Here is a 144,179-nt window from a genome sequence, read left to right on the forward strand (position 1 = left end):
ATTCCAAAATTTAACCATTCTCAAGATCAATAACAATATCGAGAAACAATCAATAATAATTTCTTCCAACTATATCTCGTGAACTAGCTCGTTTGAGGTTAAGGAAGGGTTCATAATTTGGTGGTAAAATCACGAGGATATATCCCAACATTAATTTACAGATTCAGCGAAAACAGCTAAATAGTATTGTGATAAAATTAACTATTTTGTTTATACAACTTTCTAATTTTCCTCTGTTTTCTAATTCACCTTTGCCCTCCAGTAGTACAGCTATATATCTGTAGACTTTCAATGCTAGAAACCTGTTTTCGATACTCGTGGCGGGCAGACTAAAGATAGCCCATTATATAGCTTTGTGTTTAAACTACAAACAAACAAATAATTAATCTTTTCTAATATTGAAGATAAAATTAAATGAATTTCAAAACAATTCAATGAAGTAAAATGTTAGAAATTTATAAAAAAGTTTTGAATAAACTACAATTGTTTCAGAACTTATTTCTTGGTTACTAGTTGATTATCTAGGATTTTCTGAGAATTTTTATTCATAGTATTAATTAAGATTTTATAAAATTATCAGTTGAAACACTGATACTCCCTCTATAGAAGTCTAAAGCCTAAAAGCTGTTTTCTTGCTGAAAGATAGGACTACGTATTGAATTTAGGGTCAAACGAGAATAGGCCTGCTTTATTAATTTCAGCTGCTGAGGTTTTTAGGTGAGTGAGGAAAGTGTAAGAAGTTTGCCTGATTGATAACTGTACTGGTGAGATATGATGGGGTATTTTGTATTTGTGTCTTGCGCAAAAACATTGGACATATTTTATTGTATTTTTTGTGAAGGCGGATGTTAATTTTTGTCAGTTATTGTCTATATAAGTACGTTAAAATAAATTCATCTGCAAATTTCGGTTAATATTGAAAAACCGCCATCTTGACACAAGACTAATGACAGGTTAGGCAAGACTCGCGAAGTAGAAAAACGTAATGCAAGCTTGTAACGTAAAATTAGGCTAAACATTTTAGATCGATGAATCACTAAGTAATAAAATTAAGTTATAGTTTGAAAAATCATCACAATTGTAGTATCATATTAAAATATATATTTTTTAATTCAAAAGATACATAACAAATAAATTCAGACTGAGTAATATCAGTGAAAATATTCTGTAACTTGCATCATAATTTTTGTATTAGAAATACAGCTCATAAGATTAAAGAGGTAAGACTTGGTATTATAAATAAAGTATTTTATAAGCAATATTTCAATAATAAATTATCCTAAGTGAACTACAACATGATTAGCTGTATTGTTACTGTTAGGCCTTTTCTGTTTGGAAATTGTAATTGTTAACTACCATAGTACGAAGTAATTTAAACACTAATAGTAATAAGTTTCTGAGTTATGCTGTAGCTGGATAAAGTACCAGCCCTTGACAGTGTTTTTTTCTGTGGTTTTATATGAGGTTAAAGACTATATTGGTGAGTTTTAGGTGTTTTTTTTAATATTTAGATAGTAAATAAGTTCTTAGAAGGCATATCAAAAGTGAAAAATTGATAATGTTACACTTATTTCTAAAAGGGTGGTGAGAGTTCCCCTCAAAATTATCAGACATTTGTAATAACTCATTTCTGTATGAGGAAAAATTTAGAAAATCTAATAAAATAATGTTTAGTGAAGTAGTTAATAAGTGATAATCAGCATGGATTTGTGAAAGGGAAATTTTGTCTTACTAATCTTTTATCTTTTTTTAAGGATATTACCCAGATGTAGGAAAGGGGATTTTGGAATTTGTTTATTTGTTAATGATATTGATAGTGTCATAACTAATTATTGAGTTTGATTTTTTTTTTTTTTTATGTATACGGAATATGTTGATGTATTCCAAAATTACTTGGTTTATTGGTAAAATGGTAATATATTCAACAACGACTTTTACATAAAGTAAGTGAAAGGAAATGCACTTGGGTTTACATAATTTGGAGCATGTGTGTGATGTAGATGGAAACCTACTGAATAGCATTGCAAAATAAAAGGAATTTGGGATTGTGATAAACCATCAAATCTATGCTTATTTGGTAATAGTAAAGTAAATGGAATATTAGAAGGTACGCTATTTACATAAATCAGTGATTCTCACTTGGAGTATCATGTACACTATTTGTTTTATGTAAGAAAATATTAACTTTAGAAATAGTATTCAGAAGAAGACTACTAGAATAATTTCAGAGATGAAGTTTACTTATAGTGATACGTTAATATTGGTAAAATTATATTCTCAAAAAAGCAAAAGAGCAATGGGAAGTATTATTAATGACTGAAAGATTGCCTTAGAGAATCAGTAGATCAAAGACTTCTGATTTTTGTTCTGCATCCTGATGATAAAAGGACAGAAGTTTAAGGTTTGGAAGAGTGGCTATGGTTCAGCAAAGATAGCTTTATTTTTTAATAGATAGGTAAGTTTGTGAAATTAATTGCATTGTCAATAGTGGAGACTGGAATTTAAAGGTATATTCAGAGGATAATTGATGAATTTATATGAAATAATGTGTGGGTCTAAACCTGTATTTTAATTTTTCTTGTAGGTGTGTGTATTAAAGGACATTCTTAAAAATGATCTCTCATCTATATCTTATGTTAAATGTCAAAATTCTATTGCAGATTTTCACTGAATCTAATTGTGATTAAATGCCAACTTTCAGAATGCTCTTGTGAATCATTTTTAATAAATTATTCAAATTCTTGGATAACAGCAGAATGAAACAGATAGCTTGGTAACTTTTATCTTCTGTCAACATAAAAACTAGACTGGTTACATTTTGTTATTTGAAACAAGTTTTGGTTAGTTAAATTGTGAATTGTGTGTGTGCTTATGTAGTATAATGTGAAATTTTAATCATTTTAACATTGTATATAAAGATTATTACTATTTAGAAATAAATTATTAAACTTAAGTCATAAATACCTATACTAATGCCATAGAAGTCCTATAATTTATAAAGCTTGATGACTAAGATGTATTTGGATATAAAAAAAATATATGAAACTTTAAGCAGATGAAAGATACAACCTACCTTCATGAAATGTTGGTCTGAAAGAATATGGTAGCCTTTTTAGAGCTTAAAATGGCTGAGAAAACTATAAAGGAGACATTCTGTCAGTTGGCTATTCACTTGTTATATACTTTAGTAAGAGTATATGAGGGACCATTTCAAAAAATTGAAAGAGTTGAATCGAACTACCATGTTTGATTCAGTATATAAACCACATCTCAGCAAAATAAGATACGAGATTCTTGTTTTATATTATAGCTTGATATTATTAGTAACTTGAGTTCGTAATTTGTACAAAATTATAGGGTTAGTATTTTGATATCACAAACAATTTTAAACAGTGCTGCATTCAACATACCACATGACTCACTAAAATCTATATTTAGGTGTGTTCTTTTAATATTCACTTTTAAATTAAGAAATTAACTTGTATATAACATTAAAGTTTGAATTATAATCCATAATTTGATTTCAAACTTATTGACATAAATTCATAAAATACTAGTTCAATAAAATTTGAATGCAAGTTAACAGATGCGATGACATGGCCTGTGATCTGTTGCAAAAGGGTTACATTTATGAATATTTTTCCAGTTTTGTTGTCTTTACATTTCACTTTGTACTTTAATTACATAGACTAACAACAATATTAAGCTATATTTTTGTTGTAAAGCAACGTGATATAAAAACCATTTTTGGAACATTGTTTTACCAAAATGCACTGGCTTTTCTCTATATATTAGGAATTGTTAATCTAAATTTTAATCAATTATTTTGTGAATATGCTACAAATTGATATCATGAATAATCTTAATTTTGATTGGCTTACAAAGGAACTTACAGACATGTAACTGCCTAGACTGTTTTTGTTTTGTTTTTTACTTTTTATTGGTTGAGCTTGATTTCACCAAATGTATTTGGGTATGAAATGTGAAGTTATGGTATACTATGGGGTGGGGGTGGTAGTATTTGCCTTGTTATTTATGTATGTTAGTTTGGAATAAAGCTTATCATGATCAGCAGCTTTACATGCTTAAAGTGGTTGCATGCAAAGTTTAAGTTGTGCTTAGAAATACCAGTTACAAACTCAGTACTTTTCTCTGAGGTTGGACATGTGTTGGGTGATATGTGCATAGAAAAAGATGTAAGGGTTATTGTTCTTGTACATTTGTTTTGATGTAGTTTTACTCATTGTCATTAGGTTCTGACCTTTTTGTAGAAATAAAGTTGAGAATTTCAGTTAAAATTTTAGTAATTTTATTTTTGTCTTCATCTAGAACCAACAAGTGGTCCAAATTAGATTTGAAGGAAAATTTAAAATAGCAAATTGCCAGCTGTCTGTAATTAAAATTTATATGTAAATGTTTGTACTCAATTCATTTTGTAGCCCTTGTAGAAAGTAACTGTAAGTGTAGCCTGACAATTTCTCCTTTAAGACTTCAAAATTTTAGAAAACTTACCAATATCATAAAACAGTCTGCAGATAACAGACTATCTGGACTGATGGTTAGGATATTAATTTTCTTATATGAGGATTATAGGTTAAAATCTGTTACATTAAACATGCTCACCCTTTCAGCTGTAGCGGTGCTTATAATATGATGGTCAGTTTCACTATTCATTGATAATTATGGCTTGAGAGTTGGTGGTTGATTATTTACCTCCACTCTAGTCTGTTACTGTTAAATTAGAGATAGTTACACAGATAGCCACTCTTTAGCTTTGTGTGGAATTCAAACCAAATCTTTTAAACTGCAAATTATTTGTGTATTAATAGTTAAAAATGCATCTTTCATAGATGTAGCTGTCAAACTGTTTTCATAATCTCAACTTAATAATTAAACTTTAATCCTAGTCATTAATATTATACTGAATATCCAAATTAAACATTTTCAGAACTATATACTTAAGTTTCACAAAAAGAAACCAAGTTAAAGCATTAAACAGTGCAAAGGGATGATTTCTCTTTAGTGGCTATAAAATTATTTACTAACATAATAAAACTTGTGTATATTTCTACCTGATCTGGCAATTGAAAAAAAAAAAACCAAGAAATTAACTGTATTACATTAAGATGTATGGTACATGAATATCACCTGATTTCAGTATTTAAATGTTTTTATTGAAAATATTATCCTGAGCAAAAGTTTTTGCATAAATTATTGCCCAAAAATATTGTTAAATTGCAGACCATATTGTTTTTAATGTTGTATAGGCAAATAACTTCAGTTTTCTATAAGAGGCTCCCAGAAAACATTAGTTAAGTTTATCAAATTTGGAAAGTGCCAATTTAACCTAATTGCAAATTGTTACTCTTATCAACAGGCTAATGTTTAATAATGTTATTTCACTAATTATTTAAGAATCTATCCTGTTATTAAATTATTTTTGAAAATCATATTTTAACAATACGAGTCAATATGAATGTTACTCAGATACTGGTTGAGAAGTCACAATATAGGATCACACACAAAATTTGCAATATTTTTTTTAAAAAGACCCAAAATTTGAATGCTTTTGAATAGCTAGATGAAATATTTGAAAGTGCTTGAGGTTTTGGTTTTTTAGAAACTCTGATACTTTTATACAAATAAGAAGTCTGTATGATGATCTCATGTCAGTAAGTATGGAGGTATTTAATAATGATTGTGATGAAATAAAATGGTGGCCATAAAAATAGCCCATTTAAAACAAACTTTAACATTTCTGAATTTTAACAATGACTATTATTTCACATTATTGTATGGAGGTATTTAATAATGATTGTGATGAAATAAAATGGTGGCCATAAAAATAGCCATTTCTGAATTTTAACAATGACTATTATTTCACATTATTGGAAGGGTAAAACTAAAGCTTATTCTAATTATGAAGCTTCTTAAGTTGTTATATATATGTATTTATAGCATTAAAAGATTCAGTGAATTTTCATCTAAGTGACTTTTCCAGACAAGCATGCAAAAAAGTTATGAACCTTGTTACTTATTCTTTCACAAAACTCTTCTGTCTGGAATCCAAGTGATTTTTTTCTTGTACTAAAAAGGACACTACTGTACTTATAAAAAATGTGCTACTTTGAGCATATTAACAGACTTGATACGAGTTCTGATGACTAATAATAAATCAGACATACATGCACAAAAATAAACTACTAAAAAGGAGACGAAGCATAATGAACAATTTTGTAAAGATAAGTTGATACCATTATATGTCTAACCTAGCAAGGGATAATAATATAGAAAGTTTTATTGTTACAAAACATGCTGAAATAAAGTCAAAAACTAAGTTAAGGTTTAAAGAAAGTATCCCTACTTTGGCTTTAATGTAATGATTTACCAATGTATACATTTAAAACAAGGTGGCAAAATAAGATTCCATCCTAGAACCTATATTGTTATAATTTCATATTCGAATTTTCAAGAAATTTTTCTAATTTCATTTTTTTTCTTAAAAATGAACTCCAATTCTAAAAACTGAGCAGTGAACATCCTACTTGGAATCTAATCATATTGAAGAATTCAGAAAAATTAGATTAAAAAAAAGATTCATTATGCTTGATGTATTTGTGTAGACTAGTAGGTACATACTTGTGTTTAAACAACTGAAGCTCATTTCATTGGCATCTGTTAAACCTATGTGGTCATGATTGATGTTTTTGCTAATATACTGGTTAAGTAATGCTTTTCAATTTTTTTATTTATTTATTTATCTTTTTTTTTTTATCTAGCTTCTCCACATTATTCACAAAGCAGCAGCCAGGAACTAATTTTTTGGAACAGTCTACAAATTATTTCATGATCTTGGTTTTATGGAAGTTTTAAAAAACTGAATACAAAAGAACACATTTTTGAAGTTTTTATAAATTCTGGATTTTCTGTTCTTGGGTAAGTTGAAATACTTAGTGTTTTTTCTTTTAATTTTTTAACAGTATCAAATATTTAGTTTAAATACAGGACAGGTAAAGCAAGGCAGGAAGAAAGTTTAATTTTTTTATATTTTACAAGGAAGAAAGTGTTCCACTATAATTATATAGCATTTTGGATTAATTATTGTTAAAGTTTGAAAGACATCTAACTAAATCAAAGTTAACTGTTAATGTATTCAGAGAATGCTTAGTTTAGTCAGATTGTAATCCAATAATGTCTAAACTCATCTTTATTTCTAGTAATGTGATTGATATGAAAATTAGCTGAAAACAAATTCAAATATTTTAATTAGAATTTATTTAGTTATTTATCATATTGAAAAAATATAGTGTCCATAAACAGATGTTTGTTTTTAAAAACAACATTGAAAGTTGTTACTTTTACAGCCAAACACTACTTGCATTTTCACTTATTTTTGACACCTATGATATGAAAAAAGCATTTAAAGAGACATCTTTCAAACAATGAAAAATTGATTGTATGAGAAGTCTGTTAGAGTTGCAAGTGTCCTGACTAGTATTAACTTTGAAAACAAGTCTCTTAAAGCCTAAACACATTGTCTGGTAAAAAACTGAACATAAAAGTTTACCACGGCAACATTTAATTCATTCATATTGTTGAATTAGCTTTAAAATAATCAGTTATTGACTAATGCCTTAACTGGATTGTTATGGTCTCAAGTTATGTTACTTTTAGAGAACTACAAGAAAATCTTTTATGGTAATTAATAGCCATATAACAACATTGATTCCAGTTTTTCTTTCTGATACTGTACTACAGTTTAAGGAAGTCTTGCTTTATTTGTTTCTGAAAGAGAAAGGTAGGAGGGAACGTCCAGCTATTTTAAAACTGATCTCTGTGCCGACATAAACAAAATTAAATAATTATTAACTTCTTAGAAAAACAAACCAAAGTAGGATATGGGAGCATTGCCCCTTAGATTTACACCTGCTTATGTAATGTTAAAGAGTACAGTTATGCTGTTGTAAATTAGAAATGTGAAACAGTGTAAAATAAACTTTATGCTTAATGTACAATAGCCAGGGAGTTGGTGGGTATGTCTTGCCAACTTCATTCTAGTTAATGGTTCAGTATTAGTGACAGTAGCAGATAGCCATAGTGGGCTTGAATAACAAAGATGAGGCAAGCAAATTTAGGGGTTATGGGAATCTAGACAGTGCTTCCACTTGTTACATAGCTTCGTGCATTAGAACAAAGAGAGTAGCAATGTTTTGGTTACTTGGGTAGTTACCAAGTAATTGGAAACTCTAATGTCAGTAACTTGATTATTTTCATAACACGGTTTAATCATAAGTTTGATTAATTTGTTGATTATTTCATGACCTTCAGTTTAATAAATTTTGAATAATTGTTGGAGTAATCATACCTGCTGATTTCAGTTGATTCGTTTTGTGACAGCTAATTTAGTAGTAATTTCAATTGATTAATTAATTTACATGATACTAATTAATGCTAGTGGTACAACAAGATTTCAGGTTATATATGTAGTCATATTGAATACAAGTGTAAAGATGTAACATCATAATGTAGATCATTGGTTAGGCCATGTTTGGAGTACTGTGTTCAGTCCTTGGCTCCTTAGCTTAGAAAGGACATTGAATGGTTAGAGAGTTCAAAGAAGGGCTACTAGAATGATATTTGGAATGAAAAGGTTAATATTTCTGAACATTTCTTTTGAAAAAAGTTAGGCAGGATCTGATTGGCATGTTTAAGATTGTTAAAGGAATTTATAGTTTGTTTTTTTTTAATTTAATGATGAGAATGGTAAGACTAGGAAAGGTGTAAATTTTGGCAGGGTAGGAATCAATTTCGAGTAAGACATTTTTGGAACAGATTGATTTCAAATGTTGTGATTAAGTTAATTTAAAGAAAATCTTTAAGTATCTGAATGGTAAGGATCAAATTTTAGTTTATTGTTTAGGTTAATTTAGTGGATAGGCTGGACTAAAATGGTCCAGAAAGTCCCTTGTCCTTTAATATTAGGTTATAGTATTGTAGTCAGTATTTGTAGGTTATCAGTTACATTAAATTGGGCAGCTATACTTGTAATAAGTACTACCTCTAATAAAATAACTTGTAAAGTTAAACACTTAAACATTGGATTTTGACCTATGCCAAGCTGGACAAGGACTTTCATACATTTCCATTTTATTAGTGAAGCAATTTCATTTAGTCTGGGGGATTAAAGATACAAATCATGAACTTTTATTTTTTAATCTCTGTAACCTATCAGCTTCACATATGTTTCATTCCATTCCAAATACAAACTCTTCACTGCATGTTTTAAAATGCTTTCCATGTAGTTTAGAGGTTATGGGCAGGTAACTGGAAGTGCCACTGAATTTGGAGTTCTCACTTTTTAATTGTTGAATAGTGTGAAACAAGGAGTTTTGATATATACCAAGGAAAATTAAAGTGTAATTTTAGATATTCATTAACACTTGCTTTGGACATGTAAATCAGCTAAGTTTGTGACCCCAAATTTTCCTTAATAGTTTCTGTACTATAACGTCTAATGTTTTGTGTATATTCACAAAACTTCACAAGCATTCAATAAGCATCAAGTCTTTTAAAGACAAAAAAAAATTTTAATGAAGTATTTTATTAAAAATTGCTTCATGAATGTATGCTGTCAAGGTGTTGACTGTCTAATGTATTTTCAAGATGGCTTTGCACTGTTCCAAGTGCAAAGTGATTTTCATTTAAGATTAAGAATGCTTTTCTTTATCTAAAACATCTCAAATTTCATTTATGTAGTTTCTAAAACCTCTTAAGTAAACATCAGATATTTTATTCTGTAAAATTTTACATATTCTTCTATTTTGTGCCTAAGTCTATGAGGTTTTCTTTTGTTTTCTTTATTGTCTGAATGAATGAACATCAACCAAATGCAAACTAAAATACTTGCATAGTCAGAAAGAATTAATATTCTTCTAATGCATTATTAGCTGTGTTTTGATGTCAAGATTATCAGTATATCTTGATAATAAAGAACTCTACATTTTGAATGTAGCTTGCTAGACCTTTGTGACATTCACAGAAAATTGACTGTATGGAAATAGTTAAAGGTAATCAGGGTGAACCACATAGTTGACAGTATTCATATTCATTGTTTTATTAAGAAGTTTCCTAATTTAAATTAATGAAATTACTTACTGGAATCACTCGGTTTTCTAACCTTTTTTCTCTATTGCCTGAATGAACTGTTACCAAATAAATGCAATCTAAAATACCTGACTAGTTGGCAAAGAATAATGAGCAAGAAATAATATTCTTTAGCACATTTGCTGCTACCATTATATTAATAATTCCTACCCTAGTGTCAATCATAGTTTTTATTTTTACTTAACCCAGCTGTTTAATATTTATATGGACAACTATATTATGTTTAATTAGTTCATTGAAGCCATTTGTACTATGTGACTCATTACTGTGTTATGTGGTCCGTAAAATTCACTAATGGGACACAAGGCAAAAATTGTGTTAAGTGTTCATTAGCTCAGCAACCTTACTTTTGTTTTCATTCTTAAAATTATAGCAGAACCCATTTAGACTGTGTATGCATATTTGTTAGTTAACTCTTTCAGCATGGGCTCAGTAACTTGGACAGTTCTCAACTATTTTGAGCTTGTTAGTTTTCATGTTATAATTTTTAAATTAGTAAGCTTGTGCTTAGGAAATTTTGCAGATTATCACTACACACTACAATGCTTTCATGTGCAAAATATCAGTTTTTCTCTTAAGTCTTAAGGTTTGTTAAGCAGCAGTGTTTCTGACCCCTATTTTTCTTTTTGCATGTTTGAGAAGCAATATGCAAACTGATTTTGATTTTAACATTAAAGATATTTTTATAGATCAGAAAATTTTCAAATTTCATGTGCAAAAAATCCTTATGTTCAGGTAGTTATCAAACATTTCTTAAGATAAATTGATTTGTCACTTTTGCTTAAAAATCTGTAAGGGTTCAATCAATTTGACTGATCTTTTAATCACTATAAAAAAATTAGGAGGTAAATGAAAATTATGCCTTTTTCATTCTAGAATGACTACAGATTGTAATGCAAAGATATAAATGTTTAGACTAAATAGCTTGAATCTTATATTTTTATACATATTGTTTTTATTTTACTGACTTTTAAGCCATGCCTGGCTAGCAATTCAGAAGTTACAATGATGTGGCACACATGCACTCACATTACCCTGTTCAATAATATAAAACTAACCTTTAGTCTTTACAGAGTGACCTGCCTTGCTTTTTAGTGGATTATTTTGTAACGTAGTCTCATTTTAATTATACTTTATATATAAATATAGATTATTAGTATTTACAAACACATTCTTAAACTTATTTTTATTAAAATGCAGCAGCAAATAAAGTAATGGAATCATCTCTTCGAATTATCACCTATGTACTCAGTTAGTACTTGTAGTTTACTGAGCCCTACGAAATTTCGTATGTGGAGGATGTGAAACAAAATACTTTTTTTAGGTTTTATATACATTTGAATAACCAAAATATAATAAATGAGAATGTTGATATCATAGACATTTATTATAATTTGTCAAGTTTAGTAACTAAACTATATTTAGGTCTTAAAAAAATGAAATTTTGAAAAAGTTAAAGACTCAACTTACTAACATGAAGGTTTGTCTTAAAAGAAATAAAGGACAGTTATATTTGAAAATGGCTGAGAAACCCACTAGTGGGACATTGTGAGATTTTTATTAGTTATTCACATGTCACATTAGAAATAAGTGGTATATTAGAAATTATTTTCTGAAGTGGAAAGAGATGAACTGGGCCACTATGATTGATTCACAAAATATAGTGATAATGTATTCTAAAGACAGTTTAGAATTAAAATGAATTTAAATAAACTTTTAATACCCATACCAGCTGTCTTTAGAATACATTTTCACTTCAAGTGGGTTTTGCATCATCATGAAATATAGTGATAACTCAGCAGGTAGAAAAGATAAAAGGTTTCTATTTTAAATTTTGGTTTTTCAATATTATTAGTTCTTGATTCATACAAAAACTATTCTTTGTATTTTGACATCAGACATTTAGTTTGAATGAGTGCTGCACACTGTACCATGTGGCACACACAAATTGATGTTTTAGGTGTGTTTTTAAAATAGTTACTTTTGAATTATAAACTAGTTTTATACCAAATTTAATTATAATAAATTCATAAAGTTGATTGTAGTTGAATAAAAGTTTGAATGTGAGTCAGCAACCAAGAGGACATGGCCTTTGACCCATGATTCAATTTGAAAGGGTTAATCTGCTAAAACATTTTGTAATTATTTTGAGAGGTGGTTTTTGGCTTTAATATTGGTATATTGGTTTAGTTTTTGAACAATTAAACCTAAAACTACGATAGAGAGAAAAAATTTCTTAAGAGGTTCATAGGTATTACATCACAAATATTACTAGTGTTTTCTTTAAAAGTTCTGCAATAATTTTCCAACATCATACAAGACAGAAGATAAGAGGGAAGAAAGTTGTTAATCTTGAGGTACGAGATTCTTTATCAAACTCATTCTTATCCTGTAATTTGTGCATACCCAATTTTAGAAGTTTTATATTCCAAAATTTGTCAGTGGCTGTCAATTGAAATAACTAAAGAAATTATTTGGTGAATTGGACACAGTGCATGTGTAATCACATAATTATCATGCTATTGCATGTAATTGACTCTCGTATCTTTTATTCTATTTAAAGAACATCACTGGAAATGGTTCAAATTTCAAATGATCTTTCAAAATACTTAGGCTTTTACAATTTAAATATTTTTGTATTCTTAGCTTTTGAAATCTGAATAGTTTTCATATTTTTTTTTTAAGAAGCAATTTAAAAAGTTATCTTTATCATAACCTTAATTACTAATGTTTATGCCCTTCTTCATTCTTGTAAAACTTGTATGCAGATTTTATTTTATATACAAACAAATGGCCTAAGCATGAGCAATCTAGTATCACTAGATCTAATCAATATTTTTATGACACAAGTTGAAACACAAGCAAGTAACAGCATTCCATCCACCACTATACTGGTACAGATGTGTAGATGACACGACTGTGAGATTCAGATCTACAGAACACACACTTAATTTTTTCAATCACATTAACTCTATACATCTCAACATTTACTTCATATGTGAACAGGAAGAAAGCAATCAAATATCATTTTTTAACTTCAAAATTACAAGAACTGATACACAATTTAAAACAGAAATCCACCGAAAAATCACCCATACTGGACTATACATTCCTTGGGACTCAGCACATGAAACAAAACATAACTCAACTTACTAAGAAACCAAATAAACACAGCCACAAAACTATGATCACCAGATAAAATTAACGATGAATTAGACAAAATAAAACAATACTTCATCAACATCAATAAGTTTCCTCCACAAACTGTAGAAAACATTATACGCACACACCTATACAGAAAGCAAAATCAACTAACAAAAGTAAATATATCTCGCTAATTAAAAAATCACGAAATCATATACTGCTGCATACCATATATTTCCGACATCAGCAGAAAAATAACCAACATTTGGCAAAAACTAGAAACAAAATATGACATTTCATTAATAACAAATCTATTCAAAAACAAGGCACAAAACTAAGGTCTATACTATGTAAAAACTACACTGACAAATACCACACCAACATTATTTATAAAATACAATGTGATAACTGCCACGACTTCTATCTTGGAGAAACAAGTATAAAAATGGAAACCAGATTCAAAGAACATAAAAAGTCACCTTCACACGTTTTCAAACACTGAAAATCAAATAAAAACAACATAACCACAGAAAACACCCAAATAGTAAATAAACAAACAAACATAAACAAATGCAAAATTAAAGAAGCCTTACTTGTACAACAACTCAAGCCTAAAATAAACCAATACAAAGGAACACCTTCATACTTATATTAATAAATATAATCTAACATCTAAGCACACCCTCTACATTCCTACACTCAGTTACACAACCCCCTTCAAAAATAAAAAGACACCAGTGTTTTTGAGGTGAGCTGAACATAACCTAAAATCAGAATTTTTGTTACTTTTTGTATAAAATTAGATTATTAAAGAAATCATTATTGAATAATTTCAACTCTAAAGGTGTTTTTTTAAATCATAAAACAATGCCTTCAAGTTTCTGATTTATAATTTTTCTTTAATTGAATGGTGCAAATTTGCCTTTAAGATAGGATGTGCCTATCTAGGTAATGATAAGTAATTATTTCATAAAGAAGGAATCTGTAGTGTTGGATTGACTTTATTTTGAAGTGGTACTAATGTAGGAGATTAAACTTTACTTAGTTCCCACAAATGCTTGAAGTAATAAAGATTGAATCAATAGAATGTATTGAAATTTGTATAAATGTTACCTTTGTCATTATAATCTTTATCATTGAACAGATTTATGTCTTGAGAGATATTTTGGTGGAATACTGATACCATCAATATGAAACAATAAACTTCAGTGATTTATGTAGGAAATATTCTCTTTACACATTCCAAAATATTTTGTGGAGGCTTTTTTTACTGTTTTTTGAAAAATAACTACTATTTACAAAACTTTTGCTGCATTACTGAAATTACTATTAAAAGACATTTAAATAGTATGTATCAGAAAAGAAACCTAATTGAGTTATCCACTCAACTCTAATATATATGTATTATATTTTTCTCTGTTCTATCTGATATCCAAAATTTTTTTAATTAGTTACTGAATGAGTTGAAGTGAGTTTAGTGATACACAATTTTTTTTATCAGATACTTTTCATGCTTGTTTTGATAATCTCTTTTGAACAGCTTTTATATGGTCTCATTTCAAAACCTGTAAGTCATATTAGTATGTAATTTTTATGTACTTTTTTATTCTTAAAAATACACTATGGATAATGATTTGAAACTTAAAACTACAAACTTTAATTGAATTTTTTCAATTTTGAGAGTGTAAAAGCTAACAAAAAGATATGGTGAATATTTAAATATTTCCCATTTTGTGTCAAAAATAGCTGATTATGTATTGAACACTTGCCAAATTACAAAAAACTTTTTTGAGTATTGAAAATTATTGCATTTAGTAATTTATTGTTCTATCATTCTAATATGGGAAAGTTATTTAAGTAACTAAACTCTGAATATTTTCCTTTTTTCATTTATTTTAATTAATAGAAGTTTTCCTTCATTAATAGTTGAAGTTATGAATTGTCCAGAAACCTAAAACTAGAAATAAATCTTGTAACAGCAAAAATTATTGTTCAGTTGGTCATTCAACATCTTGCTTTACAACCTTTTCCATAGCATTCTACTAAAACACCACCTGTAATTGACAAGTACAAAGATTTGTTAAACTGAAAGACTAGTTATATATATATGTAGAACACAAAAGCCATGTGAAGAGAAGTCAATAAAAATAAAATGGTCAGTGTGTAAAATAAATGGTCTAAATAACTTTAAAATTACAGCTGTTACAGAGGGTAGATTTGACCTTCAGATATATTTAACATGTTGAGTGAAGGCTCAATCCTTCAATATTACTAATTTGTATGATTGAATAATGATTTTATGTTTGATTGAAAATTCACAGATGATACATACAAGTGAAATAAAACATTCACATGTAGTTTAAATATGCATGAAACAGTATACATGTTTTTGTTTTAAATGAAAATAAATGCACATTTAGTTACACATTCTTGATGCTACTTGCTACACTGATATAGCTACATACAGCAAGCTTGTTTGTCAGAAGCACTCTGTTGCAGATATTTAAAAGAACTTTTGCTGATTTAAGCAAAACAAATTTTTATCCAATAAACAGCATAACAGAATAGAGTAACATCAACAGTTCAGTTAAAAAAATAAGTATGGACATGTAATTAACAGTTATGAGAGAGTGTTTTCAGGAAGGTGTTTTTTTTAAGACTTTATTGAATTTCAAATATGTACCTTTGGGAGGGTAGGAGTGCTCCTTTTTTCAACATCAAAATTATTGGTGTTAAGATGTATATTTCATACTTATTACACTATAACACTTCCTTTTGTTCTTTAGGTATTCAGTATGTATTAAAGCAACCATTAAACAGACTTCCCCTTTCCACATGCTTTATCATTTATGGTCTCCTTCAACCTATGGAAGGAACTGCTATCATTTTTGTTGATGGTCTCCTTGATTACAACATTGTCAAGTGGTTTCTCTTATCAAGAAGGAACTTGAAACAAATCTATGAATATATAAAATTATCCTTGTTTTAGTACATTTGAACACAGCTATGCTGGAAAATTAATCTCATAACTGCAGATTGAAATATTTTTAATAATTTAAAAAATTCCAGAGGTTTGTACACACACAAGTGTATGCTGAAAGCACACCCCAGTAGTATTTGTTTGCTAGTTAGTTCATCTAGATTGTGTTTGGGCTAATAACAACTTGTTTGTGAAACAGTCACAAAATTTGATGATAATTTATTATTACTTTACTGAAGGCACTCACGATGTCCATCCCAGGAACAGCTTCATCTAATCAGATGGTTCTTGGTCAGACAACTCCAGGTCTCAAACAAATTAATCTTGATCAAATTTGGGGTGATCTCAAGGCCGGTATTGAACAAGTGTACGTGCATAAACATGAAAGCATGTCCAAGAGCCGATACATGGAACTGTATACGTATCCTTTTTATAGTATAGGAGAAGAAATAGTTTTAAAATGCAGTAGTTGTTGGTTGACTAATATTTATGAAGGTTCCACATAAGTACCTTTATCAGGGATTAAGAATTTTGAAGTAAACATTTTAAATCATTAAGAGGTATATTGTCTGTGGAGAGTAATTACATCACCCAAAACTGAAGACTCCTTTGTTAAGTCATGACAAGTGTTCAAATAGCCATCAGGTGTTGAGATTTGAATACCTAGAAAATTGCTCCCATAGACAAATACATTATGTAATAGTAAAGTGACAAGACACATTCCCTGTGTAGCTTTGGTATAGAAAATTTCATTATATCAATATAAGATGAATTATTTTTATTTGGAGATAGTTGATTTTTGTTTTAAGCCTTTTTTTAAATTTCTTTGTATTTTATTCCCTTCGAAAAAATAGAGATGTGCGCTACTAGTCTAAAACTTCTTATAAATATTTATTTTGTTCCTTTGTAAATAGATTAAAGTAGTATAATTTATAAATGTTAAAAATAAGAGATTTTCCAGTTGAAAGTGACAATACTTTTCATTTATTTTAAACTTATTTTTCCATGTTTGTGTTTTATAAATTGACTTGCTTGTATGTATTTTTTCAAAATTTCAATTTAATATTGTTAATACTTTATCTTGCATTTGAGTTAATTAGTTTTTGATTTCAACAAAACCTGTGTGAGAGGAACCAAAAGAGATTTTAATTTAACTGATATGTAGACATGTATATGATTATTGCACTAGTGTGCATCAGTCTGGGCCTAGAACAGCTGCCACAAAGTCAAAGAAAGGTCAACCTCCAGGAGGAGCCCAGTTTGTTGGTCATGAAATTTATAAAAGGTTAAAAGATTTCTTGAAGACATATCTAGTAGACTTACTTCAGGTATTTACTGTTTTCATTAAAATAAGACACATCCTGAAAAATTTTTTCGTGTATTCATAGGGGTATCTTAAAAAGTATTTTTTCTTGTAATGTGGTGTACTAAGCAAAACATACGACTTGGAGTAGACAATCAAATTATAGCTAATGTGAGTAAATTATACTACATACATTTATAATAAAAGCATATTTTGAAAGAAACATTTAATTGTAAAGTATATCTTGAATAATTGAAACATTTTAATGTATGGGACTTGCCTTAAATAACTTGCACTTCTCTATTTCTAATAACTTGTGGTAAAAACTGCCTTTAGCAATGTATAGAAATTTGAAGACAAAACATAAACTAAAATAATTGTTATGTTTAAAAAAATACATTTATATTTAAAACTTTATAATATAGGATGGAGTAGATCTTATGGATGAAGAAGTTCTGAAGTTCTATACCAATCAGTGGGAAGAATATCAGTTTTCTAGCAAGGTCCTTAATGGAATATGTGCCTATCTGAACAGACACTGGGTGAAGAGAGAGTGTGATGAGGGTCGTAAAGGAATTTATGAAATTTATCAGGTTTGTTGTAAATTTATTTTGGGTGAGTAATGAATTGATATTTGGTCATTGAACTGGAATGTAGTGATTTACTTCATCATCCTCACTGTTACAGGTGTTAGATTAAAATCTATAATTAATGATAAAGATTTTAAACAAAATCATACTTTTAAAGCCATAGATGCTAGTTGTAATGAAATATTTAAACTGAAGGATTTGTTCACTGATTATTCACAATGCAGGCTATAAAATATGATAAACTTTAATTTTTTGTTTTCATTGTTTTTGCATTGCAACAGCCTCTTTCAGTAATGTTGTACATAGTTATGTTTACTATAATTTCAAATGTACGATTTCACTTTTATAGTAAACTTTAATGTGTGATTAAGCAGGAGCACAGATTAGCAGAGATAACTCCAAAAATTTATTTGATTTTTCTTGTGTAATGAATAATAGATGCTTCTCTATATCTTCATAAAAGGTATATTGATTTTACTTCTAGAATAAAATATTCTAAGACTACATTAGGTTATAAAAAGATGACATTTATAGTCCAGTTCTTTTATAATTATCTGTGTGTAAAGGTAATTTATTTCTGATATTTGTATCAAAATGTGTAAATATTTCCTGTGTGCATTACAAATTTTGAAAGACAACAAAAATATATTTCCTGAGGCTGTTATGATTGTTTTAACATTGTATTATGATGAAGATAGTTTTTGTAAACTGTATTGAAAGATGAAGTTGCATCTTTTGTATTAATTTTTTTTTCAGCTTGCTCTTGTGTCATGGAAGGACAATCTTTTTAAACCTTTAAACAAACAGGTAAAGGTTTAGATTAAATTCTTCTATGGCTCTCATTATAACCAGTTGATTCACCTGTTAACTTAGAAACTGCCTTATAAGACAGAAGAACAAGCCTGTTTTAGAATGATTAATCTCAACTTTAATTAATGTAAATGTTACTCATTATCCATTGGGCTGGAAGGTACTTTATTACATGTAATGATGTTATGATTGTATTGTGTAAGAAAAAATAGAACAGTTTAATTATTTTAATATGTTAATACTTGCATTATGTATAAACAAATTCAAAATGTTTTATTTTTTGAGTGATTGCTCTTGTATAAGAATTACATTATAGAGAATTATCAGATTGTTTTAATACCATTTGAGTGTTATTAAAACAACATTTAATATATCTTAGAGGGTGAGTTAATATAATTTAAGAAACGTCATTGTAAATAAAATGCATTGTTTAACCATAACTCAGTATCAGAGAAAAATGTATAACAGAGTTTTCAGGTGTGTTTAAAATTGTATACATGTATATTTTTGAATAATTTTGGTATTATCTTAGCTGTCCTGATTTTTACATTTGATCATTTAATTTTTCAAAACTTATTGCACCATGTTTGGATTTGTGTTCTATGTCACAATTTTTGTTACTTTTATGTGTATTTAAACATTTGTTATTTTATAGCACTTGTCAAAATATGACACTTTCTTTTGGTAAAAATCAAATCTCAATTGCCCCACAGTGGCTCAGAGGTATGCCTGTGTGAACTTGCACTACTAGAAACAGGTTTTTGATGCTCATGATGGGCAGAGTATAATTGCCCATTGTGTAGCTTTGTGATTAATTCCAAATGAAACAAAACTTACTCAGTTTTCATGATCATTCTTCATGAAACTATGACATCCAGAACATAAATTTTAAGATTCAGTGTTGAATTAAACTTATGTTTTTAAAAATATTAGTTTTATATCAGCAGACACATTTATAGTACGGGCATATTTATATTAAAAGTACATAACTGGAAATGTTTAATTTAGGTAACTAATGCTGTGCTGAAATTGATAGAAAGAGAAAGAAATGGAGAAACCATTAACACAAGACTTGTCAGTGGAGTAATGCATTGCTATGGTAAGGTGCAGTTAAAGTTTAGATTACTGTTATGCAGAATCTCTGTTGGCTTTAAATATCTTAAAGTGAGATTCAATCAACAAAATTATCATATCAAATTTTTTCTCTATTTTAAATAAAGGTAGTTTATTACTGTTTACTGTAAACTATTTTACTAATTATTAATATTATATGCTAATCATAGAATTTTCTTTGGAAAACAACTTTTTTCCTAAGATCCCTGGTTATGAAAAATTGACTCAAATTTAGGAAAAAGATCATTGGAGGCATAAAATGGATTGGAGGCACCAGACTGCATAACTGTAATCCAATAATACAATCTAAAAAGGTTTTTTTATTCTGATTGAGAAAAAAAAATGCACAAGTGAAATCTGTGAAATGCATTGCCAGGAAAATAATCAATGAAAGAAAGGAGACTGCCATGCCTGTGGTGTTTGTCAGCGCTGCTTACCTTTTGATTCGTGCTTGAATTAAGCAAATCATATTAAGTCTATAACCACATGTCACTGGTACCATTTTTTAAACTCCCTTCTATGAATAGTATAGTTGCATTCAAAATTTAGTTAAACCACTTTAATATGAATGTATTTAATGAAATTACTATTTCCAAGTACAATGTAACTTGGTTTTATATTATCTAAATTTTATTCTTTTATTTTTAAAAGAAACGTATAAAATGGCAATGAAAACTGCAGGTTTGTGCTGTTGCATGATCTGCTTGCTGTTACAAGTTTTAAAATTTACCTGTTATTATACATGATACTGTGAGAATAGAATAAAGACTGTTGGCATATAAGGTCAAATTGAAGTTTCACCTTTTTTTCATTAGCATCTGGAAATCTTTTCAAGAATGTCTTGGAGGGTTACATTCTAATATTTCTAAGTCTAAGGTTTGTCATGGCCACTACCAAAGTCAAAGCTGCATTGCTAAGTGACAGTTTGAAGTTGGACAAAATGCTTACAGCTAGTAAAAGGGGGTGATTTTGCACTATTTAGTTATAGCCTGAAGATACCTCTACCAATGTATGGATTTGTAGCATGAGATAGAAAAGAAGCTTTGACCATTGTTCTCTTGAGGTATACCTAGTGTTCGGCAAGGGTTTCTTGCATTATACATATTAGTTTGCTAAACAGTTAGATTGCATTTAGGTTTTATATTTATATTATAATTAGTTATGTATTATTCATGTTTATAAATGTATATTTGAAAATTTTATTATTATAAACATTCAGCTTGATGTAGTTTGTCTTCTGGAAATGTCTAAGAAGGCATCATTTGCATGTGCAAATATTAGTGAAAGCATTGTGGATGACCTTTGCCCTTTAATGGCTATAATAACTGTGGGTTCACATAGGCAAAAACATGCATCAAGAATAAAAGACATGTAAAACAAATTAAAAATAAACTAAGTGTACAGACAGACATGAATTTATACATAACAAAACAGAATATTACAAAATACTTTAGGAAAGTTTGAAAGGTATGTACATATTTTCATTTTTTAAATGTAATCATTTCATTGCATTGTATGCTGATGATAATAACTAGTTAATAATATAACAGAAAATGGAAAATATAAATATTTACTTTAAAAACATTTTATTCATTTGCGATTCTAGAGAATATATAAATGAAACTTAAAAACTGTGGGATGATAAATAGTATTTTATACTGAAAATGAAGTTTTTGTTGGATGTGAATTACTGAGTCAGTGCAAGTAACTGCATTAAATAATAAATATTTTATTGTAAATAGTAAAAAAAAATAATCAAAATTAAATGTCATACTTTTCTAAAACTACAGTCTTAGGATTGTGTAAGAATTTAAAACTTTCATCCACTGGTTTCATTTCTGTGAAGAGCTTTCACGTGAGTTACATACTTATTTACATTGTGATCAGGTTAATTGTAAGTAAAGAAAAGAAGTGAAAGTGGAGAAAGAAGAGTAATGATAAAGGCAAGTGTCCTGAGAAGTCAAAATCAGATTAGATTAAAAGAAAGCAAGATGTATGATGATGTGTCTGGAGAAGATGGAAACTCTGAAGCCTCTAAAATCATTACTGTTATATACAGTTGTATCTTCATGTTTCATGGATTTCAAATCTGAAAAAAAGATTCTGAACAGAGGAGTCGAGTAGTTTATTTCTACGAATTGGTATCTCATGGAACATGTTTCAAAATTTGGTATAACACATAGAAGGTTGGTTTTTCGTGACTGGAGGTCTTAATATTTCAGTTATTATACATTATGTTCATCATATAATGATAGAAATGCAAAGTGTTTGTTTATTTTAAATAATGAGACCAATATTTCAGTTGATCATTAGTGTTAAGCAGTAACAAATGCCAGATGCTTTTAGTTAGTAATGACTTGTTTTCATCATCACATTGTCAATATAAGGTTTTGTTTGAATTTAATAGAAAAATTTGCAGAATGCATATTATTTTTCATTAACAGTCGAATTAGGGTTAAATGAGGATGAACCTACAGCTAAAGGACAGAACCTATCGGTTTACAAGGAATCTTTTGAGACTACATTTTTAGTAGACACGGAAAGGTTTTACACAAGAGAAAGTACAGAATTTCTACGGCAGAACCCGGTCACAGAATACATGAAAAAGGTACATGTGGGATAATAGCAGCATAAACTATGTAGCAAATTTGTACAAGACTGAATATTGTGGTAAAGAAAATAAATTTATTAAAAAGTAAATTCTTGATATTGTGATTTCTCTAAGGCTGTATGTTTGTGTTTGTAGTGTTTGAATAATTTCCATGTTTTGCGAGTTTTTAAAACCAAATAAGAATATGCACACAAATAGTTTTCATTGGTTTCAGGCAGAACAAAGGCTATTGGAAGAAAAGAGAAGAGTACAACTTTATCTTCATGAGACAACTCAAGACAGTTTAGCAAAAACGTGCGAAAAAGTTCTAATAGAGAAACACCTAGAAATATTTCACTCTGAGTTCCAAAATCTCTTGAATGATGACAAAAATGAAGGTATGTTGTGGTGTTAAATCTTACACATAAGACTGTTACTGTAACTTTTATATATAGTGTTATTTTTATGTTGTGTATAGCCAAATGAATGGTTTTAACATCTGAAGAAAATTTGAGCTACAGCATGAAATTATGGTAATATTTGATGATAATTTTCCACATTGCAGAGTTTACTTTTGAAATGTACATGCAACCTAGTATTATTTCAACTGACGAATTGTACTACAGTTCACCTAATTAAGTTTTTACATATAGAATTTTCAGCAATTCTTGTTACACTTTTGGAATACTATTTATGAAACAAGTTATAATGAATTATGTAATGAAAAATCTGCCTTTGTTCAATCTCTTAGGTTTTATTCAAAAATTTATTCCTACATCATTTTATTCTTTAAAGTAAACATACCCTTCTGTGAATAACATTTATGTAAATGAATAATAAACCTACTTTGGGGTGTCCCTGTACTGTATTCTGGGTACATGAAGTTCGTATTATGTAGTTGATTTTCACAGAACATTTCTTAACATTGTGCTTTTTTTCAAGTAAACTCAATTCATTTTATATTCATTTCTAATTTCATTATAAACTTTTTTTGCATGCATATTTACCTATGATCTCTGGTGCCTTAAATACAAGACACTTGATAATAATCTCAGATTTTGTTTTAATATTAGCTTTTATTGATGAAAACTTTAAAACATTACAACTTTTTTTATGTTCTCTCTCTTGTTATTAATGTATATAAATGCGTAGGTGTCTGCATTAGTTTATTTCTATTTGTTCAAGAAATGTTTTTTTTTCTTAAGTGTTTTTTTTTCCAAAACATAGTACGTAATTACCATAACAGCACATTTTGTTGTCTAAACCAGTACTTAGACTTGAAATAGTAATTATTATGCATCATTATCTGGGGTACTGATGTTTATTGTAGGACTCTGCCAGTGAAAGTAGTTTCAAAGTGAAAATTATTCAGTCGAAATTAATACTGTTTGTCTTGTATAAAACAATGCAATTTATTATCACTTAATTAAATAAAATCTAATTTATAAATGTTTGAAATTGTTAAAGGCTAGATGAAGTTTGACTAAGAGACTAAATTTTTAGCTTACGTAGTATTACAATACTAATCTTTAATCCATGAACCAGTCATGCTCATAATTATTTTGTTTGTTAAGTCATAATATAAGAAAACTAAAATATGAATTAAATAATAGAGAGGGAGTCTGACTTTGTTGAAGTACAAACTTTATTTAAAGTAGTAAATGTTTGAATTTTTGCCACTCAAAACTAGCTGTTGTTTTCGGGAAGGAATAACTGCTCTAACATTGTAAATGCTAATGCTGTAAATAAGAGTGGGTCAATGATTTTTAGAAATAATTTTCTCTTATTTAAAAATGAAAGATGTTTACCACAGTGGTACAATGCAGGAATAAATATTCTAACTGATGTTTGAAATTATTCTTTACTTACTACATAGAAACTGCATTTATTTTGGTAATTAAAAAATAAGCATTATTTATAAAGATACTTGTTTTGAAATATTCAAGCAATGGTCCCTTGGCAGGACAGTAGTTAATCTATGATTTATAACGCTAAGAATCAGGGGTTTGATTTTACCAGGTGAACACAGCAGATAGCCTGTAGCTTTTCTCTTGCAAACACACATACATGAAAACAACCTGTTAAATGTTGTACTGTGTTACTGATAGCTCATCAAGCCTAAGTTATCACTAGTATTAATTAGCTCGATTTTTGCATTCTTCATTTGTCAAATAGAAGACGTGATCCTATAGTGTAAGGAATCTGAAACAGTGACCAATCAGATCATTCTCCTACATTTTGAGGATCTGACAAACAGCAGTGCCTTTTGTGATTAAGATTTAAAAATTAAGAGGTTTAAGATAAAGTAGTTTTATTAGTATTATTTTTGTAGTAGAAACCTAAATATTGGTTGTAATATGTATAAGCTGTGCAAACCGTTACTCAGTTTTCTTTTAAACTAGAATTTGTTTTAATTGGTATTGAATTTTGTGTGTTTGGAGATGGCTTAAGATCATCAGGGCTGATGTTTTATTTTACAGGTATTCAGTGTGTAAAGTTTGCAACTGTCTTTTGGTTTTATTGTCCTTATTTGGCCAGATTATCAGTTATCTTTACATACATACATGTTACTTTGTTCTGGTGTACATGAAATTCATATTATATATTCAATATTTGCAGAACATTTGTTAACAGTGTGCAACTTCAAGTGAAACTAAGCTCAATATATCTTTAGTTGTAATTTAATTTTAAACTATTTTTTCCATGCACTTTGTTTACATACTGTTCTTTCATATTATATCCTACAATTTCACAGTATTGTGTGTGCTAATTTGTGTCTATTTCTTAAATTGTATACAATTTTTTCTAGTGCTTTGTTTTGTCATGAAATTGAATATCAGAAAGATGTAAAGAATTGATGTTAATTAACTCAAGTTATTAAAATGTTTCAGTTTTTCAAGAAACATGTTTTCGATCTATAATTGTTTCAGTAGAAGTTTGAACTTTCTATTTCTAGATTTAGCAAGAATGTTCCAGTTAGTTTCTCGAATACCAGATGGTCTTGGGGAACTCCGAAGTCTGTTGGAAGCTCACATTCACAATCAGGGGCTAAGTGCAATTGAAAAATGTGGTGATGCTGCTCTTAATGATCCTAAACTATACGTGAACACAATTTTGGAAGTCCATAGAAAATATAATGCTTTAGTAATGACTGCTTTTAATAATGAAGCTGGTTTTGTAGCATCATTGGATAAGGTAAGATTTTTAAGACTTTAATTATATAATAGTAACTTGCATAAAAGGAATTTTGGATCTGTAAAGAGGACAGAAATAAGATAATTATGTTTGAGTATTGAAATATTTCATTTTCATGGCTATGTAGTTTTTAATGATAAATGATTCTTGCTGTATACTGTATGTTGCAAACTGTTTATGATATTGTTTTTATGGAAATCTGTTTTACTCTACAGGAAATTTATAAATGAAACAAATCATTAAGAACTGGAAAGGCTGAAAGTACTGTTACCACTAAAATATAAAAAGTAATATACTTCAACTGTAAAATATCTAACATTTAAACTTGAAGCTGCTTCTAAAATGAAGCCTTCATGTTTTATGTAAAGTAAGATTCATTTTACTGAAATACATAACTTTATATTTTTGTTTTTTTATGTGCATGTTTTTGTTTCTCCAAGTTGTACTTGTTGATTTTGGTTTTATAATTCCCATTATAACTAAAAATGAAAAAGTTGATGTTTTTCCTTAAAACATAGGCAGTATAATTTAAACAAGTGTACTGAGAAGTGTAGTAAAATATTTTTTATACTGAAATGGAAAAATATTGTTTCAGGGATATATAATAAAACCTCCTGCACATAGTTAGTCACTAATAGTTTCCATTCATTCATTTTAGGCATGTGGAAAATTTATTAACAACAATGCTGTCACTAAAATGGCTAATTCCTCCAGCAAATCCCCTGAGTTGCTTGCCAAGTACTGTGATCTGCTTTTAAAGAAGAGGTTTGTATTAGCAGTGCACTCAAAAATATACATAAATCCTTAAGAAATATTAAGAAAGGACAGATGAGCTTAGTATATAGTATATTGCTTTGCACAGTGAAGTCTAGTATATGTATCACATACTTGTAGTATAGGAACCTACCAATACATTAGTTTGTCAGAACTCATAAATTCAGATGATTCTGCTTGATGCTGAGTCATACATTAATTTTTTTGTTATATATTAATTGTAGGATCCATAACAAAGCAAAGATCATATAACTGAGGCAGTTAAAGACAGGCTAATGTTTCTGGTTAAATTTTAAGGGCAATTTTTGTAACTAATTTGGTTTTAATTTTATGAACAGTATAAACTAAAGCTGCATGTAAAAGTGAAATTCATTAGCTGTAAAGCAGGTAATGTGGAAGTTTAAAGTAACTTTTTTTATAAATACTTTCAGGTAAAACTTGTATTAATATTTGTTTGTTTTGATCATAGTTCTAAGAACCCTGAGGAGACAGAATTAGAGGACACACTAAATCAAGTTGTAAGTAGCAAAGAGGGGAACTTTTATAACATACAAAGATTATAGATAAACTATTAATTTTCATAACAATAAGTAAATGATCCTCTGTTTTCATATGAATAAAATGTTATTGGTTTAATGGTAAAACAAAAGATTTTGTTTTGCATCTTAATATTTTTCTTTATTTATTGCTAATATTTAAAAATTATCTAATATTGTTATATATTTTATAATGTATTGAATTTTGTACAAAAATATTATTCTGATCTATGACTTGATAAACTTAAGTTTTGTTTTTATAACTTTATCTTTTATTGTGAATGTGATTTCTTCATTAGTGAATAAAAAACACTTTGAAATGAACACATATCACATTTAAAATAATACTTACAATTTGTAAGTACAGAACCGTATCAACTAACACAAATTTATCACTGTTCTTTTGCTTTGTGAGGCTGATCTGCATAGTTTATTATGAAAATGTTGAACTACTATAAACATAATCTCCTTCAAATAAGTTAACTGTCTTCTTTTACTGCTGAATTGTAACTTTTGCCAGTGAAATGATAAACGTGCAGATCATACCTACAACTTAATATTAACATGTTAGTTTACAATTGTCCATGTAACTTATTTAAAAAAAAAAAATTAATGTTCTAGAGACTTCATTAGTATTTCTCAGATAAGTTTGATCACATATAATACTTTTTGAAAATAAATTTTGTTAACAATTTGTTGTAAAAGGAAACAATCTTCTGTACTAATGAGTTCATTTCAATAGCTAAATGGTATTATTGTATTCCAGTTTACTAGTATTTTTTACTGAGGGCATTACTGTCAACTTGTAATTTCATTCAGGACAGTTACGAATGTTGAATGTGTGTAATGCATATGCATTTTGTTTTTGTAGTAAAATTTTTTTGTTAGATATCCATTCATGTTTCTTTTTTTGAGCAATGTAACATTTCCAGTATTGGAAACAACTTCAGTGAGTTTAATGTTTTATTCTTTCTTTCTTTTTTAGATGATTGTATTTAAGTATATTGAAGACAAAGACGTATTCCAGAAATTTTATAGTAAAATGTTAGCAAAGAGATTAGTCCAACATATGTCTGCCAGTGATGATGCTGAAGCCAGTATGATTTCTAAACTTAAGGTGAGGCATACAAGGTATTATTCAGTTATTTCTTTCATACAGAATCAGTAATGGCCAATTTCACACAATAATTTTTAATGTGGGTTATCTATTTTCACAAAATTTGACAAACTTTAAACATTACATGTACTTTGTACACATAATCAGATTTTTTAAAAATATATTTACTAAATTTGTACATGAATAAGTGAAATCAAAGTGGTTTTCTTAAGATTACATGTAATTGTTTTCATCTGAAATTTTTCAAATTTTATTTGTATAACCTCTAAAACCTAAATAAATATCAACCTTTTTTTTTTTTTTCTGTTGAACTCTTTTCTTTTTCTCTCTCTCTCTCTCTCTCTCTGCCCTAATTTTATTTGGATGCATTCAGTTTGACCAACCTAATAACCACATTGGAAAAATGCTAAATAAATCCAAATTACCCTTTTTTTGGCTTCTAAAAGGACTGCACACTGTAATGAGAAACATCATTTGTTTCTCCTGAATAATTAAAGGCTCATAACAGTTTACATCTCTTTCTACTTAATTATATTGTTTTATTGCCCTTTGAACTATGTTTATTAATTTTGCCATAGAAGTAATAAATCATTCAGAAAACATGTTGTTCAAGTTACTGTAATGAGTGGTGTAATGAACAAGCTACTTGTGACTATATCCCCTGGATATATTTTCTTTTCTGTTATTTTACTTAACCTAATTTAACCTCTTACTTTTTAATTTTTACATTTTAGTTCCTTTACATTAAAGTATAAAAAAATGCATGAAAAATACTATAGTACCTAAAGGACCTATCATTTTTTCTTGTTGGTTGCTAACAAAAATTAAGACTACTTTTGTTGTGCTGATGGCACTAGTATGCTGAATAATTATTATTTGCGTACATAATATGCTAAAGAACACAGAATAACACATGCAGAGCAGACAATATCCTACAGCTATTAAAACTTATTTGAAATTCTAGCTATGATATAATAGTTTCAAAATAATTCCTAAAGCTTCTTGATCTGAAAACTGAGAGAAATGTTTCAACTGAAAATGAAATAGACAATACACTATACTGAAAATTACACATTGTTTAATAGATTAAAACTATTTTTTGATTGATTATGAATGATATAAAATATTGTAGAGAATTATTGACTAGATTACGAGCTATAGAAATTGTGCTTTGCCTGAGTAATAACTATATTATAATGAGAATGTGTGTTAAATTTCTTACTTCTTGGTAGATTAATAATTAAGTTAGTGAAGATGGAAGACCTGGAGAGCAAATGTCACAAATCTTATAGTAGGGGAGATTGAGGATTTTTAAAATATTTTTTTATGAAATTAATATTTCATATTTCTATTAAAATTTGATTTATTAGTTGTGTATTGATATAAGTATACCATGATAAAATATTTTAAATTTTGAATGCAACTGAAAAATGATTTTTTTAATGTTACTGCATTGTAACCTAAATAACATAGTGTGTGTGAATAATGTTGTGACATTGCTCCTAATATATTATTTGATATACCATATAGTAGAACAACTGTTTATTGGTTGCAAATACATTTTATAAATCTGTTTTTCACCAAGGGTAAAGTGAAAACAGTCTGTGGCATAGAGGCCTAATGTGTTCCTTGATTATTTAGATTTTAAAGTATCATCTAATCTTTCCTCAAATCACCTTCAAAATAAAAATATAATGAAAATGTGCTGAGTTAATTTTATTAAGGTTTGTTTTGAAGTAATTTTAACCTCCCTCAAGGTGGATTCTTGTATGTTGTGAGGGGAGTTCCCAGGGGAAGGTTTTGTATTTTCTGTTTATCTCCTCTAGGATCTGAACATCCACCCATGTATTTGCTATGCAGGGCAACCTCTGAAGGGGATGACAGGATTCTGGCAGTTGACTAGTATCTGAGGCACTGGAACCACACATCTTTGGCTTTAAATTTCTATAGATGGGTGGCTTTGGGGGTGATCCTTGCCAGGGTCAATCAGTTGGTGCTGTTGGGCATATTCAGTGGCTGTTGTGGACATTGTATCTGATGCTGATGTATGGGTATAGTGCTCACAAAGCCATGGCATTGCTACACTGTCCTTGTTTTGCATTGTAAGGCATCTCTTCAGATGACTCTGATGGGTGGGATCAATGGACACTGAATCAATCTCCTTTTATTATGGACCCCTCTATCCAAAATATAAAGTAGTAAAAACACAGCTCATTGATAACCGACTACATCTTGAAGACTTAACAATTTTCAACTTGTCTTCATCATGCACCTCATTTGTTTTTTTGTATTTTTTGCATTCCTTGTCATAAAAGCCTTTAGGACAAATGTTTCCCTTTTTTTATTTGGAAGGCGTTAGAGGGGTTTGCTGACTCTTCAGTCAGTCAGAAGCTACATTCAGGGGATATGTGGGTGAAAACGTGTACACCAAAAGACACTCAACTCCTAATTAATTCAAAGACCATTATGAATATACATATTGAAGTTACTCTTCATGCTATTTTGAATTACTTTTGATGAGTTCTTGTTGAGATGAATTCAGAGATTCTTGCTGATTTTCCTGCCAAGGTGTTTCTGCAACAAGATCTATCTATAAAGGTGGAATTGTGCTGCCTACTAGTGTCCTTTTGTTGACATTAACATCCCCACATCCATATCCATTTACCTCTGTCAAGACAGGTATTTTTCACTGACAGGTTATGTGATGTGCTCATTGTTGAGGCAAAGACAATGATGCCTACAAGTGTCAAATGGACCCTCACTGTGTTAACTATAATGATTCACATCCCTTTTACTTCTGTTCTTGTTGTAAGTTGACAAAGAAGAAAGAAGTACAGCTATTGAAAATTATCAATAACATTTCAAACCCTGAGACTTAGAAATGATCATTCCCTGCTGCATCTTGGACATATGCTGTTGCACTGAGCACCACTACTACAGTGGGTTTACAGAAATATCTTTCTGTGCCCTGGTCAGTCTTTTTCACACTACATGAAGAATCTGTTGCACTCAATGAATACAAGAGTTGCATCTGCTCCTGTTTTTCTCCCTATTGTTGCTTTCAGTGATAGCTTGACGATTTTTATTATTGCTCAGATGAATTTTCTTCAGCTTTGAGGTGCAGAACAGTTATTCATTCCAGCCCATGATTAATGGAATCCATGGAGGTTGACAAACCTTCTGGAGAAAAAAAAATGTCATGGTCATAAACAGAAGGGTTCCTCACTTTGGATCTTTTCCACCTAAGTTAAAATGGCCACTTTTATATAATGGAACTCTAGAGGTTTTCATTCTAATTCACATAACATTAATGTCTTGGTTGATTCCTATCATTCTGTGTGTGTGTCTCCTTACAAGAAACGTTTCTGAAACCTGTTACTATTGTCACTTTTTGGCAATTTTCTTTATATTGGAATAACAGATTGTGTGTTATGGATGAGCTCATAATGGAGTGGCACTGCTGGTTGGCCAGCACATGTCCACTTGGTTTGTGACATTTGGTACACCCATGAATGCTGTAGTCATCCATATTTTCTTGTGTCATACTGTCACTGTTTGTTCTCTTTCCCTGTCTCCTCAGTGCTATCACAGAACAGTTACTGTCTCTCTTTGTCATCTTGGGAAATTTTAGTGGATATAATCTCTTCTGTGATGGTGCTGATATTGTTGGGAGGGGTGTTTTTGTAGAGCATATGGTCTCATGTTGCAATCTCTCTCCAGCACTGGTTCTTTTACATAATTTCATGCACCTACATCTTTTACTGCTATTGATTTACCTGTCTGTTCCCCTTAACTTTTCTCTGACTTTTTATGGAGGGTTGACAGTAACCCATGGGGCAGTAACCATTTTTATATAGTTCTTAGAAAGATTGATGCCACACAACCTAAGTAGTTTTTTTTCCAGTGGATTCATACCCATGCTTGAGAGTTTAGACATCAAAGTCGAAAAAAAATCTTGGATTAATTTCACAACAAGAATCTTTTACCACAATTTCCAAATTTATATGGGCCAACATTTGAAAGGTCAGTGGGATGTATGATTTGCATCCCAATTATATCTTGCTCTCTTATGGCCAGGAACTTGCTGATGTGCAGAGCATTGCAAAAACTTTGTTTATTTTTCCAACACTTCTGTCATCAATTAATGGGCAGAGTGATTGCCTCTTTTCTTTCAGGCCCATTACTTCTGTGACTATAATTTTGCCTTTACACTCTAGCTCACTCTTTATTGTTCTGACAATACCTTGGTCAGACCTGGTGATGATCACTGTAAAATGCTGTGCCATATTTCTTCTGCCTCTCTTGCTCTTTTTCTGGTTGTTTTATACCAGATACAGCAGTTGAACATCTTTCTTAATGCTTGGTGTAAGGGTGTTGTCTCGCCATTTTCTAAGCCTGGGAAAAATCCTCAAATTCCTTCTAATTATCATCCAGTTGCTTTGACTATGTCTTTGTAAGGTCTAGAGAGGATTGTTCATTCCTATCATTTTTGGTTCCTTGAATCAAACAACTTCTTGCTCACTCAATGTGGATTTCATTGACAGCACTTCACAGTGGACCACATGATCAGACTTGAAACATCAACCAGGAAAGCCTTTTTTGTCTTCAATTTTTAAAAGGCTGTTTCACAACATGATGATATAGCTTTTTGTAAGACCTCTATTCATATGAGTTGTGTGGCCATCTGCCTAGTTTTAGTCATTTTTTATTTGATAGGCAATTACAAATCAGTTTGTGTTGGACCCTTTCTGATTCTTTTATGCAGGAACTTGCAGTTCTTCAGCACTGTATCTTGAGTGTTGCACTTTTCAATACTAAGATTAATGTTATTACTCACCAACTTTCCCTTGTTGCTATATCTCATGTAAGCCATCAAGTTTGAGATTTATTAAAAGGCAACTTTAGACTGCCCTCAGCTGCTGAAGTGGACTACACCTCTTCTTTGTCCAAACCATTTGCATGCAGTTTTGCCACCAATGGGGTCTACACTCTGATTTTGAGCTCTGTCTCAGTAATGTTTTTCTTCCAATTGTCCCTGAGGCAAATTTCTCTTTGACCATGAGCTTACATTTCTCACATCAAGCAGCTGCATGTTAAATGTATTAGGACACTGAAAATCCTCAATGTCCTCTCTTCCACCTCTTGAGGAGCAAATTGATGTTCTATGCTCAAGATCTATTGTACTCTCATTTGATCAGAACTGGACTATTGTTTTGTGGTTTTGCCAGGGTCTTAGCCTTGAAGATGCTGGACCCCATTCGCCATCTGGGACTTTCTGTACTTGTCCTGTCCAGAGTTTATACAGTGAGTCACATGAACCTCCAACTTTCTTTACAATATGCTACTAAACTTCATTCCTTGCCAGAGTATCCCACTTAGGGTTATGTCCTCTTTCCTCAGTGAGCTGTGCTTTTTGAAATAGATGGTCTGTCATTCTTCCTTTTGCCTTCATATCCAGGTGCAGCTGGCTGAATTGGATATGTCATTAGATGACTTTCTGTTTCCACTGATCAACTCATCCCACCTTGCTTATTATCATCCCCACATGTGACGTTTATTTGAGAAAGGCAGATGCTTGTGATTGGAACTACTGTCTTTACTGAACATCTTTTGGGCCATTCTTCTATCAAATCAGGTGACTGTGTGGGCTCTGTCATGGTATGTTGTGGCTGGGACATTTTTCACAGGATCCCCTCTATAGTTTCTTTGTTAATTGGTGGGCTGTATGTCATATCTCATGTTTGTCCTGGATTACGTTGGAGCTAAGCAGTTCACTAACGGTACCATTTACACTGATGCTCTTAGCTTTCTACTAGACCTGGATTTGTTTCACATGAGTTCTTACCCTATTCTCGATGCTGTTTAAAAATTACTGGCCCATTTTTCTTTATGTTCTGTTTGTACCCAGTTTTTCTGGATACCTGGCCACATTAATGTTTGTAGAAATGAACTTGCTGACATTGCAGCTATGTCCATCTGCTTTAGTGCTGACTCTTTAGCCATCTTGTTTCTGTGAAGAAAAACAAAACCAGAAGGAAGTTGTCCTGACTAGTCTATGCAGTGGTAACAGCTTTTTAACTCATCGTTTTCTTTAATTTGGATCTGATTCACTAATGTCTAGTCTTTGAGACACTCTGGTCATAATGCCCCCCCTTCTTTTTTTTCTTTGTTGTTGTTGTCAGTGACAGTCCATCTTACTATTTTTAAATTTTTACAGGCCACTAGCCTCTTTAATTCTACTTAAATGTTTCAACTGCTTATGGAGCTTTATTTGGTTTTATCTCAAATTACTTTTACCTTTTATAATATTTTAATTTTTTATTTTGCCACTTGTTTGGTGGAGATAGTCTTGTTGATTTATATCATTAAACACCAACCAACCAATATTTAAACTTAACATAGAGAAGTTAAATGTGTAGTATGCATTCGCTTGTTACTTTACTTCTCTCTTGCTCAAACATCCTAGAAACTGTGAGTCTAGAGCAGTTGGTGTTCGGTATTGTAAAATTCCACTGAGTACCTTTTTTTTCTCTCCAAAATTTTCAAATAACTTAAACTAACAAAATCATAAATATATTGTGTGAAAACTGGAAGTATTTTCTTTCATGTAGATATTTTACCACAAACCTCTATTCTTTAAAGATACTGTAAATGTTTAAACCTTTAGTTTCTACATTGGAAGCCATTTTTTGATCACATACCTTCAAATAGTTGAACTATATCACAGTTACTGTTTATCATGCATCATAATGATAACAAGCAGAACTCCCTGTTAACCTATGGGGGAATGTTTAAACTTAATAATGACAGCAATGTACGTTTAACAGTAATCATATATTTCAAAGTAGTAACTTGAACATAAAATTTCTCATATTTTTAAAATTATGATGAAGCTTCTTCATGAAAATTTGCAGTTTGCTTTCTCTTTATAAACAAAGATTTTGATGTGATTCCAACCTAGAAATCCCTACATCTCATTGACCATGAGAAAAACATGGCTGTTTGAGAAGCAAAACAGCAATTTTCATACTTTGATCTTGAACACCTTTAGAATAAGGTTATTTGAGACTGACTTAATAGGCTGGGAATAATTAACCAACAGGCTTTACGAAAAAGAAATAGGGATAAGTTAAATTTTGAACCATTAGAACTTTCTCCACAGCTCATTGCATTTACATATAAATTTTGGTTGAGATTGGCCCAATAGGCTTGAAGTTAGGGTGCAGACAAACACACTTTTCATCTTATGTAAAGTAATTTTATTGGTTCCTCTACCAGTTTGTTAATTTTTTTGAACCAATTACTTTGGTGGTTCTTTTTTTGTTTTATAAAAGTTACAGGTTATAATTTGAAACAGTTGAGTCTTAAATGGATTTTCCTGGAGTGAGATTATTGGGGATTCTCCTTGGAACAAACTACACAGTTTATAAAAGGAATAAAGAGGTAATTTTATAAGAGAGATGAAATAAGTACCACTTTTTTCATTTTAGTGATACAAATTTTATTGTAAACATTTTTGCCATTTATGATTTAATTTTTACAAATGTGAGTAACTTTGCTTTTTAAATTAGGAGTATAGTTTGGGTACAGAGTTGTATCTGTTTTGCTTACATTTTAGCAAGCCTGTGGATTTGAATACACCTCTAAACTACAAAGAATGTTTCAAGACATTGGTGTTAGCAAGGATCTAAATGAACAGTTTAGAAAACATCTGGCAACTTCTAGTGAGCCATTAGATTGTAAGTTTTGGGTTTTTATTTCATTAACACAAGTACATAACAGTTGATTATATCCAGCAACACAAACTAGCTACCTTGAAATGAAGTTTTGATAGGCCCAGTTTTTTTTACTGTATTTTTAAAATTCAATATTATAATAGTAGTACTATTTCATGTAAGCTGAACTTTGAAAATTTAAACTTCTGTTTCTTTGACTGAAGTTTAATAGACCTAGCAGTTTTAATTTTTGAAAGACAAATATACTTATTAGCAACAACTGTTTTGATAAACATTTGAAGTAATCAAAGTTATGAATTACTTGAGTAAGGAATCATATTATGCTGAAGAAATTATAAGTAGGGAAACAATATTTTATGATCATTAGCAAGAGTTTTATTGATAGTGGAACATATAGTATTGATTAATAACTAAAAATTTATGTGATGTAAATGTTTTCCATACCACAACTGATAGTTATTATTTCACCAACAGAAAGAATGACGTTAGACCCAAATAATTGGGAACCTTAAAACATGTTATATATCTTTTATTACAGTATTTTGTGTAATTTTGTAAGCATGGATTGTTGATAACTCTGGCACAGTTTTGGTGTTACAACTGAATTTTTTACAACAATGCTTAAGTGTTGGACCACTTGCTGTAATGTGTCATTACATTACAGCCATCTTTATTATATCAGGCTAATTATAAAAGTGTGACATTAAAGTCAAATTTTAGTTCTTAAGTTATTCAGATCACACTATCTACATCCGATAAAAGGTTTAAAGTTCGTGCAAGACATTTTAATAATGAAAATTAATAAACTTCACACAAGGGCCAGTTTGTATGTGTGGACTACAGTAATATAAAATGTCATTAGTTTTATCCTCCTTTCTGTAAATAGAATCATGTAAACATTTTAGTGTGAATACATTTCTAAGTGATGTATAAATCATTTTGTGGTAAGTTTATTGAATCTTGTATCAAACAGTCTGTTATGTACATGTACAATTAATTACAGTTTAAGTGTTTTAAATAGTGTAATGTAAAAATGCATCAGTTTTAGCAAGTATAATTTTATGATGGTCTTTTTATTCATGTGTATCTTATCCATTTTAGTGGACTTCAGCATTCAGGTGCTAAGCTCAGGCTCCTGGCCTTTCCAGCAGTCTTTCACATTTGCCCTCCCACAAGAAGTAAGTATTTTTGAGACAAATTGGTTTTAGTATATATAAATATATCCTCCTTATATTCTGAATAAATGATAAACTTGATCAAGTAGAGGGTTTAATTGCACTGCATAATAACAATGTTACAGGGTTCATGCTATTTTTTCAATTGTTATCCACTAGTCATGATTACATATTATTGCTCTACAATAAATTTTCCACAAGAATACCACCTGAAAAAGATAGTCAGTCTTAGACCACATATCTTGACAGGCTTTCTGTAGACACTTCCTGTAGAAACATGGATATTTTTTCTAGCTAAAACTAACTTTCAAAATCATGTTTAACCATCTTGTATGTAGTCTTGGAAGGTTTGACTAATGTTCTAACTGCAAAACTATACATATTGTAACTCAGTTTTATCTTCACAAAATTTGGCAAGGTTTTAGTCAACATTTTATATGCTTTGTACAAAAAACATTTTTTATTAAAGATTTTTCTGTGAATTTACAAAGTTTCTAATGAGTTAATCTTAAGTGAAAGGTGATTTTGTGATAAGAATAGCAAAACTCCTTTTTTACAAGTTTTCATATTTAAATTGCATAACCTCTAGGAGCTGTAACTTAATATTACAAGTTTTTCTGTTAGTAAAGCTTCATGTGTTATCTACCCCAACACTAACTGTATTAGATTTATCAGTGTACTATGAAATAAAAAGTTGAGTGAAGTAGAAGCAGAAATACTTTTATGTTCTTAGAATGAACGTGGACTGTAAGAGAGAATTAGTTATCTTAACTGCCTCAGTGAACCTTTTCACAGCTGATTTCTTTTAATTCTGTTCTTTCATTGTAGTACTTTGGACCCACAATTGGTGAGGAAAACAATACATTAACAGTCAAATCCTATTAGATGTCTCTTGAACAGCTAAATTAATCATTTTTCCACTTAAGTCTTTTTCTGCATGTCACAAAGTTTTAATGAATTACAATTAAAATTTAATTGAACTTTCTTTTCATGGTTTACTAATAGATAAGCATATAAAATAAATGTAGCTACTAATAAATATTTTAATAGCATGCAAGTTTTAAGTTCTTACTTTTATAGACAATATTAAAAAATCCTGAATTCCCTCAGGTTGGAAGATTGTGACATATTTTTGGTCAGCATCACCTTTTAATTTATTTACCATCCCTTCAAGAAGTATGAAGTGTAAATTATTCTTTATAATATACTCTTCAAGAAAAGAAATGCAAAAGGCAAAATATGAGACAAATTGTTAAGTTTATTTTGGGTAATTTTGTATGACGTGTGAAACTTTGCACATTCACTGCTGAACATCCAAAGTCTGCAAAGGCGAAGTCCACACTCGCTAGTTGACGTTTAACGTCACTCAACATCAACAACGAGTATGCCCCCCATGAGCATCAATAACTGCTTGGCATCTCCTGCCCATGGAAGCAATGAGATGACGAATCACATCCTGTGGAATGGCCGTCCACTCAGCCTGCAAAGCTGCTGTAAGCTGAGGTAGAGTCTGCGGTTGACATCGGTCCAACTCGTCCCAAAGATGTTCAATGGGGTTTAAATCTGGTGATCTTGAGGGCCAGGGAAGAACGTTGATGTTGTGGTGTCTCAAGAAGACAGTGGTGAGTCGGGCTGTGTGAGGACGGGCATTGTCATGTTGAAAAACATTGTTGACGTTCACCATGATGGGTTGCACATGGGGCCTAAGAACCTTGTTGACGTATCGTTGGGCCGTAAGATTCCCTCGAATGTGCAAAAGGTCTGTTCTGGCATTGTAGGCAATGACAGCTTACATCATGATGCTGCCACCACCAAATCTGTCAACATCCTGCACACAGTTTGCTACAAAACGTTCACCTCGGCGACAGTAAACACGGGTCCTTCCATCCTGCCTACGAAGCATAAAACATGATTCATCGCTGAACCAAACATGCCTCCATCGTCCATGAGGCCATACCTGATGTGCCCAAGTCCACTGCAGCCGTGCTTGACGATGTTGCTGGGTGAGGATGACGCCTCTGACTGGACTTTGAAGTCGGATTCCTGCATCTCGTAGACGGTTGCGTACTGTCTGATCGGAAATCCTACACAGCCCTGGTGTGGTTGAGGCAGTAGATGTCGCAGTGGTGGTCCTATCCCGAAGGTGACGTAACCGGATGTTGCGATCTTGTGCGGGCGTGGTCACACAAGGTCTGCCAGATCGTGGATGGTCACGAGTTGATCCATGTTGTTGGTGACGATTCCATAGCCTTGTGATGGTGCTTTGGTGGATATTCACAGCTCTGGCAACATCTAATTGAGATTCGCCTGCTTCCAAGCGACCAATGGCGTTGTTGCGTTGTGCTTCAGTCATTCTTGGCGTAACTGTTTTGCGTGTCGGTGGCTTAACAATGAGCTATGGAAACCGAGAACCCGTCACTTTTATAGGGATTTTGCACATGTTGCACTTGCAGAACATGCAGATCTCTCAAACAAATGTATTGGACACGCATGCATTTTGGAAAAAAATCTGATGTTTTACTTCGTTTTCAAAGTGCACAACTTTTATTGCCATTTTGGCCTGACAATCAGTACCTTAACACGTGTAACATCACATACTCTGAGCTTGTAACGTTATTACATATATTTCTCTTTAAAATAACAAAAATATCCATTTTGCGTTTCTTGTTTTGAAGAGTATATGATCATTGCTCAGGCAAAGAGTAATTCGTATAGCCTTCAAACTTATTTATATAACCACGAATTGTATTCTAAATACAGTTAACATGGACATTAAAAATTTAATATAATTTTACTACCCATACCAAACCATCTTTAGAATACTTTTTTACTTCAAGTGGGTTTCTTCTCATGATGGAAAAGAATGAAATAGACAATCACTCTTTTTGTCTGATCTACCTGTCACATCCTCTTTTTTAGAAATTGCTAGTAGCTCTATCTGACATTTAAAAAACAAATTTAAAAATTTATATTTTCCAGAAATACCTAAACATCTTAAATGATTTTTTTCAAAGACTTCTCACAAAACCGTCAACATAATTTCATAAAACAAAAAACTAAGAAACAACCTTTCTAAAAGAGACATTAATTCCATTAAAAACCTAATCAAGACAAAAACATAAAATTTCTAAAAGCAGATAAAGGAAACACTATAGTCATAATGAACACAAATGAATACATCCTGAAAAAATGAACATTCTGTCAGACACAAACAAATTTCAACCAATACACACAAATCCAACAAAGATGCACGAAACTCAACTAAAATAAATACTACTAAAAATAAAAAAAAAAGCCAACACAATTTCACAAACACTTTATTCCTACCTATGCAAGACCGACTCATGCACACCACAAATATACAGCATCCTCAAACCTCATAAACCAGATTGTCCATTTCGACCAATAATGTCTGCATATGAATCGTTTAATTACAATCTTGGTAAATACACAGCATGGACATTCTCCAAATATGTAACATCAGCCAGCTCATTCATCTAAGACTATTTTAATTTAAATCTAATCTTAGTAAGTTTAATCATCAAGCCTTTAATGGCCACTTTCGATGTTATATCCCTCTTTACAGAAGTCCCAACTGCTGAAGCCTGCAAGATAGCCTTGAAACTCTATGTCTGAGACCCTAACCCATCAATAAATATTCCCAACAACCAATTAGCAACTTGAAGACAAACCTCATGTTCAACAATCGCAACTATATACAAACAAATGGCTTAAGCATGGGCTACCCAGTATAACCAGTTCTAGCCAATATTTTTATGACGCAAGTTGAAATACAAGTAATTAACACAGCATTCCATCTGCCACTATACTAGTACAGATATGTAGATGACGCGGTTGCGAGATTCACATCTACAGAACACACACTTAATTTTTTCAATCACATTAACTCTATACACCCTAACATTTAATTTACATGTGAATAGGAAGAAAGCAATAAAATATCATTTTTTAACTTGAAAAAACTCTATACACCCTAACATTTAATTTACATGTGAATAGGAAGAAAGCAATAAAATATCATTTTTTAACTTGAAAATTATAAGGACCGATACATTATATTATGTTATGGATATGTTATTATTCTGTCATAGTTGGAACTTGTACTTCTTTTTGAAGTCCTGCATAAAATGTTAGTTGCAAAAGAAGTTTTATATATGGCAGATATGCACAGAAAGTACTAGAGAGAGTATAACTAATCTATAAATATGTCAAAATATTATTGTTGGAAAATGAGTTTTTGTGTATGTCGATTGTATAATTATTAGCGCATTTAAAAATAATTCAAGTAGCTATGTTATTTGTACTGTATTAAAAACTAATGTATTTTCTTTTGAAATGTTTGGTATGTACAAAATGTAGAAAGCCAGTATTATTGTAGAAGCTAATAAAGACACAATCAGTACCATATGTTCTTAAACTTGTACATGCTTATTGCATCTCAAAAGCTGCTATGTTTCAAACATAATTGTGGAAAATAAATTTACTATTCCTGTCCTCTCAAAGTTGGTTGGTATGTTTTTATTTAAAATTGGTTTTAATTGTATGGTGAACTTTCTTTGTGTTTATTTAAAAAAATACTTTTTTTTAGAATTTCTCTCAATTGAAAAGTGTTGTGACCGTGTATATGAAGTATCTAATCTGTTGTATTTTCTTCATAGTTAGAACGGAGTGTTCAAAGGTTTTCTATGTTCTATGGCAGTCAGCACAGTGGCAGGAAACTACACTGGTTGTACAACATGTCCAAAGGTGAACTCATCACTAATTGTTTCAAAAATAGATATACACTTCAGGTAGGTAGCAGACTATTTTGTAAAAATATTTTTGAAGTTGAGTAACTTGTTATAATGAAAAGTATAGCTTGTTTGCATACAATGAAATGTGATCTGAATATTAGATGCATTGTTTATAAACACTTTCTCCTAATGGTGTACTGAGGTGGGTGAGAACATTATCTAGATTTTGAAGTTGGATCTGAATTTTAAAATGATCTTGCTCTGTGTTTCATGAATGAAATTACTGTAATGCTTTCTTAATTTTCATAGTTAAAATGTGTTATTAATCAGTACATAATTTTTTTATTTGAATAGCATAGATTTTTTTAACTTCCAGCTTTTAATAAAGAGAGCTTGTACTTAAACACAAAAACAATGAATAAAAGTATAAATTGACAACATCCACCTAATTTTTTTATGTGCAGGGTTCTTACTAGTTTTATTCATGCATGAATAAAGAAAATAAGAGATTAAAATTTAATGTTTTCAATTGTTTTGTAGCATAACTTCTCAGTTTCTAGACCAGACATAAACCTAGTTAAAGTACAAGAGTTCTACTAATTTATTGGAAAGGAAGGAAATTTCTCTTGTTCAGTTATGGTTATAAATAAAACAAAAAAAAAACATGTATACATAAATAGAATAATTTAAAGTTGAATATGTTGCTGCTTCTCAGTTTTTTTATTTCTGACTTGGTTTCAGTGAAATCCTATACTTGTTGATTTATATATGTATCATGTCAAATCTTTCTTAATTTTGAAGTTTGAGAGTTAACTAAATTGATTTTAAAGGCACCCAGAAGACCCTAAGATTTTGTTACATAGAAGCCTCTTTCTCTTCTCTTTCCCTTTTTTTCTCATTTTGGAATTAGTCTTCATTTCTTTTATTCTCGCAATGAAAGGTTTTTAAACTTCTGTAATGCAGCTTTTCTTAGAGCTGTTGATGAACTTTCCAAACTTGCAGAATGTTTGGATCTGTTTGTTTCTTTTATATAGGCTTTTACATATGTACAAATAATAATATAGTTGTGTGAATTTCAGGTTTGGTTCTGTAGCCTTTCAAGACTTGTAGCTATATATCAAATCAGAGTTTAATATTTTCCTAGGCTTGTTTTGAGGTACTCAAAACACTTAAACGTCTTACAGAAGAGGACTGTCTTTAAATATTTGGCTCTAAATCCAGATCCATTGTTATGTGGATAATAATAGTAGTTTGAAGTTTATATTTTTGTATTTTGTAGCACAGAAGTATCTTGTATGTACTAATGAAACAAGGCATATTTTCATAATGTAATGTGCAAATTAATATAACCTACTACTATATGATAATTGAACAAATTGTAATAATATACATTAAAACTTACTGATTGACTGTGTGTAAATAGTTTTATTCTAGGACAGTTGTAATAAGTGTGTACAATTTTAATGTTTTGCTATGTCAAAAATTTTGACTTTTCAATGCTGTTAAAATGAACTTATAAAGGAATGTTTTTAAGGGTTTCCAGTCTGTTTCAGTTAGTTCACATTTTCTTGAGCTACACTGAATTGCAAATTTGGCTAAATCATTTTGAAAATCAAGTAGTTTAATGTGAACAAATGTATGTACATATATATTTTGAAAGTTTTCCTCTTCTGTATTAGTAAAACACCCCCAGCTAGTACAGTGGTAAGTCTACAGATTTACAATGCTAGAATTAGGGGTTCAATTCTCCTCAGTGGGCTCAACAGATAGCCCAATGTGGCTTTGCTATAAGAAAACACACACACACATTAGTAAAACAAGATCTACATACCATAAGGAGTGTCAGACAGGAAAATATATTAGATGCAATACATAATATTTTTTAAATATTGAGATTGTCATATGAAATGTTTTGATATACAAATGTTAAAAATTATGTGACAAATCATGGGATTCTAAATATTTGTATTTAACAGTCATACACAGTAGTTACTTGTCATACTTCATCATATATTTACAATACTACTGATAGGCCAAAAAATTAATCTGAGAATTATACTTTACATCTTCTTAAGAGTCTTTGTTGTATAATGTATTTCATTATATTATAACTGTTGAGTTCAACTCCCTCCTACCTTCAGCAGTTAACAATCTAGAAATTGCATTCCAGTATTAATCAAAGAAAACATATCTTGACAGTTGTTGAATCCAATATATGTTTTGGGTTTAAAACGTTATATGTTACAGACTTCTTATTGCTTAAATTAGTTTGTATGTAGGTATAGAATTGTCATTGTTACTATTACAAACATAATTTCCTCTTTCTGAAAATGCAGTATTTGACCTTTCAGGCTTCAACTTTCCAGATGGCTGTACTTCTCCAGTTTAACACAGGAGATAGTTTTCCAGTTCATCAGCTACAGGAAAGTACTCAGATTAAAATGGTGAGAGCTGATGATTGCTTAATGCTGTGTTTGTCTGAATGTTTTACAGTTTGAAAACTCTGTTAATCAATCAGTCAACAGTTCATATGTTTTTTTGTACCTTTATCACATTTAGTGCTGTTATGAAAAAAGTAGGTGTCGCATACAAGATCATCAAATACCAGCCTGTGTAAAAATGTAGTGTTTTTGTTTTGTATGAAGGAAATTGTATAATTTATCCTTACTATTTCTTTTATGATTATTTCTATTGAAATTCATTTTTACTTAGTAAGTTTTGCTTTTATTTATTTGTTCTTAGTTATTTCTTAATGTTGTGATGCATATGATCATATTTTGTTGTAGATTGGCTGTTGTGAGAGGTGAACTGTATTATTAGAATCTTGTTTTGTTAATAATTGAACATTTATGAGGGTGCTTCAGACTGTTTGATAGTTGTGCATTGTAAGTGTGTAATGCCGGTAACACTTAATTTTTTATTCAGTTGTAATATATATTTTAGGTTAGCACTAAAGTGATGTTACTGTAAAGTTTAGAGAGACATATGCCAGTTTATTCATCAATGGCAATCACTTTTTATACCAGCCATGACATGATTTTTAAGGATAGAACATGCTGCATAAATCATAGTTATAAAATGTGAAGGGAGCTAAGTTTTTTTTACTAAATCATTAATAATTCATGTACTTGTTCCAAATTAGTTTGGTAGACTTGAGGTAGAGTTATGAGATTTTGTTTTTGGCATATTTACCCATTCTTGCGTGTTTTTCATTTCTGCACACATTTGATTGTATGTTTCTACCACGAGATTTTCAGCTCTTTGTTAGCTATTTTTGTATAGGTGAACAGTTATAGCATCATCTAGAGCACCCTCGTTTCGCCATGTTATTTCTAGATTTTTGAAACTTGGGAATATGAATGATTGTGGAATCTATTTTTGGATGCTTGATAGTTGTAAGATCAGTAGTCAAAGGCTGTGGCTCAGTTTTGAGATTATGATTCATAATTAACATATTTGAGTTTTGAATATGGTAGGGAGAAATGCAGTGAAATTCAGTCCTTTAGCTAATGCACATATGCAAGGGTCATTACTGGAGTTGAAGATCATTGGTTTGGGAGGGGAGAATTGAAGGATTTTAAAGATGAAACAATGTATAGAAAGCTGGCATGTTGAGGTAGCTAGTTATTCTGTGGAAAAAGTATTACCTGAAATATATTTTCAGGTACAGAATGTGCAACTTTCCTTACTTAGTGTAAGAAACATTGCTGGTTTTGTTGATTTCTTGTTTACTTTTTTTTAATGCCATCTCATTAGGACACACTAATGCAAGTAGTTCAGATACTCCTCAAATGTAAACTTCTGGTGTGCGATGAAGAAGACTCTGAATTGCAGTCTTCATCGGTGGTATCACTGTACTTTGGATACAAAAATAAGAAACTTCGAGTGAATATCAACGTTCCTTTGAAGACAGAATTAAAGGTTGAGCAAGAAACAACACATAAGCATATAGAAGAAGACCGAAAACTTCTGATTCAGGTTTTTTTATGTTTCTGTACAAAATTTGATTAATTTTAAGGTTAAAATTGTGAGTACTGGTAATTTAAAACTGAAGTATCTGGAAATTTACTCTTTTGTAATGACTAGAGCATTTTCTTTGATTTTATACAAAGAAAACTACTTATGTAATAGGCTAAATGTTTCTTTAGTGCAAGAAAATAGTTTTACCATGAAAATATTTGAGGGCAAGTTTCAGTCATGATTTCATTAAGTATATTAGATTTAACATATAAATTAGAACAAATTTTACAGTCTGGAAATTCTTTCTAAGACTGAAAACATAAGTGAATGTTTTTGTGAAATAGGCTATCTATAAAATAAACACTGAGCACGAGAAGCTGTGAAACAAAAGTCACTAACTAGAACAACAGATGTATGGCTTAAACTTAGTGGAATCTGTAGACTTGGATATTTAGTAAAGAATTTTTTGGTAGACTTGTGTTGAAGTATTAGGTCATTGTTATGATAATAGTAACAGAAAAGAAATTCAAACACTACTAACCACAACTTTAAAATCAAGTGTAATGAATCAGAGTATCTTTTTAAATAATGCAAGTGCTGTTTATTTCTGACTTCTACAATACTACCATTTACATCTGTAGAAAGCTTAGCTATTAGGAAAATGTGGAAAAGGTATATTTTACAGATTATTTGACAATTACTGATTTAAAAACTTTGATTTTGGAGCTTTAAGGGGTATCTAAGTGTAGTTCTAAATACATAACATTTTCAAATGCAAGTATGGAATTTTCTAAACACTGAACATTTACTTTTGTGGTTTAATACAATATAAAGGAGGAAAGAATAACTTTTATCACTTAAATTTGACACTTAACAAAAATGTGATCATTGAGATAAAAGAAATATGATTGATTATATATAAATCTACATAAAATATTTCAAAGTAACTTAAATCATGCAACTTATCATTACTAGAAAAATAAATTTGTGTTTTAGTTAAACTTTATTTTTTGTAGAAACTGTAGAAGTCACATGAAGAGTTCCTGGAAACAAACACGTATTGAGAATCATATCAAATTAAATCTTTTGAAAAAGTTACTACGCTCCCTCCAGATTTCTCATTTAAGTTACTAAGCTGTTTAGTTCTTTTTTTTCCATCTGCTGTTCTCTTTTTAATGTATCAGATCTGTTTCCTCTCCACCTTCTATCTGTTTTATTAATGTATTATTTTTTATGTGCATTAAATTTCATTTATATTAATTTGTTGTGTATATTTTTTTCCTAACTTTTTAAATGTTTTATTATAATTTTGTGGAATACTTTCTTGGATGTTTCAGGCTGCAATTGTCCGGATCATGAAGATGCGTAAAGTACTTAAGCACCAACAGCTCTTACTTGAAGTTCTAAACCAACTATCATCTAGATTTAAACCAAGGGTTCCCGTTATTAAGGTATGTGTCATAATAAGTAAATTAAAGCTAATTTTGGGAATGGTCAGTTAATTGTGAATAGTGAACCTTTGATTACCATTTTGCCTAATGGCATGTCAGTAAGACTCTAACAGATTAATATATATATATATTTCTTTGTTTATTAGTGTGTGTTTACACAACATTCAGTAAAGTCAGAATTGGCTTGGAAAATCTAATAAAGAATTAGCAAACATGTATATTTAGCAAACAAATTGGATAAAGCATTAACAGTTTTTATGAAATGTACTTTTAATTTCAAAATATTTAGTATACTTATACAAACTTTCATAACAAGAATTAATTATATTACAATAATTGTTAGTTTTGATATAGTTTATGAAATATTAGAATTGTTTTCTAACTTGCAGTTTAGGATGTATAGAAACAAAACTATTTAAATTTTGTGTAGAGGATAGAAACACCTTTGTCAGTAGTTTTTTTAATTGTATATACTCTTTGTTTTGTTTTCCACCAAAACACCTGCTTAATCATATCACCTAGAACTATCTTAACATACTAGATTGTTTTTAGGTATAGATAACTCCATGTTTTAGACAGTTTAAAAACTAGATGCATATTCAAGTTGTATGTAAATATCTTAATGGAATTATTCTTGAACTTGTGCATAACAAACTCCTAGAGCAAGAATAGATGTTTGATAACACTATGTAACACAAACTTTGTTCCTGGATAGTATGTGTTATTTCTTGATTGCTTATGTTGTAAAAGTACAGAAAATGGCCATTATTCCCTTCAAACTTTGCTTTTGTGACAATGGATAATGAAATTTAGAAATTAACCTATTTTATTTGTAAAACAGGTAAATTTGCACATTTTCATTTACATAAGGTCTAAATAAAACAACATATGAATTAAGATTTACATGTATTTATACTAAAGTTATAAAAAATGTTCAGAAGTGAGTAGTTTCTTGAGATTTGCGACTGTAATGTAAATCACTTTCACGTATCAGCCCCCATATTTATTCTCCAATCATGTTTTCGTTATACATTCCTTGGAAGCGGCATTCAAAGTTCAGTATATCTTGGTGGAAACACTTTCCTTGCCCTCTGGGTATGCTCCCATGTTCTCCTTGAATTTATCAAGGTGAGCATCAAGGATATGGCCTTTCAGGGACATCCTGCAGCCCATTTTGCTGTAGTTCTTCACCAGAGCCTCAACCAGTTCCACATACGTTTTGGCCTTGTGATTACCCAAGAAGTCCTGAACAACTGCGACAAAGCTGCCCCAAGCTCTTTTGTCCTTCCTACTTAACTTCTTGGGGAATTCTGTACACTCCAGGATCTTCTTTATTTGTGGTCCAACAAAGACACCAACTTTGACCTTTGCCTCAGACAGCTTAGGGAAGAAGTCTCAAAGGTACTTGAAGGCTGCAGACTCCTTATCAAGAGCTGTGACAAATTGTTTCATGAGACCCAATTTTATGTGCAGTGGTGTGAACAACTTCAGGAGGTTCATTAGTGAGCTTCTGATTTGCCGCTCTCTTCTGAAGGTGGCTTCTTTCTCTCTGGAGTGTGTACAGGGAGCTCAGGGCAGTGTGTCACTGGGATGATGGAAGGTCTGGATTCATTGTGGCAGATGCATTCTTGCCAGCTCGACATTTGGAAGGGTCTACTATGCAGAAGAAGCAATTGCTTTGAGTGGTCAGTGGGTTCACACCAAATTCTTGGAATAGTGAACTCCATGGTTCTTTTTTTCCCTTCTGTATCATCCTGCAAAAGAGCAAAAACAATTATTATGAAGAATAAATTTATTTTATCCACAACTAATGTGTAAGAGGTTTATGCAAAATATGTTTATTTTTCTATACTACTGGAAATTTAAAAAAAAAAGATATTTAAATTTTAAAAGGTCTAAAATTTGTATAATATAAAATCTTACTATTCAAGCAAGCAAATATTGTTTGTCTTACCTTCTAGAGGTTTTTTTTCAGTGCTCGCAGATAAAATGAGGTGCCCAGGGTTTGTCTTGACCCCCGACAGGCTACATACATAGCAGAATGTGTCTGGAGAATGCTTGCAGCTTCTTGATGCCATCTTTGATAAAATCAGATAGGTCTATGTGTTCACTTAGGCAGCTAGAACTAAACTGAAGTTGTGAGTGATGAACACCTGTGTGTGTGTGTGTGTACACATATTAGTGTGGAATGTTCTAGAATTTTCTAAAAGGTTCTTGAAAATTCTCACAAATTCCACAACATTCTAGAAAGATGTTGAAAATTCTTGTAAGTTTGAGAAAATTCTCTCAGCTACTCAACACTGTGTCTACCTGGAATGTTCTGGGAAATGGGTAAATTTGAAAATTTCATTACTTGGGTCACAAAAGTAAAGTTTGAAGAGAAAAATAGGTATTTTCCATTTTCATTAGGCATAAACAATTGGGAAATAACACTTTCTGCCCAGGAACAAGAAAAAGTAAAATTTTGTTATATAGTGTTATGGGTGGGAGACATCTTTGAATTAAATTTAAATAGTTGCAGAAAATTGTGCACAAAATTAGAAAATAAAATTATTTTCCTCATGAGCACTTAAATATCTTTAAAAATGTGTTAAAAACTTTGATACACATTGAGAGAGATAATTTAAATATGAAACATTTTGTGAAGTGTTGAGACTAGAACTGGGTGATTAGTGGTATATGCTAATGGGTTAATTGGTGTGCTCATTATGTATTGGTTCTTTTTTCTCCATTTATTATCTGTTTTATTAATGTTTCAATTTTTTGTGCATTTCCCTTCATAGTTAAAAATATTTACTATGTTATGTTTACCACAACAGCATACAGCTTGCATGTACAACATTAATTTTTTGATTTTAATTCAAACCATGTTGTTTAAAGCCAAAGAAGTGTGTAGAGGTTGTGATTAAATATGTTAGGAAATGAGAAAAAATCAATTCTGAAGCATATCTGGGTTAAAATTATTGAAACTGATATAACATATAAAATTGACTTTAAATTTTCTCTCCCCTTAATGTGGATTCTTGTATGTGGTGAGGGGACCTCCCAGGGAAGGTTCTGTACTTTCAGTTTACCCCCTCTGGGATCCAAACATCCACCCATGTGTTTGTTGTGCGTGGCAACTCATGAAGGGGAGGAGAGGATTCTGGTGGTTGAGGGGTCCAACCCAAACACACCACTTTGGCATTAAATTCCTTTAGACTGGTGGCCTTGAGGTGGCCCACCTTGGGTCAGTCAGCTGGTTCACTCAGGCTAGTCAACCAAGTACCAGTGTTGGATGTTCTTGACAGGTGTTGTGGACATTGTATTTGATGCTGGTGTTTGGGTATAGTGCTCACAAAACCCTGGCTTCGTGAAGTATCCTTGTTTCACATTGTAGTGTGTCCCCTCATAGGGCTCCATGGTGGGTGGGATCAGCGGGCACTGAAATTTTCTTCTCTTTATTATGGATACTCCAATTAAAAATCTTAATAAAATAGTGAAAAACAGTCCATCGGTAATCAACCATGTCTTGAAGATTCTGAACAGCAATTCTCACCATCTGTACCACCTCATTCTCTTGTATTGCACTCCCTTTCAGACAAACCTTTAGGGCAAATGTCTCCTTTTTTCATTCAGAAGGGACTAGAGGGACTTGCTGGCTTTCCAAAGTCAGTAAAGAAGCTTCGATCTGGTGACATATTGGTGGAAACATCCACATCTCAATACAGTGAACTCCTCTTGGATTCAAAGGCAATTGGGGATATACCTATTGAAGTTACACCTCATGCTACTTTGAATTCATCACAAGGAGTTATTGTTGAGAGGGATTTGAAGAACATCCCTGAGTCAGAGATTCCCCCTGGTTTCTCCACCCAAGGAGTTTCTGCAGTGAGGCGTATCTCCACTAGCAAAGACGGAATTATGGTGCTGACCAATGTCCTCATTGTCACATTTACATCACCATGTCTGCCTGCCACCATCAAGGCAGGTTATCTTAATTGCAGAGTACAGCCATACATTCCAAACCCTCTCCAATGTTTCTAGTGTCAACAGTTTGGTCACTCAAAGATGTCATGTTGTGGTTCTTTGATGTGTGCTCATTGCAGTGGCAAGGACTATGATGCCTACAAGTGTGAAATGGACCCTCATTGCATCAATTTCAATGACTCACCTGTCCTACTTTTGTTCTTGCCCAAAATTGTTGGAAGAAAAAAAGGTGCAGCATTTGAAAATGATTCATAACATTACCTATCCTGAGGCTCAAAAATTGCTGTCCACCACCTCATCTCAGATGTATGCTGCTGCACTTTGTTCCACAACTACTGTGGTAGTGCAGACAGATCTCTGTGCCTTCTAAAGATTCGTACTCCAAACAAATGAAAAGTCTTTTGACCTCCATGGTTAAAAAAGTTGATGAATCAACTTCAACACCTATCTCCTTCCCTAACATACATTCCACCAAACCACAAGATCCACATTCTTTGGTTTCAGGTACAGGCATTTCCTTGGATCCATCTTCTTCTCTCACCCCAAGATGCAAAACAATCATTTGTCTACATCCTCAGTCTCTAAAATCCCCTTCCAACAGCAAAGACCTGCCCAATCGACCCAGGGCATGATTCATGGAGGTCGATAGACCTCCCTCAAATTAGGACAGTAAGGAAAAAAGATGTGGTCATAAACAGGAGGTTTTCCACCCAATTCACCTACATGTAAATAAAAATGGCCACCTTGATACAATGGAACTGTCATGGTTTGTTCTAATCTGGATGACATCAAAACACTGATTGCTTCCTACCATCCTGTATGTCTTTCCTCAAGGAAACATTTCTGAAACCTGACAATACAGTCACTTTTCGGTTGTTTTCTTTGTACAGAAGTGACAGGCTGTGTGATGGACAAGTGCATGGAGGGGTGGCACTGTTGGTTGATCAGCATGTGCCCACCCTGTCTTTGCCACTTGACACACCCTTGGAAGCCGTAGCCATCTGTGTTTCTTTCGGTCGTACAATAACTGTTTGTTCTCTCTACCTGTTTCCTGAAGAGACGTGTGATCAATCAGACCTTGATGTTCTCATTGAACAGTTGCTGCTTCTCTTTTTCATCCTGTGGGACTTTAATGGACATCATCCCCTCTGGAAAAGTGATGATATTGATAGGAGGGGTTGCTCTGTAGAGCGTATACTCTGATCACAACCTTGCTCTTTTCAATACTGGTTTTTCCACTTATTTCCTGCACCTAGTCAGTCCTTTACTGCTATTGATCTCTCAGTTTGCTCCCCTTCATTATTTTCCTATTTTTCATGGAGCTTTGACAATAATCCATGAGGCAGTGATCATTTTCCTATAATATTGAGAGTGACTGGCCATGGTCGATGCCACCTGACCTGCACGCCCTGTTGGAAGCTGGATCAAGCAAACTGGCCCTCTTTCACTGCTCTCGCAGAACTCGATCCTGGCATCAGTAACTGACTGTATTATACAACCAGCTGCTTAATGTATTCCTAAAATATTGACATGTTCAACATTATATCCTTGTCCATGGTGGAATCTTGTCAACCACATGGCATGGAAGGCTCAAAAATGAGCCTGGGATACTTTCCTTAGATATCCCACACTCTTGAACCACATCGCTTTCCAGCGGGCCCATGCACATGCTCAATGGGTGAGACGTCAAAGCCAGAAGGAATCTTGGATTAAGTTCACAACCAGTTCCAAAGTCATATGGGACAAGATTCGAAGGGTCAGTGAGCAGTATAACTATGTTCCCCTCTCGATCTTGCTCTCTGATACCCAGATCATTGCCGATACTCTAGGTTAAAGCTTTTGCTGGATATCTATCACTTCTGCTTCTTCTTAGCCATCAAGACTCGGGTAGAGCAATCACCTCTTTTCTTTCAAGCTAATTGTCTCTATGACTATAATCATCCCTTTACACTGGTGGAACTCAAACTGGCTCTTTATCTGTCTGGCAGTACATCGGTTGGACCTGATGATACACACTATGAGATGCTATGCCATCTCTCTCCTGCTTCTTTTACCATCCTTCTGATTGTTTTTAACCGGATCAGGCAGGAAAATGTTTTTCCTAATGCCTGGCACCAGGCTATTGTCCTTCCTTTCTTCAAGCCTGGAAAGGATCCCAAGATTCCTTCAAACTAGTGTCCAATTGCTTTGTCGAACTTTCTCTGTAAGACCTTAAAGAGGATGGTTAATGCTCCTCTTGTTTGGTTCCTCAAATTAAACATCCTCCTCTCATCCATCCAGTGTGGTTTTTGACGACAGCACTCCACCATGGACCACCTGATTCGCCTTGGAATGTCAATGAGAAAAGCCTTTCTTAAATGACAACATCTTGTATCAATATTCTTTGACATTGAGAAGGCTTATGATACAACATCTAGGTATGGCATTTTGTGGGACCTCCTTATATATGGGTTCTGGAGCAATTTGCCTATTTTTATTAATTTTTTTAATGGATAGGAGATTCTGAGTTCATGTGGGTTTGACACTTTCTCATTCTTTCCTACAGGAACTTGGAGTTCCTCAGGGCTGTGCTCTGAGTGTCACACTTTTCAGTATAAAAATTAATACCATCACTGAACAACTCCCTCTCATTGTTGCAAATGGGCTCTATGTTGACAAATTTCACATCTCTTGTCAGTCATTGAACATGAGATATATTGCGCAGCAGTTACAGACTGCCCTCAATTGTTTACTGAAGTGGACCATAGCAAATGGCTTTACCTTCTCTCTCTAAAACCATTTGCATGCACCTTTGCCACCAACAGGGTATTCACCCTGATCCTGAACTCTGTATCGGTGAAGTTGTGCTGCCTGTGGTCCCTGAGACCAAGTTCTTGGGGCTTATCTTTGACAGTAAGCTGACCTTTATACCACACATCAAGCAGCTACAGACCAAATGTACAAGAGCACTGAACATCCTCCGTGTCCTCTCTTCCACCGCTTGGGGAGAGGATCGACGTTCTATGCTAAAGATATATCGTGCTCTTGTTCAATCGAAACTCGACTATCGATCACTGGTCTATGGCTCTGCCAGACCATTGGCCTTAAAGATGCTAGACCGTATTCATCATCAAAGACTTTGGATCTGCAATGGGACTTTCAGCACCTTCCCAGTTCAAAGCTTATACACAGTCTCATGAACTTTCTTTGGACCTCTGCCGTTTGCAACTGTCTTTATGCTTCGAAACTTTGTTCCTTATCAAAGCATCCCACCTGGGGTCCTTGGTGAGCCATGCTTTTCCAGAACAGACGATCTACCATTGCTCCTTTTGGCCTTCGTATCCAGGCACAGTTGGATGAATTGGGTCTGTTCTTGGATAACATTGCTGTATTCACTGGTCAGCCCATCCCACCATGGCTTCTTACAGTCCCCAATTGTGACCTATCTTTAAGTCATCTGAGAAAAGTAGACACTCCTGATTGGAAATACTGTCTGCTATTTGCTGAACATCTTTTGAACCATCCTTCCATTCCTTTTTATACAAATGGTTCAAAATCAGGTGACTGTGTGGGCTCTGCCATGGTTTGTTGTTTGCACTCAGAATCCCCTCTGCAGCTTTTGTGTTCACTGCTGAATGGTATGCCATTTCTCTTGCCCTGGATCACTTAGAAGCAAAGCAGTACTCAAACTGACTCACATAGTTCTCTACTGGCCCTGGAATTGCTTCACGTTGGTTCACACCCCGTTTTTGCCAATATTCAAAACCGACTGTCCCATTTCTCTTTCACATATATTTCTATCCAGTTTTTCTTGATACTATGTCATGTTGGTGTTCACGAGAACGAACTCGCCGACACTGTAGCTAAGTCTATCTATTCTGGCACAATAACTGCTTTGCCTGTCCTATACATGGACTATGGTCCTGTATTCAAGACTCGACTCCATGTCAGCTGGCAGTCGACTTGGAGTGAGCAATGCGAAAACAAGCTTTTCCAAATAAAACCCTATATTGGACATTGGCTATTTTATTATTATTAGCATTAGAAAGAGGAAGTTCTAACTAGACTATGCATTGGTCATGGTTTTTTATCTCATTGTTTTCTTTTATCTGGAACTGATGCACCAGTGTGTAGTCTGTGTAACACTCAGATCACAATGAGCCACATTGTACTTTCTTGTCATCATTACGATTCTCAACAATGGCACCATTTTCAACATGTTCTGTCCCAAGGTTTGTCCGTAACGTTAGATAGTATTATCAGTGATGGTGACACTGTCCACCTCGGTAATGTTTTTAGTTTCTTAAAGGCCATTTATCTTTTTAATACCATTTAAGTTTTTTAGTTTATACATTACACCTTTATAATGTGGCTCTGTTTTAAAATTCACAGCTCATCTAGATCGATTCGAAATTAGAAACTGGCCGTAACATTAAATAACTTGAAACCAGGAGTGGAAAGGCCAACGTCAGGTGACTGACGGTGGTTTTTGTACTTTCCTGTTAGTCTTCCTGACGAGTTATGATTATTACAATTATGCTACAGAAGGTCCTTTACAACTTGAATTACTGTAGTTTTTCTCTTGACATTGTAGACTAGATGTAAACATTGGTTTTATGCTATTTGTTTTTTTTAAATTTGTTTTGTTTTACCTTAATTTCTTTTTATGAATTTTACTGAATTTACTTTTAAATTTTTACCGCACATTTGGTGCAGATAGCCTAGCTACTTTGTGCCATAAATCACTAAATCAACCAACTTAACACAATTTTTTGAAAAAAAATTTAAGTTGTGAAAAAATATAAAAAGGTGTATGACAGTATCTTCAGACATACACTAATTTAAAACTAAGTAACTTTTATTTTTTAATCCCAAACTTTGTACATGAAAATGTATCATACACTCAATATTTACTTAGAATAAAAAATTTACTTACTAATGACTTGTTGCAAAAGTACTGTATTCACTTTTCAGAATGTCTTACATATTTATAAGTATACTTGTGGATGATATTGGGGCTGTAAATATATATCTGTAATGACAAAGTTACTCGTAGCTCTGCTTCTTACAAATGGAAGTCAATAATAATCAATACTAATTTTATTTATTAGCCAAACAAGTATTTTGCCAAACTGAAAAACTTGTTATTTTGTGATATTCTTCAAGGTCTAAATTTAAAGTCAAACAAAATAAGTTAAAATTAAATCAGCTTATCTTACAAGGTTGAAAACTATTATGGAATGAATAAAATTTAGTCATTTTTATACTGATACCATTTAACAATTTCAAAGTTAGTGTGACACTGTCACTAAATTTTCAGTATTTTTTACACAACTTCCACCATAGTAAAATATTTTGGATTAATAAGTTTAGACAATGTAGTCATTAAGTCAAAGTAATGTTAATGTATTCTGTAAATCTAAGGTGTCAAAGGTGATAGTGAGAGCTGCCATTCAATTCCCATCCCTCTAGTGCAAAGGTAGTGACATTGGCAGATAGCATTAGTAGCTTTGCAATAATAAAGATGGAAAGCAAGTTTAATGTTGGTAGAAATTGAAACATAGATGCTCAAATCACAAAGGTTTTCTCCATGCGACATTTTGTCGTTTTGTGCTTGATAAGGAAGAAATATGATAATTTTCTAATTACTTAGGTAGTTTAGTTTAAGTAACTGGAAACTAATTTTGATTAGTTGATTATTTTTGTAACATTTGATGTAATCATAACTTTGATTAATCAGTTTTCAGAGTAATTGGAAATGTTACTTTTAGTTGATTACTGTGCCACTTTAAGCATTTGAATTACCCAGTTCTTGTCGAAACATAAAAGTAGCACGTTTTTTTGTTGTTGAATAGTTTTGAATATCTCATCAAAAATGTATTTACAGAATATTTTTTCTGATATTAAGGGTAGTATAAAAGAATTTATCTTGTTTGTCTTGACGTTTAAAGCTGTTAGCTAATTTCTTTGTGTTTTTTTAAAAAAAACATACACTGTTTTACTGAATGCGGAAGTTACCAGACGTTAAACTTTATCAAATACAGTTTGTCGTTAGTTAAAAATTTTCATATCAGTTTCGTTTACTAACCCATGATTGCATGTAGTAGTTTGTTTTTAAATTATTAAATATTTGCTCATAAAATGTTCAATACAATGTAAATGAATGAAAATAATATAGCATCTTTACTGAACATTGTATAATTGAGCTTTTGTAACACGAGGATTTGCAGTAGACTGTGCCAAAACTTGATTAGCCACCTGCATCTCGGGTTTTTTTGCTTATACAACAACCATTATTTTTCATTAGAATTGAACTTTTTACAACTGATCGTATAAAAAAAAACAGATTATTTTTATGTTAAAATTACAGTAAGGTGAAATCTAATGAAAAATTAATACAAATAAAGCATGGTGTTTTCATCTACTGTTTAGATAATTACAATGTTAGAGGAATGTTTACTGACAATGTGTTTCTCCTTTCCTTTGCAGAAATGTATAGACATTCTTATAGAGAAAGAGTATTTAGAGAGGACAGAAGGACAAAAGGATACATACAGCTATCTAGCTTAATCAGTGGACACAACAGGATCGATTAACTTGTGCCCTAGGTAGCTACACTGCTTCAAGTTGCTGCATGCAGACAGCAACTAAATGTCCTTTGTGCCTGTAACATGAGTATGACAGTTGAGGTGAAACAGGCAGAAAATGTTGTAAATACATTCTAGCTTCTGGACAGTTGTTGGAGACTTGTTAATATTCTTTTGCTTGTTTTTGATGCTCCTCAACATTTGAGAACTTTTTTCTGTACAGTTTTTATTTCTTAGTTTTATGCTGTAAGAATCACTGGGACATCATTTTTAGGATGGGTCTATTAAAGCTTAATAAAATATTGACTAATATTTGTTTCCAAAAAACTAAGTATTTAGTTTTTTTCTTTGCGTGTGCAGGTCCATTTTCTGTGTAAATTGTTAGTGGTTTAAGATTTGTTTATTTATATTCAAACTAATTTCAGATTGCTTTTAACATTCTTTTTCTAAGAAGACAAGACAAAAAAAGACGTGATGAAAAGTGGCATATTTAAGTGATGCACATTTTTGTTGGAAATGGTGGGGTTAAAATTCATGCTGTATCACCTAGCTCTGAAATAGCATGGTGTATCAATATGTATGGAACTGATGACTGTTGAAATAGATGGCAGTTTTGTTAATCCCCTGACAAAGCATTTGAATAAATTGTATTTAAGAAACTTGAAAATTATTAAACTTTTGTTTATAGCTACATGGTGAATGAAAGGAAATAGTATAAATGGGTGTTTTGATCTTTCTTAGGGATACATAACTGAAAATGTGTTATTTGAATTTGTTTCAGTGTCTCACACTTATTTATTACTACAATTAAGTTGGAGTTCTGTCTACATCTAACGACTTTTACAGAACCTGAAAGGCATTGGGTGTTTTTGTTAAGAATTTTGGTGTCAAACTGGCATCAGTCTTGATTAGCCAACACCAGTACACTTTGTAACAATTAATATCTTCATGACAATTAAGTACATTCTTTTCCATTAATGCCCCTTGGTTTGATTGTTATTAGGGTAGTGTACAACTTTGAAGAACGGTAAGATTATATTTCTCACCCAAAATATCGAACACAATATGATATATATAACTTTGTGATCAGTAATAGACTTAAATATTATAGCAGTAGTAGTAGCCAGGTTAATAATTATACAAGTAGCAATCGATAGAAGTAAATATGACTTTCAAAACACTTCTGTTGGTGCCATAAAAACGGTAGTTGTTTTTACAAGGGCTAAGTAACAAACAGACTAAATAGTAAAATTACATGAAACTACTGCACAAAACGTATGACTTAATACATTTTCAATTAATATTGGTATGTATTGAGTGAGATAATTGGTTAAGTTTATTCTAGTCTGTTACTTTGCAATCTTGACTAATGTTTGATTTAATTTAACCGTGTTTTTTTGGTTGTTTTTTTTACGTGAATGGGGGGGGGAGATTAAAAATTTAATTATTGGTACACAAGTTTATAAAATGAAATTGATTTATCGATTTTGTGTTTGGTAGTTTGGTAGCTGCCGTTAATTAAGTTTAACAATAGTGTTCAAGAAGTGTATGGTAACTAATTTTTGAATGTTTTACAAGGTTAATGTCTTATTATCAAATATTTTTTGTAATGTGTTGGATACTGTGGAATGTACGTTAATATGTACAGCTAAGTTAAATCTAATCTTTTTTGAACAAAGTAGGCTGTACTTTGATATATGAAACCAATATTCATTAGTGTGTTAATTTACTAAACACACACACACACACACACACACACACACACACACTGTTCACAAAAAATCTTAATTTTTGTAATTTTTCTAAATAATTTAAAAAGTATCAAGTGTTTCATTACTAATGTACCATTCGAAGTACATCAATCAAACTTGTACTCTTCACTCAAATTTTTAACACAGACACGTGCTTTTGGCAGCACAGCATGTTGCTAGCTAAATATCCAGAGCGTGCCCATGACAGATGTGCTCCCTTGGAGGGTTGAAATTTGTACAATTAAATTAAGTATAGCAAGTTTTTATTTCTCTTATATATGCAAAGGTGAGGAATAGAACTCCAAGGACTTTGCTCTCCTGTTAGCTCCAGGGTTTTTTTTGCTTTAGTTATCTGTCACTTTATTAAAAGAAAACCTGGTGACTACAGATTTTCTTAAGTTACTTTTTTTTTATTATTATTATTTTGCAGCATTGAATTATGATACCAAAATTAAGTATGACAGTTTATTTTTCCTGAACTGATGTAAAGCAACAGAGAATGAGGTGAAAAAACAATGGCTGCAGACGTTAGCTTCTGTAGTAGTTTGCCTATAGATCAATAGTATAAGTTTTAAAATTATCATTTTCCCTAGTCTCAGATTTCTTGGCTTTTTACTTACAGTTTTAAAAATCTTTGATTTAGAAAGCACCTAAAAGCAAAGTTGGTGTAGAAAGGCATTTTTAAAAATTGAGGACTTTGGTTGTAATGAATATAATAAACATTGCAACATGAAAATTACAACAACCATATATAAATTCAGCAGTATTATTACACAAACGATTCGATCTTCAAAAGGTATACAAAGCTTTAGAAATGTCTGCAATCGTAACCTACGCAAATGTTTTTGTACTCAAGTTAGTATTTCAAAATTAAAAGATAAGTGCACTGATAAAATGGTTTACGGAAAGATATTCTGTGGACAGTCTTAGTAATGCGTTATTGTTTAGATAATTTGTGATCATAAAACAAAGCCAAGTAAAATATAGTTTGCTGTATTCTAACAACTTTAAACTGAGACATTATTGGTGACATAATATTTTCGTATTTTTGTGAATAAAGGGATTAAAAATCTTTGAATCACTCACGAAAATATGTTCAGTACGTTAAAGTATAAGAACAAGTAATGATGTGGTTTATTCCAATAAAGAAGCAGGTAAAATGTAACGTCCATGGATTTACTAACTTTGGTTTAAACGATTTTGGAGACCATATCTTCATTTAATGAGGGTAATTATCTTCTAAAAGTAAATTCTGATATGCTTAACAGTAATTTTTTTGAAGTTCCATAAAATAACACACTGATCTCTGCACTTATATGATGTAGGCCTGAGGCCGAAACGTCGCTAAATAAATTGTTTATAAGAATATACGAAGACAGTGTTTATTTTTGTGTATATTTATTGTAAATATTGTGGTAGTTATAGCCCACTATTTTTTCGTAAACTTTGACGTGAAAGGGATTGTTACTTACTTTCTAACAGTACAATGTTCTGTTGTTTTTTGTGTGTTTGGGGGATGGGGTGGGTGAAAGGCCGACTTTTTTCCTATGTTTTGTTTCTTTGTAGTTTATTCAATAATTGAAGCTAAACAATTAGAGCTTGAAGAAAAAACGCTATAAATATGTACTGGTGTTACTTGTACAGTGATATATGTGAATATTTAATGTTACTTGTACCACTGTTATTACTACTAAATGCGTTTATTCTCCTCTTATGATGGAAGTTCAAAAAACGAATGTTAGTATGTTTATACATCAGTTACCAGTTGTGAGTTAACGATATGTACTATATTTATGCCAGGGAAAGCTTCAACTTGAGTAAAGGAGAAAAATTAGTTTTTACAAATAAAAGAACGTGAAAACATTTCACTGACGTGGTTGCATTAACTCGGTGAAACTGAATTTACCAATTTTCTTGTCATGCAGTTTAAGTTACCTTACTGGTTACTCGGTTTTCGTTTCATTATTTTGAAATATTGAGAGTATGGAAAACAAAAATCTATATTCTTAAAATCACATCAGAAACGTGGATTTACTATAAATAAATAGACAGGTTAGCCCGAGAATGTGAACCGACTTAATGTTAAGTGTAAAGTTATATAATGATATATTTGTACTCTGACTACCGTATGTATCGAAGCTCAGTTTTCTATATTATAAGCTCTCAGATTCACTGCCAAGCTATTTAGGAGTGTTTCCAGCCATGACAGACGCGTGTTATACATATTAGATATTAGCAAGGCACAGATGGTTATTTATATAAAACAATAACACTTTCATCATTGATGTTAAAGAATTAAAAAACAACGAGCACACTCTTAAAAACATCAACGCCACGTGCTAATATTTTGTTATTTTTCAATAACTTATCCGAGATGAACATATTCTGAGTTTTTTGGTACGCTTAAACCCCTTAAATATTTAATAATTTGCACAGCAAACCTAGTTAAATGTTATTGAGGTTTATTAGTAAAATGAAAACGTAAAAAAATATTAATCTGCTATTTTATAATAAATCTAGTCAAATGTTTTAAAAGACGTTTGAACAAATGCATATTATATTACTTTATAAACAAACTTTCAGTTATGAAAAGTTTCCTATAAGCAAATTTTTAATATAAAATTAGATTGCTAAATAAGGCCAGGAAGGAACTCGGGCAACGGGATACATGTTAAATTAGAAAATACATTCAAAACTTGTAGCGTCAGGTAAAAACAAACAAAAGAGGAAATACAGCAATTCATTTTAGTAACAGAAAGCAGAAGCCATTAAATTGACAGTTTATAGAGAATTTTATGGAATCAAAGATGTACTACTAAGGTATTCATGAACATCTCGCACAAATTTGAGGAAGGACTTCAGATTTAAGATGATAATGAAAAACAAACACTAAGTTTGAACTCTACCGAGAAGAGGTGTATGCCTGGATGGTAGGCACATTAGAGGTACACGCCAAACTGAGAAAGAAAATATACTACTGGCCAAAGTCTTAAGGCCAATGAATATAAAGAAAAAATATGCATTTTGCGTTGTTAGATACAACCATTTATTTGAGTAGAATTTCGAAAGATGAAAATAAAAATAAACTTTATTTAATAGGGAAAACGTGAAAACTATGAAATTAGCCTCAATACCAGCTGATCAAAAGTTTAAGACCATACCAAAAAGAAGTCCTAAATAGGGTAGGAAATGCCCAACAAGAGGTCTCAGTAGTGAGTTGCACGGCCGTCATTACAAATAACTTCAAACATTCGCTTTGGCATGATTGATATGAGCATTTGCAGAAGGCTGGCTGGAATGTTGTTCCAAGTGGTGAAGATGGCTTCATGAAGATCATGCACTGTTTGGAATTGACGTCAATTTCTATAGACTTCCCTTGTCATCCACCCCCAAACATTTTCAGTGGGGTTCAGTTCGGGCGAACACGCTGGATGGTCCAAAAGAATCACGTTATTTGCCATGAAAAAGGCCTTTGTCATGCCGGCATTGTGGATTGCAGCGCTGTCCTCCTGAAAGATCCAGTCATTTCCACACAAGCGAGGGCCTACAGGCAATAAGGATGCTCTCTCCAACACGCCAACATAGTTAGCTGCTGTTTGACACCCCTGTATAACCTGAAGCTTTATTGTTCCATGGAAGGAGAAAGCACTCCAGAACATGATGGAACCTTCTCTGGTGGAATATCCTTATTGTGCCAGTAACGTTGGAAGCCATTTGGACCATCCAGGTTAGTTTTCTTCTCATCAGAGAACAAAACCTTCGTCCACTTTTCTGCATCCCATGTTTGGTGCTTCTCAGCAAAGTTTAACCGAGCTGTTTCGCGGTTTAGAAGGAGGCGTGGCCTTTGAAGACGTTTACAGTTTTTAAAGCCTTTCTCTCCTACATGCCATCTTATTGTTCTTGAGCTACATTCTGCGTCCGTAAGGGCATTAATCTGGTTTGACAATCGGCTGGTGTCATGCCAGACAACCCGTAGGCATAAAAAGATGTCTTCATTCTCACTGTAGTAGTGGAACATGGAGCAACAGCATATGTTCGAGATTGATTTGGGGACAATAACTTTAGAATCTCATGGTAAAAAATATTAATATTTTCCAAATGCTGCATCTCTTTTTTCACTCACTAAGGGCAAAAACGAAAGTAAGAGAGGCGGTAACCACTGAAATTAATGTAACGTGGTTCCACTCATAAGCGTCGTGGTCTTTGCCACGAGCAAACATCAAAGAACCATGACATGATGTTTTTTAATGCCAAAACTGTAATCATTGTAGAGGGTTAGGAATGTACTCCTTGAAGGACAAGCTGTGACTGGAATCTACTTCTTGAAGTTAATTTATATTTTTGTATTATCTATGACATTGTTATCCAAGATATAATTCACTTTAAGACAATAACTATTACACAGAGAAGAGTGAATCGAAATTACCTAAAGATGAGAATAAAAAGGACCCCCAATTCATTCTGAGAAGTTCACAGGTGAATGCTGAGTGACTTTTATCATTTTAGCAGGTGTAACAGAGCTTCACACTCTGATTATCCACTGAGAGAACTGAAGAGTGGCCTGGTTCATCAGGAACTGCTAATAATATCATTCATTTTCTTGCAGCTAAGTTAGACAGAAAACAGTAATTGAAAGCTGCCAAGAGGTGATAACCAACCACGATTATAGGAGACTTCCTAATGTAGTCTGTCCAGCAAGTCCTATAGGCCAGTATGCAGTACTTCCAAGGCCTCATAACATATAGATTCAGTTTTTCCAATTTCCTGATGATATCATTGCTATAAAAAAATGGTAAGCACGTGGAAAATTGTTCTGGCAACAACCACGAGAAATAGCCAAATGAAACAAATTACAGTATACATACAAGGGCTCAATAAAGGAAGACTTAGATTGCTTTCTAAAGCAATTTTTTTCCAGGTAGTTACTTGTATTTCATAAACTAGAAACAAACAGTATAGTTTCTGTTGTTTTGTTTAAATTGTCCGGCATTAGATGCTGTGAAATGCCTGGAATCTGACCAGCTGTGCAGGTCATAAACCACTATAACAAAGTTACATCATTGCTTTGGCCCAGTATAAGATAGAGTGGTGTACTGAATAGAATTTAAGGCTAATATGTAAGGTGTCCATGAAAAACTTATCCACATATTCCGATGACATTTGCATTCTAAAGTATACCCCGTCAAGGCGTGTTATACCTGCTTAAGTTGAAGAAAAGGATTTGGCCACAACATAAAACAGGTATTTTACTTTTGTAGCATAAGAAAATTACAGTTCTTGTACTTGAAAACGGGAGAGTATGCAATGGTTTGCTTTATTTGGAATTTTGCTCAAAGTTACACAAGAATTATGTGCTATGGTCGTCTCTAATTTAGCAGTAAGAGTAAGAGGTAGCTAGTCATCACCACCCACTGCCAATTCTAGAGCTAATATTTTACTAACAAACAGTGGAATTGATCGTACATTATAACACCTCCGCGACTAAAAGGGTAAGCATGTTTGATGGAATGGGGATTCGAATCAGCAACCTTCAGATTGCGAGTCCAGCACCCCAAACTGCATGGAATAAAATCACATCTTCAATCCTTAAGTCTTGAGATTTCTGCACCAGAGGAGGATTTGGATAAAACATATATACAGAGGGTTAAGCACGTTATATCAAAACGATTTTGTAGCCCTACTACGTCGTTACATCTCATTTCGCTACACGTAGTCATAATTTTTCTGATAACACTACTCATAGTTTCCATTTCTAAAGGCCCTGTCACAATGCTGTTACATCTAAAGAACACCAACTGCTCTGCATGTTTTTCATAATAGTGATGACTGTTTCTAAGTTCCAGTTTAAACAGTCCAATCACATAAAAATCCACTGTCACTGTATTCTATGATATGACTGGCATGTCTTCATATGGAATAATAATATCAGCTTTATTCTTCAGCTGACTGAAGTATACGACGATTGTAGTGAACCCATATACATTTGTGGTCGATTCCAGACAGATATAATTTTTACACATATATTTTTCTCTACAAGTGGGTTTTCTCGTCATCATAGATATAATTTTTATAATATTTCGTTCTGTTCTTTGAGCCATGTGTTTACCACAGCTAAGTATGAATTTTTCAGGTATTTTTTTACCACTTTGATCCATATTCCTTTTTTCCTATACTATTAAATATAAGGGGTATGTATGTCTTGAAAATTCTATATCTCGAATATAAACATATTTTTATGCTCAAAATATATGAAAATTTTGAGTCCGAAAAGGCTTTTATATACCAAACCTAAAACAGAGATATTTTTGATAGCATGACATTGATACCGTTCAGCTGCGACTTTATATCGACCGTGATTGTTACGTGACATTTTACTAGTATATTCAAAATCGTTTTAATATAACGTAACCAGAGATATCTAATAGCTAAATATTTCTTACAATATGATTTAATTCTTCCAGAGTGCACTTTTCACCTCTGTTGTTTGGTTATTCTATAATTAAAAACAGAAAGGAGAAAGTCTCCATATATTCCTAAACCTCTACAGGACTTTTGTTACTTGAGAATATTTCACTATGAGACACCTAATATGAGGAAGAGCCGATCACGGCCCATTGGTAAGCATCCCAAAACATGTATCTGCAGGTCCTTCATTTGCATCCCGTTACAGTATTAAAAAAAAAAGGCTCCGGACTTTAGGGTCTCAGTGCGTTATAAAAGTGATGGTACATTAAAACAGATCACATCATCCAAATTAAGCACGAACATATTGACATTAATGCAGATTCCAACAGCCTAGCTTTCTCAAATTGTCAATGAAAAGCTAAAACAACTAACAAAAGTACTCCTCAAACTAAAAAAACTCTGCTCAGCGTGAGCTTGCTTGTAACCTAAAATGTATTATATTCAGTATTCCAAGATGTCTTGTAATTTTAAAGTACAACTATAAAAATTTTGTTTGCTCATTTTGACTATTACATAATTCAATACAAATCTCAATTGGATTTTCTTTCTAAATTAAAAAAGACGCGACTGTTTTTTTTTAAATTATGATTGACTTTATCAAAGCTAACAACCTAGAAAGAACTAAAATTTAGCCTAGTAATAAATCTAACTAACATAAAAGCTAATGTTTTTCACGTCACGCTTTAAAGTTTTATAAACTTTAGACATAAATGTGGAAATACAAAGTAAGTAGATCCTTGTATTTTATCTTTCTTTCTTGTTTGTCTGTAGGACACTCAGTTGAGAATCCTTTTCATTACTTTCTCTACTCAAGAACAAACTTCCTGAAACTGTCTGTGGTCTGTCATCTTGTGGATCAACTTTATTCAAGCCTTAGAACAATGGAAAAAACCGCATGATAAGGTCAAAGGTCAGTAATATATAAGTATCTGAAAGTTATAAGCTAATAAACGTTTATATAAAAAGTAAGATACATTCTGTAAAATGCAACAAAAATAAAAAAATAAAATGTGCCTTATATAATTTTTTAGATAATAAAATCATATGTTTTTGGTATGATATTTCCTCATAACCCATAACTGTAAAATTATTCTTCACATCCATGTGTGGTACTTTTAAGATCATACCAACAAATATCTACTTGATCTCCACAAAGTCTAGAGAAAAGTAAAGTATGTAGTATTTACATATTACACATGAAGAAGTTATCAATATAATGTAGTTATAACTGGAACTTTACTGTGTCAAAGATTGATGCATCGTAATAGTTAAGTACATATTGTAGGTATTTGTATCTGTGTTACAATACAGTGTATCTTGGAATGTTTTTCATTTATTTATATGCAAAACGCATCTTTACATAGAAGAGCGAACAACGTTTCGACCTTCTATGTAAAGTTTTTCATTTATTTTGCATATAAATAACAAGTGGGTTTCTCGTCATCACTGATTATTTTTCATTTATTACTCACCCTGGAAACACATCACCCACATTTTGTTTCATATTTGATTACTTAATGTTCTGGTGATCTTCACGTTTTCGTTCTTTTCCTTTAATTGTATGACAGAGTTAAGTATTGCTGGTATTGATTAAAATAAACTGAGTTATTATAGTGCTTAAAACTGTAAACTTTCAACTTGATTTATGAAAGGCTCATGTATGTTAACAAATGATGTATTATATACAGTTTTTAACACAAGATATGCCAGAAAGTAATTGAGTCCTTCAGGCTGGTTTCATCTAAGAGGAGTCATTCAGATAGCTGTGTCTCACTCTGAATTATTTATGGAGAAGGATAGACTAGAATAATAGTAAGTGTATAAGGAATAAAAGGTTTTTACATACTGTACTTCTGATTATACCTTCCAGTTTGTTTTGAGGTGATGTAATATTTTTGGTATAAATATTGTTACTTTTGTGAGGTATGCAGAAACTTGTTTGAACAAATAAATGACTACAACATTGCCTGCTAGAATGAACAAGCACTAGATCATTGTTCAAAATGTATAGAAACAGACATATGGTTATAAATTAGCTTGAGTGTCTACTATCAATTAATAATTTAAAAAAGTAATTATTTAGTATACATATGTTTTCTACATTATTCATAAAAGATGAGCTGCTTCTTTTTTATTGTCCAATCTTATTTTGACATTATATTAATCAACTTGTACATCATTACCATAATTGGGAATTGTGTTTTATTCAGTTATTTCAGAAAATGCTAAAGAACTCTCAGAATTAAGAGAGTCTTTTGAAATAGTTATTGACCACACGACTAAGGCGGTAAGCGACTGTTATTATTAAATCATTATAATATGAATATCTTCAAATATAACCCCTCGATGTGGATTCCTGTACGTGGTGAGGGGACGTCCCAGGGAAGATTCTGTTCTTTCAGTTTACCTCTTCTGAGATCTAAATATCCACCCACATATTTGCTGTGTGTGGCGACCCGTGAAGGAGAGGAGAGGATCCTGGTGGTTGAGGGGTCCAATCATAACACACCACTTTGTCCTTGAATTCCTACAGAGGGGCGGCCTAGGGTGGCACCCCTTCGATCATTCGGCTGGGGTCAACCAAGTACCAGTGTTGGAAGTTCTCAACAGGTGTTGTGGACATATCTGATGCTGGTGTTTGGGTATAGTGCTCACGAAACCCTGGCATTGCAGCAGTGTCCTTGCTTGACATTGTAGTGCATCCCTTCGTAGGGCTACATGTTGGGTGTGGTCAGTGACCAACAAAATTTCCTTTTTTATTATGGATCCTCCAAATAAAAAGTTAAATAAAATAGTGTAAAAACAGTCTGTCTTGAAGTTTCTGAGCAGCAATTTTTTATTCAGAAGGGACTGGAGGAACTTGCTGGCTCTCCAAAGTCAGTAAAGAAGCTTCGATCTTGAGACATATTGGTGGAAACATCCACATCTCAACACAGTGAACTCCTGTTGCATTCAAAAGCTATTGGAGATATACCTATTGAGGTTACACCTCATGCTACATTGGATTTGTCACAAGGAGTTATTGATGAGAGGGATTTGAAGAACATCCCCGAGTCAGAGATTCTCGCTAGTTTCTCCACTCAAGGAGTTTCTACAATGAGGTGTATCTCCATTCACAAAGATGGAGTTACATTGCCGACCAATATCCTTGTTCTGACATTTACATCACCACGTGCATCTGCCACCATCAAGGCAAGTTATCTTAATTGCAGGGTACGGCCGTACATTCCAAACCCTCTCTGATGTTTCCAGTGTTAGAGGTTCGGTCACTCAAAGACGTCATGTCGTGGTTCCCTGGCATAAGCTTCTTGTGGTGGCAAGGACCATAATGCCTATGAGAGTAAAACAACCACATTGTGTCAATTGCAATGGCACTCACCCGTCCTACTTTCGTTCTTGCCCTAAATGGTTGAAATAAAAAGAGGTGCAGCGTTTGAAAACGATTCATAACATTACTTACCCTGAGGCTCGAAAATTGCTGTCCACCTCTTCATCTCGGACGTATGCTGCTGCACTTTGTTCCACAGCTACAGAGGGAGTACAGACAGATCTCTGTGTGCCTCCAAGAGAATCGTTTTCAAAACAAATGAAAAGCTTTTTGACCTCCATGGTTAAAAAAGATGATGAATCAACTTCTACACCTATCTCTGTCCCTTCCATACATTCCACCAAACCACAAGATCCACATTCTTTGGTTCCAGGTACAGGCATTTCCTTGGATCCATCTTCTTCCCTCACCCCAAGATGCAAAAAATCATTTGTTCACGTCCTCAGTCACTGGAATCCTCTTCTAACAACAAAGACCTGCCAAATCGATCCAGGGCAGGATCCATGGAGGTTGATAGACCTCTCTCGAATAAGGACAGTAAGGTAAAAAGACGTGGTCGTAAACAGGAGGGTTCTTCAGCTAATTCGCCTACACGTCATTAAAAATGACCACCTTGATACAATGGAACTGCCAAGGTTTACGTTCTAATTTGGATGACATCAAAACACTGATTGCTTCCTACCATTCTGTATGTCTTTCCTTACAGAAAACATTTCTGAAACCTGCCGATACAGTCACCTTTTGGCAGTTTTATTTGTAGAGAAATGGCAGACTGTGTGGTGGCACTGTTGGTTGATCACCATGTGCCCATCATGTCTTTGTCACTCAACACACCCTTGGAGGCCGTAGCCATCCCTCTTTCCTTGGGTCATACCATCTCTGTTTGTTCACTCTACCTGTCATCTGGAGAGACATATGATGAATCAGACCTTGATGCTCTCGCTGAACAGTTGCCGTCTCTCTTCTTCATTCTGAGGGACTTTAATGGACATCATCCCCTCTGGAGAAGTGCTGATATTGATAGGAGGGGTTGTTCTGTAGAGCGTATGCTCTCTGATCACAACCTTTCTCTTTTCAATATTGGTTCTTCTACTTATTTTCATGCACCTAGTCAGTCCTTTACTGCTATTGATCTCTCAGTTTGCTACCCTTCATTATTCTCTCATTTTTCATGGAGGGTTGACAATAATCCACGAGGCAGTGATGATTTTCCTATAATTTTGAAAGACTGACTGTGGTCGAAGCCACACGACCAGCGTCCCTCAGTGGAAGCTGGATCAGGCAAACTGAATCTCTTTCACTGCTCTCATAGAACTTGATCCTGCCATCATCTGTCAGCCGTCAACAGACGATTTTGTGGCAGCAGTAACTGACTGTTTTCTACAAGCAGCTGCTCAATGTATTCTTGAAACCTCGACATGTTTTCGACTATATCATTGTCCATGGTGGAATCCTGCCTGCCACACGGGATGGAAGGTTCAAAAACGGGTCTAGAATACTTTCCGTAGGTATCCCACACTTTCAAACTGCATCGCTTTCCAGCGGGCCTGTGCACATGCTCGGTGGGTAAGACATCAAAGCCAGAAGGAATCTAGGATTAAGTTCACATCTGGCATATTTTCTACCATCAGTTCCAAAGTCATATTGGACAAGATTCGAAAGGTCAGTGGGAAATACCATTTTGTCCCCCTCTCAATCTTACTCTCTGATGGCCAGGAGGTAGCTGATATCTGGAGCATCGCCGATACTCTAGGTGAAAGCTTTTGCTGGGTATCTAGCACTCCTGATTCTTCCTACACCTTATTAGACATCAAGACTTGGGCAGAGCGATCACCTCTTTCCTTTCGAGCTGATTGTCTCTGTAACTATAATCGTCCCTTTACACTGGTGGAACTGAAACTGGCTCTTCATCGGTCTGGCAGTACATCAGTTGGACCTGATGATATACTATGACATGCTGCGCCATTTATCTTCTGCTTCTCTTGATATTCTTCTAATTGTTTTAAACCGCAACAAGCAGGAGAATGTTCTTCCTGACGTCTGGCCACAGGCTATTGTCCAACCTTTCTCTTAGCCTGGGAAGGATCCCAAGATTCCTTCAAACTACTGTCCAATTACTTTGTCGAGCTGTCTCTGTAAGACCTTACAGAGGATGGTTAATGCTCATCTTGTTTGGTTCCTCGAATCAAACAACCTCCTCTCGCTCACCCAGCGTGGGTTCCAACAACAGTGCTCCACCATGGACCACCTGATTCGACTTGAAACGTCAATCAGAGAAGCCTTTCTTAAACAACATCTTTTATCAATATTCTTTGACATTGAGAAGGCTTATGATACAACATGGAGGTATGGCATTTTGCAAGACTTCCATATATGTGGGTTATGTGGCCATTTGCCCATTTTTATTAAACATTTTTTAATGGACAGGAGATTCCAAATTCATGTGGGTTCGACACTTTCCCGTTCTTTTCTACAGGAATTTGGAGTCTTTCAGGGCTGTGTTTTGAGTGTCACACTTTCAGTATAAAAAATAATGCCATCACTGAACAACTCCCTCTCACTGTTGCAAATGGGCTCTATGTTGACGGCTTTCACATCTCGTGTCAGTCGTTGAGCATGAAGTATATTGAGCAGCAGCTATAAACTGCCCTCAATTGTTTACTGAAGTAGATCACGGCAAAGAATTTTAATTTCTCTCTTTCTAAAACTCTTTGCATGCACTTTTGCCACCAATTGGGTATTCACCCTGATCCTGAACTCTGCATTGGTGGAGAGACCAAGTTCTTGGGGCTTATCTTTATACCACACATTAAGCAGCTACGGGTCAGATGTACAAGAGCACTGAACATCCTCCATGTCATATCTACCACTACTTGGGAAGCAGATGGATGTTCTATGCTAAAGGTGTATCGTACTCTTATTCAATTGAAACTCGACTATGGATCACTGGTCTATGGCTCTGCCAGACCATCGGCCTTAAAGATGCTGGACCCCATTCATCATCAAGGACTTCGGCTCTGCACTGGGGCTTTCTGCACCTCCCCAGTTCAAAGTTGATACATAGAGTTTCATGAACCTTCTTTGCACCTCTGCCATTTGCAACTGTCTTTACCATATGCTTCAAAACTTCGTTCCTTATCAAAGCATCCCACCTGGGGTTGTGTTTTCCTTCCTTGGTGAGTCAACGTTTTTCAGAACAGACGATCTACCATTGCTCCTTTTGGCCTTCGTATCCGGGCACAGTTGGATGAATTGGGTCTGTTCTTGGATAACATTGCAGTATCCACTGGTCAGTTTATCCCACCATGGATTATTACAGTCCCCAAATGTGACCATTCTGAAATCGTCTGAAAAAAGCAAATTCCCCTGATTGGAAGTACAGTCCTTTATTTACTGAACATCTTTTGAGCAATCTTTCTATTCCTATTTATATGGATGGTTCAAAATCAGGTGACTCTGTGGGCTCTGCCATGGTTTGTTGCAGTTTCGGTGGTTGCACGCAGAATCCCCTCTACAGCTTCTGTGTTCACTGCTGAACTGTATGCCATTTCTCTTGCCCTGGATCACATAGAAGCTAAGAAGTACTCAAACTGCATGATTTTTACTGACTCGCTTAGTTCTCTTCTGGCCCTGGAATAGCTTCACTTTGGTTCACACCCTGTTCTCACTGATAGCGGGCCACGTTGCTATTTGCAGGAAGGAACTCGCAGACACGGCAGCTAAATCTATCTGCTCTGGCACTATCATCGCTGTGCCTATTCCATACATGGACTACGGTCCTGTATTCAAGGCTCGGCTCCATGCCAGCTGGCAGTCGACTTGGAGTGAGCAATGCGAAAACAAGCTTTTCCAAATGAAATCCTGTATTGAACTTTGGCCGTCTTGCTTCCATAATGATCAAAAGGAGGAAGTTGTTCTAACTAGACTACACATTGATCACAGTTTTTTAACTCATCATTTTCTTTTATCTGGAACTGATGCACCAGTGTATAGTCTGTGTAACACTCAGATCACAATAAGCCACATTTTACTTTCTTGTCGTTGTTACGATTGTTACGTAGTCTCTTTAGTTGGATTTGAAATTAGAAAATGGCCGTAACATTAAATAACTTGACACCAGGACTGGAAAGGCTAACTTCAGTTGACTAACGTTGCTGTTTGAACTACCCGTTAATCAACCTGGCAAGTTATTATTAAAATTTTGCTACATGTTTTTTAAAACTTTTATAACTGTACTTTTTTCAAAATGGCCATAATGACACATTACTCGGAACCAGGACTGGAAAGGCCAACTTCAGGTGATTGACGGTAGTTCTTGTGCTTACCTGTTTGTCTTCCTGGCAACTTATAATAAATACCATTACACTACAGAAATTCCTTTACGATTTCACTTAGTGTAGTTTCTCTCTTAACGTTGTAGACTAGATGTCAACATTGGTTTTATTCCATTTATATTTTTAAACTCTGTTTTGTTTTATCCTCCTTTCCTTTTATGAATTTTATTACATTTGTTTTATCTTTTTACCGGATGTTTGGCGCAGATAGCCTAGTTGCTTTGTGCCCTAAAACACTAAATCAACCAACCAACCAACCTTCAAATATAATAAATTGATAAATAGGTGAATTTAAGGGTGTAAGAATAAATATAATATAAAATAGTAATTGACACACTAACTACAGAAAGGTTTCCAGTTCAAAAAATTTTGATATTTATGTGTGTCTTTACATTTATTAAAGTAGTTGTGAGTTTGTTTTAGCCAGTTAATGATTTGTATTATTTTGAATAAATTGGGATTTTGTATTAGAAGTTTGTTGTTGGCACAGTATATTATATAATAGGAGCAGAGAAATGACACCCTATGGACAGTAGTTTGTGTTAGCAAATAACAATCACAGTATTAATACCTAGTTGAAAAGTGAGTTATTTTCTTATTGTGAGGAGAGGTCTCTTATTTCAAATTGTGTTCTGTGATAAAGAAATGGTTGTTGCACATAATACAGTTATTTTTCTAATTGAATGAATCTTGAATAGTTAAAGTGTGCAACATTGTATTCAATATTTTGGTCACACACACATATATGTAATCTCCATCTTAGTGAGGTTTAAACAATATATTGTTCTGACAGTAAACTATTAACGTTATATAAATAATAAGTTTATATATTATCAGCTTATCTGGAAAGAGAAATACATGTATTGGAAATATAAATATTACATTAGACTGAGGATAATATATATAGCACTTCGAAAACTTGTAAGAATTTAAGTTGAAGCATTTACAGTAAAAGATTGTTAGTTTAGGGGGCTGTTTAAACACTCTCACTACATATAAATTATCACATATATACATTCCAAATTAATCTAAATTATCTTGTATGCTCAGACGTACTGAATATAAATTATCATGAATAGTAAACCATACTAAATATAAGTAACTATTCATATGCAGTCCTATTAATAATGATTATAAATTATTCTATAAACTATATCCTACTGAATATAAATGATCTTGTGTACCCATTTAACTGATCTTCAGAGGTGGCACCGGGGGATGGGGGCTTGAGCCTCCCCCCAAAATGAGCCAAGCCCCCCTCAGCCCCCAAATATTGTTACATATATATATTAATAAAATATGGAAAACACAATCGTCGTTGTTGCTTAACAATTAACATCAAAGAGACATAGATCTGTAGAACTCAATGTCTTCATTAAGATGAAAGATAGTTAGCCTGATAGTGACCTTACTTTCCTCAATGTGTATTAACTTCACATGGGATAATTCGTTTCTGCTATGTAAACTATGTCTTTATGTTATATTTCTTTTGATTTGTAGCTTTACTCTTAATGGTATATTAAATGTTCAATCTAAGCTAATCTTGATTTTCTTTATTATTATGTATTACCTTGGGTTTGAATTTAGGTGAGCTTCCTCTTTTACATGTACTCATATTTTCATAAACAGATTATTTCTAATGTGTAATAATGAATTATTAATCAGAGAATGAGTTTCCAATGAAAACTGCATTGAAAACACAGTTCAAAACAGCACACCTTTCTGAAATGTGCCTTGGTATTTACATTATTATAATTTACCATCTATACTTCATATTGATGGCATTTTAGGAAGCCCCTCCACAGTTTACCTCAGCCCCTGCCCCAATGAAAATATCCTGGCACTGCCACTGCTGATCTTATTAAACATAAGTTATCATATGTAATCAGTCTTATTAAAATTTTTAGCAGCCATACTAAATATAAATCATTATGCTAAATGTAGTTTATTATACATACTGTCATACTATATAGGTTATTATACATACTGTCATACTATATAGGTTATTGAACATACTCTGTCATACTAAATATAAATGACTGAGGATGTATAATCATACTAATTATTAATTATCAGTGATTCTCAGTTCTGCTAAATTATGGTCATTCACATTCAGTTTAATTATATATAAATTCACATATATTTTTTGTATTACATGCTCTTCAGTGGCTAAGTAGTAATTTTAAAATAATCTGGTTGCAGTTCTTGTCATCAGTTTACAATTTTTTTATGGTGTATTAAACTTTGTGCTTAACAACAAACATACTAAATATAAATTATTATAGTTACTCAATCTACTTATTAAAAGTTACCATATATTATCTGTCTTACTAATTGTACTTTATATATATACCAAGGAATGAATGAACTTTTTGTTATTATAAGTTACTATAGTTATATCAGTGTGATGGGGACATTTTCTGGAGTTCATTTTTGAAATGTCATAACAACTAGTATGAAACCTGTGTTAAATGTAAACAATCAAATATAAAATGTTAATGATAACATTTAATTGATGTGACAATAAATTATGAACTAACATTTCCTTTCCTCATGTTTTAATTAATTTTAACTTAGTGTGACAGGTTCAAGTTAGGTTATTGAAATTACATTTATCTTTTAAAAATGATCATACTATCTGTAAAACTTTAATGTTCTCACTATTTTGTGTAAGTTAATGAGAAGGTTAACCTGAAGATGAGCTAGGAAGGTTAAAACATTGTTCTCTGCTTTATTAGTAAAAGAATTAATACACATACCAGCTGTTCTGAGATACATTTTTACTTCAGCTAGGTTTCCCATCATCAAGAAATTCTTAATGCCTTAAAAAAGTCAAGGCATGAAAATTTACTATGGCTATATTTAATTATGGTTAATGTTGTATTTATTTAGAAACTATTACCATATTTCATGCCTTGTAAGATGCACTTTTTTCTTAAAAATTACCTTAATATTACCATGCATCTTCCAAGACAAAAGTGATGGGTTAAGGCAAGAGGTTAGCTTAGGGTCTACTTGAAAAAACAGCCTCTCATACAGATCATAATCACATTACTTGTCAATTACAAGTATTTTCAATGGCATAAAACATTCAATTTAACTAATATTGTCTATATGCTGTGAAGAATATGATGTATTTGACTGTATTTACTTAGTAAGTAAAAAAAAAGTCAAGGTTACATCAAGGTGTTGGTTGCTGAGTCAAAATATTTTTTCTTAGTATCATCTTTCCAAAACTAAGGTGCATATCCTACAGTATAGCATATTACAAGGTGTAAAATACTGTAGTTACAACAGGGAACACTTATTCTTCACATACGTAACATATGTATCTTTACCATGTATTTGTTTTTGAAATCGTGTCATTTTTCTAATATTAAGAAATAGAGAAATGTGAAGGTGATGAAAACGTTCAGTACAATACTTCTACTCACATAAAAACTTTTATTTATTATTACTGATCTCTGTATGCTCAACATTTTGGTTTTTCACTATTCTCCATACTATCACTTATGTTCATGTGCTTAACATGGTTGTGCTGTGCTGTGCATGTAAATAATTATGCAACAACCTTCTTCTGATAGGAATGTGACACCCACTTATGCAGGTAGCACTCCCTGAATTATAGTCTAACTTCTTATTAATTTGTCACTCAAGTGTTTTGACTTATTTGAGTTTTTAAATTTTGCTTAACTTTGTTCACAGTTTTGAACTTAATGTTTGGTATTTAACTTGCAACTTTCAAAGTCTAAAAGCAGTTATGTGAGAGTTGAATTTATTTCATGAAATGTTTTGTTTACCAAGATTCCTCATTTTGAATTATATACTCATTTCATATTCAGTTATGAATTTACATTTTATTGTTATGACTTCTTCAACTGGTACTAGTATTGATACTGGTACCACTTTTTTTGTATCCACAGGTGACCTTTATTGACAGAGGAACATTTGGTACTCAGTGAAATAAAGTCATTCCTGCGGTTTGGGGGTTCTCCTGACTATCAGTCTTTCTTCTTTCATCTAGGATGTTAGATTAGAGGATGAAGACATGACAGGCTTGTTATGTTGTGTACTTTCATTTTTATATGACACACATCCTTTTCCTGAATACTATATGTCCTCTTCCATGCATGTAATCTTACATACCCATACTTTGGTCTGTCATTGAGATTCAAATTCTGTAGATTCTTCACAGTTGAGTTCTTTAATCCAAATTTGGTTTCAGACACAGATATTTCATATGCAGAGTATTTTTATCTTTGTTTATCTTTAATCACCCTCCTATGTTACTTAACATTTTCTTTTTTTTATGCTATCTATCATTCTCCTGAGGGGTTTTTGAAAGGTGGTCATTCTCTTTTGTTTTTTATGATAGCCCTTTTGTTTTCCTTAGGTCCTATGTTGTTTGGATTTGTTGGGTAGATACACCCTCTTGACATGTATGAATGTACTATAGATTTACACATTTTTTTCTTCAGTCTGTATCAATTACAAGATATTTTGTTTTTCATTTGCTGGGTCACCTCCATTTTTATGTTGGGTGGTCAGAATTTTTGATAGGTGCTCCACTCCCAGTTAGTACAGTTACATTATTACAAGGACAAATCACATTCTCTAGCTCCATCGTGAACAGTAGCCTCCTGGCACACTCAACTGTTTGTTGACAGTAGGTATGTTTTTTTTTACTCCAACTCATTGTTTGGTAATAAAAGGTTTTTTTTAAACTCTTACTTTGACTGTTTCCAGTTTGTCTTCAATCCATATAACCATCAGTTTAAAAAGCATAATCCTGCTTGAAAGGTTCTGTCACATTTGGGGACTTGTTTTGGAAGTTCTTATTCCCCAAGATCTGGCCCACGTGATATTTCTTTATGAATTAAACATAATTAATAGGAACTTGCTAGAGAGCCCTTGGATTCTCCTATTTCTCTTTCCTTCCTTCTTCAAACAGAACTTGATGGTTAAACAGACAACACCACAGTTGAAGTACCTCTTCCACCTCCTAGACTAGATTTACACCTTTTTACAGGTCAGGTTGGAAAGGTTGACCTGGATGCTTGAAAATTATCTGGTCAGTTGTCCAAGGTCAAGTCCAAGTTTCATATAATTCTCCTGGAACAGAGATGTTTATACAGTTTATGAGCTCTCTTTAGATGCATTCTGAAAAGAACTAATCTTGGCAATGTTACACCAGATCATCATATGATTCTAGCTTTATGTTAGTGGAGGTAAGGTATCATGTTGGGAATTATAATTTTCTTGCACAGTAAATGTGTTTCCAATAAATAGTTATCTCTCTTTACACTTCCCACCCTTCATTCCTACTTAGTGTTTTTTGTTATTGGTACCTAATCTCCAGGGAGAGGTAGTTGCCTGAGAAGAGTATGTCACACTGCTGTTGGTAGAGAGTATTTATATGATTGTTTACATACTACAGCACAGCTGATTCACATTAAACATGTACGGGTAGATGGGAGTATTAAGACTAGTGGTGAATGAAACATTTGAGCATGTAGAGGGTAATAATAAGTGAGAGAAGTTTTTATGTTAGAGTTGGTAAGTATCTATAAGAAGTGCATTAGCTGTACAGGAAAATCTAACAAGATGGTTCTGTTCATCTCTTCCGTCTTTGGAAATGCTTGTTTACATTTACTTACTTTACTCTATGATGTGTTTATAACTAATTGAAAGCTCAGAATTTCTCTTGCATGATTTTTCAGTTTTTTAAAAGTGTCTTCATGAGTAAACTCATTTTTTGTAGACATTCAGAGAAAAGTAAGAAGAATGATGTTTGAAAAATATTTTTTTAAAAATACAAATACAGCTTAATTAATAGGAACAGTTAATTACAGTGGTACTGATACAGTAACTTATAATATTCTTTATTACAAAATGTGTATATAAAACATTAAAAAAATTTGTTTACATACTCTACTTGTAAGATTTGGCAAGGCTTTGGAAATTGTGGCAAATGAACACACATTTTGTAAGTAGGAGAAATCATTGTTTTCTATATTTCTTTACTGTTCAGTGTTCTGAAAGAAGCAGATGAACTTTTAAGATATATTTGAAAATAATAATACATACATGTGTAATGTATTACAACTGAAATGTGATTCTATTCTACAAAGGAAAAACAGTTTCATTTATTAAGGACCAGTTTTATAATGTTTTATATCAGCTGTGTTACACTGATTTGTGTATTAAAAATTGTTTTTATTGTATTATTATACTTTGGATGTTTAACTTAGTTGGAAACTTGCAATTATAATAAGTTAAACTAGATTATGAAGTTTGTCACATTGACTTATCAATGACTTATGTTCATTTAAATATTATTAACTAAAACAGTAGCTAAAAAAAGAAATTTCAGACACTAAGACATTGAAATTACATCTTCAGATACAACATGTCTACTGAGTGATCTAAATATCATGATACTCATTTCAGTGTCTGTGACTCAGTAATAGATACTAAATTAGAAAAGTTTACTTATTACACTATTTTATTGAGACTTGTTTGACTGTTTGTGTCATTAATACCTGTAGTACAAGACATACTCAAGTATGAGCTGGTAATCTGTTTTAGTATGTACAATGGAACTTGTTAGTTTAAGTAATTAGGAACTTTCATTATGACTTAACAGTGTGATGTGTGTTGTATTTTTGCTCATTTTCATCTTACATAAAAATACTTTTTTTCCAGGAGTCAGAACATAGAAACAAAACTGACAATGAATAGTAGAGCCATGACAACATATGTAAACATTTGTAATGAAGGTTTTGAATTACACATATTTCATCTTCAACAAATCAATAAAATGAATGAATTAAACAATCTTTATTGTAAATATTAATATAAACATACAATAAACATTGTTATAAATATTAATATAAACATACAATGTTTAGGAAGTTATAAAACTTTCTATTTATAAAGAAGAAAATGCGAGAGGAATGAGTTTGAATTTATATTGGGAGTTGAACTTTCATTTATAGTATGTAAACTTTCTTTCATCAACAGTTTGTTATCATAACATCCATAAGTTATAATTAAAAATCTTTCAAGGAAATGGGTATTGATGACGATGTTTCATTGTGAGAATATATAGGAAAGTTAGGTGGAGTTTGAACTTTAACTACAGTTCTGTTAGAAACTTTTATGTGTTCCAAGGTGTGTATTGATAAGTGATGGAAGTCTTATCTATGTATGTGGTTTTACAGGTACCATCTCAGTTGTTAGTGGTAGGATAAATATGATTTCAGGTTATATCTACAGATATTTACTAGAAATAATTTAATATTTTATAAGATTGAATTAAACATCACAGAACTTTATCACTTTATTTGATGATGTAGTTTATAAGTTATATAAACTTGTACTAACACTGCACTTAAAATTATAAAAAATAAAGTATGCACTGTGCATTAAAAGCTGTGCCAACAACTCACTGTTATCTTCAGTTATTACAACTAATCTATTATTAACATGTATGTACATACAAAATATTTTTGTATGTATGTGTGTGTGTGAATATTTCTTGTAAACAAATACAGCTAACCTTTATCAAAATTTTCATGCCCAGTCAACCCCAGTAGTTTAATTTTTTTCATTCAGCTACTAAATCTTGAAGGTTCACAATGTTTGATTGCCAGTAACTTCTTCTGGGCTCATTTCACTTTTGAGACCAGGTAGTATCACCCCACTGGGATACAAATAGTGAATAAAACAAAGTCAAAGCAATAGCCATATGAACCTGGAAAGCAGATCTCTAGCTTTTGTTGCGTACGATGGCAAACAAATGCTTGCTGATTTTCATTGTGCCAAATTGTGTCTGTCAAGCTATCTATTGTTAAATTTTACCTATCCATAAAGATTTGTTTAACTGTTAAATTTTTACATAATTGACAGATGTTTGTTTTGAAAAGTTGGTTGTCTACTGAGCTATTTAACTGTTAAATGTTTACATAATTGATTAACCTTTGTTATGAAACATAGGTTGTCTACTTGGTGTCTATTGTAACATATTTACATTATCAATAGACCTTTGTTGTGAAAAACATTTTGTTTACCAGGTTGTTTGCTGTGTATTTTTACACATAGAGAAGATACTTGCTTTGGAGTAGTTTTCTCACTGGGTTATGTGCTATTGGATATGTTTTTGATAGATACTTAATGTGCCAAGTAGTATACTGATAAATTTTGCACATGCTGTAGATATTTGATGTGCCAAATAGGTTGTTTACTTATCTGTTTGATGCTGAATGATACATGTTCTTTAGGTATTTGCTATGCTAGATAGTTTACCACTTAGACTGTTAGATTTTACACCCTAAGTAGGTATTTCCTAAATCAAACAGTTTGACTACCAGGCTGTTTGCTGTTGGATTTGTTCTTATTTGGCAGGTATTTGCTGTGTAAAATAGTTTTTATATTAGGGTATTTATTATTAAATTTTATATATGCAGTAACTCTTTGTGGTTACACTATTTGAACAGTTTTGCCATCCCTTAATAACTAATTATAAGTAGATAAATGTTTTAACTAAACTATTTCTTTCTAGCCTAACTATTTTTACATGATTTAACACTTTATACAAAATATCCTAGTAAATGGTTCTGTTAGGTATGGTTTTATCATACAGTATTATAAATATTAAGTTCATTGAAAAGAATCTATTACATATTTGAACATAAGAAATATATCTTAGGTGTATGAACATTAGTTTAACATTTTGTATAATTATTCATTGGGTGTGGAAACAAATCAACCAAACACCCAGAACTGTAAGCTTATCAAATATCTAAAGAAGTGTTAAAAGCATTTTATGTGTTTATTATAAAAATGGATTATTAAGGTTTCTTATCATATTTTTAAACTCATGAATATTTTTAAACACAGAATAGTTGAGGTTCTAGTCATAGTTACAACTTGAATTTAATATAACAATAAATTTCCTACAATCTATAAGGCTGAATTTATAAACTAACACAAGGTTGAATGTGTAAACTAACACAAGGTGTAATATGTAAACTAACACAACATGTAATGTGTAGATTAACACAAGGTGTAATGTATAAAGTAACATTAAAACTTAAAACAGGTATTTGAACATTTAAATATTTAACAGAACTACTTGTATTGTTAAATGATGTTAAACATATTAATACTTAACCTGTGAGAAAATAATAAATATGGGATTATGTTTTATATCAAACTAGGTATTAACATAAGCATGTGGTATGTTTTTCACAGGTTTATGGGTTTTCATACATTCAGAAAAAACTATACATTAACATTCCAAGTGTAAGTACAAGTTGCATATGTTGACCATCAGTTATAGCTGGAATAAATATGCACCACGGATATATTAAGTCATTAAACACATCATACCCATTACAGCTGTATACTTTAGTATTTCAGGTCATGAACATCACTTGATACCTTATACCAGAATGTGTAGTATCAAGGGAAGAAGATTTACACACACTCTTCAATAGTCAAGCTGTGTACAGTATAAGGTTTAACACTTTTCAGAAATGGATAATGTATGAGTACTCTTGACTAGGCAAATAGTAAGTACAGTAGTTTGTCTAATCCTGAATAACTTAATTTACCATCTGAGCTGAAGGATGTGGCACTGGGTATCAGAAAAGACTTAGATAGATTGGGAATTGAAAAACACACTGTGCAAAGGATCTTGTAGGAAAGATAGGGTTGGATAGAGGATTTCAGAGAACCTACAGAAATGTTCCATTAATTCTATCATACTCAGTGACAAGTGTGAAAGTCAAAGGTATAGGGACTTCCATCATAGACATGACTCCCAAAACGGAAATAACTTCACTATAAGATAGATTAGGAGTGGATCAACTTAAAATAAAAGGAAGAAAATTCAACCCAATTGAGAAATGTTTTGAAAATTCTCGATGAAAAGGGTAGAAAACGTCATATGAAATTCAAGAGTCATGTACACCTGGAATGAATTTTGAAATTATAGTTAATTCTTTATGAGAAAATAAAGGAAATACTAACAAACAGCAAAGCTTTAAAGTAAAAGAAAGAGGAAAACTTTTAACACATCATCAGATGTAAAGGTGAAGATGGAAACCCCCTTTCTGTTATCTCCTGCTGGTTGGTCACCAGAGATCTGGTTTTGGAAAAGTAACATTTTCTTATGTGAAAATGTGTTTCCATTAGATACTTACCATTTCAGAGAAAGATTCTATCTTCTGTTAGCATCTTCCATGAGTATTTGCATGACACTGGCTTTCAGGCAACTCTTACCTAACGTCTCGTAAATTCTCATGAATTATATTATTGAATAATGATGTTATTGTGCAGTAAAATCTCTCTTTCTACAAGTACGAGAAAGACGTCAACTCCCTGTTTGCTAGCCCCATCTATACTCTTGAAACTTCATTATTGATGAGGAAAGAAGTCATAAGTACCCAAAAGAAAGCAAGCATACACATCAGGAAAGTTGTGGGTGAAGTGGTTATTTAATAGGCAGAACATGAAACAGATGGTCTGCTATGAGGTACATCACTTTCAATACATGAGAATCTATAAAGTAGATTCATTGCATAGATGCCCATAAGGTCGAGTGTTTAAAAACAAAGAGTTAAAGATCTGGTACTTACTTTATTATTGATGTACAAAATCACCATGAAATTGTAAGAATGGATAATAATCGAACAATCCACTAGCATTGGTAAGAAATGCAAACATCTCTGTTTGACAGAATAAAGGTCAATTACACTGATGAAGAGGAACTGCTTATGCTGATTCATATGTCTGAGGTGAGATTGTTGTGAGATGTACCAGAGGTGTAAGAGGTGTAGGTCTGGTATGAATCTGTTGTTATTTATGACATAAAAATTACTTCATAAGCAGTTGAAGCTTCAAATGTTGATCAACATTTGGAATAGAACCCTATATTTCAGTGTTATAAGTCTGTAAACTTAAAAGTGGTCCATCGATGACCCAACAGTACAGAAAACAAAATGAAATTGTATATGTCTGCATGTAAAATGTATGTAACTTTTACACGTGAAACTGGTAAATGTAGCCCTCATGTACATTGAACTTATAATATAAATCAGTCAGTAATAAATTTTGCTGGAAAGTTCTTCTTTGACTTTTTTTGTAAAGCCCTACAGGAGACCCTATGAGAGAAGAGAGTAACAAATGTTGGTGAAGAATATATAAGACGATTTAGGATATGAACTAAGAACAGTGTTTGTATATAGTATTAAAGATTATTGCTAATATTTTTATTGAAGAAGGGTTTATTTTTGGATATACAAGACTGTTTAGTGTTGGTGTTATTATTTGGATTATTTCATGATTTAATATTTTATCATTGTTTAATTCTTCTTTAGGAATTAAAAGACAGTGTTTGTTTTTAAAGACTGTTTATCTTCTGAAACCTCAACATGAATCACGTCTGCTGTTTAAAGTATTGATAGTTGAATGTTATCAGAATGATTACATATTGTTACTTTCCAAATCACTGAATAAAATGACCCCCTCCCGTGACACAGCTGTATGTCTGCAGAACTCACAACGCTAAAATCGAGGCTTTGATACCCATGGTAGGAAGAGCAAGGACAGCTCATTGCTTAGCTTTGTGCCTAACTTAAAACAACTGAGTAAAATTCAATCGAACCGTTGCAGTCGAGAATGAAATTTAAGTATGAATTTCTCAGTGCTCGAGTTTAATGAAAACCATCAAATGTTTTGGAAGATTTCAGACTGTCTCTATAGTAGCTTTTATTAAGTGATTTGTTCGACGTGCTTGTGAAATCCCAAGAAAGTGGAATGTGTTTCAAAACCACATTGGCACACAGGTTGAGAATTACTGTTTTAAATTGTAGGGCATTTTAGGATAGTAAGTGGTAAGTTCGCTTTATAACGGTCTAAACCGAGTTAAAGAAAAGGTCTGAAGCTTTGTGTTACACTAATGAAAACAATACTTACTTAATTTAAAAGGAATAAACAGACCAGACACTTTTTGTTACACTAATGAAAACAATACTTACTTAATTCAAAAGAAATAAACCTACCAGGTACTTTGTTTCGTACTAATGATAATTAATTCTGTGGCCAAACATGGACCGGAAACTTAGTGTTTATATTAACGAAAGCAATATGTATTTGGTTATATACACAAAGTCAGTGCGTATACTTGCTTTATGAACACTGGATGGTTGTGTGCTACTGGACTATTTCCTCTGGTCCCGGTATTTGACTTGCAGATGAAACAATTCTAATAGGCAGATGTCATCCACTAGTGACACATCCAGTTCTTCTTGACTGAGTTCAACGGTCTTAAAATGTCTTTCTTTCCTCTTAATGTTGTTGAACTCAACAGTTCAACTGCACCAAACCACAATCTTTCCAGATTAAAGGGTTTCACAAGTAGTGTTACAAAGGTCCACTGTATAACAAGAGAAACAGCAGTATAAGTTAGAGAGTGAATCTACAGTTAACTAACAGAGTTCAAGTGGGTAAAACATACTAGATACGATGTTTTATACAAAATAAAAACAAACTTTATTAAATTACTTAGACAGATTAAGTATGCATACTGGAAACTGCGTGGTCACTTCTTACTATATTTACGAATATGTCAGATTTTACATGCACACTAACGTGTAAATTATACACTTATTATCCACATTACTTGCTATTATACATATTGTACACTTTTTATACACATTACTTACTATTATACATATTATACACTTATACACATTACTTACTATTATACATATTATACACTTATTATACACATTACTTACTATTATACATATTATACACTTATACACATTACTTACTATTATACATATTATACACTTATACACATTACTTACTATTATACATATTATACACTTATTATACACATTACTTACTATTATACATATTATACACTTATACACATTACTTACTATTATACATATTATACACTTATACACATTACTTACTATTATACATATTATACACTTATTATACATATTATACACTTATTATACATATTATACACTTATTATACATATTACTTACTATTATACATATTACTTACTCATATACACATACACTTATTTATAATCCATATTATAATCTGGTATAATCCATATTACTTACTATTGTACCTATTATACACTTATCATCCATATTATTTAATATTATACATATTATACAATTATTAGCCATATTATTTAATATTATACACTTATTATGCAGGGTGTTCGGAAAGTCACTGTACACTTATATATTTATTAACAGAAATGTTTCAATATAGAATACAGGAGGTAAATATGAATGACAATTATAAACAATGTTGAAAGTGACCCCCGTTGGCATCAATACAGGCCTGGATCCTTCTTACTTTGTTTCTAAACACCGCTATCAGTTGCTCGTTTAAAATATACTGAATAAAATATGATTACAAAACTGCAAAGTGACTTTCCGAATACCCTGTTCATATTATTTGATATTACACATATTAATATGTTTATTACTTGTTTAGTTTTAACTATTCAAGTGAGAAATGTTCCTACCAATTGATAGTATATTTCATTTACATATATTACTTTTGCTGCACTCTTTTCTGATCTCTGTTTAATGATGAATAATCCTAAAACTGAATTTACGTAAGGAATGTTATCATTATGTGAAAATCAGTTTGGTATATTTTTACTTCGTATTTGGTGTAGATATTGGTTAGTCAGCAATATCGTTTAAAAGTAAGATTAAAATTCTAAATGAATAAATAATGTTAAACATTATACTTTTCTCAATAGCCGACTCCACTCAAGTTAAGTATGCAGCTTTCTCGGATTGTGACTTGCAGGTTATAGGGAACGAATTCAGCCGCAAACCAATGGCTATCGCAGTGCGAGAAGGATCATACCTTAGAGACCCAGCTATCTAGTAGGTGAGTGTTCTTTGTTTTCTCAAACATAATCAGACTTTTACGTTAATTTTATTTCTTTTAAAACACAAACTACACATTCTGTTAATTACCAAAACTTGCATACTCTTATAACCGCAGTCTGGTATCATATAATTATTGAATAAGTTTACTCGTTTCCACATGCCACTGATATATTAGTTACAATAATGAATCAAAACCTACGAAAGAGAAATGAGCCTCAGAAGACTGTTAGATATTTTGGCAATTGGAAAAACATATTTAATGGTGTAGCAAAAACTGAAAGCCCGTGGGTTAAGATACCTGTGCCCATGAATCCGCTTTACCTTCAGCAGCAGCATATCCTATTACACAGAGTCGCGAGTTTGTCAGAAATCCTATTTTGAAACAATGATAATTTGTTTGGGGTATGTTACGGTTCTGGTTGTGTTTGATATGATTATTTACTGATACAGAAAACTTAGTATCAAGTTGGAAGAAAAAACACTTTGATTAAACATCAGGACTAGTCCTCAATCCTAATTTGTATATCTTCTAATAAAAGTGTGCTACCTACAGAGAACAGGACTAAACATCTATTTTCTTAATATTGAACCTATGTATATAAATATGGTGATCAAACAGTATTACTTATGACACAAACCAAACCTAATATGTTGAAATATATGTTCAACGTTCCATAATTAGCGTGATCATTTTTGAATATAAATTTATTTGTTCTGTGTTGTGTTTGAAAACGAATGCTAATATAAGATATATATCTAATAATATAAGTTAAATACTAATATAAGATATATAATAATATAAGCTAAACACTAACATAAGATATATAATAATATAAGTTAAGTACTAACGTAAAATATATAATAATATAAGCTAAGTACTAACATAAGATATTTAATAATGTAAGTAAAGTACTAACATAAGATATATATATATATAATATAAGTTAAATACTAACGTAAAATATATAATAATTAAAATACCAACGTAAGATATATAATAAGTTAAATACTGCAGGAAGTTGTTTAAAACTGAACCGAACATCAATGGGCGTTTGTTAAACACTTTCAGTTAGTGTTGATAATCAAACAATGAGTTTTTTAAAACTGAACAAGACATTGGTAAAGATGTTTATTTATCTATGCAGATTCAGACACAGATGCTAATAATAATCTGACGTTAGTGTGACAGTATAATTTAATAGAATATTCTTTTATACCTAAATTATATGTCAAAGCAGTTGATAATCTATCAGTTATTTTTTATCTCAATCTGACCGCAGTTAAGACAGATAAATCGCTCTGGAATCTGCAGTTTGAATCAGATTTTAGATGAGCTAATAAATCTGTGAAGGATTGGACATTGGGCCTTTTAAGAATGAAGTGACAAATTTAGGTTGAATTTTTTTTCTCTATTTGTTGGGAATGTTTACTGAATTAAACATTGATGATACTGTATGGATCACAGGACTGTAAAACCGAATTGATTATCTCTGAGATTAGATTTTTATTATATCTTATTTATACCCTTATGTCAGAGGAAACTTGAAGAACTGTAGGAGAAATGGTGGAATACAAACTCTAAAATTCTGGTTTGTGAGGAATCAGAAGAACGTAATGACGGATTTGGAATTGAAAACATTGGTAGGTTTTGGTTTTGTTTACAGGCTTGCTTTAAATTGTGTTCTGAACGATTATAAAAATATTTTATTGGTGTATCTAACATGAATAAGTAACTAGCTGTGCTTATTTCCACTGTTATTGTTTTTTCTAGTTATTTAGCTGAAGAATACTATAAAGTAAGCCTGTAATAATGTATACTGAGACAGCTCATCTTCAGGTGTCGTTTTATGAGTCATTTTAAACTTAGAAACACTGTTGTTGGCCGGATATGAAATCAATCTTTATGAACTTGTGATTTATGAGATCATTAATTAGAGAGTCTCTAATAACATAAAACATATTTAAACAGTACCTACTTTCAGTGCTATGATACTCAACAAGTTATTTTTGTATTATATCCATAATATTATATTATGTTCTTGTATCTGTCAAATATCTTGGTAACAACTCCTACAGTAATTTGCCGAATTCATGATAGAAAAACCAACCCTAGATTTATGCTTTCACACCCCTACAATTACGAAAAACAGGCGAGTTCACCTAATTTTTTTTTTGTCGATGGGTGGGACTTCTAGAAAAGTATTTTTGGGCTAAATCTAAAGTAAATTGTTCAAAATATGGCCGACTAATTGACCATAAACCTCAAATTATATTTTTTGTGAGCTTCGGTCCCTTAAAAATTCTCACTGTTTGTTAAAAATTGACCTTTGATATCATAGAATCAAATGAATTTATATCATTAAAATGACAAATTTTGTAAAGTATCATTAAATACACTGCTATAAGTTTCAATGGCAATTATTAAATTTGATTTGATAAATAAGTGGTTATTTTACGTCTCTCAGTGTGGAAGTTAACAGTAGACCTTTTATGCGTTAGCAGTAACTAAAAGCTGTAATTATTAACGGTAAGGCTAATAACTTTACTTGGTAAATAATTTGCTATTTTGGGCTGTTAAATATCGTTTTTAACAATTATGAACGTTGCTCGTATTTTCTTAGGGGCAGAGAGAGGGGATTCGTTCTGCTCATGGCATGTCTTTCTTACATATGCACGTTTTATGGCAAGAACTCAGTGATAAATGTTGAAAGATATATTCATGAAAAATAACAAAAATTATAATTACTCAAATGGACCAACAATGTATCAGTTTTTAGTAACTGTTAAATAGGTGGACAAATTGAAATCTACATCTTTATGTTTTAACTGCACTGTACCAAACTCGCTAGAATTAAGTAGATGTGAACAACTAACAAATATTTTATGGTGCATACCTATTGGGCATCCTGGCCCTGATGTGAACAATTAATTCTGGTACACTTCTGTAATGTTTCAAATAAAACACACAACATGTGCAGTATGGTTATCTCTATTTAAACTCTGTAATGTTTCAAATAAAACACACAACAACTATAGCATGGTTATTTGTATTTACAGTTCTTTAATGTTTCAAATAAATTACACAAAAAATACCATATGGTTATTTGGATTTATATTTCCGTAATGTTTCAAATAAAACACACAATAGTACAGTTTGGTTATTTATATCTACAGTTCTGTATTATTTTAAATGAAACACACAACAAGAACAGTTTGAAATAATAATCAGTGATGTCGAGAAAACCCACTTGTAGAGAAAAATATATATGTAAAAAAGGCTCGTTTGGGTTGAGAAAATATTTTACGTAAAGGAGCGAACAACGTAAAATATTTTCTCAACCCAAACGAGCCGTTTTTACATTTATATTTTTCTCTGAAAAAAACAGTTTCTTTACAGTTCATTAATGTTTGAAATAAAACACAAGTTCGGTATGCTTATTTATATTTAAGTTCTGTAATGTTACAAATAAAATACACAACAGGTACAGTGTGGTTATTTATATTAAGTTCTGTAATGTTACAAATAAAATACACAACAGGTACAGTGTGGTTATTTATATTTAAGTTCTGTAATGTTACAAATAAAACATTGAACAAGTAGAGTGCGGTTGTTTATAATAACAGTTACATTATGTTTCAAATAAAACACAACACGTACAATATGGTTATTTATATTTACAGTTCTGTAATGTTTCAAATAAAATACACAACAAGTACAGTGTGGTTATTTATATTTACAGTTCTGTTTTTTAATGATTCAATTTAAAGACACAAGAAGTACAGTATGGTTATTTATATTGACAATTCTGTAATGTTTCAAATAAAACACACAAAGTACAGTTTGGTTATTTATATTATTCAGTTCAGTAATGTTTAAAATAAAACACGAACAAGTACAGTATGGTTATTAATATTTATAGTTCTGTAATGTATCAAATAAAACAGAATAAGTTCAGTATGTTGATTTATATTTGTAGTTCTGTAATGTTTCAAATAAAACACACAACAACTATAATATATTTTTTACATTTACAGTTCTGTGGTGTTTCAAATAAAACACACAATAATCATAGTATATGTTTTTATATTTACAGTTCTGTAATGTTTAAAATGAAACAGAACAAGTATAGTAGAGTGATTTATATTTGCAGTTCTGTAATGTTTCAAATAAAAAACACAATAAGTACAGTATATGGTTGGTTGATTTAGTGTTTTACAGCACAAAGTAACTAGGCTATCTGCGCCAAACGTCCAGTAAAAAGTTAAAAGTAAATTTAGTAAAATTCATAAAAGCAAATTAAGGTAAAACAAAACAAAGTTTAAAAAACACATAAATAGCATAAAACCAATGTTTACATCTAGTCTACAACGTCGAGAGAAAAACTACAGTAATTAAAGTTGTAAAGGACTTTCTGTAGCGTAACTGTAATAATCATAACTCACCTCGAAGACCAACAGGTAAGTACAAAAACCACCATCAGTCACCTGACGTTGGCCTTTCCAGTCCTGGTTCCGAGTTATTTGACGTTATGGCCGTTTTCAAGAAGGAAAGTAATAAAAAGGTTTTAAAAGACGTGGAGCAAAATTATAATAATAACTCGCCAGGATGATTAACGGGAAGTTCAAACAACAGTGTTAGTCACCTGAAGTTGGCCTTTCCAGTCCTGGTTTCGAGTTATTTAATGTTTCAAATATAACACACAACAAGTACAGTTTGGTTATTTAGATTATTCAGTTCAGTAATGTTTAAAATAAAATACACAACAAGTAAAGTATGATTATTTATATTTACAGTTTTGTAATGTTTAAAATAAAACAATAATTACAGTATGTTTATTTATATTCACGTTCTATAATGTTTGAAATTAAACAAAAAGTACAGTATTGTTATTTATATTTACGTTCTGTAATGTTTCAAATAAAACATAAAACAAGTACATTATGGTTATTTATATTGTCATTCTGTGATGTTTTAAATAAAACACACGACAAGTATAGTATGTTTTATATATTTAGAGTTCTATAATGCTTGAAATGAAACACGCAAAAAGAACTGCATGGTTATTTATATTAACAGTTCTGTAATGTTTAAAATAGAAAACACAACAAGGACAGTATTATTATCTATATTTAAATTCTGTAATGTTTCAAATAAAACATACAAAAAGTACAGTGTGGTTATTTATATTTTAGTTTTGTAATGTTTTAAAATTTAAATAAAACATTCAACAAGTACGGTTCGATTATTTATATTTACAGTTCTGTAATATATATGTAAAAACGGCTCGTTTGGGTTGAGAAAATTTTTTTACGTAAAGAAGCGAACAATGTTTCGACCTTCTTCGGTCATCGTCAGGTTCACAAAGAAACAAAGAGGTAACTGACCGGAAGCTGACCACATGTTTAAAAGGAGTTGTGTAACTGAGTGTCGGAATGTAGAGGGCGGGCTTAGATGTTTGAATATATAATTTTATATTATTTATCTTATTATTATTATTTATTATATTATTTTTAATACAGATATAAAGATGTTCCTTTGTATTGGTTTATTTTGGGCTTGAGTTGTTGTATAAGTAAGGCTTCTTTAATTTTGCGTTTGTTTATGTTTGTTTCTTTATTTAGTATCTGGGTGTTTTCTATGATTATGTTGTGTTTATTTGATTTGCAGTGTTTGAAAATGTGTGAAGGTGACTTTTTGTGTTCTTTGAATCTGGTTTCCATTTTTCTACTTGTTTCTCCAATACAGAAGTCGTGGCAGTTATCACATTGTATTTTATAAATAATGTTGGTGTGGTTCACTTTCACTCAACATTTTAAAACTACTGGTTTTCACTTCCAATGACTGTTTCAATAGTATTGATTTTCAGATTCACTGTCTGTTTGAACGGCATTTGTTTCTAGTTTGATTGTCTGTCTCAACAGAATTTGTCTTCACTTTCCCTCTACATTTTAACACTAGTGTTTTTCACTTTTATTAACTGTTTCAATAGTGTTGGTCTTGAATTTCAACGTCTGTGTCAACAGTGTTGGTCTTCACTTTCAATGAATGTTTCAACATCGTTGATCTTCACTTTCACTGAATATTTCAACTGTTCAACTGTGTAGGTCTTCAATTTCACTAGCTGTTTCAACACTGTTGATCGTCACTTATATTGACTGTTTTCACACTTTTGATCTTTAATTTCACTTCTGTTGAAACACTATCGGTCTTCAGTTTCACTGTTTTCACACTGTTGGCCTTCATTTTCACTGTGTGCTCCTACACTTGGATTTCTATTTTACCGTCTTTTTCAACACTGTTGGTGTTCAGTTTAACTGTCTGTTTCCACACTGTTCGTTTATATTTTCACTTCAGGTTCAACACTATTGGTCTTACGTTTTACTGACTATTTTCACACTGTTGGTCTTCACTTTCGTTGACAATTTCAACACTGTTGGTCTTTACTTTCGTTGACATTTTCAGCACTGTTGGTCTTGAACTTCACTGTCTGTTTCCTCATTATTGGGCTTCAGTTTCATTCTATATTCAATACTTGATATTTTATTTCACAGCCTATTTTAACACTATTGGTCTTCACTTCCAATAACTGTTCCAACACTGTTGGTGTTCAATTTCACTCTCTCTTTCAGTACTATTAGTCTTCACCTTTACTGTTGTTATCACACTGTTAGTCTTCCATTTCACTTCTGTTTGAACATTTTCAGTTTCACTGACTCTTTATCACTGTTCGTCTTCAGTTTCACTGACTCTCTCAACACTGTTGGTCTTCTATTTCACTGTCTGCTTCAACATTATTCGTCTTCAATTTCAATGTCTGTTTTAACACTTGGTGTTCAGTTTCACTGTCTGTTTTCACACATATGATATTCACTTTAGCTTCTGTTTGAACACTGTTGGTCTAGAATTTAACTGACTGTTTTCACACTGTTCGTCTTCACTTTTACAGTATACTCCAACACTTCGATTTCAATTTTACCGTCTCATTCAACACTAGTGGTTTTCAGTTTCACTGTCTGTTTTGACACTGTTGGTGTTCACATTTATTGACTGTTTTAACAATGTTGGTCTTCATTTTGACTGACTGTTCCAACACATTTGGTTTTCAACTTCACTGTCTGTTTCAACATTTTTGGTCTTCAGTTTCATTCTATATTCAATACTTGATATTCAATTTCACAGACTGTTTTAACACAATTGGTCTTTAGCTTAGCTGTTGATTTCACACTGTTGGTTTTCACTTTCATTTCCATTTCAACACTACTGGTCTTTACTTCCATTGACTGTTTTCACACTGTTGATCTTCACTCTCATTGACTGTTTCCACACTGATAATCTTCACTTTCATTGATTGTTTCAACACTAACAGTCATCGGTATCACTCTTTTTACATTGTTGGTCTTCTATATCACTTTCTGCACTAAAAGTCCTCAGCTACACTCCCTTTTATACACACTGTTGGTCTTCACTTTCACTGGCTATTTCAACATTGTTGATCTTTAATTTCACTGTCTGTTTCAACACTTATGGTTTTCAATTTCACTCTGTTTCAACAGTGTAGTCTTAATTTCCAGACTGCTTTAACAGTGTTGAACTTCACTTTCACTCAATATTTTAACACTACTGGATTTCACTTCCAATGACTGTTTCAACAGTATTGATTTTCAGACTCACTGTCTGTTTGACGGAATTGGTTTCTAATTTGATTGTCTGTCTCAACAGCATTTGTCTTCACTTTTACTCTACACTTTAACACTACTGGTCTTGACTTCCACTGATTGTTTTCAGTGTTAGTCTTCAATTTCATTACCTGTTTCAACAGTGTAGTCTCAATTTTCAGTTTGTTTCAACAGTCTCGATCTTCACTTTCCCTCTACATTTTAACACTACTGTTTTTCACTTTTAATAACTGTGTCAACAGTGTTGGTCTTCACTTTCAATGAATGTTTCAACAGTGTTGCTCTTCACTTTCACTGAATATTTCAACTGTGTAGGTCTTCAATTTCACTGGTTGTTTCAACACTGTTGAACTTCACCTACATTGACTGTTTTCACACTTTTGATCTTTAATTTCGCTTCTGTTGAAACACTATCGGTCTTTAGATTCACTGTTTTCACACTGTTGGCCTTCACTTTCACTGTGTGCTCCAACACTTGGATTTCTATTTTACCGTCTTTTTCACACTGTTGGTGTTTAGTTTAACTGTCTGTTTCCACACTGTTTGTTTACACTTTCACTTCAGTTTCAACACTATTGGTCTTGAGTTTTACTGACTATTTTCACACTGTTGGTCTTCACTTTCGTTGACAATTTCAACACTGTTGGTCTTTACTTTCGTTGACATTTTCAACACTGTTGGTGTTCAACTTCACTGTCAGTTTCCTCATTATTGGTCTTCAGTTTCATTCTATGTTCAATACTTGATATTGAATTTCACAGCCTATTTTAACACTACTGTTTTCACTTTTAATAACTGTGTCAACAGTGTTGGTCTTCACTTTCGTTGACAATTTCAACACTGTAGGTCTTGACTTCCAACGACTGTTTCAACACTGTTGGTCTTCAATCTCACTGACTGTTTTCACACTGTATGTCTTCTCTTTTACGGTCTGTTTTAACAATCTTGGTCTTCACTTTGACTTCCATTTCAATACTATTGGTGTTTACTTCCACTGTCTGTTTTCACACTCTTGGTCTCCACTTTCACTGGCTGTTTCAAAACTGTTGGTTTTCACTTTCACAAATTGTTTCAAAATGGTTTGTCTACAACTTCACTGTTTTAACACTGTTGGTCTGCAGTTTCACTGGCTGTTTCAATGCTGTTGGTACATAATTTCACTGTCTGCTTCAACACTATTGGTCTGCAGTTTCACTGGCTGTTTTAACACCTGGTGTTCAGTTTCACTGTCTGTTTTCACACATATGGTCTTCACTTTAGCTTCTGTTTGAACACTGTTGGTCTAGAATTCAACTGACTCTTTTCACACTCTTCGTCTAGAATTCAACTGACTGTTTTCACACTGTTGGTCTTTACTTTCACAGTATACTCCAACACTTCGTTTTCAATTTTACCGTCTCATTCAACACTAGTGGTTTTCAGTTTCACTGTCTGTTTTGACACTGCTGGTGTTCACTTTTATTGACTGTTTCAACACTTTTGGTATTCAACTTCACTGTCTGTTTCAACATGTTTGGTCTTCAGTTTCATTCTATGTTCAATACTTGATATTCATTTTCACAAACTGTTTTAACACAATTGGTCTTCACGTTTACTGACTATTCCAACACTGTTTGTCTTCAATTTCACTTTCTTTGTCTTCAGCTTCACTGTTGTTTTCACACTGTTGGTTTTTCACTTTCACTTCCATTTCAACACAACTGGTCTTTACTTCCATTGACTGTTTTCACACTGTTGATCTTCACTTTCATTCACTGTTTCAACACTAACAGTCATTGATATCACTCTTTTTATATTGTTGATCTTCTATATCACTTTCTGCACTAAAAGTCCTCAGCTACACTCGCTTTTTACACACTGTTGGTCTTCACTTTCACTGGTTATTTCAACATTGTTGATCTTTAATGTCACTGTCCGTTTCAACACTTATGGTTTTCAATTTCACTCTGTTTCAACAGTGTAGTCTTAATTTTCAGAGTGTTTTAAAAGTGTTGAACTTCACTTTCACTCAACATTTTAACACTACTGGATTTCACTTCCAATGACTGTTTCAACAGTATTGATTTTCAGACTCACTGTCTGTTTGAACGGCATTAGGTTCTAATTTGATTGCCTGTCTCAACAGCATTTGTCTTAACTTTTACTATACATTTTAACACTACTGGTCTTGACTTCCACTGACTGTTTTCACAGTGTTGGTCTTCAATTTCACTACCTGTTTCAACAGTGTAGTCTCAATTTTCAGTTTGTTTCAACAGTCTTGATCTTCACTTTACCTCTAAATTTTAACACTACTGGTTTTCACTTTCAGTGATTGTTTCAATACTGTTGGTCTTCAATTTTACGGTCTGTTTCAAAAGTCTTGGGCTTTACTTTCAATGAATGTTTCAACAGTGTAGGTCTTCAATTTCATCGTCAGTTTCTGCAGTGTTGGATTTCAGTTTCAATCTCTGTTTTCACAATCTTGATGTTTACATTTACTTCCATTTCAACACAGTTGGTCTTGAATTCCACTGACTCTTTTCACCCTGTTGGTCTTCACTTTTACTATCTGTTCCAAAACTGTTTCTTTTCAGTTTCACTGTCTTTTAAACACTGTTGTTCTTCAGTTTCACTGTCTGTTTCCACACTGTTTGTCTACACTTGCAATTCTGTTTCAACACAAGTTGTCTTCAGTTTTACTAACTGTTTTCACACTGTTGGTCTTCACTTCCATTTCAACACAACTGGTCTTGACTTCCACTGACTGTTTCAACACTCTTGTTCTTCAACTTCACTGTCAGTTTCATCATTATTGGTCTTTAGTTTCACTCTATATTCAATTTCAATGACTGTTTAAAAACTATATGTCTGCAGTATCAATGACTGTTTCAACACTGTTGGTATTCAGTTTAACTCTCTGTTTCCACACAATTGGTCTACACTTTCACTTCTGTTTCAACACTATTGGTCTTTAGTTTTAATGACTGTTTCAACACTATTAGTCTTTAGTTTTAATAACTGTTTTCACACTGTTGGTCTTCATTTTCATTGACTGTTCCAACACTATTGGTCTTCACTTTCAGTGTCTGCTGGTCTAACACTTAAATTTTCAATTTCTTCATCTGTTTCAACATCATTGGCCTTCAGTTTCACTCTATGTTCAATACTTGATATTTAGTTTCACAGATTGATTTAACACTATTGGTCTTCACTTTCACTGACTTTTCCAACGTGTTAGTCTTCAATTTCACTCTCTGTTTCAGTACTATTTGTCTTCAGTTTCACTGTTGTTTTCACACTGTTGGTCTTCACTTCCACTTTCATTTCAACACAACTGGTCTTGACTTCCACTGACTGTTTTCACACTCTTGGTCTTCACTGGTTGTTTCAATACTCTTGTTCTTCAACTTCACTGTCGGTTTCATCATTATTGGTCTTTAGTTTCACTCTATATTCAATTTAAATGACTGTTTTAAAACTATTTGTCTACAGTATCAATGACTGTTTCAACAGTGTTGGTCTTCAACTTCAACGTCTGTCTGAACACTGTTGGTATTTAGTTTCACTGTCTGTTTTCACACTGTTGATCTTCACTTTCACTGACTATTTCAACACTAACGGTTATTAGTATCAATCTCTTTTCACGTTGTTGGTGTTCTCTTTCACTTCTCTTTCAATACTACTGGTCCTCAGTTTCAGTCATTGTTTTCACACTGTTGGTCTTCACTTTCATTAGCTGTTTCAACATTGTTCATCTTCAATTTCACTGTCTTTTCAACATTATTGTTTTTCTGTTTCAGTGTCTCTTTCAATACTAATGGTCTTCAATTTCACTGTTTCAACAGTGTAGTCTTAATTTTCAGTCTGTTTCAACAGTGTTGATTTTCACTTTCACTCTACATTTTAACACCACTTGTTTTAACTTTCATTGACTGTTTCAATAGTGTTGATCTTCAATTTTACAGTCTGAGTCAACAGTGTTGGTCTTCACTTTCACTGAATGTTTCAACACAGGATATCTTTAATTTCACCGTCAGTTTCAGCAGTGTTGGTTTTCAGTTTGAATATCTGTTTTTGAACAGTGCTGGTCTTTAATTCGACTGTTTCAACAGTGTGTCTTCACTTCTACTCTCTATTTTCACACAACTGGTCTTCACTTTCAATGACTGTTTCAATAGAGTACGTCATCAATTTCACGGTCTGTTTCAGCAGTGTTGGTCTTCAATTTTTACTGACTGTTTTCATATTGTTGTTCTTCAATTTCATTGTCTGTTGCAACACTATTTGTGTAACGTTTCACTGTCTCTGTGAACACAATTGTCTAGAATTTCAATCTCTCTTTCAACACTGGCTCTTTTCACATTGTTAGTTTTCACTTTCAGTTCTGTTTGAACACTGTTGTTCTTCAGTTTAAGTTATTGTTTCAAGACTGTTGGTCTTCATTTTCACTGATTCTTTCGACACTCTTGATCTTCAATTTCACTGACTGTTTTATTATGCTACTGAGACTTTTCATTTCTGAAAACTCATATTTGTAGTTTTCTGGTGAGAATTCTTGTTTCTTATAACTCAAGTTTCTCGTTCTCTGGTGGAACTTCTGGTTACTGAAAAATCATATTTCTAGTGTTCTGGTGACACTTTTGGTTACTGAAATCTTACGTTCGTCGTATTCTGGTAAGACTTCTCGTTACTGAAAACTCATGTTATTGTTTTACTCTGGTGAGACTTCTGCTTACCGATAACCCATATTTGCAGTTCTCTGGTGGGACTTCTGGTAACTGAAAACTCCTGTTTGTAGTGTTCTGGTGTGACTTGTGAGCAGTGAAATCTCATATTTGTTGTGTTTTCGTGAGACTTCTGGTTACTTATAACTCATGTTTGGAGTTCTCTGATGGGACTTCTGGTTACTTATAACTCATGTTTGGGGTTCTCTGGTAGGACCTCTGGTTACTGAAAACTCATATTTGTGGTGTTCTGGTGAGACAAAAGGTAAGAAAGTATACAGTGAAGGAATAGGAATAGACAGGATAACTGTGTACTGAGCAGCTGAACTGAACTCAATTTGTCAGCTTTCCAAATATGCCCCAAATATTCCAAAGTCTCTAAATACAGATAATGCAAGTGAGAATAACTATAAGTTAGAATAAAAATATAAGTAAAGTAATTGTGTTAAAGAAATTTTGGTTTTCTATGTTTGATGTTCCATGTTTGTACAGAAACTGTTCTGTTAAGAGCCACTCAACAATAACATACCGTTATATCACAGTGTAAAATCTGAATGATATTGTTATTAATTCCTAACAAGTTAGTGTAGAATATCTTGTTTGTTGTCAACATTATTCATACCTGTTCTTCCCTTATTTAAAAAGTTAATGTTGAACTTTGACTTCATCCGCTATTTCAAATTCAGCGCGAGCAAAGGCCACCATACACAGGAGATGGAGAGACACCACTGTTCACGATATATACAAAACAGGTAGTACATAATGTTCTCTGTCCAGTCACATTCAAATATTGTCTGCAGCTTCTTTCAAAGCCGGCATTCATTGGTTGTATGCAGATCCATTCTGTAATATCATACAAGAATAAAATAAAAAGATTGTCGTTAATAAACCACTAAGAAAATTGTACAAAAAAACGAGACATGAGTAATTAGTATGTGAAGAAATGAAAACTAGTTAACAAATAAAATCATAGGATTTGGGATTAGGAATTTAAAAAACAACAGGTAGATTGTTTACTGGAGAAACTCGCCAGAGTTTACATGTTAACAAACATGAAAGTCTAGATTGGTGTTAATTCTTTTTTGTGACATGCACTGAATGAACGTTATAAAACTAAAGAGTCTAAAATATTTCTGAGTAAAACTGTTAGTATATACATTTAGTATTATGTTTTACTTAAAGTTTAAAATTTGATACGTAGGTTGTGCACCCAACATCTGAAAGGTGTTTCCAAATCGGCGTAGGATAAAAAAAAGCAGTTAGAAAGATAGATTAAAAAAACAAAAAGCACAGAGCAATACGGTGATAGGTAATTGCTTTTTATAACTCACAAATTATGTTATAGTTCCAGATTAGTTTTAACACCATATCATACCCATGGGAATTTTCTTGACTAACAACATCCGAATTTATCTTTATTCATGGCTTGTACATATTTCACGAATGAAAACGGTAAGGCCTATTGTTTTCAAAAAACCAAACGTTATCTAGTAGCACGAGTTAATAAAATATTGGATAGTTCATGAAAATACTTAGAAAAGTTGAGTAACTCATGGTTTTCATTTATAAAGCAAAATAGTGAAGAAACAAGACACGAACTCTAAAATATAAATATTCTTTGTAAGACTAACATTGATCTGGAATTAGTACTTAAAGAAAGAATCCACATCAAACAACTTTAACCAACACCGAATATCATGTTATCTTCAATAAAATAGCACATTTTAAAATATTTACAGCATTTTTATTGTCAGTAATTTACTTTCTATGTATTTTAGTTTTGTTTAAATTATAGTTATTTCAGCAATATATTTTATTTACTTAGTTAGAAATTATGTATTTTTTTATTTTGCTTTGAATACTGAAGATGAAATACGTAAAATATTGAAAACTTTATCTCTGTCCCCTTTTGTTATATCAAAGTATTTCTTCATCTTCAATATAGTTATACCATTAATCGTCAAATATCGTTTTCCTTGTTTGCACTGATTGCTTATGTCTTGATATGACCATATGTAAATGAACTGTTGCCTCTATGCTGTGACTCTGAAAAATTAAAGTTAAAAAAGAAAATATTGAAGTTTGCTTTCTTTCAGAATGCAAACTTCGATACATCATTCCAAAGTTTCTCCATTTTAATGAATGAAACCAAACTGAAAAATTCGTTAGCTTATCAGATTTCTCTAAAGAGACTATTGGTTTGTTTGAATTTGGTTAAATGCTACACGAAGGCTATCTGCTATAGCCATCAGTAATTTAGCAGTGAAAGAAAAGAGGAAAGGTACCTAGTGATCACCATTCACCAACCACTGTTTTACAAAGGAACTGTTGGACTGACTGTAACAATATACCGCCCAGTCACGCATCATAAAGGGTGAGCATGTTTGGTGTAGTAAAAATTGGATCAAGAATTTCGAACAAAACATCAACAGAACATAAATTTTACTGGAAAAGTTCAAAGTGTACTGTACTAACCTTAGAATCGTTGATACCAGTGTACTAAATAAGTGGAACAAATGGAACGAATACAAATTGCTCGACGTGAACATGTCCAAAATTTGAGGCTGAGTTGACTGACAAACATCATTCAATCCTAGTTTCATCCTGGTGAACAGATTGTTAACCTACGTAATTATAACATAAATAATCAGTGTAAAGTAGTCCTACCTGAAATTGTTATTTTAACTAAAATGACTACTTGATCAAAATATTGCTTATTCTTGTAAATTCTACCACATTATCAATTTCCCTTAATTGTGTGTCACCCAACGTGAGAAAATGTTCCAAACACAGCTGAAAAAACTTAGGAATAGATATATCGTAAACATTTTAGTAACGATGATACGACACCAGGCTATTGAGTTCCTGTGTGGATTATAGAATTATAATTAACAAACTTTACTAAAATCACGAACAAAAAGCAAAGTTAATTAATAATACAACAATATAGTATAGACTATGTAGCAGGATATATTGTTGAAGATATATATTTTTGGTAAATCCAATATATAGAATTACGTCATATTTTCTAATCTTACTATAATATGGCGTTTATATCTGTATCTATCTACCGAAACAATAAATACATTATGGCATATCTATCAAATGGCACCACAAACAAAAATCTATTTAAAAATTCCCACTTTTCGTATTCTGTATTCAGACAATTATAAAATTAAATACGATACGTATAACATTCCCTTGTTTATCATAGATAGAATGTTAAGTACTCTCCTTGTTACAAGAACCCAGCTTTCACCAGGACTGAACCTAAAGGTTTAATTGTATCTTTACTGATGTAATTTATAGTGTTAAGAAATGGAGTTTAAAAGAAAAAAAACTTTTTTTGTCAATAAACAGTAGCATATTTAACACATAGAAAATGACCGTTTCTATCAACACAGTCCCAACACTTTTCCCCTGCTGCACTTTCCGTAAAGGAATTTTTTTTTTCTTAGAAAATGTTCACTTTTTCTAAATTTTCCAGCACGGCGTTATCTGAAACAGCCTAGTATTTGCAAACCCTAATTGCTAAGCCTCTCACAGGTTGCAGAGTAACATGAATGTCACTAATTGTCTAACTTCTGTTTCTCATTCGATAATTTAATTCAAAGTTATATAATGACCTTATGTGAAAATACATTTAAATTATTTATACAAAACTTTATACCTACAAATTGTACTGGCCGAAATACCCATGAAATGCAAGGTACGTTCGAATACAAAATTGTTCTTTTTCTTCGCACAGTTCGGTTCTTACTTTAATATGTTGTCACCTTAGTTACTATACGCAAATATTCAATAATATTATGGTTCCATTTTATTGTTGTCTTTCTCAGTTTGTATTGGTTAGAAGCGTAGCAGTACTTGTCAATCAATTGTTGTAAATATATGACGCACGCGAAAGAGAAGGAAAATGAACACAGAAATATAAAACAGATAAGTGAGGGACAGCAGTTGGAAAAGACAGATGTTCAAAGTTGAGTTATAAAAAAAGACAATTTCTCCTTTAAACTTATTTGACAAATTGTACCTGGAGTATGAATAAAGGGTCGTTCGTTATTCGTGGTTACGTGTATAACAGTTTGTTGGTGTATATCTCAGAGCAAAAAGTTTGAGATGTGACAAGTCATACATGTCGTCTGTAGATTTATATATGTGTGTGTGTTTGTATATATATATGTATTATACAGTCGTATTATGTGAAATATAAAAATAGAAAGAACCACAAAATGTTTTATGATTAGATTGAAGTACACAAATAGATGCTACAAAGAAACAAACATATAAAGTTGAAAGGATACAGAAGTTACTACAAGTGATAAAAACAAATTATGAGATTTTGTGATACTCTAGAGTCTAGAGTAAGTGTGTCAAAATGGTTTTAGTTTTCTGTGTTTAATGTTCTATGTTTGTATAGGAAATGTTCTGTTAAAAGCCACTCAACAATAATATACCGTTACGTCACATTTTAAAATGTGAATAACAGTGTTATTAATTCCGAAAACGTTAGTGCAGAATATTCAACATTATTAATACCTGTTCTTTCGTTATTTAAATAGTTAATGTTGAACTTTGACTTCGTCAACTTTTTCAAACTCAGCGGGAGAAAAGGATACCATAAACAGGAGACAGAGATGAACGGACGGACAGACACCACTGTTGACGATGTAAATAAAACAAGTAGTAAATAATGTTCTCTGTCCAATCACATTCAAATATTGTTTACAGCTGCTTTCAAAGCTGACCTTCACTGATTGGTGTTAATATCGAATCTTGTAATATCATAAAAGGGTACGATAAAAAGTCCGTAGAAAGTAAACCACTAGGAAAATTGTATGAAACACGAGGCTTGAGTATTTACTTTGTCAAGAAATGATAATTAGTTAACAAATACGATAATAGGATTTGGGATTAGGAGTTAAAAAATAATAGATAAATTGTATACTGTGGAATCTCGTCAGACTTTACATGTAAGTAACATGAAAGTCTCGATTGGTTTCTCACATCTTTGTGACTTACGCTGAATAAATCTTACAAAATTATAAAGTGTAAAATATATCTGAGTAAAACGTTTCGTACAGATTCATTATTATTATTTTTATTTAAAGTTGTATGTTGTTCAGAGGTTTCAGTAAAGTAGTCAACCAGGCATGTATCTTGTTGAGTGGTATCGGTAGGCTGGTCAACGAGGCGTGTATGTTGTACAGATGCATGAGTAAAGTAGTCAAGCAGGCAAGTATGTTGTTCAGAGGTATCTGTGAAGTAACAAGGCACGCATGGTCTTCAGATGTATAAGTAAAGTAGTCAGCCACGTACATGTGTTGTACAGATGTACCAATAAAGTAGTAGACCAAGCATATATGTTGTTCAGATGTATTCAGATGTACTAGTAAAGTAGTCAACCAGGCATGTATGGTGTTCAGATGTATTAGTAAAGAAGTGAACCAGGCATCTATGTTGTCCAGATGTATAGGTAAGTTATTGAACCAGGCATGTATGTTGTTCAGATGCACTAGTAAAGTAGTCAAACAGGCATGTATGCAGTACAGATGTACCAGTATGCCAAGTCGCATGGTTGAGTGCCCTAAGTGAAAATTAAGGTTTGCCTGCGAGGGCAGTACAGGGTGTTAATTCGGTCCTTCTCCTAGCTGTAGGTCAGCTAAAACTGGGGGGAAGACCTTCTCGTGGTTTATGAGGCTTCCATACACGACACTGCAGATAGCAGTGTGCCCTTGTTTTGACAGTAAAATAAGCATGTTTTATTTCATCAATGATTGAATAACTTTCCGTACCTGTTTCTCCCGTATCCGTTTATACTCTCGTCCCTAAGATATGTGTCCGGCAACGGCCACTTGAAAACTCTTTCTTTCTTAACCTGCAGATGACCTATGAAGGTCGAAACGTTTTTCTCTCCTTCTCAATAAAAGTGTTAATACCTATACCAACCATTCTGATATACATTTTTATTTCAAGTGGGTTTCTTGTCATCAAGATTTGTTTTTTATTTTGCTTTAAATATTGAAGATGGAATCTGTAAATTATTGAAAACTTTATCTCTGCTCCCTTCTGTTATATGAATTTATTTCTTCATCTTCAATATAGGTATACTATTAATTATCAAACATCGTTTTCCTTTGAGTACACCAATTGCTAATGTCTTGATATGACCATAAGTAAATGAACTGTTGCCTGTATGCTGTGACTCTGAAAAATGGGACTTTAAAGTTAAAAAGTCAACCTTGAAATTTACTTTCTTTCAGAATGCATTCCTCGACAGGTGGTTCCAAAGTTTCTCCACTTTGAAAAACCAAACTGAAATGTTCAAAAGTCGTTATATTATCAGATTTGTCTAAAGAGACTATTGATTTGTTTTACATTTGGCTTAAAGCTATACGAGGACTATCTTCGCTAGTCGTCCGTAATTTAGCAGTGAAAGAATTGAGGCACTTGCTCATCACCATCCTGATCCGGCATGGCCAAGCGTGTTAAGGCATGCGACTCGTAATCTGAGGGTTGCGGGTTCGCATCCCCTTCGTGACGAACATGCTCGCCCTTTCAGTCGTGGGGGCGTTATAATGTGACGGTCAATCCCACTATTCGTTGGTAAAAGAGTAGCCCAAGAGTTGGCGGTGGGTGGTGATGACTAGCTGCCTTCCCTCTAGTCTTACACTACTATATTAGGGACGGCTAGCACAGATAGCCCTCGAGTAGCTTTGTGCGAAATTCAAAAACAAACAAACAATCATCACCATCCACTAATCACTCGCTTACAAATGAATACTGAGACTGACCCTAACAATATTCTTCCCCCCACCCCCACACACACATCATAAAGGGTTAGCATGTTTAGTGGAATAAAAGTTGGATCAAGAATTCCGAACAAAACATCAATGGAACATAAAAGTTACTGATAAAGTTCAAAGTGTACTGTACTAACCTTAGTTAGAATCGTTGATACCAGTGTTGATTACACCGATGTACTAAACAAGTGGAATCAATGGAATGAAGACAAATTGTTCAGTGTGAAGATGTTCAAAATTTGAGGCTGAATTGCCTGATTAACAGCATTCATTCCTAGTTTCATCCTGGTGACCAGATTATTAACCTATGTAATTATAGCATAAATAATCAGTGTAAATCAGTGCTAACTAAAGGTGTTCAGTTCTCTCTTCCACCACGTAAACTCTATGTACCTAATTTAGTTTACAATTTTAAGTCACACTACAGACACCTAAAGGACCTTCTAATGAAAGATAAAATAACTCTTTATCGACTCAGTAACTTTTTCATGAGAAAATAAAGAAATCTGCCTTTTCCACTTCTAATGATTTATCTCTAATGTTCGTCCTTACCATTTAAGCCCTGAAGAAATATTTTAAAATAACTATCATTAAATAAAAATATTTATGTTATATCGTCCGACAATACGATTGTTATTTTTAATTAAAATAATTACTTGATCAAAATGGTGGTTATTCTTTACAACTCTACCACATATAAAATCATATTAAATGGCACCACACAAAAATTCTATAAAAAATTCCCACTTTGGTATTCTAAATTCAGACAATTATGAAAATAACTACGATACGTACGACAAGCCTTTGTTTATCAAAGAACAGAATTTTAAAGTATTGTTCTTGTAACAAGAACCCGACTTTCACTTGGATTAAATCTGAAGGTTTGATTATATCTTTATTGATGTAAGTTATAAATATAGTTTTAAGGAAAAGAGTTAAAAACTGTTAATTTTTAAATAAACGTTAACACACTTAATAGACCAAAGATAATATTTGCTTAGCACAATGAGAACAGTTTTCCACTGCATTAATTACTGTGAAAAATAATATTTTTTGTCTTGGAAAATAGTATCTTTTTCGAAAGTTTTCGGTATGTACTAATCCTAAGACCCGCAGTGGCACAGTGGTATGTCTGCGGACATACACACTAAAACTGGGTTTCGATATCCGTTGTGGGCAGAGCACAGATAGCCCATTATGTAGCTTTGTGCTTAGTTCTTCAACACATAGTAGCTAAGCCTCTCACAGGTCGCAGAGTAAAGTGAATGTCAGTAGTTGTTTGACTTTTGTTTCTTATTTCAAGAATTTAATTCAGATTTATAGAATGATCTTATGTGAATATACAATTAAAATATTTATACAAAACTTTATACCTACAAATATTACTGGTCGAAATACCTGTGGAATGTAAGGTGGGTAATTTTTTGCTATAAAATTTTCTTTCTTCTCAAAGTTCGGCTTTTATTTTAATGTCTGGTCTCCATAGTTACTATATGCAAATATTCAGTAATATTGTGGTTCCATTTTATTGTCTTTCTTCACAGTTTGTATTGGTTGCAAGTGTAACAATACTCTTGAATCAATTGTTGTAGTGAAATGTCGTAAGCAAAAGAGAAGGAAAATAACTGAAAAATAAAACTGATAAGTGAGGGGGTAGCAGTGGGAAAACTCAGAAGATATTCAAAGATGAGTTATGAAAACGAAATTTTATCCTTTAAATCTCATAAAGAAATTGTGCCTAGATTACAAATAAAAGGTTTTTTCTCGCGATCACGTATATGACGATTTGTCGGTGTAGATATCAGAGCAACAAGTTTTAAATGTGACAAGTTTTTTTGTCGTCTGTAGATTTATTCTGTACATACGACTTTAACCTTTTATATATATTTATTTATATACACTATGTGTATGTATTATATGAAATGTAAAAATAGAGAAAACCACAAATGTTTTAAGATTAGGTTAAAGTACACAATTAGATGCTACTAAGAAACAAACATTTAAAGTTGAAAGATATACACAGTTTACTAACAATGATAAAAAGAAACTGTAAGATTGTGTGATATCGTGTTTTTTTAAACTATGCTTCATGGAGCCCTTGAAATCAATGTATTTTCATTTACTTTCTATGTTTTAAAAATATAACTAAAATGTAAACGTTAATGAATAAATAGTTATATGCATGTGTATATTATACAGTAACGTACGGTAGCCGAAGTAGTTTGTAGGCAAATACGTAGTTAGGCCTACTGCAGGTGCTATTGTCTAAACTAAGGTAAATTTAACACCACATTATACCATATTCAAAACTTGACAACTTTAAAACAAGAGAACAGTAAATTTTATGAGCAAGTGCACAAATAACACCTTCATACACATATGCTGCGAAATTCGACAGACATAAAATAGATGAGCAGTAGCACTGAAACACCTGCGACCTCAGATCCTACAGTGTTTACTGAACCGGCGAAATTTTGAACCATATATATAATAAATATTTTCACACATTTTAATTACAATTTTATTACCCTTGGAAATTTCGTTTGTTAGTGTTGTAGGAAACATAAGCCGCTTAGTCCAATATTCGACCTTTCACTGGGACTGAACCTGAAAATGTGATTATATCTTTAATGGTGTAATTTATAGTTTTGAGGAGTGGAGCTTTCAAAAAAAATTTTTATAGGTTATATAGTAACGTAAATGTTACTTACTAGTTGTCTAACTTTTGTTTTTTACTTCAAGAATTTAATTCAGAATTATTCAAAGAACTTATGTGAATATACAATTAAAATATTTATACAAAACGTTATACCTACAAATTGTACTGGCCGAAGTACCCATGAAATGCAAGGTGAGAAACTTTTGACTATAAACATTTAGTTCTTTCTTCCCACAGTTCGGTTTCTACTTTAATATCTTGTTCCCTTAGTTACTAGACGCAAATATTCAATAATTATAATTATGCTTCTATTTTATTGTTGTCTTTGCAGTTTGTATTCTTACAATACACTACAATTACGGCAGGTGTTTAGGCATAAGATTATAATAAGATTAATGTTTCGTGATAAATATTAATCTCCTGGGGTGCTCGAAGTCCTCCTTCAACCCTGCACTTGGTAGGAAATGAGAAAATGACTAAGTGAATAGATAATAAGGATAAACAGATTGATGAGTGAAATTTTATTCGAGTAAATAAATGCTAGTCTGGAAGGCGTGGCAGGCGACAAAGCGAAGGCAAAGCGAACCCCCAACTGAAAAGGAAACGAGAAGAGACGACGAGAAGAAAAGAAACACTACTTGTCAATCAGTTGTTGTAAATATATGACGTAAACGAAAGAGAAAGAAAATGACGACACAAATATAAAAGAGATAAGTGAGGGATAGCAGTGAGAAAAGACAGATGTTCAAAGTTGAGTTATAAAAAACACAATTTCTCCTTTAAAGGTAGTTAACAAATTGTGCCTAGGTTATAAAAAAAGGGTTGTTCCTCGCGATCACGTGTATAACGGCTTTTTAGTGTAGATTTCAAAACAACAAATTTTAGATGTGACAAGTTTTATTTGTTGTCTTTAACCTTACATATATATATATATATATATATATATGTTTGTATTATATGAAATAAAAATATAGAGAGAACCACCAAATGTTTTATGATTAAATTAAAGTACACAAATAAATAGTAATAAGAAACAAAATTTAAAGTTGAAAGAATGTACAATTTACTAGCAGTGATAAAAACAAATTGTAAGATTGTGTGTGATACTCTAGAGCAGGGGCGGCCAAACTTGCTTAATGTAAGAGCCACACACGATAAACTTCAGATGTTTGAGAACATGAACAAATATTACACACACGTTTTTAATGTTACATACACATTGTGTTAAATAAAGTATATATAAATATTAATAAATACATGTATGTAATGATATTTATTCATGTATGTAGTTTTAAACTGTAAATGTGTATCAGTTTCAATAACCACAAAGTACACACACACACACATATATATACCAAATGTTTTCAAAATCCTGGCTGATTATTACTTCAACTGTATTGAGCGTAATTAATACGGAAACATCTAAGAAAAATATCCAAATTTGCAGCAAGAGATATTTCAATCAGATACCACCTTACACAATTTTAGTCTTGTCATAATATTTTTCTGACACGCATTCACACAATTATCAAGCTATTCACTGCTAGTAGACGTCTTATGAGTCGTTGAAATTCCGGCTGATATGTTGTCAAAGCTGCACGAATTAGCTCTGGCAGGTGTTAATTTGTAAGGACTGCACGATGCTTCAACTTCACAAACTTCATTACAGTAATTCACAGCAGGATGTTTTGCTGAAAATTGAGATGAGTCGCACACGGGCTTCCTTCAGGTCAGGATATTTTGTTTCTGGAATTTGTTTCCAGAACTCAATTGTAGAATGGGATTTATGGATCATATTTAGACCCAGGTCCTCCAGTTGTTCTATTAGTTCAATTTCCACAGCAGATGATTCTGAAACTAGTTCGAGAATTGGATAACCATAATTGATCACATCAACTATGAATGGAGGTACAAGAAATGCGAAGCAGGGATTCAGCTTCTGCAAGTCCTCAAACCCGTGTAGGATATTATCAAGCAGTCATTGTAATTTATCTTTGTATTCTTCCAATTTGTGGCTTTTTTATTTCAATATCAAGGAATGTATTTACTCTACTTTTGAGATTGGAAAAGTAATTGAAGTTTCTTCACAATATGTCTCTTTAAAAAAATTCGTATTTTATTCTGAAAGTTGAAAATTATCTGAGTAAGATTAGAAACAATATTATCCTTCCCTTGTAGTGCCAAGTTGAGAGTTTGCAGATGATTCATAATATCAGTAGGGAACATTAGATCTTGCATCCATTCATATTTCCCAGTTGAGGATAGAATCTTTTCTTTCCTTCAAGAAAAGTAAAAATAAGTTCCAGCAGATCCACAAACCTAGTTAAGACATTGCTGGTTGACAACCACTTCACAATGCAAAAGAAAGAGACATTATTGGGTTTATCTATAAGTTCCAGTTCTTCAATAAAATTTTTGAACTGTCTGTGGATCTTCCCATTTAAGCGTATGGAATTTACAATTTTACGAACAAGTTTCATAACATCTTCATACTTGAATTATCTGGCTGCCAGGTGTTCACGATGAATAATGCAATGAATAGGGAGAAACTCTAGAAAGCTGGGATCACTTTTCATAAGTACAATTAATCATGCATTTTTCCCCACCATTTCAGGTGCTTCATCTGTTGCAACACTGACGAGTTTACCCAGTGGAATACCACCATTTGTTAAGGCTCCGTCAAACGCATATTTAATGTCAACACCACGAATTGTTTTTTTAGTGCCAGTAAGTCCAACATCTCTTCTTTCACAGTTACATCAGAGGAAACATAACGAATAAATACCGCCAGTTGTGGGTTGTCTTGTATGCCTGTAAATTCATCAAGGGCAAAGCTAAATGAAAGAGAATTCTTTAAATCATTTTGCATTTTGCGTGAAACTTCAGTTCAAATCTGGGAGATACGTCTCTCTGTAGTGTGGCGTGAAGCTACTGGTTGTACTATTAGTCGTTGAAGTTTTGTGTTATTTAAATCTAACACTGCAGCAACTTTAGCTATATTCTTTTAAACAAATTCACCATCAGAATATGGGCGTTTAGTACGAGCAATATTCCATGATATAACAAAACTAGCTTCAGTCGTTGTATCAACTTCCTTACTGAACATTGTAAATAGTGTGTGCTGGCTATTAAATGTTGATTTTAACACAGTTAACTTCTTTTTCTGTAGTTCTGATTTAGGTGGATAATCAGATGAAAAGTTTTTGTGATTTGTTTCATAGTGGCGTTTCAAGTTACTGGCTTTGTAATGACTAAGTAACACGTTGCAGGTAATATACAAAGATTTACCTTTAACAGTGAATGCAAAATTTTCCTTGCACTCTGGCTTAAAATTTCTGTTCTCATTTTCATACTTTCGCTTCTTACAATTTGATGACGCCAACTTACTTCACAACATCTTCACAGACACTGTGAAAAAAAATCATTACTTTGTAATTATTTAATTAAAGTTAACTATTTAAACCATTGTTTTATCAATAAGTGACAACAGCGAAGTATTTACAAATACTGTTGTTGAGTGAAACAATAACTATCTTTGAATAACTTTTCCTTCCACGTTTCTCCATTTCTTGATGAATAAACACAAAACTTAGCACAGTGACGTACGATGGCCTGAGGAAAGTCATAAAGGGGTGAGTTGGAACCTTCATCTTCTATTTGAATAAATGTCACTATATGTGTGCATCTGTTCATTAAACGTTTTCACATTTGTTGATAAAAGAGCACCACACTTGACATAGTGATTCAGTAAGACAATTCAATTTCCGATCCCCATACAGTTTCGTATCTAATTTCAATAAAAACACATTACTTTTTCAAACAACACTAATTGAAAAATGTTGACATTGGTATACTATTAATTAACTGCATTCGCTTTAATCTATTGACCCGGCATGGATAGGTGATTAGTGCGCTCTTCTAATGTTGTGTAAGTCGCAGGCTAGAATCCCAGTCGTATCCTGAGTTGTCCAAGAGTCGGCGATGGGTGGTGATGACTAGCTGGCTTCTTTGCAATCTTACACTTAGGGAAGGCTAGCGCAAACAGTCCTCGTGTAGCTTTATATTCAGAAATCAAATAAACAATCTCTAGTCTATTATTTGAAAATTATGGGCGGCTATGCGTAGAAACTTATTTGATTAGCTTTGCGTGAAAACTTCTGAAACAAACGAAACTTTAAAAGTAACTTCGTCACAAAAAATTTAAACTTTTTGTATGTACGTGCACGTATCACAGTTTGAAAATGAAAAAAAATCTATAATTATTAATTGTTTTCAAATCACATAGTTTTTACAAATAGGCTTATTCGAAAGAAATACATTTATTAATTTGTTTTTGATGCTTCTTTAAAATGTAGTTTATGTGGAATCGTCACAAAAGCTACTTGACTGTCATTGGCCAAACTGATTCAAAGGTGAAAGTTGTGAAGATCACGCGGCATACTTGAGTTAGGAAATAATTTGTAAGTGTAGTCATTGAAATTTGTAGTTAGCGTTAATCATTTGATTCTTGTTAATTAATTTTTTTTATGTATCACCACAATATTTTATTATTAATCTGCGCTAACTAGAAGAGCTTCATTATGCGAACATATTTGATACTTAAACTTTGAAGAAAAGATAGATTATGACTCAGAATTCGATTCAAACTGAATGAAATTGGATCTTATTCGATATCGAGCCAAATTTAGCTATCTGAAAACTGAAGTGACACAACAACTTGTTATATATGTGTAAGCCTCTTGTATCCAGTCTTAGATTTAATTATAATTTTAAGTTGTAAATGTTCATATTGTAAATTATTAGTAATAAAGCGCGAAGGAAGTTGTAACAATGTGAAAAAATATAGTAATAATTAAGAGTTTGTTTGTTTAAAATTTTGCGCTAAGCTACTCGAGGGCTATGATATTAATTATTTTAATATTTTTGTATTATTCTGCATGAAACATAATTATTGTATTAGTTTTTGTAGTATTAGTTGGAAGAGTTTCAGAAGTGAATAAAAATTTAATTAAGTAGAAAGAAGAAGAGGGTATAAAGTTTACATTATGGCCTAGCGCGTTAAGGCATGCACTTCGTAATCCGAGGGTCGCGGGTTCGCGCCAAAACATGTTCGCCCTTTCAGCCGTGGGGGCGTTATAATGTGACGGTCAATCCCACTATTCGTTGGTGAAAGAGTAACCCAAGAGTTGGCGGTGGGTGGTGATGACTAGCTGCCTTCCCTCTAGTCTTACACTGCTAAATTAGGGACGGCTAGCACAGATAGCCCTCGAGTAGCTTTGTGCGAAATTCCAAAAAACAAACAAATAAACTGATTAGAATAACCATTATAATTTCTTTTAAGTTTATCAGTGTCTTATTTTGGGACCTTTGATCTTTATGTGTATCAAAAGCTTGTTTATATACTTCCAGGGGAACTGTATAGGCTTAAATGGGGAAACCTTGACACTTGCAAGTTATACCTTTTCTTTCATTAATGATGCATTAGTAAAGGCAGAAATGGAATATCAGTAATCATAGAAATGACTCGTGTATTAGTTTGTTATAACTCGAAAACAAATTAAATAAAAATATGCTGCATTGACTGAAAATATTCCAGGGTACAAGTTACAGTGTGGGATCATAATATGTACCCTAGGTTTTGGAGGTGACTGAAGAAATGGGACCCACATTGCAGTGGAGATACACTGTCTATCAATCTTAACCTCCATTCACAAATATGCCAACCATTATGATTTGAGCGTAATAATTACGATTTTGGTGTATATATTACGACTATACTCTCATACAGACAAATATTACGACTTGTTGCAACTCCCAAATTGTTATATATTATATAGGCCTATACAATAAAGTGATAAATTGTTCCCCCAGGGCTTGAAAGGGGTGAAAAGAAAATTTCTAGTGAGATACAAATAAATCTTGAAGTTAGGACAGTGAGATGTGGATGTTCAAGCTCACAACTTCCTACATGTGAAAACAATGTGGGACATGTTTTTACACATAAAAACTACACACATGATTTATAAAATACAATGCAACAACTGCCATGACATCTATATTGGGGAAACAAGCAGAAAAATGGAAACTAGATTCAAAGAACACAAAAAAAAACATCTTTGCACGTTTTCGAACACCACAAATATAATAAACACATTATCGTAGCTGGGCTTCCACTAGTAAAATAAGTTTTTTAGCCACTGTGACTAAACAAAGTAATTTTCTTTTAGCCAGATTGACAGTTGTTTAGCCACAATTTTAGGTCACCAAAAACTGTGTGGTCCATGACTTTTAATATGCATCAATTCCATCCAGTAAAAAATAGTTATAATTATGTGAACATCTACAAGACATTAAGTTTTGTACTATTTTTCTATTCCCCAGCAATCTTCTCTGCCAAAAAAACAAAATAAACATGATAAAGAGGAAAATAAAGAAATACATTTCTCAAAATAACATAGAAACAAATAAAATGACTTAAAACTAGAATACAGTAGCATGACTAGTAAGTAGATAAATACAATGGCAGCTCTTCAGCCAAATCATTTTCAACAGAAGATGTGGTAGAAGTTGACACCTGAGGTTTCGAAGCACATTTCTTCAACAATAAATGGTACCCACGTCTGCCTTTGTGAGTGACCCAGTATTTGAGTGCAGAGTCGAAGTTAAAATGATCTAAAGGTTTGGACTCCATGGATAAGTTCAATAACATTTCTGTCTTGGCCACAGACAGACTGCTCCTGGCATCTGTTTTGATACTGTTCTACCTGCTAATTCCCCGCTCACAGTCAACAGATGTAACTGGAATTATTAATCCAAATTCTGCAAGCTGAGACAGATTTGACGGGTCTGGTGGATGTATTCCTTGTAGAAGCTCTTCATGTTCTGTTTTTGTGAGCATCCTGTTCCATTATGTTCCTTAGTAGCAGCCATTCAGTCAGTGCCTCATCCACATTGACGAAAGGAGAGTAGTGTTGGATGAGGCACTGACTGAATCATCCTCATCAGATACTACTCTGCTGTGACATGGGCTAAATATTGAAAAAATGACATGATGTTAGTGTCTGGGAATTCTACTTGTAGTCTTGTGACCATCTCTTTAACAAATGACTCAGCAGCTGATCTGTACTTTTCACGTTGTTTATCAATATCTTTGATGTCATGGACTCTGTAAGAAGTGTAACCACTGGCATCAGAAGCTTGTGGGAGTTCCTTCAGTGCAGTCTATGTGTAAGGACTAGAGATGTGTACCAGCGACTGAATTGACAGAATTGACCCATACCATAAATAATTGCTTTAGCCTGATCATAAGATAAATCAGCTCTCTGTAGAGATCTTAACAAAAGTCCAAGAATGCCAACAGCGTCAGCCAAAAAAAATCTGTCGTCTCGACAAAGCTCTAACCCAACATTTGCTGGACTAGACCATGTAGCAAGGCTCGGCTTGGAGTACGACTTTCCATTGCTACGACCTGCAGGCAGCTTATCACAGATGCAATACAGTTGACTAGTGCTTGGACGGAATCATTAAAAGAGAGCCATCATGTGAAGAACACTTGCTTGATTTTGTTGCTTTTCTCTCCATGCAATGCTTTGCTCTCTTTCAGAACCCGACACAACTTGGGAGAATATTTCAGGCTTTTTGCAAACTGGTTCAAAACTGAAATGTACTTCACAAGGTATGGCACCTGATTTGCTGCCTTTTCAGCTGCCAACTGTAATCTGTGTGCTAAACAATGACTTTTTATTATCCAGGGGCATTCCTCCTTAAATTTCGTAGCAACACCTATTTTTATTCCCACTATGATATTTGCACCATCAGTTGCAAGTCCAATCAAGTCAACATCAAACAACCTCGTTCTGCCATGATTGAGCGCATTGTGTTGTAGATAGAATCAGCGTCAGTGTTGGTCAGCTCACGCACAGCAAGGAATCGACTTGTAACCTCACCTAATGATAAAAGATATTTCATATAAATTATCAGTATAGAGGTGTTTCCTGCATCAGTTGCTTCATCTGCTTCAAGAGCAAAAAATGGGAAAGGCGATGCCCGAAAGTCTGCCTGCATTTCATCCTGAACTACATGATTTAGGGCACTGTACATGTCATCCAGAGACTGGCTGTGGGTTTATATGAAGCTATCTGTTCCACTTTGTTACGGAGTTTGTAGTTTCTTTAGAGAGGTCACTCCCTGTTAAAAATATATAAGAACTTGTGTTTTGAAATAAGACCACCAATTAAAGTAATAAACAAAGATATTTGTAAGAGTTGGCTAGCTACTTAAGTTTTGATGGATATTTTCAAAATGTTTCACTTTTAGAAAATTGTCGAATTGCCTTTTGTTTTAAGAAAATACTGTAGAAAACAGAAAGTATCTTATTAATACTGGAATGAAGAATATTCTTACACTAAATACTTGTAGTGAAAGGAGGGAATGAAACTTCACAGTTAGGATGGCTTCCTTTGCTTGTAAAAGTAATGTGACCATCTGTGCCTGAATGCCACCTTTACACCTCACATACACATTCACAACAGCAGTTGACATGTCCTTCTTCAAAACATGTGATGCTACTGCACTGCGATGATCTTCTGACCATGCATGCTTCACCAAGTCGTCTTTTTTATGCTTATTAACAGTCTTCCCAGTGGTAGCATAAATATTTGTCTTCTTGTTGTCCCTGCACAAATTGCAATGAAATGTATTTTGTTGGAAAACATGTTCCAGCAAAGGAAACTGTGAAAACCAAGTTTCTTTAACAACTCTGTGAAAATCGTGGGTATATATTTTTTTTCACACCGACAGTCTGATTACTGCTGCAAGCTTCAGTTTCTTCAGAGTTGTCTTTTCTTTTGGAAGTGGATTTCCCACCATCAGTTGATGTTGTTGCTTTGACCTTCTTTTAAAAAAACTTGATATATCTAACTGTTTAGACGTCTTTTTATTTGATCTAGGAGTTCTCATGATCTCAATTCAAACACATGTCAAACGAAACTTGGGATTTCCACTTTAATACAGACCATATGTTGGTTTGATGAAAGTCAGATTTTCTCTGAGTACTGTTTGTGTACCACAAGCAGAATCAAACATGTAGCATAAGAAATGAAAATAAAAGAAATCATTAGCACAGCTGAGTAATATTTTTTAATTTAATTTGTTAATTGTCATATCCCTGAAATCATAAAAATACATATATAAAGAAAATATAGATTACAGTCACTTTCTTGTTTCTTCAACTCGCTGGGGGGCGCCTCTAGTCATTGGTCATCATTAATGGTGTGGATGGCGATAAAAACCACGAAAGCTGTTAAAACCGAAACTTGAGCAGAATAAACAAAGGAAAACCATCCAAGACCGAAAAATTATTATCTTTCGCCACTGTGGCGAAACCAACACTAGATCTTTTAGCCACAGGCTGTTTCTTTTCTTCAATGGCGATGTGACTAATGGCTAGTGGAAGCCTACCGTGTTTCTCCGATAATAAGACATACCCATAAAATAAGACCTAGTGTGATTTTTGGGGATAGTTTTAATATAAGCCCTACCCTTAAAATAAGACCTAGTGTGATTTTTGGGGATAGTTTTAATATAAGCCCTATCCTTAAAATAAGCCCTAGTTAAGAGTGGCAGGAAGAGGAAAGAAATAAAAAAATTAATTTATTAATAAGTTTAATAGTCAGTTAATTAGTTTGTATAAGTATTAATCAGTTAGTTTAATAGTTTAATAATAGTTTATTTTAAATGGTTAGTTTAATAGTTTTACTTTGTAACTTCATTTTTTTAATATATCAAAATAAGACATCCCCCGAAAATAAGCCCTAGTGTCATATTTTGGAGTGAAAATTAATATAAGCCCTGTCTTATTTTCGGAGAAACACGGTAGCATAGGAGACATCCAGATGCTAAGTAGAGAAACAAATGCAAAATCAAAGAAGCCTTGTTTATACAACAACTAAAATTAAAATTAAACCAATATAAGGGAACACTATACTAATTAATAACCTTACATCCAACTGCAACACCAACTCATAATCCTGTACTTGTTTATACTCTCGTCTCTAAGGCGTGCCCAGCATTGTTCAGTTGCAAACGTTCTCTATTAACCTAAAGGTTTCCTAGGAAGGTCAAAAATGTTGTTCCCCACTTATTATTAAAAGTGTCAATACTCATTCTAACTGTTTGAAATACATTTTTGTTTCAAGTAGGTTTCTTGTCATCAAGAAAGCCTAATATTAACTAATAGTAAGAATTTAATGGTTCATTTAAGTGACTGTTCATTAATGTTTTACATTGCACTCAAAATATCCTAGGGTACAAACTACAGTGTGAGATCATAATTTGTACCTTTTTGGTTTTGGAGGTGACTGAAGAAATAGGAACCACATTGCATGGGGATACACCATCTATCTGTTTTAATTTCCATTTGACAGTCTTACATAAGAAATGAAGAGTAACAATAGATATAGAATTAGAAATTAGGAGAGAGTGGTGTGGGTGCTCAAATTCACAACCTCCCACATGTTTTTGAGTTATAACAAACAAGTATAATAAGTTAGAGGTTTAGGTTTGCTGTTTTTAATACACTCCTTCCTTCTGATTTGACACATTTCACTGTTTAACTCCATTAAAATGTATTTATTTTCACTAATACATATTAATAATTGTGATAAAAATACTGTCAGAAACAGGTTGTACATTCATGTTATATAACTAAAGTTGTTGGTGTAAAATTTTATAAAATCAAAAAAAATGAAAATCAAACAAATTAAAATATTTGGAAAGACTTGAGACCTAATAGAGCGATTACTGTGATGATAAGATGATACTTTTGAGAAAGTCTTTAATTTAAAAGGTTTAATAAGTGAACATGAATTTGAAAAATGTTTTTCACTGATAAGATCAACAGTAGAGTTGTTTTATGGAGGATTAGACACTTATCCTGCAAATATTAAGGCTAATTTGTGACACCTTTACTATTTTTCTTATAAGAGCAAAGAAAATTAATTAGCTTATTAAAATACACTCTATGATTTCAAAAATTTAAGAATGGGTTTCTCATATTATCTCAGGACATCCATCATAAGTGTGGTCTTTTACTATCTTTTAATCCTTACTTTCAGACATGGGATGACAGCAGAATTTTGGGAGCGAGCCAACTTGTCAACTAAAATCAACCAGAATTGGGTTCTGTTGGTACTAAGTTTTGTAGTCAGTAAACAAATTTTCAATATCTTGTACATATGTGAACAACAATTTCTGTCCTTATCATGAAGCTAGAAACAATTAGGGAATGTTGTGGAGAAAAAGTATTTACAGAGATGCCAACCATTACGATTTGAGCGTAATCATTACGATTTTGGTGTATATATTACGACTATACGCTCATACAGTCAAATATTACGACTTGTTGCAACTCCCAAATTATTATATATTATATAAGCCTATACAATAAAGTGATAAATTGTTCACTCAGGAAAATTTCTAGTGAGATACAAATAAATGTTGATAGTAAATAAAAGACATAGTCCAAATAGCTAATTGCGATAATTATGTTTGTTCTTGAAATAATAAAAAATGTTTGTATTTCGACATTTATCAATAGTTTAAGTACGGTGCTTCTCCATACTGGGTACATGGGGGAATCCATAGTTACGTCATCAGTGCTTGTCAGCCAATCAGCGCTCGCGTAGATGGGTATTTCTCGTTTTCTAAGCGGCATAGAAACACCAATGTGATCGTTCGAAAGTTGGGAAAAAAGAGGCCTCGTTCACCAGATTGTCTTGTTTCTGGCAAATATAAAAGGACTAAAACTGTGAATCAAAAATTTAGGAAAGAGTATAGTGCAAAAATCCGGTCATTGCATCAAAAGTCAGTGACAGTCATGGGTTTTGTACAGTTTGTCACATCGATATTTCTGTGGCGCATTGCGGGATAAACGATTGTTCCAGACATACAAAATCGGCATCTCACCAACAAAAGGCTGAGGCGAAGACAAAAACGATGCAGATAATGACATTTATGAGTAAGAATTCAGAATATGAAAAAGAATTTCAAAAGAATTTTTTAAATTCATTTATTAAATACACAAAACACAGTCATAAATGAGCAATCTACAGCAGTAATAAATAATAATAGTTGCAATAATAATATAATAATTAACAGCTTGGAGACATTGGTCAGGCCTAGTAGCCACAAATGATAAAGTGCTCTGTCTACAATCATTACGCTTAGTCATTTGAAATAGTAGGCATCTTTGTATTTAAATGTGTTTGTTTGGAAATTTTTTAAACATTCTGTTGTGTATTTGATTTGGGGAAAAAGAAGTGAGTTTCTTCTGGAAGTTGAATACTATGTTTAAGAATTAAGAGGATTTCTTAAACTTTCAGTAGGTATGGTAAAACCTACGTTACGTCATATGTATAAAAAATTGCATTATTATGGGTATTTGTCTCAGTTTATGATGACAGTATTGTTTTTTTATTAAATATAACCTTCCAGTGTCTACAAATACTTTGTGATCTACGTGGAAATGACTTCAAGTTTCCCTCTTCACGTTATTGTAGCATGTATTTTAGTGCCACTTGCATGCTAAACAATTGAGAGAACTGTTTAGAACTGGAAAATGTAATTAGTTACCTACAGGCAGTGTTTACATTGATTAGGTTTATGCAGTCTAATTAAAACTATGACTAAATCAATTGTCACTATAATAATAAACTTATTGCAAATAGAAATAACAACTTTCTATATTTTTGGTAATTATATTTATCCAAGTAATAAAAATGTTACTTTGTTTGCTGCTGAGCACAAAGCTGCATACCTGACAAATTAAATCATGAACATCAGATAATATAAAACTTTTAATTATAAATATGCTTTAATGTCTTGTTTATTAACATGCATGGATAATAAAGTTCAGTTCAATTTTGAATATAACTTATAAGGTGCACTTCAACTGAACTAAGACTGTATGATTAACCCATCCCCATGAATCAATTCTTCCATTCATGAAGTTATCCTAGTAGCTCTTTAAATACTTTTGAATAAATACTATCCTTTCTTACATAATAAGAACAGGATTGTAACAGAAACTGAAGTGACCTTAACAACTTTACCCATTGTTTACAAGTCCATTAATAACAATATTTTGCTTTCTCTCATCCAACCTTTCTGTAATCGAGAAAATTGGATTTTTTAAAACTCTTTGGATGCTATCATTGGATTTTTCTGACTTGACATTTAAAGCGATTTGGTGCAACAAGTGGATTTACCCAACGGTGTTGCAAAAACATTTCCTTATAGAGCAACAGTTGAGTTACCCACATGTCCTTGTAATTCCCACACTAGTGGCCCAGCATGGCCAAGCGTATTAAGGCGTGCGACTCGTAATCTGAGGGTCGCGGGTTCGCATCCCCATCGCGCCAAACATGCTCGCCCTTTCAGTCGTGGGGGCGTTATAATGTGACGGTCAATCCCATTATTCGTTGGTAAAAGAGTAGCCCAAGAGTTGGCGGTGGGTGGTGAGGACTAGCTGCCTTCCCTCTAGTCTTACACTACTAAATTAGGGACGGCTAGCACAGATAGCCCTCGAGTAGCTTTGTGCGAAATTCAAAACAAACAAACAAACAAACAAACAAACCCACACTAGTACTGGGTGCGCATTCATCATGAGAAAAACGTAATGCTGTATTAACACACATTTGATTGTTTCCAAGTATCACTGAAATAAGAAAAAATTATTTTGCTGTTTGTGAAATTTAAACCGTAGATCTATTCCTGTAATTCGAAAATTTAAGTTATGGTTCTTGTTTCTGTTGAAAATCAAAGGAGTTACTTTGTATTAATTTGCAAGTTTACTACTCTGAGGAACTTTTTTTGGCATGCTAATAGTATTTTATTTATGAAACAGATTGAAGTTGTAATATGTTTAGATTAAATTTCTGATTTAATATCAATGTGCTCTTTTGCTTCCACAGTTTCTAAATGAAGATGAAATGAATTCTGACTTTGAAAAGTTTTTGTGTATTCCAAGTGTTATAACATATTATGTTAAATTATTATCATATTTTAAAATTATTTCACATAGTTAAATTGTGATTTGTCTGTTTTTAACCACTAAAAATGTTTAATGTGATTGTTTCGCTATTGCTCATGAAAAATCGAAGCAAACCTTAGAATAAACTTTAGTATGAAAGTGTTTTTCTTGCATTAAGAAGACTTTTTCATTTTTTAAGAAACAAATATGTCATCTAAGTCCAGCTGTTATGCAATTCCTGAGGACCAGTACACACTCCATGAAACCATAGGAAGAACAGGTATGCATTGGATTCATACAGTTTTGGAAATTAAAATGTGAGACTATTTGAAAAACTATTTGTTCTTCAATTGAAACATAACATCTGTAAACTAGTGTTCATGTGTACTGACATAAGGTCATAACTATTTATTTAGTAACGAGTGCATGATGGGGTAGCACTGTTGGTTTATCAGCATGTACCCACCCTGTCTTTGCCACTCGACACACCCTTGAAGGCCGTAGTGATCCGTGTTTCCTTGGGTCGTGCCATCACTATTTGTTCTTTCTACCTGTTGTCTGGAGAAGCCTATGATCAATTGGACCTTGATTCTCTCATTGAACAGCTGCCATCTCTCTCTTTAATCCTGGGAGACTTTAATCGACATCATCCCCTCCGGGGAAGTGCTGATATTGATAGAAGGGGTTGCTCTGTAGAGCGTAAGCTCTCTGGTCACAACTTTTCTCTTTTTCAATACTGGTTCTTCTACTTATTTCCATACACAGAGCCAGTCCTTTACTGCTATTAGTCTCTCAATTTGCTCCCCTTCATTATTCTTCCTGACTGTATTATACAAGCAGCTGCTCAATGTATTCCTAAAACCACCTCGACACGTTTTCTACTATATCATCGTCGGTGGTGGAATCCTGCCTGCCACATGGCACAGAAGGTTCAAAAATGGGCCTGGAATACTTTTTGAAGATATCCCACACTCTCGAACTGCATTGCTTTTTAGCGGGTCCATGCATATGCTCGGTGGGTAAGACATCAAAGCCAGAAGGAATCTAGGATTAAGTTCACATCTGGCATATCTTCTACCATCAGTTCCAAAGTCATATTGGACAAAATTCGAAAGGTCAGTGATGACCAGGAAGTAGCTGATATCTGGAGCATCGCCGATACTCTAGGTGAAAGCTTTTGCTGAGTATCTAGCACTTCTGATTCTTCCTACACCTTCTTAGACATAAAGACTCGGGCAGAGCGATCACCTCTTTCCTTTCGAGCTGATTGTCTCTGTAACTATAATCGTCCCTTTACACTGGTGGAACTGAAACTGGCTCTTCATCGGTCTGGCAGTACATCAGTTGGACCTGATGATATACTATGACATGCTGCGCCGTCTATCTCCTGCTTCTCTTGCTGTTCTTATGATTATTTTTAACTGGATCTGGCAGGAAAATGTTTTTTCCTGATGCCTAGTTCCAGGCTATTGTCCTACCTTTCTCTAAGCTTGAGAAGGATCTCACTATTTTTTCAAACTACCGTCCAATTGCTTTGATGAGCTGTCTCTGTAAAACCTTAGAGAGGATGGTTAATTCTTGTCTTGTTTGGTTACTCGAATCAAAGAAGCTCCTCTCGTCCACTCATGGTGGGTTCCGACGACAGCTTTCCACCATGGACCACCTGATTCGACTTAAAACGTCAGTCAGAGAAGCCTTTCTCAAACAACAACATCTTGTATCAATATTCTTTGACATTGAGAAGGTTTATGATACAACATGGAAGTATGGCATTTTGCGAGACCTTCATATATATGGGTTATGTGGCCATTTGCCATTTTTATTAATCACTTTTTTAATGGACAGGCGATTCCAAGTTTGTGTGGGTTCAACAATTTCCCGTTCTTTTCTTGGAGTCCCTCAGAGCTGTGTTCTGAGTTTCACACTTTTCAGAATAAAAATTAATGCCATCACTGAACAACTCTCTCTCACTGTTACATATGGGCTCTATGTCGATGACTTTCATTTCTCATATCAGCCATCGAACATGATTTATCTTGAGCGCCAGCTATAGACTGTTATAAAAACAAAGTATTTTTTTCATATTTATCCTTGGATAACACTTATGTATCTACTGGTCAGCCCATCCCACCATGGTTTCTTACCCTTCCCAAATGTAACCTTTCTTTAAGGTAGACACTCCTGATTGGAAATACTGTCTGCTATTTACTGAACATCTTTTGAACCATCCTTCCATCCTTATTTGTACTTACAGTTCGAAATCAGGCGACTGTGTGAGCTCTGCCATGGTTTGTTGTGGTTCTGTAGTTGCTCGAAGAATCCCCTCTACAGCTTCTGTGTTTACTGCTGAATTGTACGTCATTTCTCTTACCCTGGGTTACACAAAAGCTAAGCAGTACTCAATCTGCCAGTACTCTACTGGTCCTGGAATCACTTCATGTTGGTTCACACTCTGTTCTCCCCAATATTCAAAACCGAATGTCCCATTTCCCTTTAACATGTACTTCTGTCCAGTTCTTCTGGACATCAGGCCACATTGGTATTCGCGGGAACGAGATTGCCGACACCACAGCTAAGTCTATCTGCTCTGGCACTATCACCGTTGTGCCTGTCCCATACATGGACTATGGTCCTGTAATCAAGGCTCAGCTCTGTGTCAGCTGACAGTTGACTTGGAGTGAGCAACGCAAAAAACAAGCTTTTCTAAATAAAACCCTATGTTGGACTTTGGTCATTCTTCTTCCGTAAGGATCGGAAGTAGGAAGTTGTTCTGATGCACCAGTGTGTAGTTTATGTAACACTCAGGTCACAAGAAGTCACATTTTACTTTCTTATCGTCGTTATGACTCTGAACAACGGCACCATTTTAAATATGTTTTGTCCCAGTGTTTGTCCATAATGTTAGACAGTGTTATTGGTGATGGTGACAGTGTCCACCTTGGTAATGTTTTTAGTTTTTTAAAGGCCATTAATCTTTTTAATACCATTTAATTTTTTTAATTTATACATTACACATTTTAATATGGCTCCCTTTTAAAAATCACAGTTCATCTAGTTCGATTTGAAATTAGAAACTGGCCGTAACATTAAATAACTCGAAACCAAGACTGGAAAGGCCAACTTCGGGTGACTAACGCTGCTGTTTGGACTATTCATTTGAATTACTCGTTCGTCATCCTGGCGAGTTATTATTAAAATTTTGCTACAAGTCTTTTAAAATTTTTATTACTTTTCTTTTTAAAAATGGCCATAACGTCAATTAATTTGGAACCATGACTGGAAAAATTAATTTCAAGTGACTAACGTGGTGTTTGAACTCATCTGTTAGTCTTTCTGGTGAGTTATGACAATTACAGTTATGCTACAGAAACTCCTTTACAACTTAAATTACTGTAGTTTTTCTCTTAACGTTGTAGACTAGATGTAAACGTTGGTTTTATGATATTTATGTGTTTTTTATACTTTGTTTTGTTTTACTTTAATTTCCTTTTATGAATTTTACTAAATTTACTTTTAACTTTTAACTGGATGTTTGGCACAGATAGCCTAGCTGCTTTGTGCTATAAAACACTAAATCAACCAACCAAATAACCAACCAATCTCTCACAAATACTGACAAAACTCCCTTGCAACTTCTGATATATTGTCCGTATCAACAAACATATTACCACTGTGGATATATTCTTGTGTAATATTTCTTTTCTTTGGTATGGTACCTTCAAAAGTATACAAATGTTCAGCTTTTCTCTTAGAAGCACCTTGCACCATGGAATCGTGCTTAGATGTTAGCCTCAAAACTGGTACTTGCACTGTGAGTATCATCAGCTTGTTGCTATCAAGTGATTCTCTTGTACTGTAACTAAGCTTATTAGTCTTGTCTTCACTCAATTGCTTGTTTCTTGTGAATCTGTTGCCATGAAAGTTCCTGGTTTCTGATTAGTGAGGACCATGCTTTATGTCTATCTCTAAAATATTCAGGAATTACAATGGTAATAAACATTTTTTGTTAGACTACATGAATTAGTAAAAGCATTTCCTTTGTTTAATACATAGAGTTTAACATTTATGATTGACTCATCAATGAAAGGTTATTGGTACGGTCCATTCAAAGGAAGTAGCAATAAGAAAATCTGCATTTTGATAATAAGGAGGAATTACAGACAAACTAGGTAAAGGTATTACCAAAAAAGGATAAAAACAATTGTGGATCACACTTCCATGAAAATGTAATGTAAATAGGGCATTTAAATAGAAAATATTTTAGTTTTCATACTTTTTAAGGGTTTACAGTGTTTCTGAGACTTTTTGACATTGAAAATATAGGACATAAGGATTCAAAATATGCAAAACATTAATTGTGATATTTTTTTATATTGAAAGGGAACATGCTACCGTAAAATTAAGAACAGGGAATCCTAGATGTGATTGATCTGTTCATTTACTGATTGAGCCCCTAAGGTGCCTTTCAAGATGAACATTTTAGTTAGAGTTATTCTGGTAGAAATTATTTGTAGTATATTTTCTCTTTCCCAACTGCAATTGACGAGTAGAAAGTACCAAAATATTCAGAGTTGTAATACTTCACTTACATTTCTTATCTAACCATAAAATATAGATACTTTTTTAAAACTCTTTAAAAGCTTCAAAACCTTTTACGACTGTAGTTTCATTTTAACTCTATTCATTTATTATAAGTATATAAATAATCTATCAGTTTGTTTCTGTTGATATGCGTGTATAAGTAATCACTCAATTATAAAATTTAAACACATCTTAAGGGTGTTGAATGTTGATATAATTACTGGAACCTTCTTCATCATCCAAACTTTTGTTCTTGAGAATGATTGCATGAGTGATTGAAACGTTGTACTTGTTTTTAAAATATTCCTTCTAACTGTAAAAGGTGTAGCTTGTAATAATGTTCTTACAGCAGTGCTGGTATTATGCGTACTTATCACATTTTCAAACAGTTATCCCTTTTTACGCATTTGTTGACAGCAGAATGACTTTATAACACCTCTATTTCAAAACTTTGAATTAGATATCTATGTTTTTGCACTTGTTAACATATTTCTTAGAATTTTTGCACCACTACCAGCAGCACAGTGGTATGTCTATGGACTTTTATGCTAGAAAATTGGTTCTGTGTTCTGATACACATGGTGGGTAAAGCCAAGATAGCCTATTGTATATATTTGTGCTTAATTACAAACACATAAATACTTAGAATTCAACAAAACATTTAGTTTCTGAACAAAATTTTAAAAAATCATACAACAGACATAATTGAAACTCAAATAGAAACAACAAATGCTGAGGTGCAGTTAATTCACATGTAGTTTCTTTTAAACGTAAAAGCCAAAATGCATTTATCTAGATAGAATAGTCCGATTATTAATAGTCTGCCTATTACGATTTCAGTGACACTGTGAAATGGGATCTTGAAGAAGTGTCGTGAAACTTCAGAAATGCAGTGAGTATTGGTATACTAAGCCTAAAATAAAGACGTAACGTAGAATTACCTAGTCTAAGTGGATAAAATTTATCATGAAAGTAAAAAACATTGAGTCGATTTTAAACTTAAATCATTTCTAAACTAAGCAATTTTCTGTTATACCACCAATGTTTTATATAACAAACAAACCTATTTAATCAACAGACTCTAAATTAAGAAATCAACAAATATTTTTTTCAATTTTGTTGTATATACATTTCTTTTTGTACTTTAAGTACATTGGCTGACAACACTTTTAGGTTATATGTTTCTTGCTAGGCAACATGACATAAAATCCATTGTTGAAATGTAGTGGCACGAAAACGTACTGGCTTTTCTACATATTAGAAGTTGTTACCATTGTATACCCCAGCTTCACATTTCATAGTTAACTGAAATAAATAGATTTTGCGAAATCAAGCTTGACCCACAAAGTTACAGAAAAATGCAGTTGAGTTAGTGAAACGTCAGTAAATTTCTTTGTGAGTAAATCAAAATTAAGATCATTCATGAAATGAATTTGTGGCGTATTCACAGAATAATTATTTGTACAAATAAGTTAGACTAATATCTAATATATAGAAAGCCCAGTGGTTTTATATCATGTCTCTTAGTTACAAAAGTATAACCTAATATTGTTGTTGGACTGTGTACTGAAAGTATAAACTTAAATGTATAGACAACAAAACCTAAAAAAGATATTTGTAAATTTCTTAATTTGGAGTCTCCGTTGGTTAAATGGACTTGTTTTCATTTAAAACATCAGTGACATAACCTAAAATAACTTATTTTAGAAATAATTTAAATTTACAATTGAATCAATATTTTTAATTTCATGATAAATTTTATGCACTTGGCTCCAGACTAGATTATTTTACACTATGTCTACTTTAGGCTTATGATACCAACACTCATTATATTTACAAAGTTTCAATCCGACCTCCTTACGGGTCCTTTGCACTCTTATTATTAAAATCGTAACGGACAAACTGTACTTAAACTATTTTATCTGGCTATATGCATTTTGGCGTTTATGACTTCCCCTATTTCAAGAATTCAAGATAAATTAAGCGTCGTGTGACGTAACACACACTGGATTTTATATAGGTTAGATACACCACGAATTCATTTTACGAATTATCTTAATTTGGATTGGCTCATAAAAGAATTTACGACGTTTCACTACCTCGACTACATTTTTTGGCTTCTTTGTTGGTCAAGCTTGATTTCACAAAATTTATTTATTTCAGTTCGCTATAAAATGTGAAGTTATGGTATAATATCAGGTGGAGTGGTAGTACTTGCCTTGTCATTTTTGATAGGGTATACGCAAGTACACTTACAATGATTAGTATACATTGCCTCAAGAACTAGGTACCTTCGCTGTTAGTAATATTTTCAGCCGTAGCTCGAATAGGCATTCATGAAATTCGGACAGCCTAGGAGAATTTGGATTACTCATAAATTCGCATGCAAAGTTAACAACGCAAAATAATCTTGAAAATAAAAAAAGAAAATTAATAAAAACAAATTTATCGTATATATATATATTAAGCAATTTGACAAATACTATTATTGAAACTAGGTTTTAAAAAACAAATCTTACAAAACACATAAGGACTAATTCTCATGATTGAGAGAAACATTGATAAATGATTCCTGTCTTTTAACACTTCTTTGCATGTATACTGTTGAATTTTTCATACCCATTTTCTAAACGACTTCTTCACCAAATTGCTTCTGAGCCCATGACTTTGTTGATTATAGGTTACTAACAACAGATGAGCCACAAATAATATAAACAAAAATAGCATTAGTTGCAATTGCTCTAACTAACTTTATTTTAAAAACAATGAAATAAAATAATATTGACCGTAACATTATAACGCCACCACGGCTCAAAGGGCGAACATATTTGGTGAAACGAGGATTCGAGCCTGCGACCCTCGGAATACGAGTCGAGTGTCTTAACCACCTGGCCATGCCGGCCGTATATATTAACGTTAATGGTAAGTTATATTGTGTGCGATAAATATATAGGTAGGTACACATATTTGTATAACAGTAGACTACATTGTAAATGATATAAACATGGCTTATTACACTATGTAACACAAATTTTGTTCCTGGATAGTATGTGTTATTTCTTAATTGCTGATGTTGTAAAAGTACAGAAAATGTCCATTATTCCCTTCAAACTTTGCTTTTGTGAGCTGGATAATGAAATTTAGAAATTAATCTATTTTCTTTGTAAAAACGGGCAAATTTGCACATTTTCATTGACATAAGGTCTGAATAAAACAACATATGAATTAGGATTTACATGTATTTATATTAAAGTTATACAAAAATGAACAAAATGTTTATAATTGAGTAGTTTCTCGAGATTTGTGACTGTAGTGTAAATCATTTTCACCTATCAACCCCCATATTTATACTCCAATCATGTTTTCGTTACACGCTCCTTGGAAACGGCGTTTAAAGTCCAGTTTATCTTGGTGGAAGCGCTCACCTTGCTCCTCTGAGTATGCTCCCATGTTATCCTTGAATTTATCAATATGAGCGTCAAGGATATGGACTTTCAGGGACATCCTGCAGCCCATTTTGCCGTAGTTCTTTACCAGAGCCTCAACCAGTTCCACATAAGTTTTGGTCTTATGATTGCCCAAGAAGCCCCTAAGCACCATTGAGCTTCTTGGGGAATTCTGTGCACTCCAAGATCTTCTTTATTTATGGTCTAACGAAGACACCAGCTTTGACCTTTGTCTCAGACAGTTTAGGGAAGAAGTCTCGAAGGTACTTGAAGGCTGCAGACTCCTTATCAAGAGCTGTGGCAAATTGTTTCATAAGACCCAATTTTATGTGCAATGGTGGGAACAAAACCTTCTGGAGGTCCACTAGTGGCTCACACTTGACATTGTGCATCCCCACGGAGAACTCGGTTTCTTGTGGCCAGTGCTTCCTGTTGTAGTGCGCTGCGGTGTCCCTGTTGTTCCGAAGGCAAAGATAACAGGGAAACTTGGTAAAGCCTCCTTGGAGACCCATCAGGAATGCCACCATTTTGAAGTGTCGAATAACTCATCATACTTTAAAGCAGATGCTGTAACAAAGTACTTTTTTGCTCTTGTCTTGATAAATTGGCTACATACATAGCAGAATGTGTCTGAAGAATGTTTGCAGCTTCTTGATGTCATCTCTGATAAAATCAGATAGGTCTATATGTTCACTAAGGCAGCTAGAACTAAACTGAAGTGGTAAGTGGTGAGCCCCTGTATATATATTACTATGGAAAGCTTTAAAAATTTTATAAATGTTCTTGAAAATTCTCATAAGTTTTACAACATTTTAGAAAATTCTTGTAAGTTCTACATCATTCTAGAAAGTTCTTGAAAATTCTTGTAAGTTCGAGAAAATTCTCTATCAGTTACTCAGCACTGAATCTACTTGGAATGTTCTGGAAAATGGGTAAATTTGAAAATTTCTTTACCCAGATCACAAAAGCAAAGTTTGAAGAAAAAATAGGTCTTTTCCATTTACTTTAGGCATAGCAATTGGGAAATAATAATTTCTGCCCAGGAACAAGAAAAACTATAAAGAGGGCTATCTGCGCTAGCGCTAAGGACTTTTTCATGGCAAATAACGTGATTCTTTTGGACCATTTAGCGTGTTCGTCCGAACTGAACCTCACTGAAAATGTTTGGGGGTGGATGACAAGGGAAGTTTATAAAAATGGACGTCAATTCCAAACAGTGCATCATCTCCGTGAAGCAATCTTCACCACTTGGAATAACATTCCAGCTAACCTTATGCAAACGCTTACATCGACCATGCCAAAGCAAATGTTTGAAGTTATTCGCAATGACGGCCGTGCAACTCAATACTGAGACCTCTTGTTGGGCATTTCCCACTCTGTTTAGGGTTTCTTTTTGGTATGATCTTAAACTTTTGACCAGCTAGTATTTAGGCTAATTTCATATTGTTCACATTTTTCCTATTAAATGCTAAACAATTTTTTTTTCCCTTTTCTTATTATCATCTTTCGAAGCTCTACTGAAATAAGTGGTTGAGTTTAACAACGCAAAATGCATATTTTTTTCATTATGTCCACTGGCCTTAAGATTTTGGCCAGCAGTGTATTTGCACATGTACATCTATGTATTGTTTGTTTGTTTGTTTTGAATTTCGCACAAAGCCACTCGAGGGCTATCTGTGCTAGCCGTCTCTAATTTTGCAGTGTAAAACTAGTGGGAAGGCAGCTAGTCATCACCACCCACCGCCAACTCTTGGGCTACTCTTTTACCAACGAATAGTGGGATTGACCGTCACATTATAACGCACCCACGGCTGAAAGGGCGAGCATGTTTGGCGCGATGGGGATGCGAACCCGCGACCCTCAGATTACGAGTCGCACGCACATCTATGTATTTAGATTTTTGTGTAGCTGTAAAGGAATTAAAATATTAGTAACTAAGATTTATGACACTTAGATATATAATATGATGGTGCAGGTTACTATGATATGTATCTTATAACACCGTTAGAAACGTATCTGTTTTAATAATAACTCTTAGAATACCTCTGTGAGTATAATTCCTGTATAAATTCATGAAGCAGAAAAACACGTAGGTTCAAACCTTTTCGATTCAAAGTGATAAAAACTATTTTTTCTTCAGAGGCAAACTGTATGAATAACGTTATCAATCGCAAATCATAAACAAAAAAATTGAGTTAAATCTTTTCATGGATATCTTTGTAATTTAGAAGTAAAAAGCCGTATTGAAAACGTGCTGAACTAAGTTTAAGAAGTTCCAAAGCGACCAGCTTCATTCTTAGCAAACTCGAGGCTCCAAAACCAGAGGGTGTGTTTTTTTCTAATAACAAAATTACAATAGGATATCTGCTGTGTCCAGTGAGGGGAATCGAACCCCTGATTTTAGCGTTGTAAATCCGAAGACAAAATGCTGTCCCAGCGAGGGCGAGTCAAAGGATAGTGAGTTTGTTTTGCATTTCGCGCAAAGCTATACGAGGGCCATCTGCGCTAGTATTCCTTAATTTAGCAGTATAAGACTAGAGAGAAGGCAGCTAGTCACTACCATTCACCGTCAGTTCTTAGGCTAATAACGAATAGTGAGATTGACTGTCATTATAACGCCCCCACGCCTGATAGGGCAAGCATGTTTGGTGCGACGGGGATTCGATCCTCCGACTCTTACGAGTCGAGCTCCCTAACCGCCTGACCATGCTAGACCGAGAGGTAACGGGAACTCATAGCTTATTTATTTTGTACGATAACAAAGGTTTAGAGGGCCCTGTCCTCATAAATATACATATCTTTCATTGAAAGCTTAAATTAGGTACCTAACTTTTATATTAAGGAACTAATCACCACGCCTCTTCCCGCATTTTAGTGATAAATAAAAATAGAAAGAAACAAAAGTAACTTAATTCTAAAATATTTTTTAAGCTGCCAAGGCTAGAAGTGGGTCCAAACAAGTGCTTATCTTGCTTGTATTGGAACCAATCGCGAGTTATTGAAATTTATTCAACTTTTGAAAAGAATGGTGTTTGACGACCGAAAGTGTCACTAATACTTTAATTTTGGTTCTCACAAAAGAGGTACTATATAAACAAATATTTATATACAGTTATTTTTTTAATATTTTGAATACACAAATATTAATTTTAAAAAAACACAAATTTCAAAGAGTTTAAGAAGATGTGTTAATTAATAATAATAAAATTATTTAAATGGTTACTTTAGGTATACCGATTTTTGAAGTTGTTAACACTTATTGTGGAGGGCGATGCGTATAAGAAGCTTGGACAGACTTAGCCTCTCCGAATAAACTGTTTATCACCTGGCGTTATTCTCAACAATTCAAGAATATTCTATAGTATACGTGGAGAGAAAGAGAAAGGGTGTATGTGTCAGTGAGAAAAAGGACCTGGCATGGCATGGTTGTTTAACTTCTCGACTTGCAACCTGAAGGTTGTGATTTCAAATCCCCTTCAGTTAACTTGCTCGCCTTTCAGCAGGGGGCGGGAGCGTTATAATGTGACGGTGAACCCCACTTTTTATCATTAAAGTAGTAACCGGAGGATTGCCAGTAGGTGATATTTACTAGCTATCTTCCCTCTTGTCGTTCATCTCTAAATTAGGTACAGTTAACGCAGATGTAGTTTTACGCCACAGTCAAATCAAACCGAGCAGAGTTTATTTATTTTGGAGCTCGAACTTACTCTTCCCAGCAGTGCATAGCCACCTTCCACAATGTGCGACAGAATAGCTTACCCAAACAAAAGACTTACGTGCCGCTTTTAGTCTGAGAGATATAATTAGTTTGAATGATTAATGATAACTTCTAATTGTTTAACTCTTTTTGCTAGTTGGGTAGTTAATATCAAAACTCATTAAGTGTAATAGTTGTGTCTTGATGTAAAAACTGGCATGGTTTTCTAATACACTGTAAGAATTAAAGGGTGTTTCCAGTTATAACCGTATACCATCTATAACTAAATTATCTTTCAGGTTATTAGTCCTAACCTACTTTTTGTGCCTACCAGCTGATTATTGTGAATTAAATCACCAAATAAACCGAATTACATAAACATTAGTTTTCTTGTTTTACTTTTTTAAAACAAGAAACAGAGGTTCATTAAATAATTAAGTTATTGTGGAATTTAGTGTCCTTTGATTTGAGATCCCTTTATATACCTCTCTATGTAAGCACAAATCCAAGCGCATTCCTTATTTGTGCGAGTATATAGGTGCTTCTGAGAAATCAACTTCTCAATTTTCATTTATTGCTCGAGCTTCTGGTCACTTTATTATAAAGAGTTAAGACTGAACATTTTTAGTGATTGTTATAAATTGAAAACAAACATACTGGCTTTCTGACTTCAAGAACGTAAGTAAATCAACCTGCTTCTGTTATTACAGTCTTCTGTTTTTGTATTTTGCGTAAAGTTACACAAGGGCTATCAAGTTAGCAACTATAACAGGAACAGATTGTTATATTAATGAGTTGAACAATAACCTAGAAGTTTACCTATGCGTAAAGTTTTCACAACAGAAAGCAAGTTTGTTAGCGATTAAAAAATGGAGAGTTTTAACGTGACTACGTTGTAAATTAAAATGGGTGACCTTGGAAAAGTAAGAAATCACTAAAAATCTTAAAATGGGATCTGATCAAATCTTTTTCCCCATTCTACAGTTACCAGTAATATCAGCATTGTTAGACAGTTGTGTTTTTGCATTTCCAAATTAGCTAATTTTCATAGCTAATACACATATGAATACATATAATAATTATCCAAAAAGAGTGAGAAATCAAAGGATGAAAGAATAAACAGTTTTCAGGTAATTTAGAAGCAAGTTAAATCAAATTTTAAACTACTGTCTTTTAAATGGCCCGGCAAGCTAGGTGGTTAAGGTACTCGACTTGTAACCCGAGGGTCCTAGTTTGGAATCCCCGTCACACCAAACATGCTAGCCTTTTCAGCCGTGGAGGCATTATATGTGACGGCTAATTCCACTATTCGTTGGTAAAAGAGTAGCCTAAGAGGTGGCGGTGGATGGTGATGACTAGCTGCCTTCCTTCTTGTCTTACATTGATAAATTAGGGACGTCTAGCGCAGATACCCCTTATGTAGCTTTGCGCGAAATTCAAAACAAACCAAATCCAAACTGTCTTTTAGTATGCTATTGGTAAGTCATGTCAACAGCATTTAACTAGAATAAGGTACTGGAAGTATTGAAAATGATTTAAAAATAATTTCAGAGACATAATAGTTAGCCTAAATGGCAAATATATTTTTATGTAAAACAAAAAGAAATCAAACATTTTGAACAATTTAGGCTATTAATCACTAATAATGTTTACTTCTATTCAAGGAATATTTTTAAAATAACATAAATTATATATATTTAAGGCCTTTATGAAAATGGGGCACAAGTGATAATGATGAATGTTTGGTTTATTAATATCCTAATTTTATAGTATTCTTCAATTACACTAGCACATTATTATCTAAATTAAGGTTGAAATTGAATTGTTCGACCTGAACTGTACCTTCTATGCACTTTGAAGTTAACGGCCAGGCGAGAGATTCTAAGGGTTGAATTACAACGTTCTCTAATTTTTAACTATTGGGCAGAATGAAACTATTAGCCAGCAACAACATACGCCACGAAGAACCATCTAATGGAATTGACTAACTGGTTTGACTGTCCTTCTTATAACGGGCTTACAGCTGGAAGTAAAGAATGTATTCAGTAGTATCACGTCTCGAACCCTCAACCTTTCGGTTGGCAGACTGACATTAATATGAAGAATGCTTCTGTAATTACTTATTGTATTTTAAAATCTGTCTTCATTGTTATGGAAGACTGTATTAACCAACTTTTATAGCTTAGCTAGTGCCTTACAGAAAATTTAATTTATTTACATTGTGAGATAAAAAATAAAAAAAGACGAAAAATGTGAACCTAATTAACATATCTAAAGATGACAAAAAATATCTTTGATATAATAACGATAATGTAACTGTTTAAAAGAGTCTGGGCCTTTTGTCTCAAGGTTTTATATATTACTAAAATACTCTTATTTGTATACTGGTTACTCCATCAACCTGATATAATTTGTTTGCTTGAGGAATAAATTAATAATACCAAAACTTTCTTAACAAATATCGTTTTAAAATCTCGTTTATTAAGGTTCCAATTGCACTAGCACAGAACCCTTCTTAGTTTGTTTATAATTTCGCGCAAAACTACACGAGGGCTATCTGCTCTAGCCGTCTCTAATTTAGCAGTGTAAAACAAGATGGAAGACAACTAGTCATTACTACTAACCGTAAACTCTTGGGCTACTCTTTTACAAATGAATAGTGGGATTGATCGTAATATTATAACGCCCTCACGAATGAAGGAGAGACCATGTTTGGCATAATGGGGATTCGAATCCGCGACCCTCAGATTCTGAGTCGAGCGTTTTAACCACCTGGCCCTGCTGTGCCCCATTATTAGTAATAAATTAACATATTTCATGACTAAAACTACTAATGTTTGTTTGAAGTTAAATACAAAGCTACACAATGGCCTATCTGTGCTCTGCTTACCGCGGGTATCGAAACGCGATTTCAATTGTCGGAAGTCCGCAGACATGCCACTGTGCTACTGGGGAGCGAGACAACTAATTAAGATTTTATCTTTTATTGCAACAAGAACGGTTTTTTTTGTTACTTTTGATATACAGTAACACAACGTGCTTGAAAAGAAATTTTTATAAAACTAGAAATTACGTTCTTTGGAATTAATATAATGTCAATTTTAGTCTGCAACTGAATGAAATTTCAGGCTTCAAAACATTTGAATTGTTTAGTGTGCAACATATCTCTTTTTCTACTGTCTACGGTAAACACATTCAACAAAGCCCAAGAACATCTTTTTTTTTAATGAAAACTTACAGATTAAGAAAATTTAAAACAGAACTTAATCAGACAAGTTGAGCTCAAAATTCAAGTTAACTTATCTATTAGTAACGATTTATCATATTATTCATTATGCTTAATATAATAATGATATTATGAAGCAAAATATATAAGTTTTGGAAAATACATAAATGGTTAGAAGAAATGGTTGCAACAGAAAATAACTTTGTGGTAAATATTTTGGACAAACAATCTATAATATTTTTATTCAAATCATATGTTCTTGACATTCACTGGTAAGATTTATAACCCATATAGTCGATGTATTTTAGAAACTAAATGTTTGTGGTATGGCTTAGTAAACCACACATTTATGAAGCAATTTATATAGACAAAAAGGAATATATAATATAATGGCTGAATAGAGTGATAGAATTTGCTAAAATGGTAGAATATTTTATTGGTATGTGTATATACTTTATTTTTCTTACTTGTCTAATAAATATCCTTTAGGCTAAAGGGAACAGAAAAACGTGATATTGCGTATTCATTCTATTTGTTCAGTCTTTATATCGGTAATTTTTGCCGAAATAAACAAATAAAAACTACTGAACTGCACACACCGATTTCAATTGAAAGCAAACTCTGTGTTACCAATGTTCTTAACTTGTTACAATATATGTTTAGTATAAAAGCTACTGCTTGCTCACCAACAACGGAACTGTTTTTGTCTTTTCGAGTAATGTTGCAAAGATATACTATTGGTCAATTTTTCTCGACATATTTAGAGATACGATTGTAAAAAAAATCTAATAAATATAATAATAGGAATAAAGAAAAAACAAACTATAAACCATAATTGTAGGAGTTCTAACGTACTAGAAAGTGGCCATTCGTGTTGTTCTTGACTGAAAATCAATTTAGCTATAGCAATCACAGCAGTAAACTGAAACCATCCACAAAGAAACAGACAATCTAATAAGCCCACGTCATGAAAACGATCCCGCCTTTTTAGGGCAAAACATCTGATCCTACACCACTAATTTTTACTTTCAGCCAGTTCAAAAGCAGCTTGAATAAATACGGCTGCATGACAAAATATTGCACAAACCATTTCGCTGAAAGATCAGTGGTTGAATTTTCTCAATGACTTGGTTGTTAGAAAATTGCTTTCCAAGCCAAGGCTCCGAAGGTAAGTGTTTCATACCACGACATCACTTTATCACCGATTTTTATGATTCATATTTAATATCAACAGTGTACAACGTATTTTTAAAGTAAACGAGAAACGCTCTCTTAACATGTTAAAATATTCAGTATCCGATCACTGTTATATTTTATTACAGTAAAACCAAAACAAGCTTTTATACAAATCAAATTTAATTTGAAATTCAAGTCATCAGCTTTAGGATCTTATAAAAACTTGATCCATGTAAACTTTGAGCAGAAAAAAGGGTCATAATAACCTGATATATTAAAGAAGTGATAATATCACTGGAATCACGTTGCAACTTATAAGGTGAAGTTCCAAGTGAAGTGTCTGAGTATTTTAACGGAATGAGATAAGGCATCATTAACAAGAAAACTGTTGCGTGTTCTTTTTTTGTGTCTTGGTTTGTTGTTCAGACGTTGATTCAAGTTCGGTGCTGAGTTATGATGAACAATATTATATCAAGGCAAAAGAATTTCTTAAAATACAGCTCAAATGTTTGTTAATTTGATAGAAAATAATTCAGAAGACTTGATTCATATTAGTTGAAATTAAGGAGAAAATGAGCGTAACACATAAATTATCTTGTCTAGATATCTTGAATTATATATATGTATATAACTCTGGTATATCAGAATTGTAAAACAAAAATTATAAAGTGGCCATTATATGGCTAAGACATTCACGTAATATCCAGATGGATCAAGTTTCAGTCTCAAGTAAGAAAAACAATTTCAAGATGTGTCTTTAATGTGAGGGTAAACATGACGATGTTAGGTTTTAGACATGCATTTGAACTAGGCATAAACCAGGGATTTCTTACTTCATTAACACTAAGCTTTATAACACTAAAAATAAAACAGGAAAACTCTATATTGAGTTTGAAATGTGCACAGTGTGTAAAAAAAAAAGTGTTGATACCGGTGAAAAACGTAACCAAAGAAAAAAGCATTGGGACGAAATTTATTTTAGGCTTTAAACACAGGTAATCATTACCCCTGATTTAGGCTTAACCCAACTACAATATCTGTACTTGGAGATCTAGAGACAACATTCCAGACATACTTTGATAACGTGAAAGCATTTTAATTTATTAGCTGAGGTGTAAAATTACATAAAGCTTTTTATACCTCACTACGAACAAATAATACTCTGATATTAAAAGGTTTTTAACACACTTTTTACAAACTGTTCATAACTTTTTATGTTATGAAAGTTTTTAGTAATTCTTTCTGACGAATAATTGCTAGGATTAAAGGTAACCCCTCCAAATGTATTCTTTGTTTGTTATTAAGCGCAAAACTACACAAAGTGCTATCAAAACACGATTTTTGGTGTTATAAGCCCTTAGAGTTACCGCTGAGCCACAATGCAATCCAAATTACAGAACTGATTACCCAAATTTGTAACGCACAGTAAATAAATGGTTACACTTGCAAAACAACACAATGTCTTGTAACAATTTTACAAAAAAAATAGCTTCTCGCCAGTATAGCAGTATGTCTACGGATTTACAACGCTAAAATCAGGGGTTTGATTCCCCTCGGTGGGCTCAGCAGATAACCCGATGTGGTTTTGCTATAGGAAAACACAAACACATACAAAAAAACAATATTTTGATTCTTTCATATAAAGTACCACAGAATTATATATTTTATTTTAAAAAGTAACTTTAAATAGAACGACAATAATGAACTTCATTTGAAGATTTAATATTCTTTGAAAACAAAGTTATATGTTTCGAACCTCTGAATCCAATTTATTGTCAAATGAAATGATTTCACAAACCTTGTTCTTTTATGCTCTGTGTATGTCCCTCTCCGAACAGTAAATCGCTAGACTTATAACGCTAAAAATTATGTTTCGATTTCTGTGGTATGTTTGTTTGTTTTTGAATTTCGCTCAAAGCTACTCAAGGGCTATCTGTGCTAGCCGTCCCTAATTTAGCAGTGTAAGACTAGAGGGAAGGCAGCTAGTCATCACCACCCACCGCCAACTCTTGGGCTACTCTTTTACCAACGAATAGTGGGATTGACCGTCACATTATAACGCCCCCACGGCTGGGAGGGCGAGTATGTTTGGCGCTACGCGGGTTTCTGTGGTAAGCAAAGCACATCGTGTAGCTTTGCGTTTAGCGACAAACAAATATATTTGTATGCACGGAACGTTTGGCACGTAGCTATGACAATATAAAAATGATGAATATTAAGCAAATAAGTATGTTAAATAATGTAATGGAAGGTCGAGTTTAAAACTTGGGCTATCATCATGATTTAAAATATATTGTTTACACGCCGTAATTTCAATTGATTATATTATGTGTAAATCTGTTACATTATCAAGCGCATAGGTTAGTTCAGTGACTGTCTAATTACTAGCATAGTTTGTGAAACATATTCAGAAGATAAACCTTATTAATTAATTAAAACATCATGTTTAACACGTGGAAAACAGCATTTACAAAAAGCTCTTTATTTCTAACTAGAAACAAATAACACTCTCTTTTAGTAGGGGCCCGGCATGGCCAGGTGGGTTAAGGAGTTCGACTCGTAATCTGAGAGTCGCGGATTCGAATCCCCCACACACCAAACATGCTCGCACTCTCAGCCGTAAGAGCGTTATAATGTGATGGTCAGTTCCACTATTCGTTGGTAAAAGAGTAGCCCAAGTGTTGGCGGTGGGTGATGATAGCTAGCTGCCTTCCCTCTAGTCTTACATTGTTAAATTAGGGACGGCTAGCGCAGATACCCTTTGTGTAGCTTTGCGCGAAATTCAAAACAAACAAAACAAACTCTTCGTACTTAAAAATCAGATTTCGATATTCGTAGTGAGCACTGTACAGATAGTTCATTGTGTAGCTTTGTGCTTATGAACAAACAGACTTTCCTACTTGAAGTTCTTTTAAAATGACTGCTGCACTACCTTCATTCCTTTTGTTCTTAAAAATGTTCAACCTTTCTTTCACTTCTTGTTATTAACATTCTCACTTAAACTATCAATTTCATCTTACTATTTAATCTTTCAAACCTATTTCTGTCCTTCTCCAAAGCCCTTTTCATGGCTACGTTTATTTCTACGTTTTTCTCATTTGTGTCTGAACCATTTTCCTCTTTGTTCTCATTCTAATTCCAACTTATATATTCTAAAGCTTCCTCTTCATCAAGTTATTCGTTTGTTTGTTTGAAGTTAAGCACAAAGCAACACAATGAGCTACCTGAACTCTACCCACCATGGGTATCGAAACCCGGATTTTAGCGTTGTAAGCGCGCAGATTTACCGCTGTGCCACTAGGTGGCCTTCATATCCGTCTTTTGTATATATATATATCTACTATAACGCACGTATAATTAGATTCTATTCTGTTTTACACTTTACTGAATTCATGTTCTATTTTCGTTGTCCACAATTGGATATTTTTTTCTTGTATACACCCGTCTTCCTTCTTATTTCCCATTCAGTTTTTCATTCACAATCAATATCATTCAAATTCCTAATATTTGTAATATTCTGTTAATCTTTTCCTCCTCTGCTCGTTGTTTCATCATTGTGTTGTACGTTCGTAGTTAAGTACAAAGCTACACAACGGTTATCCGTGCAATGCCCACAACAGCTATTAAAATCGAGTTTTTAGCGTTGTAAGTCCGCAAAGAAAACCTGCTTTGTCAGTGGGAAGCTTGATATTGTGATTTTATTTATACTTTTCTTGGATACATTCTTATACTTTCTTCCTTTTCCTCGTAATATTCTTTTCCGTGTCCTTTTCCGACCCTTGATTCGTATATCTCATTAATAACCCCTTGGTAAGTCAGCATTAAGCTTATCGAATGACAACGCAAAAATCCTGGGTTCGATTCCAGCCAGCGGACAAATCGCTGATAACCCGCGTAGCTCTGCGCTAACACAAACAAACCTCCAATTCTACTTCAATTTACTCAGTAATTCATTCTTCATTTCGGAGTAGTAAACACCACACACAAAAAGGATTATGTCACATTTCTTTTTTTGGTTTATTACTAATCCCATCGCTTTCCTTCACTACGACTCAAACTTCTTTGAATTCCTATAATATGGTTTACTTTTTCTTCTCTTCTGACTGGGCCCGGTATGGCCAGGTGGATTAAGGCGTTCGACTCGTAATCTAAGGGTCGGGGATTCGAATACCCGTCGCACCAAACATGCTCGCTCTTTCAACTGTAGGGGCATTATAATGTTACGGTCAATCCCACTATTCGTTGGTAAAAGAGTAGCCCAAGAGTTGACGGTGGGTGGTGATGACTAGTTGCCTTCCCTCTAGTCTTACACTGCTAAATTATGGACGGCTAGCGCAGATAGCCCTCGTGTAGCTTTGCGCGAAATCCAAGGACAAAACAAACGAACTCTTCTGACTGTACTCCCCAATGTTCCATTTCTTCTCAATACT

General features: G+C 32.8%; 3 protein-coding genes across 11 annotated transcripts in view; all 3 read left to right on the forward strand.

The window, feature by feature from the left end:
- The first annotated feature begins 577 nt into the window (after positions 1-577).
- Cul1 (cullin 1) lies at positions 578-61,046 on the forward strand. Of its 5 annotated transcripts, none has more exons than XM_076482236.1 (20): positions 578-717; positions 6,780-6,936; positions 16,528-16,709; positions 17,454-17,616; positions 18,017-18,184; positions 18,938-18,988; positions 20,000-20,090; positions 22,549-22,712; positions 22,930-23,092; positions 25,651-25,889; positions 26,548-26,654; positions 27,133-27,181; positions 28,185-28,316; positions 35,935-36,055; positions 37,154-37,230; positions 41,907-42,038; positions 44,333-44,425; positions 45,738-45,959; positions 47,279-47,392; positions 57,830-61,046. In XM_076482236.1, exons 3-20 carry the CDS (start codon positions 16,537-16,539, stop codon positions 57,908-57,910), a joined length of 2,340 nt encoding a protein of 779 aa, XP_076338351.1. In that variant the 5' UTR covers positions 578-717; positions 6,780-6,936; positions 16,528-16,536; the 3' UTR covers positions 57,911-61,046. The 5 variants fall into 5 exon arrangements, with proteins under 5 accessions (XP_076338351.1, XP_076338350.1, XP_076338354.1 ...); XM_076482235.1 differs by having other exon boundaries at positions 655-764; XM_076482239.1 differs by having other exon boundaries at positions 707-779.
- Positions 61,047-73,494: 12,448 nt separating this feature from the next.
- Positions 73,495-92,005, forward strand: LOC143239020 (ionotropic receptor 25a-like). 5 transcript variants are annotated; one of them, XR_013020908.1, is made up of 5 exons: positions 73,526-73,769; positions 87,614-87,747; positions 89,285-89,390; positions 90,371-91,231; positions 91,289-92,000. XR_013020908.1 is itself a non-coding variant. In XM_076479751.1 (4 exons), coding segments are annotated over exons 1-3 (183 nt in total). In that variant the 5' UTR covers positions 73,495-73,717; the 3' UTR covers positions 89,286-89,390; positions 90,371-92,005. The 5 variants fall into 5 exon arrangements, 2 of the variants coding, with proteins under 2 accessions (XP_076335866.1, XP_076335865.1); XM_076479751.1 differs by having other exon boundaries at positions 73,495-73,769; positions 87,614-87,743; positions 90,371-92,005; XR_013020910.1 differs by having other exon boundaries at positions 73,500-73,653; positions 90,371-92,002.
- Positions 92,006-139,601: 47,596 nt separating this feature from the next.
- LOC143239103 (uncharacterized) overlaps positions 139,602-144,179 on the forward strand; it is a 13,483-nt gene continuing 8,905 nt past the window's right edge. Inside the window, exon 1 of the mRNA XM_076479930.1 lies at positions 139,602-139,741. Coding sequence (XP_076336045.1) covers positions 139,696-139,741 — 46 coding nt within the window. The 5' untranslated portion in view covers positions 139,602-139,695. The remainder of the gene's footprint in view (positions 139,742-144,179) is intronic.

This window comes from Tachypleus tridentatus, chromosome 13, assembly GCF_004210375.1.
Source record: "Tachypleus tridentatus isolate NWPU-2018 chromosome 13, ASM421037v1, whole genome shotgun sequence".
Lineage (NCBI taxonomy): Eukaryota > Metazoa > Arthropoda > Merostomata > Xiphosura > Limulidae > Tachypleus > Tachypleus tridentatus.

Coding starts and splice junctions, on each gene's coding strand:
- LOC143239020 (XM_076479751.1), top strand. CDS start 73,718: ATGGCCATAATGACACATTACTCGGAACCAGGACTGGAAAGGCCAACT. Junction 73,770..87,613: donor ACTGGAAAGGCCAACTTCAG/GTGATTGACGGT, acceptor TTTTCTCAATAG/CCGACTCCACTCAAGTTAAG.
- Cul1 (XM_076482236.1), top strand. CDS start 16,537: ATGTCCATCCCAGGAACAGCTTCATCTAATCAGATGGTTCTTGGTCAG. Junction 23,093..25,650: donor GAATGATGACAAAAATGAAG/GTATGTTGTGGT, acceptor TTCTATTTCTAG/ATTTAGCAAGAATGTTCCAG. Junction 27,182..28,184: donor AGGACACACTAAATCAAGTT/GTAAGTAGCAAA, acceptor TTTCTTTTTTAG/ATGATTGTATTTAAGTATAT.